General features: G+C 48.8%; 1 protein-coding gene, 1 long non-coding RNA gene and 1 pseudogene across 7 annotated transcripts; all 3 read right to left on the bottom strand.

The window, feature by feature from the left end:
• Positions 1–20,080: 20,080 nt before the first annotated feature.
• LOC117308412 (U6 spliceosomal RNA) lies at positions 20,081–20,173 on the bottom strand (annotated as a pseudogene).
• A 56,978-nt stretch (positions 20,174–77,151) lies between these two features.
• TFAP2C (transcription factor AP-2 gamma) lies at positions 77,152–90,841 on the bottom strand. Of its 6 annotated transcripts, none has more exons than XM_073793118.1 (7): positions 90,806–90,841; positions 84,406–84,891; positions 84,251–84,302; positions 82,809–83,025; positions 82,104–82,222; positions 80,022–80,166; positions 77,152–78,691 (listed from the first exon to the last, which is right to left on the bottom strand). In XM_073793118.1, the coding sequence occupies exons 1-7, from the start codon at positions 90,824–90,826 to the stop codon at positions 78,406–78,408; spliced, it is 1,326 nt and encodes a 441-aa protein (XP_073649219.1). In that variant the 5' UTR covers positions 90,827–90,841; the 3' UTR covers positions 77,152–78,405. The 6 variants fall into 6 exon arrangements, with proteins under 6 accessions (XP_073649219.1, XP_033696511.1, XP_033696515.1 ...); XM_033840620.2 differs by lacking the exon at positions 90,806–90,841 and adding an exon at positions 90,042–90,279; XM_033840624.1 differs by lacking the exon at positions 90,806–90,841 and adding an exon at positions 86,472–87,821.
• An 11,033-nt stretch (positions 90,842–101,874) lies between these two features.
• On the bottom strand, positions 101,875–143,206 carry LOC109551359 (uncharacterized). The gene is made up of 4 exons (XR_004522164.2): positions 142,746–143,206; positions 135,526–135,574; positions 107,717–107,856; positions 101,875–106,266 (listed from the first exon to the last, which is right to left on the bottom strand). It is a non-coding gene; the product is annotated as an uncharacterized lncRNA (long non-coding RNA).
• Positions 143,207–143,690: the final 484 nt, after the last annotated feature.

Here is a 143,690-nt window from a genome sequence, read left to right as displayed (position 1 = left end):
TAGGAGAGGAGGGACATTTCCTTCTCTACAGTGTGTTGTTTGACCTGTTAACACTAAGCATGTGTTCCTTTTGAATTTTTTCAAAAAACTTAGTAAAATAAAAATATTATTTAAAAGAAAAAACATATAAAACAGTATAAATATGATCATTGGTATTAAAAATTAAATTCATACGTGTTGTTTGTGCATGTGTGTGTACTACGTATTTGCATAGAAAAATTTCTGTAAATATATACATTTAAATGCAAACATGGCTACACTGGAATTTCTGGATAGTTATTTCTTCTTTACGTTCTTCTATATCGTGTGATACAGTGTTTGGTTTGAGTTTTGCTTACAGTAGGCATGCATTTCAGTTATAACTTGGTTATATGGGGGGTGGATTTTGCCCCACCAGGGAAGCCTGGCAATAACTGGAGACATTTTTGGTTGTCCCTACTGGGGGGTAGGGGGTGGCGCTACTGGCATCTAGTAGGTAGAAGCCAGGGGTGATGTTAAACACCCAGCAGTGCACAGGACACCCTACAGAAGAGAAGGATCCAGATGAAGCTGTCTATAGGGTCAAGGTTTAGATGCCCCGGTTATCATCAGAAGACAGCTACAACGCGTAACTCCATTCTGAAGTCCCAGAGCTGCTCTTAACTGGGCGCGGTTTACCCCACTAGCTTGTTTCACCTTGTTTCATATCAACATTATGAGCTGAAAGTCACCCTCCGATTACAGATGAGGAAACTGAGGCTCGGAGAGTTATATGCTTTGTCCCAAGTCCCGCCATCATGCCCCCGCCCCCATCCTGACCCTCAGGAAGTCTCCCCAGCAAAGGGACCCCCATGCATCTGTGGGCTTGAGCCCCCTCTCTGAGCCCATCAGCGACCAGTGCCCAGCCTAGGCCTGGGTGTAGAATCCTGCAGATCCACTTCCCCAGCTCCTCACAGGGGCTCCTGGTATCCTTTGCTCTCTTGTAAAGAACAAGCTTTGATGTCGGCTTTCAGGCATTAACCCCGCCTCGCCCCTGTTCATAAACGTCCCTCAGCTCCGTCTGACACCCTCCTGGGTTATCAGCTGAAAGGCCAGGGATGCAGCCACCTCTGACTTGTTTGGGGTTTAAGTCTCAAAGATCACAAGTATCTCTTGCCTCAATTCTCATTAAATTTACATCATTTTTTTTCTTCTTCACTCCATTGTTCTTCAAAACAAGGACCAAGCTGTTGGCATCAAAAATTAAACACTGGGGGGCTTCCCTGGTGGCGCAGTGGTTGAGAGTCCACCTGCCGATGTAGGGGACACGGGTTCGTGTCCCGGTCCAGGAAGATCCCACATGCCACGGAGTGGCTGGGCCCATGAGCCATGGCCACTGAGCCTGCACATCCGGAGCCTGTGCTCCACAACGGGAGAAGCCACAGCAGTGAGACGCCCGCGTATCGGAAAAAAAAAAAAAATTAAACACCTGGAAGATCCCCCCAAGAAATCTAGTCCCACACGGCCCCTCACACTCACCCCAGCCCTCTCTCAACCAGGCTTGTAAAACATCACTGCGGCTTTTAGCAAGGAATTCTACAGGTCTGATTTCTTCTAAACGATACCCCTTACCCAGCTGATCCAGGACACGCTGCAGAGTGTTCCCCTAAAGATATACCGCTTTCCCAAGGGACAGGGTGGACCCAAGTTTCTCTCTGCGTCATTTTTTCAGGGCAATTGTTGGTTCCAAGAGCATGGTTTGTGCAAAGCCCACCTGATTGGCAGCGGTAAACAGCCGCCGCCCAGGGAGTTTTAGGAACAATAAAAGGAGGGAAGACAGGATGAGACTGGAGTGTCTCTGGGCTCAATGTGGAAATAATCATTTCTAAGAAAAACAACAAATTAAACATTTAAAGGAGCTTCCTGCTGCATGTTTTAAGATCTGGTTTGACTGGAATTACTTCAAAAGGCACACAATATAAACATTTCACAGAGTGTCTTTCCTGGCCTCCGTCCCACCCACCCATACTCCCCAGAAACACACACAAACACACACACACACACACACACACACACACACACACACAGAGCCACCGACAAACCAATGTCAAGACTTAAAGAGAACTTTAAAGTCATGCGGGCCAGCCCCCTCCCTGGAGTGACAGGGAAAAAGGCCAGGGTGGGGTGGTCGATCACAGGTGGGCAAGGGACTTGCCCCCACAAAGAACACCTAGTTATGGGCAGGGATGAGGACAGATGCAGGCTGGCCGGACAGCAAATGTTTCCTCAGTGCCAGGCATGTGGCCGGCACTTTGCAATGATCAACTCCTTTACTCTGATCTGCCCCACGAGACAGATATCATTCTCACCCCTGTTATACCAACGAGGAAACTGAGGCACAGAGAGGCCCAATAACCAAGCTAAGATGCACTCTGGGACCGGGAACCATGCTCTTTCTTGCTATACACACTGTGGGAGGTGGAATCATGGCTCCCCAAGTTGTCCACGTCCCAAAGCCTGAAATCTGTGAATAAGTCACCTGACATGGCAAGAGGGACTTTGCAGGTGTGATTATGTTAAAGATCTTGGGGTGGGAGATGATCCTGGATTACCCCAGTGGACCCAAGGTGATCACAGGGGTCCTTATAACAGGGAGGCAGGAAGGTCAGAGTCAGGAGAGATTAGAAGATGCTACACTGCTGGCTTTGAAAGTGGAACAACGGCCCACGAGGAAAGGAATGCAGAAAAAAGCTGGAAAAGGCAAGAAACAAGATTCTCCCCTATAACTACCAGAGGAGCACACCTGCCGACACCTTGATTTTAGCCTAGTGAGACCTTTTTCGGTCTTCTGACCTCCAGAACTGTAAGATACTAAATGTGTGTTGTTTTAAGCCACTGAGTTTGGGTAATTTGTTACAGCAGCAAGGAGAAACTAATACACACACCTCGGGGCTCAGGCTCTGAAGGACACAGGGTTTCTATCTTGCTTCTGGTACTTTCTAGCTGCAGGACCTTGGACGAATTACCAGTTTCCTTGTCCATAAAATGAGTATAGGGAAAGGAGTTTGTCACTGGGTCGTTGTCTCCCCAGTACTGAGAGTGGTGTCTGCACACAGTAGGTTCCCAATTGATCGATCTGAATGAATAGAAAGTCAAGAATCCAAGAATCTTGATGTTGAGGGAAACCAATACGAATCTGTAGGTACCTGAAATGTACCGTAGCCGTGGAGTTGATCTCCACCGTAACTCCAGGTCAAGTGGGATGTCCTTTGCAAGGACAGGACAAGCAAGGAGGCATTTCCGACCACATCCTCCTGAGGAACAATCCCTGGATGGGAAGCACACGCCTTTGCTGCCCCAGCTTGCCCTGCTCTCTTGCCTTTGCACTTGCCACTTTTTCTGCCTGGGGTGCCTCTCCCCACTCCCAGCCTCTTTACCTGCAGCGCACACCTGCTTCCTGGAGAGGGACTGAAAGTTTTCCCACAGGTAAGGACACCTCTGCAAAATTCCTGATCAGCTCCTCCATGCCTCCATTCTGCCCCCTCCCTGGGGAACTGTCTTACAGGGATCTAGAAAATGCAAGTATTCATGGGTCCCCTGAGATCCAGGTGTGAGCCTCCAGGAACAAAGGTAGGAGAGGGAGGGGGAGAGGATGGCTTGCTCACTGAGCATCCCTCTGTCCTTGGGCACCGGGCCAAACAACTTGCACATGGGATCGCATTTCATCCTCCCAACCCACTGTGCAAGTCAATCTGATTACGATGGTTGACCAATGAGAAAATGGGGTCAACAGGTCATGTTCACCCAGCTAGTAAGTGGTGGCCTGCACTTGAACCCAGCCCCCAATCCCAGGCATGGGCTCTGTTCCTCAAGGCCACACTGCAGGGTGGGTTTAGTCCGTCCCTCATTCAGCATGAGAGAGTGATGAGGGTAGGGGGCGGAGGAGACCTGAGAGGAAGGATTGTCCTGGTGAGTGTGTGTGCGTGTGTGTGTGTGTGTGTGTGTGTGTGTGTGTGTGTGTGAACATCACTGACTCTACTCAGCACCATTACATACCACGGAAACAATATAAAATACACACAGTTCTGAGGTTGATTTCACTCATTCATCCATCCGTTTAACGGGAGCACATAGCTCCCATTATCTCATCATACCCTCACATCCTATGATGCTGGGACTTTGGAATCCTCGTTGTACCACTAAAGAAACTGAGGCTCAGAGTGACTGAAGACTCCCCCAAGGGCATACAGCTAGGAAGTGCCCAAACCACATACTGAAGTCACCCGTGCTGGTCATCATCAGGCCCTGCTGCCTTCCACGCAGGCTTACATCATCCCAGAGCCTGTGCTTGGAGCTGGGGTCCAGGGGCTGCCCCCAGGGACTTACAGCTTAGAGGGGACAACAGTCAAGGAGGGTCCAGGGATGCTGTTGGTGACGTGATTACCCAGAACGGTGAACAGTTCTTGATAAAGTTCCAAACAGAACAGAATATATTTCCATTCATTTTACACAGTAGATATATTCCTGGAAAAGCCAGTGGATATTAACACTATTTAAAAAAATACCTTGTGTTTCAGTGACTTATGGAATGGGGTTCTAGACCTGGGTAATGATAAATGGTTCTTTGCCTACAGGAGTGGCTGGGGAGTCGGGGTTCAAAAGCACGTGGGCAGCAGGACAGGTCTCCTTGGAGAGCTGCTCTGTGTCTTACAGGACATTTGGCACCCCTGGCCCTGGCCCACAAACGTCAGCTGCCCTTCAGCCATCGTGACAAGCAAAGATTTGTGCCCCCAAAAGTTGCCAATGTTCCCTGAGGGGAGGTATCGCGGCTTTAGAATACAGTTGTCAAGAGTCCCTGTGGAACTGAGAAAAGAAAGAAAACCAGGCCCTATGGAAGTAGACCACGCCGTATCGATGCCAAAGGGTCAGGCCAACACGGATGCTGAGGCCTTCCAGCTGTCCTTCCATGAGAACGAGCCTTCCAAATTCCAGGGTCAGTTTCGTTCCTGCTCTGACATGTATGCTTAACGGTCCCATCCTGGATGAAATGCCAGTGAGCGCAGGTGGTAACTGAAGAGCTGGCAACCCACTCCCACCCCCAAATTTTAACTGTTTAAACAAATTATTCTGGTCCACAAAATCCCAAATCAGGGACGCCTGGGGTATAATGGCAAGCACAGAGGATTTGTCGTCAGGAGAATTTGTTCAGCCCCGTTCTCCCATTAGCAAAGTAAGCAGCCCTGAACTGGCCTCTGAGCTTCTTGCTGCCTGTGTTTCTTCGCTAACAAAACAACAGCAGCTGCATTACTAAAGCTCATCGAGGGTGTCAGGTGCTGTTCGACTTGAGTTTCGGGTCTTAACTCCTTACCATCCTCACAGCAATCTAAGGTATGTTTGATTATCCCCATTACTCAGGTGAGAAAATCGAGGCACAAAGAAGTTAAAATGAGGGAGTCGGGGAGCCCAGCACAGGCACTGTCCCCTGAGGCTGGGCCCTAACCTCCGGAGAACACGTGGCCTTTGGAGAGAGCACAGTGTCTGAGAATTAGCCACAATAACAGATATTAAGATGTTTTTGCAAAGGCAGGAGGCTCATTGTTCCCTTTAAGAGTTTTATGCAGAGCTTACTTACAGAATAAAGAGACGAACTAAACCTTTTTCCAACCCAGCTGGGAGGCTCACTCATGCAGATGAGGGATGGAGCCGAAAGGACAAGAGACTCCTGGGGGGTGGGGGCGGGGCCCGGTGTGCCGGTGGCCCTGTGATGTCACCTCATCCCTCAGTCAGCTAAGGTTTGGGGGCACCCGTTTGGTGCCAGGCTAAGTAGTCAGGAGTCTAAGGAACCCGGAGGCCACGGCAAGCACTGTACCAGCTTTAGAAAGCTCACCCAAACGTGGGGACAGTAGAAGGGGGGAAGGGGGTAGAGGTACAGCGTGAAGATCAATAACGTGGCAGAGAAGTGATGGCAGTGGGGGGAGGGGGGGAAGCGGGGCCGGGGGGAGTGCAAACCCTAGTGCTCAACGTCAGGACCCAAATGAAAGGGCAGACCCAGAGGTCCCCAAACGAGACCACCACTCATCCTGCTTCCTGCCAGGGTCTGTGCCGACCACACCCTCGCCACGCTCACTCTCCCACGCCCCACCATGTAGGTTTTGTACCACAGAGAACACTCGTGCACCTTGCTTCTCAAAGCGTGGTCCACCTCCCCACATCACTGTAACCGGGGAGAGGATCCTGGGCACCGCCCCATACGTACTGAACCGAACCCTCGATTTTAACAAGGTTCCCCGCTCGGCGCGTGTTCTCTTCAAGCCGAGGAGCACCGCTGGAGGGCATGTCAGCCACTGCTGAGCGCCAACTAGCTGCAAGGCACTGGGTGAAGAAGAAAGGACAGATCTAGGAGCAGAAAGTGAACAGATTTCAGGGAGCGGTAGGTGTTGGGAAGAAAAATTAAACTAGGTAGTCGGAGAGTGAGGGAGGCTTTTCTGAGATATTAGACCTTGGAATTGAACGTCAAGAAAGAGTCAACCAGTGTGAGGGCGGGCGGTTCCAAGCAGAGGGAACAGCACGACCAAGGCTCCGAAGCTGTGTGGGGCATGTGGTGTTGGGAGAACGGGGAGAGGGCCGGCGCTTCTGGTACTGAGGAGTGATGGGAAGATGCTGTGTGCGGGGCTGGCTGCCTCGCAGGGAAGCCTTGGCCGAAGCCCCCAGCACCCCCAATCTAAGCGAGAGCCTTGTTTTAAAATCACTCATGCAAGGATTTGAGCACGACGCCTTTTACTGGCCTCATTTTATCTAATCTTGCAGAAGCCCCTGAGGTAAGTCCGCATTTTGCATGACAAAGCTGAGGACACGGAGAAGCCCTAGATGGCTCAGCCCCACACGCCTACATCTCATTCGCTTTCTACCTGTTTCACCCTCCAATCTCCAAATTCAGGCCCAGGGTCCCAGCCCTAGCATGGCGCAGACGCTCAAACCAGGTTAAGGAAGAGCCCAGTTTCGCAAAGCTGAGCTTCTGTTTCCAAACATGTGAAAAATCCACGATTTGTACTTCATTCCCCTGAGACAAAAACTTAAAATCCAGACCTTTCTGGAGGGCTGAAAATGTTCAAGAAAGGAAGATGAGAGAGAAAGATATGGGCTGCTGGTTCTCTGGCTCTTTGTAGCCTTCATAAAGTGTCAGATGATGGGTGGGTCAGGACATATTAAAATCACAAAAGAAGGGCATATTTAAAACTCTCAGCAAGGAGGGTTTTGTAAACTGCAGGTTATCTGAGCTTCCATCAGCATGCATAAGCAGCCTTTTTATCTGGTTTTACAGCTATACCTGGGCGAGCAGAATCCCCGCCCCACCTACACACCCCAGAGTTCCCAGCCAAAGCCTTCTTTTGTCGACTTGAAACAGTTCCTTTCCCAGAGTGGAGGGAGGGACACGGCAGGGTTGGGGCCAGAAGAAACTGCTCCCTTGGCCGGGGATTTACCCCCCACAACAGTCAAGGGTGCGCACAATGCTACAACTATAAAGATATGAAAGAGTCAAACAACCAAAACGGCCGTCAATAGGGGTTCAGTTTTAAAACGGTTCAAAACCCACACGCTGAAGTCCGATGCAGCTGTTGCGCTGTGACACTGAGCATTATATATATTAACGTCCCCACGTGCTGTGCGGTTAACAAGCAGCAGGGCAGTACGGCTTCATCTTTGTAAAACAAGCGGATAAGTATAAATAGAATTCAGAATGTTGGACTAATTATAGCTCAACTTTGATTACACCCTTATTCAAATAAGTAATTCACTTAAATATATTTTTAAATCTCACTACATTACTGCGAAGTTGGGGCCATTATTATCTCTATAGATGAGAAATCAGGCTTTGCCATCACGAATATTCCGCCCAAGATCACCAAAAAGGATTAGAGCTTCTATTTACGTGTGTTATCTAAAAGTAAAAAGGTACATTTGCACTTCTTAATACTTTAATTTTTTAAATTGCCGGTGGCTTAAACCACGAGGAACTGTAGATATTTGGCTGTTAAGACCTACAGAAATGGCAATTTCATATGTTTCAACCTCATACGTGTATATAATTTATGAATGATTTATAACTTGTAGTAAATAACACAATTATAAATGAAAATAGTATGTGTTGCTAAATTGTGTACATATATTGGGGTAAATGGTCAAAAATAACGTCCCGAAGGAGTGAACAGTATAGCAACTTTAGACACACTGCTCTCTGGAAGGTGGGATCTGGAGAGTGTCCACTGACGGGGTGGGGCAGAAGTTCTCTCACCGACTCTATTTCTGAGCCTTCACCAGAATGTTGGGTAGAGAGTCGGAAGGGCTTGAGGGGTTAACAGTGGTATTTGGGAGACTTGAGCTTTGTAAACCCCGTCTTCTGGGGGTGTCCTGAAGTGAAGATGACGACGATGATCAGTGTCACAGGGATACTACCTGCCGTCTTTTGAGGGCCAACCAGGAACCAGGAACAGTCCTGAATACGGGTATTCTTTGAATCTTCCCAATGACCCTATGGGTAGGGTACTCTCATTACACCCGCATTCTATGAATGAGGAACACAGGGCCAAGGTCACCAGGTGGGGAATGGTGGAACCAAGACTGAAACCAACTTTGAGCTTGACCACTGCACATATCTCCTGCCTACTGTCTCCCCTTGGACTCGCCCCTCCTTCCAGAATCAGCATTACCAAGGAGATTGGATTATAAGGAACAGCAGTGTCATCAATTCCGAGCTTTGCACACACTTCAGCCCTAGACTCTCTGAGGCCAGTGCCATGCAGTGTGCATTCTGCTCAGGTACCTACAGTTTTGAGGCAGCTGAGAAGCAATTTTGGCCCAGCCTAAAATGAACTACAATGTAGACAATCAATCGCCTACTCCATCAATGCGCTATGGCCCAAATAAAATCCACATCAAGCTTAGGTGAAGCCAAGTTCCCAAAAGTCATGTAAGAAAGCCTTGTTTTATTATATAGGTGGGAAATGATCCTACTGAGAGACATGGGAAGATCTCTCTGCAGGAAGGTTCATCCAAAATCCTCAGTAGTACCAAATAGATGAAAACAACCAGAACACTGTTGAATAAATTGTGAATCATCTATGCAACTTTTTTGAAGAACAAGGTAGAACTTTCTGTTCTCAATTGGTCCCTTCAGCAAGATATGCTATAGAGTGTGGGGAGGAGGGCCTGAGATGGGAGGTACAGAACTGCATAGTCTAGGATTGCGGACTGGGAGCCAGAATGCCTGGCTCTGAATTCTAGCCTGGCTGCTTACTGTGTGACGTTGCGCAAGTTATTTAACCTCTCTGTGCCTCACTTTCCTTATCTGTAAAATGTTGTGAGGATTATATGAGTTATTATATGTAAAGGGCTTAGAAGAGTGTCTAAGTAGGGCATTTCATAAGGGCTATAGAGGTATTAGACGGTATTATTATAAAGCAAGGGCACTCTGTGCTTGTACACTTTACCGTCCCATGAACTGCTTTCCCAATCATTTTTTAGGAATTTAATAGCAGCTTCAAGAGGAAAGCTACCATGTACATTTGCTGGTGTTTTATCCACAGGCACAGGATGGGTGTGTGCATGGCAAGGCCCTGGAACACAAGGTAGCTCAGATCTGGTCCCTACATTCCCTGGCTATGGGTCCTCATGCAGGTCGCTTGTGATCTTTGGAAGCCTTGCTTTACCACTTAAAAGCTGTGTGACCTTGGACAGGTTACTAAAATCCTCTGAGCATCAGTTTGTTTACCTTTTAAACTGGAGATAATGAAGGTACCTATCCTTGAAATGGCTGGAAGGATTAAGTGATATAATGGATGTAAATGTGGAGCACCGTACCTGGAATATAATACAATGGTGGGCATTACTACTACTTCTAATCTTCATGAGCTGGGTCCACCACATAGGGGACTCATTATAATGGGCCCCATTATTCAACCCGAGGAAGGTGAGATCAGAGAGGTTAAATACATGCTTAGATCACACAGGTAACAAGCAGGAAATGTCTTGTTAACCTCTCACTGGTTCTTGTGTTTTTGCCATGTTTTCCCACCTACTATGTGGTTCCAAGATACCTTATAAACTTTGGTGCTGGCGCCTGGTGGGTACGAATTAGCTCTGTTCATCGGATGTAGGGAGGGATGAAATGCCTTCAGAGCCTGGCAAGCTCAGGTTTGAATCCTGACTGTGCCAAACTGAAAACTCCCACTAGAATGTAAGTTCCACGTAGGTCTTGACCTTGGCCGTCTTCTTGCTGGTTCTCTCCCCAGGAATCACCTTGTCTCCCCAAGAATCACCCAGTCTGGGTTCTAAATCAATGCATAAAAAGAGAACTAGGTATGGTCAGAATTACTCTGGGAAATTCCATCAATCATGGGCACAATCTTGTAAACAGGGTTTGTGTACACAAGCCCTTCCAGGATAGGGTAGGGATAATGGGTGGGAATGAAATGGATCCCCCTCCATGTGAATGCAGGGTGGATAAGGCATCGGAATGGTGAGAGCAGACTCTGAAGAGTACACATACGTATGCAAAACATGCAGCCAAGGATTTCTTTCTTCTTCAGTGCATATGTAGTTAAATTGGCTGAAGTTAAATGCACATTTGATGGGATTCTGCTGTAGTGTTAAAACGTTGGGGCAAATAGGAAGATAAGGGGGCAGAGGCAGTGACACAAACACTAAGACAGAGATCATTTCATATGTGCATGTTTCTCAAATTACCTGAGGAGGATAATATGCCCTATGAAAGTCTGCACCCAGTATTTCCCTCCTGGGAATCTCACAAACATTTCCTCCAACCATCAAGTTCTACAAGGTTCAGCCCTGAGTCTGGGCTTCAGGCCCAGTTCTGGCAGGAAACCCCACAGGGCCCTGCACTGGATGGAGCAGAACAGTTCTGAGTCTGAGCAAGCCAAGGCCCAGCAGCCTCCTACATGACTCAAGTGGATGACAACGGGGTTTGGGGCTCTGTGGTGACGAGCACACCCCACTGTCCACAACAGGCCAGCAGGAAGGCTGGCCAGCTACTGCCCCATCTCCCGACATCTGGAGAGAAGTTGGAAATCCTGATAAAGCTCTTTACTTCAAATGTTGGTAACTAATTTGGACTTTTATTTTTTAGTTGTATGAGCCAAACAGAACACTTCTGGTCAAAATCTGACGTGCAGTCCTCCGGCCTGCAATGCCTAGGTTAAAATTTGGAAAGTGATTTGTCACACCAACTATTTAGGGCTCTCTGTTTCATGGGACCAAGCAGCCAAGTTTCCTGGTCACTTTCAATGGTTTCTTTCGAGAGCCTTAATTACCTTTCAAGATTCACTAAAATTGGGAACCAAAGGGGGAGAAACGTTTTAAGAACTTTTCACAGAGTTCCATGTCAATATAGCTGGTAATCAAGAAGATTCCAAGTCCAACACCAAGGGGGGAAAGTGGAGGGGGAGAGTGGTGGTGTTGGAATGAATTGGGAGATTGGGATTGACATATATACACTAATATGTATAACAATAAGAGCCTGCTGCATAAAAAATAAATAAAATAAAACTCAAAAATTCAAAAAAAAAGAATATTCCAAGTCCATTTGAAAGAAATCCACAGATATGGAGATTAGCTAAGAACCCAAAGGTCAGTCCAGTCTCTTGCAAAGAAAAACAAAGAAGCCAGGGGGATGGGGAAAGGAATACCAGAAGGAAAAATGCACACGTTAACAATATGTGAGGAGGTAAAGTTATGGGAAGGGCTGCCTGGTAACCTGTTATGAACAGAATAAGATATCTGACTTTTCTTCCCAAGAAATAAACTGAGAAAATGCGAGACACAGAAACAACTGGAATTTTCTAATTGCATGCTCACTATTACATTAATGTTAACCGTTTTGTCTACTCCACTACACCCCTTCTGGAATCTGAGCCCCACTTCTCTGTTTTTGTTTTTGGCCACGCTGCACGCCTGTGCGATCTTAGTTCCCCGACCGGGGATCAAACCCGCACCCACTGCATTGGAAGCATGGAATCTTAACCCCTGGACCACCAGGGAAGTCCCCAAACCCCACTTCTTCTCGTCAATTCTCCTCCCTGCTGGACCACATGGTTTCCATGAGGGTTTCCAGGTGAGTCAATCCCTTAGTCTAGGGGTGGTCACCTGACCAGAGCTGAGCCAATGGGAGCCTTCCCTGGGCTTCAGGCCCCACAGAGTCATTGACCGACGAGGCGGAGCTTCAAGGTCATCCTTTCTCCAGATGAGAAAGGTCCACTGTGCACAAGCTGCCCATTTTTCCCGACTAGAGAACATCACTGACCCATGCTGGATCGCAGGCCACCTGAGAGGCCCAGCAGCACCACAGTTCTTGGTTATTTGGCCCCTCCATGGATCTGGGCAGCCAATGAATGATCACTTTGCTTAAGTTATTCTGATCTGGGTTGCAGTCACTTGTCATCACTGTCTTTCACCAGAAGAGTGCTGACGTGTAGACACTGTGTAGACTACTGTCACGTAAAGCTATGACATGGGCACTTGCATTGTGTGCTAAGCTACCCAGGAGCTACCAAATTACCCAGGGAAACAAACTGTCTCCTCATCAGGAGACAGTTCCTACCAGCAAAATCTACCTTTCCAGGCTTAACCCAGCTACCCAGCAATGCACAATATTCTCCTTTCATAAACACACCCTTCAAAACAGTGCTATCCTTCATCTTATTCTCCCCTTCCTTATACCTCAGAGTGCCTTTTTAAAGCAAGTGATATATGGCTTTAGCAAAGAAAAAAGGTTGGCTGCCATAAGTGAAGAATGTAAATTTTTATTTAGCCCCAAAATTCCTTGAGGAAAAAAAAAAAGAGAGAGAGAAACAATTGGCAGGTTGTTAGGGGGACAAAAGCGGGGGGTGGTGGGGAATGGGGATATTCATTTGTTTTTAAGTGAAACTTGCAGTTATATTGTAGGAAGCCTCAAGGACTTGTCTGTTTAGGCAACACACTTCATGTGTCCACAGAGAACTCACGAGTCCCCAACCATCTGGGTCACTTTTTTCCCCCATAAATTCGCAGTACTTAGAAAACTGGAAACTTGAGAGAAATCAACTTCTTTTGATAAGCCATTGCAATATGAATATTGTCACCATGGAAAAGAAACTAAACTAAATCATTCTAGATTTTATTTTTGAGGTAACAGTGCTTTGGACAGAATGCAAATTTTTTCCCTTAAGCAAACCACATACTTTGAAAAGAGGTGTGTTTTTTTGTTTATTTATTTTCTAAACCAAAAAACTCTGCTCCAAAGGTATTTAAATTGATATGACATTCTATTTTGCCTTCTTGCATCAAATGCAAGATTATGTCATAGGTCCTCTACAGACCCATGACAATGACAGGTTAAGAAAAGAGTTGTCAAGAAGGAAGAAAGGTAACTTCACAGTGAAGAGGCCTGGCAAACATGACCTGGGTCAGGTGATTGAGTTTACCATCAGCAGTAAGTCATATTGATAGTATGTACCCTTGATGTGATGTGATGAGAAGGGCACTTTACCACAGGGGTCTTCCTCCCTAAAACCTATCCCCGCAGTCTATAACATAAATAAATCCCAAGTGAGGGGCATTCTACAAAATCCATGGCCAGCACTCTTCAAAACCATCAAGGTCATCAAAACCAAAGAAAGTCTGAGAACCTGAACCAGCCAAGAGGAGCCTAAGGAGACACAAGGACTGAATGTCATATAGTGTCCTGGGTGGGATCCTGGACCAGAAGGACACTAAGGAAAAACTAAACAAGTCTGTATAAAGTATGGACTTTACTTAATAATAATGTATCAATAGTAGCTCATTAATTACAACAAATATACAATGTATATACAATTAATATTCAAAATGTTAACTAACATGTTAACCAAAGGGGAAACTGGGTGTGGGATATATGGAAATTCTCTGCACCATCTTTGCAATTTTTCCGTAAATCTAAAACTATTCTAAAATAAATTTTTTTAAAAAAATAAGTAAATATTGTAATCTTGTCTGATATGCTTTTCACTTCTTAGAATAAAAAAATATTTTAAAAATTTATTTAAAATGCCAAATGTTCTATGTTGAACTTAAGACTTAATTTAGATCATATTTCTTTCTTTTCTTTTTTTTAAATTTGGCCACACTGTGCAGCATGCAGGATCTTAGCTCCCCGACCAGGGATCGAACCTGTGCCCCCCTGCAGTGGAAGCATGGAATCTTAACCACTGGATCGCCAGGGCAGTCCCTAGATTGTATTTCTAAATTTCCAGAGTCAATCAGACTGTAGTTTTTCATTAATAATTCTTATCATTCATCCAGGTTTTAATTTAAACCACTGGTAAGGCTAAATCTATGATCTTTACTTTTTCCTATTTAAAAAGTTATACCTGACATGGCAACTATTAAAACATGTGTCCTCTACATGCGCCACCCATTCAAACACACTGCCTCTTGAGTGGTTATTATGCAATATCAAAATCATACAAAGCCAAATGACTTTTCACTCAATTAAAGATTTCTGGGAACTTTATCTTCCCCTAATCTCCCTCCTCCTTCCCACCATTTACCAATATATTCAAAACCTTCTTCCGAAATTTAAAAAACCTTTAGCTATTCTTTTTAACTGAAGTTGGAAATAATTATTATTATCATTGAAGTCTATATACGAACTCATGCTTTAGAAAGAGGTCAACTCTAAAAAATTTAGTTTGGATTTTCATTGCTAAACCGAGGAAATTCTAATGTTCTACTGATAATCTGATGGAAGTCCAATAAAATGTTTGTTAAACATATAAGATAATAAATAAATACCGATCTGTTTAAAAAAGAAAAGTTATACCTGGGCTTCCCTGGTGGCACAGTGGTTAAGAATCCGCCTGCCAATGCAGGGGACACAGGTTCGAGCCCTGGTCAGGGAAGATCCCACATGCCATGGAGCAACTAAGCCCGTGCGCCACAACTACTGAGCCTGTGCTCTAGAGCCCGCAAGCCACAACTACTGAGCCTGCCCTCTAAAGCCCACGAGCCACAGCTACTGAGCCCGTGTGCCACAACTACCGAAGCCCGTGTGCCTAGAGCCCGTGCTCCACAACAAGAGAAGCCACCGCAATGAGAAGCCCGCTCAACGCCACGAAGAGTAGCCCCCGCCTGCCGCAACTAGAGAAAGCCCACGCGCACCAACAAAGACCCAATGCAGCCAAAAATAAATAAATAAAAAGATAAAACTAAAAAGTTACACCTGCTGTTTTGGTTACTAATCCATCGTCTTCTTAATCCAAGGATAGAAGTGGACTCAGCGAGGATCAGCCCCTCTTTAGAGACACTTTGCTGTGAAGGGAGCAGAAAATGCCCCAGTGACAGAGGCAAACCTGTGGTGAAGGGGGGTGGCTCCTTTAAAGAGGGTGAGACCAAGGCATGTTTGAAGGTCTATGCAGAGGTTCTCAACCTGGGTGCTTCTGCCCTCCACACCCAGAGAACACGTGGCACTGTCTGGAGAGGTTTTTGTTTGTCACGCTTGAGTGGGGAGCAGTACTGGCTTCTAGTGTGTAGAGGTCAGACCCCATCCGCACCCTACTATTCATATGTCAGTCCCCCCAAGAGAGAATTAATCCATGTGTCACTAGTACAGAGGCTGAGCAACCATGGTCTACAGGAGCGACACAGGATGGGTGTGGAGGTGCAGGGGAGCAAACATGATACCAGAGTCGAAGGCAGAGGCCACAGGAGTGAAGTCCTCCAAAAAGGCGATGCACACCAGGACACCAATATGGGAGTCTGCCTGAGATAGGAACAGGATACCGCTTCCATTGTGGCAGGAAGGAAGGTGACCATGACCACCTTCTCAGAGAATCGGCTTCCATTATGCCTATCGGGTGGACACAGGTCATGTGTCCTGTCTCCTGGCCACAGCTGATTGGATTTAGGGTGGACCCTCACCCAAGCCAGCCCAGTCGGATGCTCTCTTCCGGGAATTGGAGGGGAGCATTGGCTTCCAGTGACCTCTGAGTGGCTGCGAGAGCTGCCTGCAGTGGCCATGTCCTGCAGTGAGCATAGAAAAGTAAAGCATCAGATGCAGAGCAGGAGGAGACTGAAGTCAACACCCAAGGAGAACCAGAGATCACGGAGAGAGAGGGATGCCATGCTGACTCTTAGCGGATTTCTGATTTCTTCTTCCCATCCTCAGTCAACGCACAAGGAGAACCAGAGATCACGGAGAGAGAGGGATGCCACGCTGACTCTTAGCGGATTTCTGATTTCTTCTTCCCATCCTCACAAAGTCAGGCCTCACTGTGATCCTTAAATTCCTTAAAACGACAATTTTTTGCTTAAGCTACTTTGACTGGATGTCTGTTGTTTACAACCAAATTATCCGTATCTAGACCCATGTTCATTGTTTAAAGTTTGGGAAAGGGAATTCCCTGGTGTTCCAGTGGTTAGGACTCTGCACTTTCACTGCTGAGGGCACAGGTTCCATCCCTGGTCAGGGAACTAAGATCCCACAAGCCACGCAGTGTGGCCAAATTAAAAACAAAATTTTTTAAAAGTTTGGGGAAGACTGGAAAACATAAAGAGATTTTTTTTTTTCAAGTACAAGCAGTTGCATGGACAGCTGTCAGGTAGGTAGCAACCAATAGCAGTGCCATTTTTGCCTGCCCAACATCCATTTTGCTTGAAGTATCTACAGTAATAGGATGTAAATCTGAAGTTGATGGTGGGTGTTTTATCGCCTGGAAGGGCTAATCTGCCTTAGAATGAAGTCAAGAGAGGAAAGCCAAATTGAGAGATAGAGAATGATTGCTTATGGTATCTTTTAGATCCTGGATCCAGCTGTACCTGAAGCCACTGGCCTTTTCAGTGATATGAGCCAATAAATTCCCTCTTTTATCTGAGCCAGTTCGCATAGGGTTTCCATTCATCCGCAATTAAATAAGCTTCAAGAAGCTTCTTGGGTCAGGAACCTGTGCCGAAGAATCATAGAACAGCGCTCCTTTTCAACCCTAAGCCCGGAGGAAAGACTATGGAGTGCCGGCTGGAAACCTCTGGCACCCGCCTCCTTTCCTCAATGTATCTGAGGAAAAAACACATTCGGAGTTTTGCACTCCAAGGATTAAGGAGGGGGCCAAGAGGAGAGACGAGGGGGAAGGCAGAACCTTCTCTCTGAATAAGAACAGGGACATTGTTGACACCAGAAAGGCCAGGCCAAAAAGGAGGGCCACGTTGACAGGGGCTTAACCACCCGCCGGTGTCAAGAGCTGGAGAGAGCACCAGGCAGGTGGACGCGGAGCCCGCAGGTGGGCTTGGGGGTGGAGTCTGGACTTGAACCCAGCCAGCTTGGAACTCATTTTCTTTTGGCCCGCTGTAACTTCCTGTTTCCCCAGGGAAGGAGGCACTTTGTTAAAGACAAGCCTCTCCCGGCTTAGCAGACAGCAAGAATTTCTCACAAAACACTATTTTGCCGCATTCAGTGTAGATGAATCAGACGCCAACGGATCCAATTTATTTTATACAAAACAGAGTCTGTAATGATGGGAAGGTCCTCACAAGGCCGGTGGGTTTTATTAAGAGCAGAAGACTAAATTAATCATTCCAAGATGTTAGACAAAACCCAAACACACCCAGTTTCCCTTGTCGAGACTGGGCTGATGCTGGGTTGGCTGTGGGCCTCTCATCCAGGAACGTTTCCTTGCAACGAGGTCTTGGAAACGTTTTATCTCTTTATCCTCAAGGCCCACTTGGGTGCTGGAAATGTCAGTCCGCCATAAGCTCGGCTTCCTGTCTTTACGACCTAACTCAGCTCAAATCCAGGGCTCTTTCAAGGAAACATATTCTTATTTCCAAACATTCCAACCTGCTCTCTATACCAATTTTGGGCCAGGTCTGTGGATATCACCCAACCTTCAAGCTATGGCCCCATTTCAGTCTGAGTATGAGAACAACCAGGTTAAACAACCTGAATGCTTTCTCAAGGTCCCATCTAGGTCCAGGGGGATTCAGAATTCCCCCATGTGTTTCTGGGGAACTGGCGAGGCCCTGTAACGAGGGTGCTCGTTTGGCCAGAGAGTGTTGTGAGAGTGTTTCCTGCTGTGAATGGGAATTTAAGCATGACCATCCTGACATACATAAAGAAACAAATGTGAAAGGAGAGAGATACTTGGAACTTTTGTAGGCAGCATTCAAATCTGTCTCCAGTTTATCCCTCTAACTCTGTGGTTCTCAACAGGGGATATTTCTGTTCGCACCTCCACCCGCTAAGATGTCCTTCGGTTGTCATCAACTGGAGAGAGGCATCTAGTGTGTAGAGGCCAGGGATGCCGCCAACCACCCTACAATGCACGGGACAGCCCCACCACAAGGAATCATCTTGCCCCAAATGTCAATACGGCCATGACTGAGAAACCTGCTCTAGCCACATGCACGGATCTTAGAGAGAGGAAGGCTCTGGAATAAAACCCAAAAAGCTATTTCTGTAAACCCTGCAGAATAACAAGCCCTGAGCAGCACCAAGGAAGCATAACACAGGGAAAGGAATTCTCACTGGCTGGCTCATGGCCTCGCATAACCAAAGACTTTGGTAAGGTTGTTCAGGGGACACCGGTGTGTTAATTAGGAATGTTTCAGGATGCAATTAAGAGAATACATGCCATCATAGACCTAAGTGATGAGGCTTCTTCATCCATTATGGGAAGCCCAGAGACAGGTGGTAGTTTCACAGATCCACAATGTCAGGCTTTTTCCGTGATTCTCTGGGCTTTCCACTACTGAACACAGACAGCTGCCTCACCTCTCTGAGCCTCTCTCAACAACTTGTGCCAGAAGTAACGGTGTGCCAGTTCCAAGCTTAATCTCAAGAGACTTTGTGCTCTTCTACTCCATTTCTTGGACCACTGTGACTTCCCTGAGGGCACGCCCGGGCTAGCCTGCTGGAGGACGGGAGCCCATAACGAACAGGCCAGGACCTCTCTGCCTAGAGCCAGCCAACCCTGCGACCTGCAGGCAACCCTGGAATACATGAAGGAGCCCACATGAGACCAGAAGAATTACCCAGATGAGTCCAGCTTAAACTGCCAACTCACAGAATCATGAACTAAATACACGGTTATTGTCTTAAGCCATTAAGTTCTGGGTGGCTGGTGATGAAGTAAAAATTACCTGATACGTAGAATGACTCCTCCCATCTCTCAGCCCTTGTGGCACAGGTGGAGCTGACCCTCAGGCCCCAGCACAGAGGCATGTTGGCCAACTGGAGTGAAAGACAGGACTTGGGCTGCAATTATCACGAAAGAGGTGCTGGGGTGTAAAATGGTAGACCATGAGCCCAAGTTGCCTAGGAGTATACGGTACCATACAGAAGAGACTATATGAAATAAAGCCATCACAGAGGAAAGCAGAACTAAGAGACAAAGAGAGATTCCTGGCTTTATCCGAGTTCTTCAATCCAGCAGTGCCTAAAGCCAGAGGACCCTGGTCTTGTCAGTGACCGCCACTTGCAACCAAACAATTCCTGACTCACACACGTGGGCAAGTGATTTCTACCACCTGAGTCTCAGTAAATTAGGAATAAGAATAGAACCTATACCTCATAGGGTTGCCACGAGATGCAACATGGGAAATGCCTAGTGGATAGGAAGTACTCAAGAGACAGTCACTATCTTTACACACTGTCACTCCTATCAATTATAATCTGAATTGAAACAGAGACATCAGAATTGAAACGCATTACCCAGATTTCAATGGAAAGACTTCCCTCTGGGCTGTTGCCTGGACCAGTCCTTGACAAAACCAGCCCTATCCTCAGAGAGGAGGTGGGACAGGTTGACTGGAGCCTCTTAACATTGATCTTGACTCTCTGGTACCTTAACATTGTAAGTTGAAACGACTGGTGTAGATAAGGTACAAGACCCACGCGTGGTGAAGTGTATTTCCTCCAGGTGCACGATCTTCCAACAACACTCTGATTCAGTGGCTCTCAAATGTTTAAGTCCTCCACAGAATTGTGACCTAGTGCACATAAACTAAAAGAAAAGTTTAACAAACAGTATTTCCCTTACTGTGAGAGAGGTACCCTGATACTGATATTTTCTGTTCTATTCCTTTATTAAATTTAATATTTTAAAATATGGAATGCTTTACAAATTTGCATGTCCTCCTTACACAGGGGCCACACTACCGTTCTCTGTGTCGTGCCAATTTTATTTTATTATTATTTTTTTTTTTTCTATTTTTTGGCCACACTGCACAGCATGCGGGATCTTAGTTCCCCGACCAAGGATCAAACCCACGCGCCCTGCAGCGGAAGCACAGTGTCCTAACCACTGGACTGCCTGGGAAGTCCCGTGCCAATTTTAGTATGTGTGCTGCCAACGCGAGCTCTCTATTCCTGTTTTTAAAATTGCTTGTCACAAACGACTAAACAGAGTCCATGAGCCATGATGAGTGTGACTCATTTGAAAACACTGCTCTCATCCGCAGAGATTTCATCCGCAACAATGAGCTGGGTTCAGAAACCACAGAAAGAACTGTCTTGAACTCTGTGTGGGGAAGTGGCATCCTCTGATCCTGGAATGTTCTTCTGGCGGCAAGGGATTTTCAACGTATTGGGTAGAAAATGGCAAATAAAGATCAGCAGGAAAACTTTTTCCCATCAGCCCAAGGTACTGCCTCCAATATGGACAAAAGACCCCTACTTTTAGAGCATGGGTGATTAGCTGGAACAAAAAGACAAAATCCACTCTGCAAAAGAGCCTTTCTATTAGCCAATTAGTAAACCAAGGCTCCCAGCCTTTGCCCAGCAGATGGTGGAACCAGTAGAGAACAATGATGAGAACATTGGCTCTGGAAACAGATGGACCGTGGGTTTGAATGCCTTCCTACCTGGTGCTACCTGTGTGATCTGGGGCTAGTTTCCTAACCCCCAGCAGCCTAAAATGAGGATAATAATTGTTCCTACCTCTAGAGTTGGTGAGAGGATTAAGTAAGGTAATAAAGAGCTTAAGCTCAGTGCCTGGCATGTAATAGGCACTCAGTAATATAAAGTACACACACCACACACACGCACACACACACACACACACACAAGATGATTTCCGCTCTGTAATGTCTCTGTTTAGAGAGTCTATCATTTTGTAACAAGACAAGGTGTAAATAAATAAATGAGTGTATTTCTTTCTTGAGATTGTGTCTGTGAGTTAGAGATGATGAAGAAATGGAAGGAAATTATGACTGTGTTACCCTGACCCTCCTTCGGGATTCGCCCCTCATGTGTCTGATGCACTAACGCAGTGGAGCTCTGTTTTTCCTGCCAGAGTCCCACAGGCGTCAGGGTTCTGTTGTTGTTAATGTGGAAGAAACATGGTTTGCTGAAAAGAGGCAGTTACAGGTGGGGAAAGGCTGCCCATCTGGGGCATCTCTCCCTATACAGTGTCCCCACCGGCTGAGCTCAATGCCTCATCATTCCACCCCTGAGACCACCTGACTCTCCTCACCAACCTCTGGGCTCCCACTTTTGTCCATTTCAACACAGCAGCCAGAGGGGTCTTCTAAACCCTAAATCAGATCATGGCACGCCCAAAGCACTTTAGATAAAAATCCAATTTCATCCTGGGGCCTGCTGGGCCCCGCAAGTGGGGTCTGGTCCCTGCAGCCCTTTCCAGGCTCAAGTCCTTGCTCTCTCCCTGGAAGCAGCCTTCATTCTGTTCCCCTAACAAGCCAAGCTTGTTCCTTCCTTGGGGCCTCTGCCTCTGCTGTTCTGGCAGCCTGGAGGCTCAGCCTGAGGATCATTCCCCAGCTCTCTCTGGCCACATAGATCTGAGCTTAGGTGTCACCTCCTCAGAGAAGCCCTCCCTGACTACCCCATTTAAGAGTACCCTCCCCACCCTCATGCCCCCAACACAGTGTCCATTGTATTGTCCTGTGGCACTGATCAGGGTCTGAAACTGCCTTGTTCATTCATGTATTTAGTGTCTGTCTCTAAGAATGGAGATTCCACAGAGCGGGGACCCAGAATCCCAGAGCCCAGAAGAGTACTGGGCACGTAGCAACTTTGTTGAATGAATGAATAAATGAAAGATCTGAACTTGGCCCTGCCTTTTCCTAAATCCTAGACCAGAATGGGTTGCAGTTACAATGGGTATCCCGGGATTTCGCAAACCTGCATATGGCATTTGGAAAAATGCGAGAGAGATGAAATTTAATCTCTTCTAGATGTTTAAAGTCCTGCCCTAGAATTTTTTTTTTTTTTTTTTTACTAAATTTGGGTGTTTGGGCTAAAAAAGCATGATGGAATTAGCACCTGACATCTATTCCCAAAGGGATTAGTTTACTTGCCTCTCCTTAAAAGTTGACAAGCCAAAGAAGTAAGATATTAAGGATCAGAGAGGAACCGGGGAGCGAGAGAGAGAAAGAGAGGGAAGAGCTAGATTGCTTCATTCATCTCCTCAGCCCAGAAGCAGGCCTTCAAGCATTCATGGCCGCCTGTCCAGTGCCAACTGGGGTTGCCTGTCCAGTAAGTGCATCACAAGGCTCATGGACCCCTGATACGGAATCTCTGTTTTAAGCGATGGTGGCACCTAACCAGGGCCTTGTGGGTCACCATCGCACACAAAAGAGAGAAGATTAAATTCCGGCAGGCAAGTAGCCACAGCTGCCTGCCTAGTGCTTGTCCAAACCCAACAACTTAAGCCCCTAGTGGAAGTGAAATAAAAAAAAAAATTTAAAAAATGCAATGCCAAATCCAGGCCAAAATCTGTTCCAACATCACCAGGCTTTTACATTTAAAAATGAAAGAAAAAAAAACAACATTCTGTCTTTCAACTGAGCTACCTTCTACGGCTCTAACTGTGTATAATGTGTACAGACGCATAAGCACGGGGGCCTCCACCCAGCCCAGCCTTCACAGTAGAATAGGGAGTTTACAGGAGTGGGAGTGTGGGGTGTGCACCCTAACATCACCGGAGCCAGTATTTGCTTGAGACGAGGTCTTTCTAGATGTGAGTCTCTCTGTCCACGCCCAGGCTGTTCACCATTTCACTCGGCTGTCTGGAGCACAGTCTCCATCATTCCCCAGACGTTTCTAGAGGCCCTGCTCTGTGCAGGAGGCCATGGGACCACAGCAGGTTAAGAGCCGGCTTGGGCACCAGACGGAGGAAGGATTCTGGGTAAGAGACCTAGGTTTGCCAAGCCGTGGATGGAGAGTGTCCAGCTAGGCTCTCTTGAAGGGAGCAGGAGAGCAGTGGCCACCCAGACCTGACCCCACCCTTTACCAGCTGTATGACCTTGGGCACAAGACTGGACATCACCCAGCCCCCGTGTCCTCACCTGCATCTTAGTTTCCCTCTGTCCCCTGGAGTGATTTTAAGGATGAAATGAGATGAAGTATGGAAAACACAATACCTGGCACAGAAAAACTGCTTCTAATAACGGACCACTTACCGATACCCTTTAGACCCGCCCTTTGCAAACTATAATGTGCCTGCTGATTACCTGGGGATCTTGTGAAAAGGCAGATTCTCATTCGATTGGTCTCGGGTAGGGTCTGAGATTCTGCATTTCTATCCAGGACATAGGAGCTGTTGGTCTGAGGACTTACTGTGTGAGCCCTGGAGGAGTGGAGCTGGTTGACAGACATGGGCCCTGCCCTCTGTTCCTCCAAACAGTAGATGTTGTCCTAAAAGAATGCCCGAGCGGGCTCTCTATGTGGTTCCACGACCTCCTACCAGGCCCACTGCATTGGAACCTCAGCCAGGCTTCTGGCAGATGGTCCGTGGTCACGAGCCACACTGGGTGAAGGAATCTGCCCAGCTCGGTTCAGAGCCGTCCATGGCAAAACAAGTGAAGGCTTTACAGCTTCTAAGCCACATCATCAAACATGAAGGACAACGCCTGGGCCCCAAGAGCTCTCTACAGACCGTCCACAGTCTTCCCTCACATGCCCACCCGCATAACCCAACCCCACCCCTTCACTTTCAGAGGAGGCGCCGCAGGAAGTAACACTGGTGGATGAACAGGATGGTCGACGGGCCCTGCAACCATGGCGTCCCGCTGGGTGGGCTGGTGGCAGCCTGCGAGGCTGTGGTAACGTGGCAGAGCCGTGCACGCTGCGGGCGCTACGCCTCCTACACTGCCCCTTTGTCTCAGGCTGAATTTCCCCTGCTTTTTCCCCTCCTGCAGATGGTTAGCTGCTTCGATTGTTTCACTCGTAGGGCCAGTCCAAACCACAGAGCTTGGCACTGCCTTCAAACCTCCCATTTGCCAACGTCTGTTTATCAGATCCAAGGCGTGTTCTTTGGGGCTTATCGTCTGACAGGAGCACTATTTTCCAGCCGCGAGGGACATCCAACTGTTATATAAGGCCGCACCAGCCCCATTCACTCCTCCAGCGTGAACGTGCTTTTGGAAACGGCAAGGTAATTGGCAAGACGAGAACCACTGTGTGCTGGGCTGGTTCAAACGGAACGACAGTCATTTCTGTCGTGGCGAACCCCAGCCTTCCTGCTCCCTGGTTCCAGTCCAAGGGTCTTAGTGGGCGGGAGAGGCGGGGAGGGGACGGGAGGGAATCTTTAGATAAACTCCGAGTGGATCATACAGCAGCCAGAGTGATCTCTTCAGCACGCAAATCATGTTAGCTAAAGCCCGTCGCTGGCTTCACAGCCTCCAAGGCTCCAGGGTAAAATCCTGAATGGCCGTAGATGGCGTTTCCCAGTCTCATCCCCTGTGAGCTGGTCTCGCTGGCCCCGTGCATCTTCTCCAGCACACATCCCCCCGCCCTCGTGCTTTTGCAAACGCCAGGCCCTCTACCTGGAACACTGGTCCCTCCCTTTGCACCCGGTCAAAGCCTCCCCGTGCTCTGGAGCCCCACTCCTCGGAGCCGACTAGGTCAAAGCCTCCTTCAAAAGCAGCCAGAGCGCCCCTCACCTCTCCTTCCTACCACGTGTTACAGCACATTTATTCCTTGGATCATCTGATCAACCTCTCCCCAGTTATATCACGAACTGCATGAGAGAGACCAAGCTTCTTCGGCCTCAGCATTGTGTCTCAACATCTGGTACAGAGGAACCGCTGGGTAAATGTTTGAGTTCCTCTAAAAGTCTCCTGCATGTTAGAAAAGTTCCCGGCAAGAATCTGTTTTTGAGACTCCCAAACAGAGGTATTTGTTTCCTTCTAGGCTAAGTCCCCATAGCCTCTCCACTGCTCCTTGGGCCTCCATTTAAAGCACTGGTCACCAGCATGGGTTTTACCGTCTGTCTTCCTTGCCTACGTGCTGTGTGGGCAGACAGTGGTCTTCTAGAAGAAGACCTTGAGGCAAGGATTTGAATGCGAGGGATCTGGTTGGGAGGTGCGTCCACAGAAGACCTGGTGGAGGGTGAGAAGTGAGGGAAGCCAGCACAGGAAGTGTCACCAGCTACCACCCGAGTGTCTGAGTGGCTGGAACTCAATGGTGCTGGGGGGACTGGGTGCCAGCCCACTGGAAGGGACTCATGCACCATTCCTGTGAGTCACTGGCTGAGGACCGCTCCCAGGGGGCAGCAACTCCCAGTACTTCAGCTGGCCCCAAGAATGGCAAATCTCCCACCGTTACCACAGGAAGCCCTTGGGCAGAGAAATGCAGGTGCTGGTGGCTGGTGTGCACGGACGCGGGGAGGATGATGGTGGGGCACCTCCAGCAGAACTTCACCTCCCTTCACTGCCAAGGTAGGATGGGGTCAGTGTCCCTGATGGTTATTTCCTCACTGGACTGTTCCTGGGACATCCATTTGGTACCCATGCCCGAACTTCCCAAGAACACCCCAGCTTCCTGGCTTGGAGCAGTGGAAGCTGACAGGATGCTTTTATCCCTGGACCGCACGACGCCTCTGACCGGCCAGGAGGTGAAGGCTGGGGGTCCCTACCTTCGTGGTTGTGTGCTAATGGCTCCATCAAACACCGCCTGGTGATAACATGGCTTTGTTTTCCCATGTCCTTTCTAAACACCTAATGGCCCTGCTACACCACTTAGGGAAATGTATGCATATGTAGCTGATGTAAACTGAGTGGCAGAGACAAGGGAACCCTCCTACACTGTTGGTGGGAATGTAAATTGGTGCAGCCACTGTGGAGAACAGTATGGAGGTTCCTTAAACAACTGAAAATAGAGCTACTATATGATCCAGCAATCCCACTTTTGGGCATATATCTGGAAAAGACGAAAACTCTAATTCAAAAAGACACACGTGCCCCAATGTTCATAGCAGCATTATTTATAATAGCCAAGACATGGAAGCAACCTAAATGTCCACTGACAGAGGAATGGGTAAAGAAGATGTGGTACATGTATACAATGGAATATTACTCAGCCATTGAAAAGAATGAAGTAATGCCATTTGCAGCAACATGGATGGCCCTAGAGATTATCATACTAAGTGAAGTAAGTCAGACGAATATCGTGATAACACTTATATGTGGAATCTTAAAAAATGATACAAATGAGCTTATTTACAAAACAGAAACAGACTCACAGACATAGAAAACAAACTTATGGTTACCAAAGGGGAATGGGGGTAGAGGGATAAATTAGGAATCTGGGATTAACAGATATACATTACTGTATATAAAATGGATAAACAACAAAGGCCTAATGTGTAGCACAGGGAACTATATTCAATACCTTGTAATAATCTATAATGGAAAAGAATACGAAAAAGAATAACTGAGTCACTTTGCTGTACACCTGAAACATTGTAAATCAACTGTACGTCAATTTTTTTTAAATTAAAAATAAAATAAATAAAAAATAAAATAAATTGAGTGGTAGAACCACAAGGGATTTCTTTGTTTTCAGACACCTTATCTGATATTCCCACTTATTCTATAATAAATGTCATAAATGAACAAAGCGATGGATGAATGCACGATGTCCATCGTTATGGATTTGGCCAATGCTTGGAGAAATGCACACACCGAGATTGTTCTTTGGCAGGTAACTCCAGGCCTAGCCCCTTTAGCCACTCGACCACACCCAAATGAAGGCAAAAATTCTCTTCCTTGTTGGAAAAGACCAGAACCCACACCCAAGCCCACCCTAGGACAACCTGTGCACTTACCAGCATCAAATCTTCTTATCCCGGCTCTACACGTGACCCTGGCTTCCCACATGTTCTTCCAAAGGCAGGATTCTCCCCGCACCACCCCGCCCTGCTGCTCTGGCTTGAGAATTTTTGCAGAAGAGAACCATAATGGCCCACAAATGGCTTTGTCTTTTCTTCCCAAATCCCAGAATTGTTAGGGATTTGCCCTGGACTACACTTGTTAGTGAAAGATTAACGAATAAGAGAAATCTCCAAAATTGACACCAAGTCACCCCATTCCGCTTTTCTCATTACACAGCACACTTTTCTTAGAAAATAAAGTGAACACAAAGATGAGGGTGGGAAAATTCCTTCTCTCTTTTCCGTCCCAACCCAACTGGGTCTCATCTGAAAACTCATGCGTCTCCTGGAGATACCACTGGCCTCATTTGTGAGTGAACTGATGCCCATACACCTGCAGACACCTGTGTCTTTCCATTTGTTAAGGGTCTCCTGCAGGCCTTGCTCTGTTCTTGCAGCTTTACTGCCTTAATTTGTTTAACCCACAATCATCTTGCAAAAAAGGGACAGTCACAGTCTGTGTTTTACCAATAAGGACACTGAGCTCACAGTACTTTGGGACTAACTTGCTCACAGTGTTGGGAGGGGGCGAGGCCAGGGCTCATGGCAGGTAACCGGGCCGAATGCAGTAAACGAGGGAATGCACGAGTGTACGCGTGAAGGCCTGGATGGACACCCAGCAGCCACCGGCTGAGCGCCCACACACACCAGGAGCTGAGAATCCACAAAAGGCAGCAGGAGTGTTCAACGTCTTCCATGGGCCCTGTATCCCGCCTCAAGTCCTGGACATCACAGCTGGGGCTTCCCAGAGCTGCTGGGATGTTGTGAGGTCTGCTGGACTCTGCCACCACAAAAACCCAGCACTCACAGGGACATCCTGATGCCATCCAGGTGTCCAAACGCCCTGATCCCCTGATGTTGACGCAGAGGATACAGGAAAGAAGCAAAGCAAAGGTCCAGATTCATGACAATGGAACAGCAAAACAACAATAGCAGTGGTCCAACGAGGAGAAAACCAAGACTGGGGCCTGGGCAAATGCATGTCTGGGCTCAGTCCCTCCCTCTCTCCCTTTTTGCCTCTTGGCCTCATCAACTTCAGAGTCACTCACTCTCTCCCTCAGTCATTCATCCAGTCAGTGGACATTTTCTGAGTAACTTCCACGTGCCAAGAGCTAACCACTTGCCAAACGTGAATTAGAACAAAAACAATACAGGCAGGGGACTTCCCTGGTGGTCCAGTGAGACTCTGCGCTCCCAATGCAGGGGGCCTGGGTTTGATCTCTGGTCCGGGAACTAGATCCCACATGCATGCCACAACTAAGAGTTCGCAGGTCACAACTAAGAAGCCCTGGAGCCGCAACTAAGGAGCCCGCCTGCCACAACTAAAAACCGGCGCAACCAAAAAATAAAAAAACACAATACAGAGAGCCCAATAGCCCCTCACAGAAGTAGGCACCATCCATCCTGGTAAAGGTGCATCATTCATTCATTCATTCCACAAAAAGGTACCGAACATCAACTCCAAGCCAGATGCTGTGGGACCCCATGCTGAACAAGCAGGCATGGTCACCGCCTTCACTCGCCGACAAAGCAACTTGGGATAGAAATTACGAACATAGGACCTTGGTCCTAAGTTCAAATCCCAGATCCCTCCTCTTTCTAACTGTGTGTCTTTGGCCATCCTACCTAACCTCTCTGCGCCTGAATTTCCTATACTACAAACAGGAGACGACGATGGATCCTAGCTCATAAGGTGTTCTGAGTCTTGAATGAGTAAATACACATAATGCAACACATTGAAGCAGCCAATAACTGTTAGTTTGATCATTTCAAGCAAGCAGAGAAGACAGATATATTAACAAGAAAATGCATGATTCCAAATGGCCATAAACGCGTGGCAGGACGGAAACCTTCCACCTGTACAAGTACAACGGCTAACTGATTTGCAGTCGTTGCTGTTTCTTTGCTGTGTCAGTAAACTCCAACCTTCCTGATGAGGAGGGAAGAACCGCTCCCCTTCCCCTTCCCACCCCACAGCCCTGCCTGGAACGGCAAAGTCTTCCCCTCACCTGGAGCAGCCGGTGCCCATCAACAGCATCCACTCTCCAACGTTCCAGAAAGAGAAGTCAGGTTCGGTTGTGAATAACATGGGCTTTGTCGTGTGGACCTTCGTGGTCTGTGGCAAAAGAGAAAAGGAGATGATGGTGTTTGTGGAGAGATGGAGAGGGTGGGAGCGAGGCAGGCGGTGGCTGCATTGGGGTGAGCATCTCCACAGCCCCAGCCTTGCACTGCATGTCACTTGCTGACTTACTTTCCACTCAGTGAAAGAGCCGGGCCGCCAGTGCTTTGCCCCTTGCTCACGGCTGCCTCCGCAGCACCCAGAGCCGGGGTAGACGTTTAGCGCAAAGGAGCTGAAAATTGAATGAGACGTAAGTGAATGAACGGTGGGGTGGACTGCCAGCACGTGGGGGCTGTGTCCGACCCAAAGGGATGGGAGACCCTGGGACACTTGGCAGGGCGGGAGGGGCCTCCCGACTGGACTTAGGGCCAGGTTGCGCCCGTCCTGGGCCCGGCTAGCACTGCCCCATCGCATGCTCCAAGGGGAGGGCCGTGCTGACCTGACCCTTCCCACAGGCAGGACCACTCTTCAATCCCACCAAGGCCCCATCACACTGCCCTCGGTGACTGGCTTGTTTTATTTCCAGAAGCTTCTTTTCTCCCCACCCAACCCCCCTCGATTGCCTAGAAGCCTCTTTAGCAGCTTTCTGAGTTTCGAACATCTGTGCATCTGGTAACAGGCAGCACCATCACTGACACACTCCTGCGGCCTGACAGAATCACACCCAGGAGCAAGAAGGGACTCAGGCCGGGTCCAGAAAGCTGGGGCTGCCCCATGTGGCTCGGGGAGACCCACTGGGGGCAGAAGCCCCTCCCTGAGAAGAGGCTTCTCGCAGGGGTCTGCAGTTGTTACATGGAGGAGGGGGGATTCCTCCACGTTTCCCTTCTCCCCCACCTCTCCATTTCTGTTGCTCCAGCCGCTCTCTACGGAACCCAAGGACCCAGGCAGAGCTGGTGCTTTTCTTTTGGGGGTGACAACTAGCTACTGAAAGCCTTTATGCAGCTTGCAGACTGGTGGTCCTGGGAGAAGCCAGCTCAGAGACGTGTCCCTTTGGCCCAAGCAGTGGGTTTGTTGTGGTGAATAATGTGGTTGAAAACTTGTCGGCAGCAACTGAAATTGGGAGGAATTGTGTACTGTTTGTTTTTAAACTTTTTTTAAATTATATTTATTTATCTATTATTATTTTGGCTGTGTTGGGTCTTCATTGCTGCGCGCGGGTTTTCTCTAGTTGCAGCGAGCGGGGGCTACTCTTTGTTGCGGTGCGCGGGCTTCTCATTGTGGTGGCTTCTCTTGTAGAGCACAGGCTCCAGGCGCACGGGCTTCAGCAGTTGTGGCGTGCAGCCTTCAGTAGTTGTGGCTCACGGGCTGTAGAGCACAGGCTCAGTAGTTGTGGCCCATGGGCTTAGTTGCTCCATGGCATGTGGGATCTTCCCGGACCAGGGATCGAACCCATGTCCCCTGCATTGGCAGGCAGATTCTTAAGCACTGCGCCACCAGGGAAGTCCTGTGTATTGTTTGGATCACATGGAATTGCCATTTCTGTAGGCCCCAAATGCTCAAATATTGGCAATCTTATCTGGTATGGTAACTTAAATTGAGATTGTTCACTCAGTCCTGAAAAACTGAAGACCAGGCAGCAGTGGGCTGGAGTGGAACAGCGGGTGCTTCCTTTAGACGGCAACACATCGGCTTACCCCAGGCCTCACCCCTCCCTTTCGTTCAGGAGTCTAAAGTTCACAGCCTGCCAGGTGCCATGGACCAGCATGGTTTAACTTATGCTAGAGTGAGTTAGCTTCTTTCTTTCTTCCTTTCTTCCTTCCTTCCTTCCTTTCTCTTTCTTCCTTTCTTCCTTCCTTTTTTCTTTCTTCCCTTCCTTCCTTTCATTCTTTTCTTTCATTCATTCATTCATTCATTTGTTCATTCATTTATCTGTTAGTTCACTCATTCATTCATTCACTCATTCATTCAACAAAATGTTCCGAGTGCTTACCATGAGTCAGGCACTGTTCTCAGCACTGAGGATACGGCTGGGAACAAGACAACAAAAATATGGGGGGAAACAGGCAAAAAGAATCTAAATGCACGACATGTACAGACTGTGGATGGTGACGAATGCTACTGCGAAAATCAAGCAGAGAAAGTGGGCTAGGAGTGCTGGGGGGCGGGGGGAGCGAAGAAGACCTCCCTGAGATGGTGACATTGGGGGAATCCTGCAGGAGGTGAGGGGTGAGCTGGGATCTCTGGAGAAGAGCATGCCAGGTGCAGGGGCCAGCAAGAGCAAAGCCCCGAGGCTACAGTGTATTGCGCTGGTGTCAGTTAAGAGGAAAAGAGAATATTTCTTGTACTCTTACATCTGTCAAAGAGTGGAGAGGGAGGAAGATTGTTGGAGCATAGGGTCATGTGTTTCAGGAGAAAGGAGAGAGCATGTTTTTCTTACATCACCATTTCCACGATCCATCTGGCCCCTAAGAACCTGTGTTTGTGACCCCTACACGATGGTGGTCTCGTTAAAATGGGACAAGAGCACCAAGAGGCTGGGAGGGCATCAGGCATAGAAAGCGCCCCCCAACTTTCCTGTCTCCTATTGGTAGAGCAGCACCGCATTCTCATCAAACTGGGACACTTCTACCACTGAGCCCACACCAGGGCCAGAGCCCCACCACCTCGCCCTTTGACCTCGGGGCCCCCTTGCTGATATTCCGGCTGCTTCTCTGCTCTGGTCCCTTCCTGTCCATATTTAGCAACCCCAGACCTGAGATGAGCTTAAGAGAACAAGAGCTTCCTCCTTAAGAAAGAGGGTGAGGGTGTAGGGACCCAAAGAGTCTCCCACATCAGTGGGAGGGGTGAAAATTAGGACATCGCTCATACTGGCCAATTAGGAGAGATGTTTTTTCAAACATGCGTGACTCAGCAAGTCCAAAGCAGGGAATCTGTCTTCAGAAACAAATCTTTATATGAGCAAATACTTTATATAAGCAAATACATGGCTTCAAGGATATTTGCCACAGCATAACTCAAAATACTTTTAAATGGAAATAAACTAAGTAGGTAGGAGGGGGTTAGTTAAATACGTTATGATCTATTCATCTAATTGAATATAGTCATGCTGTGGGATGCAAAATTACATGGAGAATACTCAAGGGCATTCTGCTGAGTGAAAAAAAAAGTCTCAAAAGGTTATATACCATGTAATTTCATTTATATAACATTCTAGAAATGACGAAATTATAGAAATGGAGAACAGATTAGCAGTTGCCAGGGGTGGGAGGTGGCCGTGGCTATAAAACGGTAGCAGGAGGGGTCTTGAGTGGAACTTTTTATGGACTGCACGTCTGTGTCCCACCCCACCCCCCAAAATTCATGTTGAAATCCTAACCCCCAGTGAGATAGCATTAGGAGGTGGGGCCTTTGGCCTTTGGGAGGTGCTAAGGTCATGAGGGTGGAGCCCTCACTAATGGGATTAGTGCCCTTATAAGAGGCCAGAGAGCCTCCTTGCCCATCCACCATGTCAGGACACAGCGAGAAGCTGCCCTGTGTGGAAAGCAGGCAGCAGGGTGCCTGGCATTGGAAGGTCTCATGAGGGTGAGCACAGCCACTAATAAATTAACAGCAGTGGGGACTTCCCTGGCTGTCCAGCGGTTAAGACTCCATGCTTCCAACGCAGGGGGTTTGGGTTCGATCCCTGGTCGAACCATGGCCAAGCCGTGCTAAGACCCCACGTGCCAGCATGGCCAAAAAAAAAAAGGTGTAAAAATAAATAAATAAATATTTATTTATTTGGTTGCGCTGGGTCTTAGTTGCAGCAGGTAGGCTCCTTAGTTGCGGCATGCATGTGGGATCTAGTTCCTTGACTAGGGATTGAACCTGGGGCCCCTGCATTGGGAGCGTGGAGTCTTAACAAATGCACCACCAGGGAAGTCCCAAAATATAAAAATAAATTGATAGCAGTGAACGCTGAGGTGGAGAAGTCTGCTCTATGATTTCCTGTATTTTCCAAATTTTCTCCCAATAAATATGTGTTATGCTAATATAATGAAAACAAATTTCATGGTGGAAGAAGGAAGAAACTTATAGATCTCTCACTGAAAGCAGGAAGCACTACTTTGCCCAGATTCAAAACCCTTACCCATCCCCGGAACAAACTGTCCACTTCCTGATTCCCCAACACACCCTGATCCTGCTACCCCAGAGCTCATCTCACTGTCCCTGTACACACCCCACCCTCTCACCATGATTCAGTTCATATATTACCTTCTCCAGGAAACCACCTCAGGGGCTGACCCCAAGGGGCCTCCCCAAGCCAGCATGCCCCACTCCATGAGGAATTCCCCAAGGGCGGGGCTGATCTTTCTTCTCTTGGTCTCCCTTACTGGCCAGTCCCCTATCAGGGGTCCGTAACTACCATGGAAGGATGCAGTGCCATGGCTAAGAGCACAGGAGCAGGTGGACTCCTGATTCTGCCCCCTCCAGCTGTGAGACTGTGAGGCTCAGAGCCTCAACTTCTTCCTGTAACACTGGGCCAGCTAGGACTTTCATAAAGATAACACGATCCCTCACATGATGATCATTTTACAAAGTAATTGCTGTAAAGTTTGGAAAGCAGGTATGTCAAGTGCCCAGCACAGCAGCTTGCTTAGTCCCTGCTTGTTTGTGTTAATAATCAAGAATGACTAAAGAAACAAGCTGTGGGTGTGGCTTAGATAGGCATTCCAGGCAAAGATCCCCAACACTCAGCGGGTCAGAGGGCTGAGTGTAGTGGCCAAGGTCGCCTGCCAGTCCAGGAGCCTCAGAACTAAAGCAGCAGTGGTGACGATAAAGAAGAGAATGTGGGGTGGGGGGTGGGAAGGAAGCGGGAAAGGAGGGGGAAGAGGGAGAGGGGAGAAGTGGGGGACGGGAGGAGAAAGAGAGAAATATTCATGGTGGAAGAGGAGGAGGACGAACAAGGGGTAGAGGGGAAGTGGGAGGAGAAAGAAACACGCTCCTCTTATTCAACCCTCATAAGCACCTACGAGCACCGCCCAAATTCACCTCCTGGCCCCAGGTGGCTGCTGCAGTTCTTTAGCCACCACATCCAACTCCTGACCAGCAAGCATGAAGAAAGAGGAGGGGTAGGACACTGCCCAGAGATTACGCACATCCCACTGGCTAGAGCCTAGGCACATGGTCTCGTCAAGCTGCAAGGGACCCTGGGAAATGCGGTCGTTATCCAATGACTTTGTGGCCACCTAAAGGTTGGGGGTTCTTTCATTAAAAGCAGAGTCTCTGCTATTCACACATGAGGAAACGGAGGCACAGAGAGAAAAGTAACTTGCCATGCAGACTGTAAGTGAAGGAATTTGTAGCAGGCAGAATAAAGCTACCCTCCACCCCCAACCAAATATATCAGGTCCTAACCCCTGGATGTTATATGGGAAAAGATGTGATTAAATTAGCAATCTTGAGGGACTCCCTTGCGGTCCAGTGGTTAAGACTCCGCGCTTCCACTGCAGGGGGGCACACGTTCGATTCCTGGTCAGGGAACTAAGATCCCACAAGCCGCATGGTACGGTCAAAAAAAAAAAAAGTAAATTAGGAATCTTGAGTTGGGGACATTATCCTGGATTACTCAATAGGCTCTAAATGCAATCACATGTACGCCTACAAGAGGGAAGCAGCGGGCAACTTGAAGATGCTGTCCTTGAAGACTGGAGTGATGTGAGCGCAAGTCAGGGATCACCAGCAGCCACCAGGAGCTCAAAGAGGCAAAGAAGGATCCTCCCCTGGAGCCTCTAGAGGGAGCACGTCCCTGCCCACACCTTGATTTCAGCCCTGAGGCACTGACTTCAGACCTCTGGCCTGCTGACTGTGAGAGGAGAAATTTCTGTTGTTTTTTAAGCCACCAAGTTCACGATAGTTTGTTACTAACCTAGGCACAGGGAACTCAGCCAGACTCCAGACAAACCCAGGCTGCCTGGCTCCAGTGATCATGTTCCTTATGTCTATGATACCAGGAGCCCCCAAAAGGAACTGCAATGGAAAAAAAGGTTGGGGCCTTTCCCAGCACTCTGAGTCAGAGATCTGGACTCTGAACACCTGCGCCTGCCCCTGTGTCAGGCCATGTCCCCTAGCACCGGGCAGTTCCAGCCCCAGGGCCACAGGATGCTGCATTCCGTCACACTGCCAGCAATTTCCCCAGTCCAGGGGCTGGAGTGAGCAAGGAGGGGAGACCTAATTTAGGATGAGCTCACTGGGAGGGTTATTTATTCTATTGCTGGGCCATCAGCATTTCCATGTGGTGCCCACGCGCTGAGCCAGGAGGTTGTGAGGTGTCCCCAGAGAACTGCAGCTTGTGGGCAAATCTCATGGGGTGTAAACAAGCCCAAGCCATCTTCTCCTTCTTTTAATTTTTTTTTCTTTTTTCCCTTCTGCATGTCTATTTCGTATCCTACCCTATGTCTCACCAAATTGGGTTCACTGATAATGAAACAGGCCAGCCACGCGGAAACCTGGGGCATATTCTTACAATCTCCCCTTCCCTCTGCCCACATCTTGTCCATCACCAAGTCCTGTTGATTCTGCTTCCCAAGCATCTTTGGACTCCATCCACTTCCCCCCATCGCCACCATCCCCATCCTAGCCCAGGTTCCCTCCACCTCTCTCCTGCCCACCAAGCTGGCCTCCTGCTTCCACACTGGCCTCCTTTAATCCGTTCCTCGTGCTGCTGGAGTCCCTTGTGCCACATGAAAATCATATCAGACCACCACTGTGAATTGAAGTGTCCCCCCAAACTCATGTCCACCTGAAACCTCAAATATGACCTTTTTTGGAAATAGGGTCTTTGCAGGTGTAATTAGTTAAAATGAGATCATACTGGATTAGGGTGGACCCTAAGACCAGTGCTGATAAGAGGACAGTACACACAGGGACACACATAAAAGAGAGCCATGTGAAGACGGAGGCAGAGATCGGAGTGATACAGATGCAGACCAAAGAACAGCAAGAATCGGCGGGCACCCCCAGAAGCTGGAAGAGGCCGGGAAGGATCTTTCTCTAGACCCATTAGAGGGAGCACGACCCTGCTGACACCTTGATTTCAGACTTCTTACTTTCTGAATTCCAAGAGAGTACATTTCTCTTGTTTTAAGCCGCACAGTTGTTTATTATTACTATTATTAATTATTAGTACTATAGCAGCCCCAGAACAACTCATACAGCTCCTCCCCGCCCCTGCTCCGCCCTCACTTCACTCCCATCAAGGGCAGCCTGGCTCTCAGGATAATGATGAAGCTCTTCTCCATGGCTTCCAAACTCCTCCAAGATCTGGCCCAGCCCACACCCATGCGCATCTCCCACCGGGTCTCTCTCTCCGCTCCAGCCTTCTACTTTTTGTCCCTTGGTTTTTCCATGTTCTTTTCCTCCACGGTCTTGCCACTTGCTGCTCCCTCTGCCTAGAACTCTGCACCGGACGTGGTCTTGGTGGCTGGGAGAGGGGTGGGCCTGAGAACCAGTACCTGGGGCCTCAGTTTCCCCTGGTTCCCCGTGGGGTGCCTCCAGCCAGAGCGGGGGTAAAGCCTGGAAGGGAACTTGGCTCCCACCGAGCGCTGACTTTGCAGAAGCTTCCATGGGTTTTCGGTTTCTGAGTATTCAGCCCAGTGTCCTTCACTCCAAAAGGTGTACCTGCCATGCTGGCCATATATGGATTTCTTTTCTTTAAGAGCATGTCTGTTTTAGCTCCAAATTCTGAACATGACCTGCTGGGTGTTTTTCATCTGGCACCTCAACAACCAAATTCTGTGACTTCCAGGTCATCCTGCATCTACTTGCTTCATGTTCTCCCTGTGAAAGGCCCTTTGTTGCTCTCAGGAAGTGTCCCAATAACAAAGGACAGTTAATTTCACTCCTCTCTCTGGGCTGGTCACGGGCCAGAAGGGAGGGGAGGTGAAGGACCATTGGGATAAGGGTCAACGTCCCCTCTAGAACATAAGCTCCGTGCGGGCGCAGGGTCCAGCCTGCCCTCTGCTGCACCCAGAGCAGCCCGAGGGTGTTGTGTGAACTGATCGTGGCGGACAGCTCTTCTTCCACGCCCAGCACCTGCTCACCTCTGTCTACGTTCCTCGGTTCCCCTGATTTACTTTATTCCATAAGTTCTCTGGCTCAGCCTGTGGGGAACCTGTGAGAGCCCAAGCCAAACAGACCATCCTGTTCCACGGGTTCAGGGAGAAGCGCGTGACCCCATCAGAGCCAGTGACTCACAAAGACACTGTCACTGGGGCTTCTGGGAAACTCCTTGTTCCCCTCGTTCTGGAATAAGGAAGCTCATGTTGCCCTGGAGCTGCTGGCAGCCATCTTATTAGACTGAAAAGAGGGACCGATGAAAGGAAGGAGAACTCGGTCCTTTTTCTATTCTTAGAGCCCCGGATCCAGCTTTCCCTAAAGCCAGATTTGATTCACCTCCATGGATTACTGTTGTTATATAAATTGTTCATTTTTTTCCTTTAAACTAGTGTGCATTGGGTTTTTGGACATATATAGCCACAGTAGGCCTGCCCACTTATTCATATGAATGAATGAATACATGAATGAATAAAGAACTAAACTCCAGTTCAAGCCAATGGATATTGTCAGCACCCTGCCCACATATCCAGAACACAGGGCTTTGCGCTGTGCACTGAGGGGGAGGCTTGGACCCCACCCTCAGAGTTCAGAGTTTAGGGCCACCCAGATGTCCACCGAGGCCTCCTGGGCCTTGAGATGACCCTGGACCTCTCATTCCCTGTCCCATGAAAGTCCAAAGCCCTCCCAAGATTTCTGTGAATTCCAGGTCATCTGAGCTTCTCACGGGCCCCTCAGATTCTGAGTCCCCTTCACTGAGTTGACATGGCAGGCGGATCCTCATGCGCCTCTGTGCTTTCTCTCCTCCACACCATGAAGAGCCAGATGGGGAAAGCATCTCTTTCCACACACTACCCCCTTCTCCAGTCTCCTGAGTCATTCACAGGGAACGGCGTTGGCTGGGAAGGGGTGGGCTCAGGGCCTACGGCTCAGCCTGCAAAGAGTTTCTAATTGATCTTCAGACATCCTTGTTCTAGGAAGACGTTCAGCCACACCAGCCACTAAGGGTCGTCACCTACCAGCTCCAGCACGTGTAATTCTCAGCCCCTGCAAATTCTCTGCCTCTTCCCTGCTCTCCCGTACAGATTCCTGCCGCCTGCAATGCAGACACAACCCACCCTCAGGCCTAGCCTCACAGCAACTTAGTATTTTTCACAAATCAAGACAGTTTCCTCCCTAATAGGGATACTCGGGCCACCATGACAGTCCTTTTTTTTAATATACATAAATTTATTTATTTGGTTTTTTTTTTTGTCTGTGTTGGGTCTTCCTTGTTGTGCGCAGGCTTTCTCTAGTTGCGGCGAGCGGGGGCTACTCTTCGTTGCAGCGCGCGGCCTTCTCATTGTGGTGGCTTCTCTTGTCGCGGAGCACGACTCTAGGCATGCGGGCTCAGTAGTTGTGGCACACGGGCTTAGTTGCTCCGTGGCATGTGGGATCTTCCCGGACCAGGGCTCAAACCCGTGTCCCCTGCATTGGCAGGCAGATTCTAAACCACTGCACCACCAGGGAAGTCCCACCATGGTTTTTAATTGTTTTCACTCTACTGCAAAAGTTGAAATGATTTCAGTTGCCGTTTAGAGGGAGCATCAACAGTATGCCAAATGCTGTTCTGGGCCTGTCTTGCAGATGACAAAATTGAGGCTCAGAGAAATTAAATAACCTGCCCAAGATCACATAGCTTGTGAATGCAAGAGCTTGAATCCCAAAGTCCAGACTCCTTACTTTTCCAGTTGAAAGACAAGTCCTCCCGTGGTGACTCCTTGATAGAGGGTTGGGCCAGAGTCTTCATTTAGGCCAGTGTTGCCCAGGGGAACTCTCTTTGATGGTGGAAACGTTCTGTATCTGCACATGAGGCTCTCAAGCACTTGCAGTATGGCTTGTGTGACTGAGGATCTGAACATTTTACATCATATTTTGATTAATTTAAATTGAGATTTACATTGCCACACATGGCTAGTGGCTACCATCAGACACCATTTTAGAAGAAACTGTTAATATGATTTAGACTGAGCTTTGTACAAGGGAAAAGGGAAACTCTACTGTCTTAAAGAAGGAGGGACACTGTCCCAGTCTCTCACCGGACCAGTCATGGTGGACCGGTGGCCCAGGGGACAGCCACCCCATCCCATGAAGCCTGTCTCTCATGTCTCCTCCTAGGACCTCACTCCGTTCCTGGCCGGGGCCGTGCTCTGCCCTGCCTTGCCCAGGCTGGGCCCTCTGTCTAGAGGATTCTCTGTCCTCTCTCTCTCCTGAACTGCTGGTCTGGTTACTTCCCACACATCCTAGTCTCAGCTGACATATTATTCCCACCAGGGAGCTGTCCTTGACCCCGGGTTTGGGTCCACATATCACACCACCCTTTCCTTTCTAACGCGCAGCACAGTTGTAACTAAGTTTGTGTGAACTGCTTGCATGGTAACCATCTCTTCTGCTTCCCTTGAGGGCTAGCAGTGCGTCCACTTTATCCCTTGTGTATCCTTAGCAATCTGCTCAGAGCTTGGTGCATAGAAGAAGCTCAGGTAGTAGCTGTCAAATGAATGAACCAGTCAACTGAGCTAGAGACTGAAAATGCCAAACCTTCAATTCTCTAACACTCCCCTCTGATCTAGATGAGCGGGCAAAGTTTTTCTTTAAAGGACCAGGTAGTCAAAATGATAGGCCTTGTGGGCCATACAATCTCTGTTGCCATTACTCAGCTCTGCCATCGTAGGGCAAAAGCAGCCACAAACACTATGTAAATGAACGGGCATCGCTATTCCAATAAAACTGTATTTAGGAAAACAGGTAGTGGGCCAGATTTGGTCTCCAGATGGTAGTCTGGCGACCTCTGTTCCGGACTTGAACGGGGAACATCCAGCGAAAAGCAACAAGAGAGGGGCAAAGCGGAGACTCAACGGCTCAAGTGCCTGGAGGGAGCACGGCCAAGCATGCCCTCCAGCTCTCTGCCCCTCCACTGATGGGAGCAAAAGGAAACTTCCCCAGTGGGGCTCTTGGGCAAGACTTTGGGGATGCTTCCCGACGCAGAGGAAGGGAGTAGATGAGCCCAGGTCCCCTGGTTTGAGACTCTGGCCAGGGCACAGAACCAACTCCCAGAGCCAGGGAAGTTGTGCCTACAATGGAACCCATTGATGGAGAACAAGGGTGGTGTTGAAAGCTGGTGCGTCGCTTGTCACGGTTCGCCAAGGGGATGCGGTAAGCTGGGCTTTCTTCACATCCTGATGTTGCTGCCGATCTGGCGCAGGGGGCCTTCCTGTCCTCGGGAGAGCCCCCGAGCCCCGCTCAGGAGTGCATTCTGCCCTTTGTTCTGGCTGGTGGAGCCGGGAGCTGGGCTGCTCCAACTCTAAGACATACCGTGATTCCTCTGGCTGCTGGAGGCCTTTCCCTCTGCCCCAGCCTCCCTCCCAGGGACGTGGTTACCCAAGTGCGAGATGCAGGCCTTTTTTTCAACTGCTTCCTTGGATGGGTTTGCTTTGCAGCTGTTTGTTTAACTGGCGCATTCTGCTTGGTGTTGGGCAAAGGGACTTTCTCTTTCATGAAGGAAGCCCTTTGTTTCACAGGTATTCGTAAGAGTCGCTTCCATTGTGGTCCCCAAAGCATCTGCCCTGAGGGAGGAGGGCTGGGGAGGGAAAGAAGGAAAGCATCCGAGGCCTTGGCATGGAGTCCTCTGCTCACCCCGTCCTCACCCACTGGAATGACAGAGGTACACAAAGGGTTGGTTCTCCTGAGGCAAGACCAGCTCCAAGGCAGGGGACTCCCCTAAAGGGGGGCAGGTGTGCATCCCACAGGCCAGTGCAGAGACCGCGGGGGCTTTCTGGCAAACCCTACTTGGCTCCACCTTGTTGAGATCTTAGGCAAATGCCTGAACCTCCAAGAGCCTCATCATCCCATTTTCCTTCTCCCATCATAACGCTGGTGATGCTTTAGGGAAAACGCGTGCGGGGTGCCTGCCACACAGGGGATGTCCAACAAAGGGGTCATGGCTATTCTAAGGGCCTTCTATTCTGTGGTCTCTGCTTCTCTTGGTGAGCCAACTTTGTTCTCTCAGAGCAGCTGTTCTCTGGGGCTGGAACTGGCCCCAGCCTCACAGTCATCTGACATCACGAGCAGAAATGAGAGAAATCCCAGGGAAGGACTCCGATTGGCTTAGCTTGTATCACGTGCCTGGACCCACCACCCTGGTGCTCAGTCACCTGACCACACCTAGACTCCAGGAGAGAACACTGTGACTGGCCATTGCTATCAGAATCACATAGATCAGTTTCCCAGAAGGACGGCAGTGCAGCTCAGGGAAGACACGGCAAAGTGAGTCCATTACACACTCCCGTGTGGCACTTTATGGGAAAGCACTGCCCAGCAGCCTGGGATTGAGACAGCCTTCCTTGGAGAGACATACACGGGGCTCGTCTTCCAGGAAGCTGCAAGCGTGGTGACATCCAAGTGGTACCACACCCCAGCTGAGCTGAGGCAAGCAGGGGGAGAGGGTGTCTAGAGCTAGATGAGAGCTTCTGAGGCTGCTGGGAACTAGGAATCTGGCCCAACTGGGGGAGTTACCACTTGTGAAATATACCCCCTGCGTGTCCAACACTGAGGAGGGACGGTGGTAAGTGAGACAGACACGGCCCGACCATCAAGCCATGCCAGTCTAAGAGGGGAGGGAGATGGCCGTTAAACAAATGAAGGCCCAGTTAATATATAATTACAAAGTGGGGCTTCCCTGGTGGTGCAGTGGTTGAGAGTCCACCTGCCGATGCAGGGGACACGGGTTCGTACCCTGGTCCGGGAAGATCCCACGTGCCGCGGAGCGGCTGGGCCCGTGAGCCATGGCCGCTGAGCCTGTGCGTCTGGAGCCTGTGCTCTGCAACGGGAGAGGCCACAACAGTGAGAGGCCCGCATATCACAAAAAACAAACAAACAAAAAAAAAACAGTACAAAGTGAAATTGATGCTGTGAAAAAAAGACGGTCAGGGATTGAACCTCAGAGGGTCAGAGAAGTCTTTTCTGAAGCTCTGTCCTTTAATCTGAGAATCACAAGTGAACTGGCTCTAACCAGGTGACAGGCACTGAGAACATTCCAGCAGAGGGAACAGCATGTGCTGTGGCTCTTCCCATCATCGTGAGGCACAGGAACACCAGAGGCTTGAAGGACCGGCCCTCTGCTTGGGGAAGCAAGAGGTAAGCCTACCGTGAGGTTCTCGGACGTGTTACTCACTGCGCTGCAGAGTCAGAGCCAGAATGAGAAGGGCAGAGACAGCAAGAGTCTCGTCCTCGTCCAGGGCGCCCTTTGCTTGGCTGTGATTTCCCTGGAGCTGGGAAAGCCGAACAAAGGATTGGATTTGCCACAGAACTAGTTCATAATTGACACGGTGAGCACTTGCTGCTTAGGTCTGCCCCACACTCCTCCGAGGCGCTATCATCCATCCCGTCCAAAGCAGAGTGGCAGGTGTGACCCAGACTAAGCCAATTACAACACCCTCTCCCCTCCATCTGTCTGAGGCAAGAATGGGAATGGAGCTAACACTCAAAGAAAAGCAGAGCTGCTCAGAGCTGAGTGACAAGAGAGAAACAGAGACAGACATCACTTGAGCCCCTGGGTTCAGCTGCACCTGAAGCCAGAGCTATCCCTGGCTTTTTTAGGTTCATGCGACGATTACATACCTTTTGAAATTTTTTTCTAAGTAAATCTCAGTTTAGGTTCTAACATTTGGAACCCAAATGTACATCAGAATTCAGGATGATCCAGATTGTAGAAAGGTAATACATGCATATGCTAAACAATGGGGAAACAGCTCAGTATCAAATATGATATTTCTAGAGAAGAACGTACGAATATTCATGCCAATGGGGATCAATAAAGACTGTAAAATGGCCTCATGTCAGGTTTTGCTGCCACACGAATTTGCACCAAACATAAGAAAAGCACTTTCTATTTTCACAGTGGTTTAAGGTTTTGCACCTGTGGCTAAGGGATTGCAGATCCTGAAATATATCAGAAATTCATTCAAGTAACACTTATTGGACCCCCATTAGGGGATCCGGGCACTGTACCAGGTGTTTTCTGCAGATAACATTCTGAGCCTTTGAAACTGGACTGCAAAAGGATGAGCGACACTGCCAAGGTCATACAGCCCTAAGTACCAGGCTTAGCTTCCAAACCAAGGTTTAGCACCGAAGTCTGTACTTTTCTGTCACCCCAGTGGTTCGCAAAATCCATTCTGTGGTGAATTTTCCACTAGCACAGCACAATGAGAAAAATAAGGGCAAGATGTTGACTTTTTCAATAGATAAGATGTACTTAACCCTGGGGATTCACTTCTATTCTGATTGTCTACCTGCTTTTTAGTGCTCAAATGTTCTCTTGAAGAAGAGACAATGGTAGTGGACTCAAAAATGCCTTCACACAGCAAAAGTAACCTCCACCTATAACCTTTACCAACGACCAGTGAGAAAATGGTACTGGTCGATGAAATTCAGAAATCCAGGAGGCCCAGAGTCCACGGGACTGATGCAGCATCCATCCACCAGGACACAGGTCTTCGTGGAAACCACAGGCAGCCTCTGCTCCCCATACCTGCAACCTGTGGTCCTGACGCAGAGACCAACGGGAAATACAACATGTGTACTTGAGACCCAGCTGATTCCTGTCGTGGCTCCCATCAAAAGCAGTTTTCTCGGGCTTCCCTGGTGGCGCAGTGGTTGAGAGCCCGCCTGCCGATGCAGGGGACATGGGTTCATGCCCCGGTCCGGGAAGACCCCACATGCTGCGAAGTGTCTGGGCCCGTGAGCCATGGCCGCTGAGCCTGCGCGTCTGGAGCCTGTGCTCCGCAACGGGAGAGGCCACAACGGTGAGAGCCCCGCATACCGCAAAAAAAAAAAAAAAACATATACCCTGTAAACCAGCTATCCCACAATTCCAGAAATTAGCATTTATGTCCACCAAACAGTAAATACAAATATATTAACGGCAGTTTTATTCATAATAGCCCCAAACTGGAAGCAACCCAAATGTCCATCAACAATAAAAATTAACAGTAGTATATCAATACAGTGCAGTATTACACAGCAAAGAAGAATGAACTACTGCTACTGAACCACATGGATGAATCTCACAGACATGATAATGCTGGACAAAAGAAGCAAGACACAAAAGAGGACGTTTCTATGATGTCTGTGTTAGTTAATTTTATGTGTCAACTTAGGTGAGCCACGGTGCCCAGATATGTGACCAAACATTATTCTGGATGTTTCTGTGACAGTGATATTAACATTGATGGATTTTGAGTAAAGCAGATTGCCTTCTCTAAGGTGGTGGGGATAATCTAATCAGCTGAAGCCCCGAAGACCTCCCAGAGTGAGAAGGAACTCTGCCAACAGATGACCTTCAGACTTGAACTACAACATCAGCCCTTCGCTGGTCTCCAGCCTGCCGGTCCACCCTGCAGATTTGGGGCCAGCCACCCTCCATAATTGCACAAGCTATTGCCCTAAAATAAATCTTTCTCTATATATTTAAGTGTCCTATTGGTTCTGTCTCTCTGGAGAAGTCAGACTAATACAACATCCACAACCAACAAAGTTCATCTATGATGATACAGATGAGATCAGTGGTCACCTTTGGGTGGGGTGCTGAGTAGGAGGGAGAGGAAGGAGGCTTCCGGGGGTGCTGGCAATGTTCTATGTCTTGATCTGGGTGTTGGCTACACAAAGGATTATCTTTGTAAAAATTCAGCAAGCTGTGGGACTTCCCTGGAGGTCCAGTGGTTAAGACTCTGCACTTCCAATGCAGGGGGGTGTGGGTTTGATCCCTGGTCAGGGAACTAAGATCCTGCATGCCGCGCGGCTTGGCCAAAGAATGGAATTAAAAGGAAAAAAATTGTGAAGAAAAAAAATTAAAACAAAAAAGAATTTAAAAATTCATCAAGCTGTATACCTAAGATCAGTGCATTTTATTTTATGTGTGTTATATCCCAATAAAAAGCATAAAAACAAAACAAGATAAAAACATTGTTTGTCATTCCCCTAGGCTCCATCCAACGCAGGGGACTTATCTTTCTCTGCAAGGAGATCCAGGGCATTGGCTGGGAGATGGCCAGGCACCAGCTGGTGGGATGAACCTGCTCAGAATACATTCATTCACCCAACAAACGTTCAGCAACACTCTACCTGGTGCTAACCACTGGGACACACAAGACTCATTCCCCACTTGTAGGGAATTTATGCTCCTTCGTAAAGTTTCATTTTAAGGAAAGAATCACACACACAAACGTAAGATTACAACCGTGACAAGTGCTGCGAAAGGAGATGCTACAGTGAAAACCAAGATTTAAGGGGATTCGACCCATTTGGGCAAATCAGAATTTCTTAAGAAAGTTGCAACTGAGCTGAGGTCTGAAGGATGAGTTAGGGGCAAAGAGGAATGGGAGTCTGGAATAGGCCCTTCCCAGAGGAACAGCAGATCCAAAGTCTCTGTGGCAGAGAGACCAGAGTGGCTGAAGCAGGGAGAACAAGGGGAAGCCCAGTGCTGGGCGAAATCCAAGGGGTCTGTGAGAGCCAGGCCACTAGACCGCACTGGCCTGGGAGGCCGTGACAATGCTCAGGGTTTGATTTAAGGCAGTGGTTCTCAACTGGGAAGGGGGTAGCGTGGAGGAAGGGCGACCGTTCTAGGGACCATTTGGCTATGTCTGCAAACATTTTTGGTTGTCCCATCTTGACGGGGGTGGGCAGAGTGCTACTGGCATCTAGTGGGTAGAGGCCAGCTTGGTAAACATCCTACAGTGCCCAGGATGCCCTACGATAGAGAATTATCAGGCCCCAAATGTCAACAGTGCTGAGGTTGAGAAACCCAGCTCTAAGAGAAAAAGACCTTTGGGGGTTACAAGCAGAGAGTGGAGGGTCATGTGCATTTTGAAAACTCCCTCTGGCAGCAGTGTGGAAAAGGGAACAGTCTAATAATAACAACAGCAGCAGCAACCACAGCAGCTCCCTCTTTATCGAACACCTACTATTTGCCAGACACCATGCCAAGCCCTTTATGAGCATCACAGCGCTCAATCCCAAGAGAGCCCCATTTTACAGATGAATGAAGCGAGTGCCAGGGAGGGAAATTCATTCACCTAGGATCACGCAGCTGGACAGTGGTGGGCTTGGGCTCTGGAACCCTGTGAAGCCTCTTTAGCCCGACCTGGGCAGGAACAGGCTTCCATCTGCTCTAGCCGCAGCAGAGATACTTGCTCCATCCTTCCTGTGGACCTAAGGGGCTGGTTCCTGTGAAGCATCATGCCTCCCGCCCACAAACTGTTCAGACATCATACTTCTCCCCCGCAAATTACCTGAGAAGGACACAACTAATCATTCCTGCCGCATGGAATTATTCTGGAGAGTAAACAGGTGGGGACCCACCCCTTGGTCAATTAGGGCTGCCCTTTAATCCTGCCTGTGTTGTTAAACATGCTGTATTAAGACCACATTTTTTGTAGGCACAGAAGAGGGAAATCATGTAATGGCCCCCAGAAAGAACTCCTGGTTCCTTGTAGCAGGCCGGCTTCCAGCCCCCCAAGGGATGCCCCTCCCTGGCCTCCTTTGTTGCATTTCTGCAGAAGGAAAGGCGGGCCCAGCACCTACCAAATGCTGGGAGGCCCCTGGATGGAACCCTGCAGGAAGAGCTTCTCTGGGAGAGGTCAGATCCCGACAACCAGGTTGCCAGGATTTGGGGGCCTTCCCTGGGATAGTGTTAACCCAGAAGAAAGGGATAGAATTGTTGGGGACCCCATCCTCTTTCTTCTGGTAACAGCACCCATTTTCATCTGGGGAGCCACCTCTCCATCACTTTCAGTCCATATTATCTTCCACAGTTGACGCCCCGCCCACTCCAGGTCACATGATCTCACATGGCCAAACAGCATGTTCCAGTCCGGTCCAGGAAATCCCTAGGGACTGGTTCCCCAGGCACCTGCCCAGCCGCCCACTGACGCTCAATCCTAGGCACTCAGAATTTTGTAGAGGAAGAAAATCTCTTTCCACTGAGACTGCTAACTTGGAAGGTCTTCATCTGACCAGGGGTCCCCTCACAAGGATAGCCAGTCTGAGAGTGAAGACAACAGAAAGGTCAAGACCACACCTGAAAAAGTCATGTGAGCCCCAGGTCAGCTTGTGCACTCTCGGACTTTTCACATACCCAAGCCAATAAGCTGCACTTTTTGCCAAAGCTGCTTTGAACTAAGGTTTCTGATACTTGCAACCAAGGAGTTTCAACATGGATCCTACCTCAATTCCACAGGTATCTGCTGCGTGCTGGGTCAGGCTCAGTCCATACCAGCCACTGTGGGTCCTTACGGTGAAGTAGACTACAGGTCTCCAGCCACGAGGAGATGACAGAAAAGAAAAATCTTTTCCATTACCTGCATCTGGGCAATAAAAGGGATCAGAAGCAAAAGAATCAGTCCAGTCTCCTTCCATTGTGAATCACAGAAATCTGATTCATATGTGTCTAAGGAACAGCGGAAAGTTATTGGCTCATATAACAGCAACGTCGGGACTTCCCTGGTGGTCTGGTGGCTAAGACTCCGCACTCCCGATGCAGGGGGCCTGGGTTTGATCCCTGGTCAGGGAACTAGACCCCGCATGCAGCAGTGAAGATCCTGCGTGCGGCAAAGAAGATCCCACATGCCGCAACTAAGACCCAGCACGGTCAAAGTAAATAAATAAATAAATAAGTATTTTTAATAAATAAATAAAAGCAGTGTCAACTTTAGGAATGGCTAAACCAGGTGCTCAAAGATGCTTTCAGGAATCCCTACACACACACACACACACACACACACACACTTGCTCTCACATGGACTCTCTCTTACACCCTCTTGCTGTATCTCTCTCTTTATCCATTCATCCATCCACATTCATTGATTCTTCAGTATACATCTTTTCACACATTAATATCTCTGAAATCAGAATGTGACTTATAGCCAAAGGCATGTCATAGCTTAACTGGCAGTCTTTTTTTCTTAGTTGTACATAAAATAATGAATTGTATGTCTTACAATCAAAGGAATTCCTTTTCTATGGCTAGCTTCTCTAGGTCTGAGCCTCGCCCACTGCAGAGGGGTTTCTTCCACGTGGTGGAAGAAGAGGGAGCATGGCCAGAGACAGCTCTAACATCCCAGAGGCAAGGGAGAGCTGATCTCCCCGGTCTGTGTATAAAATGACAAGGAAGGCTTCTGATTGGCCCGGCATGGGTCATGTTACAATCCCTGGGGACTTGGAAATGGGGAGCTCTGATTCTCCAGGCCTGGCCCTCATGCCCACCCCATAGCCTTGGGTCCAAGCTTCCATGACTGTCAGCTCCACCCAAGCCACAAAGAACACAGGAGGGCAAGTGAGGGCCTGGGGGCAAGGGATGCTAGACAAACATCATCAACAAATGTCTTCAACCAACTGCATTTATGATCCTGATTATTATTCAAGCTAATGCATACTGACCATAGAAAAATGAGAGCAAACAAAGGATGAAGATAGAAATCACCCTCAATGCCACTGATCAGCGCTCAACACCATTAACTCGGGTGCAGTTTGGAGTTTTCTGGGACAAATCACTAAATGAAAAGCTGGGTTTGCTGGCAGTCGTTCTCTTAGCAGACCAGCCCTGGTCCCTGAGGAGCCCATTAACATTGGCTTGGACTCTTCAGCCCAGCATGTGGCCTGGCCCAGCCTGGCACGTACGGGGTCAGACAGACGGCCCTGCCCGCCTGACCTCACGCACATGGCCCCCATCTGAGCTGCTTCTTGGCAACCCTGCTCCTCTGCCCTCAGAATGGGGTCACCAGCTGAGAGCAGAGCGAGGCCCTCAGAAGACTCCAGTCCTAATCTTGCTCTGATGTGAGCATGTGAGTGGACGCAAACACTCAGGGATGCACGATGTGCGGGGTGCATGTGCAAGCATGTACGTGTGCATGCATTCACACACATCTGCCTCTGCCCATATGGGGAGTGTGTGTCCATGCAAACGCATGTTAAGGAAATACATACATGTACGTGTCCACATGTGTGCATATGTGGGTGCGGGGTTGCACCTAAAGCCAGACAAGGGCTCCAGCTCACCCAGGACCCTTCCCGCGCAGCCACCTGCTGCCACCCCCACCCCCAGTGGAGACTGATGCCTCTCTTTCCTTCCAGAGCTCTCACTTCCCCACCTCCTGGCCTCTACTCCCTCCCCAGCACTCCAAGGAAAGCACAGGCCTGTTAGTATCTCCATTTGCAAGATAAAAAATTAAGGTCCAGAGAGTTTAACTGAGCAGCAGCCTGTGGTCACACCACCAGTTAGTGGTGGGACAGACCACTGTCTCCTGGCTTATGTCCCCAGGGTCTTTCCCCCAGAAAGGGAGTTTTAGGGCTCATTCAGATAACAAAGCAACACATTCACCCATCCTTTCAACTATACAAACATTTCCCGGCACCTCTGAGAGCGCAGGACTGGGGCCAGGGGCTTTGGATACAATATCTCCAGTCCTCCCAACAGCCCATCGACTCCATTTCATACAGCGGAAGCTCAGGGAGGTTAAGCAGCGTGCTTGATGTCACATAGTAGCTGCAGTAGATGCTACGGTTTCAGACTCTAAGACCAAGACTGGGAGTGGGGGCACCGACAGCTCACAGAGAGCTCCTCCCTGGTAATCGCCCTAGGCCTCAGAGACCTTCTTCATCCAAGCCCAAGGCCCTTCCCTGGACAGCAGTTTGCATCTAGTGACCAACTGGTAGATACAGTCTTTGCCTTGCCTGGGGACCTCTGTGAGAGGCCCACCCCGCTCAAGAGCTCCCCCAGGGGATGGGCCGAGACGCCCACCCCCCTCTGCCCAGCTCAGCTGCCCACCCTCCCGCACAGGTGTGGCTCCTGAGAACACACCCCATTAAATGTCCCGCACACAAATCTCTGGTTTAAAATTTGTCTCCCAAGGACTCAACTGAAGGCAGGTAGTGAGTGCAGGGCTGGGACCTGAAGCTGAGGCTGACGGGCTCCCACATCCAAGACCTCCCCACCTGCCACTCTGTTGTCTGGGCCTGATGCCCACCGGGGCCTCACGCCTCACCTGCAGCATTCTAGCCAGCGGCCAGCTCCTGCGTCCCCCGTCAGGGCTGGGAACAGCCTGGCTACTAGAGGAAGCAACGGGGTGTCTCAGAGTGCGGGGCAGCCTGAAACTTTGGCAGAAGAGCCGTTTGTCTTCCTGGAATTTGGACTCAGCAGCTCAATGCCAAGCCTGGGGGCCACACAGAACTCCCCCCCTCCCTCCCCCCCCCACCCCGGCCAGCTTCCTCTGAACCTCCCTGAGCTCCCCACGCCCCAGCCGCCTGGGTGCCGTTACCCCCCACGCGGTCTCCCTAGCGGGGTCCTCAGCCGTACTCGTCCCTCTGCCTGGAATCCTCTTCCAGGCCCTCGACATAGGCTGCCCCTGCCTCATCGCTCGGGCCTCATCTTTTCCCCAGTGCTAACTGCACAGGAGCTTCCCCTAAGGCACTTTTAAGACTCCTAGTGTGCTCAGGCTACCCCACCCAACCCCAACCCAGGGCAATTAAGTCAGCCTCTGGGGAGAGGGACACCGGGGTTTACGTTCCTCAAGTCAGGGGTCAGCAAACTTTCTCTATACAGGGCCAAATACCGCCTCTACTGCAGCTACTCAGCTCTGCACAGGCAGTGCGCTGAAGGAGCGTAGACAATGTGCTGTGGCTGTGTTCCAATAAAACTTTATTTACAAAAGCAGGCTGCAGCTGGATTTTGTAGTTTGCCAACCCCTGCCCTAGGTGAGCCAAGGTTGAGAACTACTGTTGGAAAGCAAGCTAAAAATAAACAAACAAACAAAATGAAACAACCGCAAAAAGAAAAACCCCTGTCACTCATTGTGTGAATCAGATTTCCTCTCTTGTTCTTACCATGAAAACAAATGCAGAGGGACTTCCTTGGTGGCACAGTGGTTAAGAATCCGCCTGCCAATGCAGGGGACACGGGTTCCAGCCCTGGTCCGGGAAGATCCCACATGACGTGGAGCAACTAAACCCATGCACCACAACTACTGAGCCTGCGCTCTGGAGCCCACGAGCCACAACTACTGCAGCCCACTCGCCGAGAGCCCGTGTTCCGCAACGAGAAGCCACCGCAATGAGAAGCCTGCACACCGCAACGAAGAGTAGCCCCGGCTCGCTGCAACTAGAGAAAGCCCGTGCACAGCAGCAATGAAGACCCAACACAGCCAAAAATTAATTAATTAAATTTTAAAATGCCCTGGTGTTGATGACAAACATCAACTTTATGATGATTTGCTGATCACCTGATCTTCAAACCCATATTTCAAACGTTTGTGTTACCAAAATGACCTCATTCTTTTTTATCTATTAATGAAACCATTAATATTAGCCATTGGAACCTAGAAAATAAATCTATGCTAGTTACAAAAAAGAAAGGACTAAATTCCACAGGCAGAGAGGAAATGCTTCATAAACGTGGAGCAATTGAATTGAGCGAATGTTCACAACTGCTGTTCAGATGCTTAAAAATTGTTACATTCGGGGGCTTCCTCCAAAGATCCCACATGCCGTGGAGCAACTGAGCCCGCAAGCCACAACTACTGAAGCCCGTGCGCCTAGAGCCCGTGCTCTGCAACAAGAGAAGCCACCGCAATGAGAAGCCCATGCACTGCAACGAAGAGTAGCCCCCGCTCGCCGCAACTAGAGAAAGCCCGCACACAGCAATGAAGACCCAATGCAGCCAAAAATAAATAAATTTATTAAAAAAATAAAGTCTTTATTAAAAAAGAAAAAGCCCTCCCAGAGCTTTTGGACAGGGGAGGAGAGGAGAAGATGCAAAGGAGCATGAGCTCTGCCTGGTTCAGGGAAGGAGAGAGGGCACACACCAAGTGTCGGCTCCCGGCTCCCACTTGAGAAGCAGAGCCAACGGGCTCCATCCCCTGCAAGCGAAGAGGGCAGCCAGGACCTGGGCCAGCCTCAGATGGAGCCTTTAGGACTTGGCCCTGGTTCCCTGAGGGCACGGGGAGGCTGCAGCTGCCAGGGTCACTTGGCAGAGACACTGGGTCGACTGCTAACCCAGGGGAGACCTCTTCCTCCAAGCTGCCTGCGGTCAGCAAGATGAGGGGCCAGGGCAGGCACATCCTGGATGGGAGTGATTTTTCCTCAGGACAGAAGAACCCTTTGGTCAGAAAGGAAGGAGACAAATTCACAGCATGTTAAGCGCCCAGGTGGCTCTTTGGCAGACAGAGGACTACAGAAGCCAGGGATGGGAAGGGCAGGGGCTCCAGAGGAACCGAAAACTGGGAAGCCAGCAAGGGTCACCCTGGGGGCTCGTCTCTTATCTCTGCTTCTCTGAAGCTCTCTGCTCTCTGAAGTGTCCCTACATCCTCAGAATTCCTTTTCCTGTTGGTGTTCATCACTGTCTTTCATCTGGGAACCTTCCCTCTAATGTCAGGTGATCTTGGCTATTTCTTCACATTTACGAGTGAGATTCAAATGCTGCTGGACAGGGAAAGAGTATCTACCCACAGGTACCCCAGTAGGGGTCCAAGGTCCCAAGTCACTTCGCTGGGGAGGAAACCTCCAGGACTTGTCTCTTGGCCTCTTAGTTTCTCCCGAACAGCACTGCCAGATTTTACCAATAAAAATTTGCAACATTTGAGGCACATTTATACGAAACAAGCGTTTGTCGCTGATCTGAAATTCAATGTACGATAACTGGGCAACCGCATTTTATCTGTCAACCAACCCTACCTGAGAAAAACCCTCCAGATATTGGCCCCTGGCTGCTAGGATTCTGGAAGCAGAGTCGAGGAGACACTGAACATTTCACTGCTCCATAAATAAACATTCCTGCAAACTCCCTGTTTTCAGTGCATGACCTGCGGCCCTGGTTAGGTTGGGATCTGTGGGTCCAGGTCCTCTAGTGCCAACCTTCAAAGGAAACCTCTTGGAACTTCCCTGGTGGTCCAATGGTTAAGACTCCACCCTTCCAATGCAGGGGGCATGGGTTCGATCCCTGGTTGGGGAATCCCACATGCCGCTGCGAAGCGGCCAAAAATATAATAAATAAAGAAATTAAACAAAGGAAACCTCTCGTCTTTTCCTGGGATGGGAAGGGGCAGATGCCCAGCTGCACTAAGTGATGGCGAAGATCTTGGGTCTAAAGTCTGTCCTTGTAAAATCTGTCCACCAATCCTCCATTTTTCCTTCTCACCCCAGGGAGTCCCTGATATCTCCCATTTTTTACCATTCCTGGGGCTCTCTGGCAGGAATGTGCTCACTCTCTCCGCTGCCCCAGACTTAGAACTTCATGGAATTCTCTGCCAGTTGCCATCTGTCCATTGGCTCTCCTGCTTCCAATCACTCTGAGGTCTCTCGTGCCGGCTCCTCTCTGGTCTGTCCTGGGAATGCCTCTTCATTCCTGTGCTGCCCTGTTAGCGAGCTTTGTGGAGGGAGTGGTGACAACCGCGGGGGCTCAATCTGCTCCGTTGAGCCGGACATCCCTGCTCCTCTGTCCAGGAACGCTGCTTTACCCCGTCTCTGAGAGTCCACTTCCCCTGTGGCAGTCATGCAGGGTGCAGACACAGCCCCAGAGTGCACTGGACAAGTCAAGTGAGCCCTGGTCCCACAGCATCTTTCCCAGTTCAAATTCCAAATTCCAGGGAAAGAAGCTCCAACTGGTGTCCTCTCGGTCACGTAGCCAAGCACTGTTCCAGGTAGTCATGGAGAGGCAGGGTCACCTGGCAATAAGAGCCCACACCCGTGGAGAGAAGGGTCAGCTCAGAGAAGGGGGTGTGGGCTGGGCAGACACCCCAAAGGACGTCTAATCGAGGGTCAGCAATCTTTGGAACATCCACTGTGTGTAGAATCCAAGAACATCCTCTGCCCAACTCACCACACCCCATTCTCACCTCTTCTCATCCCCACCGACATCCATCTCTTCTAAACCCCCACTGCTTACAGAGGAACTGTCTATGAATCACAATGTTCCACAGCTACTCAGTCACCCATTCTGCCAATCCTACCTCCCAAACATGCATGGCTTTCAAGAGTGTCCATGTCACCCTCGTCTATGCTCACTGCCCTAGCCTGGCCCACTATCTCCTCTTCCAAATTGCTACAATAGCCTCCTAACTGGTTTTCCTTCTCTAATCTTGTTCTCCTACAATCCATGCTACAAAACACCAAGTAGAGTTCTTAAAACACAAATTTGCTCATCTGATCGTTTGCTTAGAACCCCTTCTATGTCTTCCTGTTGCCCACAGGAAAGTGAACCAACACTCCGTTACTCCAATGCCATCTCTCGCCAACACACAAAACCCCTCCAAGCACTCTACTTTCAGAAGACAGAGATATTTATAATTCCCCCAACCTCCCACCAACACACACACAATTTCCTGCCATGACATTCTGCATATGTAATCTACTCTTCTGATACATCTTCTTCCTTCAGCACATCCTTTAAGACTCATCTCCAGGATTTCCCTAGCAGTCCAGTAGTTAAGACTCCACGCTTCCACTGCAAGGGGCATAGGTTACATCCCTGATCAGAGAACTAAGATCCAACATGCTGCACAGCGCAGCAAAAAAAAAAAAAAAAAAGACTCATCTCCATATCATTTCCTCCCAAAAGTCTCTCCTGACTTATATAAACTCACTTAACATCATGGGACCCCTGTCTTTGTTCCCACATTATTCTGGACTTATGTCTATCACTACACTAAGACCCCGACCCAGACTTGTATAATCCAAAGTGGTATGACAGACAAACCATTAATATAAGCCTCTTACAAATCAATGTTAAGAAGACAAGGCAATAGAAAAAAAAAGAGCAAAGGATATGAAAAGGCAGTTCACATAAAAATAAAAACACATACGGGAAAAAGAATGCTCAACCACGTAATTAAAGGAATGTCAATATAAACTAGGAAATGTCATTTTTAGCTATCAGATTTACAGAGAGCAAAAAGTGTGAGGGACTTCCCTGGTGGCCCAGTGGCCAAGACTCTGTGCTCCCAATGCAGGAGGCCCGGGTTCAATCCCTGGTCAGGGAATTAGATCCCGCATGCCGCAACTAAAGACCCCACATGCGGCAACAAAGATCCCGCATGCTGCAACTAAGACCCGGCACCGCCAAATAAGTAAATAGATAAATAAATAAATGAAAAGTATGATAACACAGTGTTTATAAATATGGGAAAAGAATCATCAGATTTGTGATAATAAACATTGATACAATGTTTTAGAAGGGTAATTTGGTAATAACTACAGTAGATTTCAAAAATCATACCCTTTATTCTAGGAATTCTACTTCTATATATATATTTTTTTTTTATAAATTTATTTATTTATTTGTTTTTATTTTTTTTGGCTGTGTTGGGTCTTCGTTGCTGCGCGTGGGCTTTCTCTAGTTGTGGAGAGCAGGGGCTACTCTTTGTTGCAGTGCACGGGCTTCTCACTGCAGTGGCTTCTCTTGTTGCGGAGCATGGGCTCTAGGCACACGGGCTTCGGTAGTTGTGGCACGTGGGCTCAGTAGTTGCCGCTCGCAGGCTCTAGAGCGCAGGCTCAGTAGTTGCGGTGCACGGGCTTTGTTGCTCCGTGGCATGCAGGATCTTCCCTGACCAGGGCTCGAACCCGTGTCCCCTGCATTGGCAGGCGGATTCTTAACCACTGCACCACCACGGAAGACCCTCTACTTTTATATTATATACAGATATATGATAGACTGTACATATGTTCTTCCACATGTTCGGAAAGATGAGTATTCAGGTAGGTTCTTTGCAGCATAATTTGTGTTAGCAAAGGAAATAGAACAGCACCAAGGTTAAATGTTAAATATACCATGGTACACATGCACACTGGAGTAGTATACCACCATGAAAAATGATGCCAGAGGGCTATACGTGCTATTATTTTAAGGAAAGAAAAAAGATAAGGTGCACAAGAATGTGTAAAGTACAAAGCTATAAAGGGTCTATACCACACAATTGCACAGACTTTCTGGAAGGAAAGCATTACCAGGTAACAGCACCCCCAGGAGAGGGAAGGTGGTCCGGGAGAACAACAAAACCAACTTTTCAGCAAACATTTCCCTTCTGTTCTGTTGGAAACTTCTTACTAATTTCTTTTTATAATCTAGAAAATTTTTAAATTAAACATAGTCCAGTGTGGTGTCCACCCCCTCCAATGAATAAGCCCCTTAAAGGAAGAAACGTATTCTGACTCATCTGTGGGCCTGGGAGGCTCACCGTGCAAACAGCTCCACGAGGACTAGACTCTGCAAAAGAATGACCCCTCCCAAGCCAAAGGTCCTCTCCTGACACCCACGCTTCCTCCGGGCCCAGGTCTCTGCACGTCCTGGGAATTCTAAGCCAGTGGCTGAAAGGTAAACCCTCCTAACCCCACGTGTCCGCACCCACTGCACCACCGCCCCAGCCACGAGGGAGGGGCTGTATCCCCGCCCCTGCCTGGCTGCCCTCCCGCCTGCCCCACATGGGAAAGAGGGGAGCAGGCTCCCCAGTGAGCCTGAGCAGATCCACAGGCCTTGCTCACTTTCCTCCACTTCCTGGCCGTGTGTACTTGGGGGTGGAAACACGTCTTGATTCGACAAATACTTAATTCAGTATAATTCATTCCTCCAGACATGTGCTGGGCGCTCATGACATGCCGGGTTCTGTTCTAGGCACAGCAGTGAACTGTCCAGGAAATGCCTCTGTGCCCAGGAGCTTCCAGCCTAGTGCAGGAGTGAGAGTTGTGTCTCCTAAGTTTTAGGGCAGGGGGACATTAAATAAGAAAATGTGTGCAAAAGGCTTAGCTCCGTGCCTTTTGCACAGTGAGCCCAAAGCAAAGCCCATGTGATCACTACCATCCACCCCTTCCCATGGCAACGTCCCCTCCTCCACATGGCCCATGGCTCAGAGGCAGGAAGTCTATTATATATATATGAATATATAAATAGATATATGTATATATATACACACTATATATATATGTCTGCCATACATCTGCCTGTGTATATAAGCCTATATATGTCTGTTTATATGACTATATATATGTAACTGTATATATGTCTGTCATATATATGATTGTATATATATGACTATATTTATGACTGTATATATGACTATATGTACATATCTATAAAGTCTGTCTTATATATGTGTATGTGTATATATATTCCTAGCACACCTAAGCTGGCATCTCATGGACATTATTACTATGAACAGAGCAGCTACACATGACCTGGAGTGTTCTTCTCACCCGCAGGGGAAACATTACTTCTGGTGGGAGTTGGATGTAGCTTAAATGCTGAAAGTGATTGAAATATTAAAAACACAAAGATAATGTGTCAAAACTACGTGGCAGAGTTCCCGGCATCAAGTAAGCATCCTACGATTGGAAGGAAAGCCCTTTTCATTATTGCTTTAGTGCTTAAATTTACTCGTATTTTTCCTTACATCATCTAACCATCGGATTCTCCCCTGCAGCCCCATCTCCAGTTTCTGAAGAGAAATCGCTAGCGGATTCACTCCCAGCTGCACATAATACCTTCTTATCCTAACAGCCCTAATGCAGCTTCAAGAAGGAAAAGCTCTTTGAGAATTCCTCCTTTCAAAGGGCCCAGGGCAGGTTTTAGGCCAAGGAGCACAGGTTTTAGGGCAAAATCCCGACTTGGTGAGACACGCAGCTCTGCCTCCTACTGTCTGTGTGGGCCTGGAAACTGGCGGTCGTGCTCTGGGTCTGTTTTCGTCACTTGTGGCACACTGGCAAGGTAGTTAGGAAGCACTCGGTCGGAGCACACGCAAGGCAGCCCCTGCGCCACAAGCTTCAAGGCCGTTCCTCTCTGCACCTCTGTTACTGACAGTGAACTTTGGGCGTCTGGCCTGGGCCTGACCTCGGCCCCAGATGTCTGAGATTGGCCTGAGCCTCTGCGCAAGGCGAAGATGAAGATGAGGACAAGGGTTCCCACCGACTCCCCGGAGGAAGCAGTTCGGGGTGCAGTTTGGTTCCGGCCCCAGACGGGCGCCTATCCCGTCCTGTCCCATCCCACCGGGAGGCAGTACCATACATGAGTCTGTCACTGTCACCAGCAAAGCCCACTAACAAGTCCCAGGAAATAAAACTAGAATCTGGGTAATGAGAGTCAAGTCTAACCTTTTTTTCTCGTTTCTGCTTCGTCCGCTGTCACTGGCTCACACGGTGCGTCACGCAGAGGCCAGGCGCCCAGCCCTTCAGACCAGAGTTCCTTGCGCAAGAGGGCTGCGCAGGCGCCTGGCCGCTCAGCTCTGCGGGCCGCGCAGAAGCCCCGCCCCCGCCCCTCCGCGCGCAGAGATCCCTAGGAAGCAGCCCCGCCCACGGCCTGGGTCGGGTCGAGGGGAGCCTGTGCTCTAGAGCATGGGTTCAGTCCTCTCCATTCTTTGGTCAAAGAATAAAACTTGCCTTGGCTTCTGAACTGAACTCGGTCTCATTCTATTGGCTCCAGCAACACCGGGCAGGAGGACCCTCCTTGGGTAAGGTGGCATTACGGGCGAGGTTAACTTTGGTCCCTCGGTCAAAGTGGTATCGGCCGGGCATCTCCACCGTCAAGTTACGTTCCCCCTGTGAGAAGGTACTTTGAGGCAATGTAACTGCTATCCTGTCACTCCTACCATTTTCACACCATATTGGTTTCCTGGGGCGGCTCAGGAAATTAACATAAACTGGGCAGCTTAACACAACGGACGTTTTGGAGCCCAGAAGTCTGAGATCAAGGTGTCGGCAGGGCTGTGCTCCCTCTGACGGCTCTAGGGGAGGATCCCTCCGTGCCACTTGCAGCTTCTGGTGTATCCAGATGTTCTTGGCTTGTGGCTGCATCACCCCAATCTCCGTCTCCATGGCCACAGGACCTCCTCCTCTTCATGTGTCTGTGTTTTCTCCTCTTCTGTCCCTTATAAGGACACATGTCATTGGATTTACAGCCCATCTGGTTAAGCAGGATGATCTCATCTAGAGATCTCTAACTTAATTACATCTGCAAAGACTTTTTCCAAATAAGATCACAATCACAAGGTACAGGTATTAGGACATAGACGTTTCTTTGGGGGCCCACCATTAAACCCACTGTGTCCACCACCAGCACCCCCAGCCCCATCCTTGCTCCTCTCACGGAAGCACCGAAGGGCCTCCTCCCTGATCTCCCGACCCCCTTCCTGTCCATCCTCTGCCCGAGAGTAGTGATCTGAAAACATAACCCTCCAGAAGCTACCCAGTGCTCTCAGAATTAACTCCAGATCTCATACCTCGGGCTGCAAGGCGCTGCCTGATCAAGCCCTGCTCAAGCCTGGTCCGCACCACTGGCTCCCTTGTGCCACCAGCCCAGCCACCTTGGCTTTCCCTAAACTTCTCGCTCATGCCAGGGTTTGTTCCCATCTCAGCACTTTTGCAAATGCTGTTCCCTCTGCCAGATGCTCCTCCCGCATCCTCCCATGGCAGCTCTTTGTCATCCTTCAAGTGTCAACTCAAATGGCACCTCCACCTGGCCTACACTGCCCAACGTCCACCATCATTCTCTATTTCCTTCATAGAACTCTAGATGGGCTGTGCTTTCATTGTATTTGACCATTTACTTGTTTACTGTCTGTTGACCCCTGGATCATAGGGGTTTGCCTAAATAATGCTGGGTACATGACAGCAGACAAAAGTCTACTGAATGGATGAATGAATGAATGAAGTGGTAAGCATCTAATGGTAGTTAGCATACAGTAGCTGCTTTGCCCATATGCTAGGCTCAGTGGGACCAAGATGAACAGAACATTTTCTACTGATGTGATAGTTCATTCTGCAGTGTGTCTTCCCCATAAGCAGTGGAGGAGAGAACATTCATAAAATAAGCACATTTTTAAACTAAGTCCATAGAAGAATGACAAGAAATCATCAAATGACCCAGTCTCAGTGGCATCTATCATGAGGATTCTGCATAAGCTTTGACCTTGGCCAGACCCACCCTCTGGGGGTCCAACGCTCTCCCCAAGAGGCAAATCTAGCTGTAAGAGCAGAATTCTAGGGTCCGCCAGGGTGGGTGCTGAATCACCTATCACTTCCACCTTCCTGGAGCAGCCCAAAGTGGGTGGGAGCTTGAGCCTTCCTCTTACATGTCTGGAGGAAAAGCAACTTTATTAGGTCATTTGGAGAAAATATTCCCTTAATTTACCCCCCACTTCCCACTCCCCTACCTTAATGCCACTTCACTGAAACATAGAAATGAGCCCAGATTCACTGCTTCCCCGTCTTGTGTAGAATACCTGCTCTTTACAGATTAATCATCATCATAACATCACCCTCTCACTGAGGGTGGCCTCCTCTTTCTCATTTTCTTTTTCTCCATTGCATTCATCATTATCTAACATGCTATCTATTTCGCTTGTTTATTTATTTGTTCGCAGCCCAGCTAGAATAGAAGTTCTGGGAGGGGAAGGGATCTTTGTCTAGCTGTTCTCTGTTGACTCCCATCATTTAGAAGACCTGGTGTATACATGGCAGAGAATGAGCATGTGCTGAATGGGTCCATGAAGGAATGAATGCCTACTGCGTGCCACGCAGAGTGGAAGGTACATGCGAGACCTTCATTCCTCCTCAAAATCATCCCTTCATTCGAGGACTACTATTACTACTATTCCCAATGAGGAAACAGGGCGCAGAGAGGTTAAGTAACTTGCCCAGGAGCACACAGCTGGTAAGTAGAGGAGTTGAAACTCAAACCCAGGCAGTCTGACCCCAGCATTGCTATCCAATCACTGGGCACTGGGCTGGACGGGAGCGGCACAAAGATGGATAAAATGTGGCCTCTGACCCCCTGGACGTCACTATCCCATCTCCAGGATGAGAATGCAATCAACTCCGTTGCAAAGTGTCCTGCTGTTACCTCTGTTTCAGCCGGGGCAAAGTCATGACTGGTCAAGCGCACCTGGAAGGGTCCTAGAAGGCTTCTCCAAGGAGGACGGCAGAGCAGGCACCCCACCCCCCACCCCCTGACCCCACGAGGCTGTACTTTCACCACCAGCCTCAAACCCTGAGTCTGGACCCCCTCCAAGTGCGAGTATCCCTGCTGACACCAAGGTGCACACACAGGAAACGCCATCCACGGCTGCACACTGGGTCTCACATGGGGCTGCATACTGGGTCCCACGTGGCACTGCCCACCGGCACTGCCTCAGACAAAACCCCCAGACAGAGCCCCTCTACGGGACAGGCACCGCTCACAGCACTGGACCTGCATTGCCTCAGGAAACCTCACCAACTCTCCATGGGACCGACAGGGAAACTGAGGCTGGCAGCCCATTTACTTACCCAAGTGGCACAGCCATGATGTGACAGAGGCAGGCATTGGGTCCAGGCTCATCCCGATTCCAGATCCCTTCTCTTAACAGCTCTGCTTTTAGTCAATCCATTTTTGAATGATACATTACATTGCATTTGTCTGTCTAAAAAAAAAGTCTATTTGTTCAATGTGAACTTTTAGACGCTATCATAATATTCCTTAACTTTTTTTTTTTAATTACATTTCTCTGTTGTTTGAGGCCCTTCGCTGTCACAAGTCCATAGCAATAAACAGGAACTGAGGTGGGGCGTGGTGGGGGTAGAGGGTTGAGTGGATCAGAAGGGAGACAACAAGACTAGGTGGGACCGCCCTGTTTGGGGAATTGTAAATCACTAGGCAGGGCCAGCTCAGATCGGATTTTCACTTCTTATGGAAATGACCTTGAAATGCAGGAGGGTTCTCCAGCTTTTCTGAGTGGGGGTTGGAGGGTGGCGTCCACACAGATCACCCTCGGCCTCAGCTGCTGAGGTTCAGGGACTACAAGTCGGTGGTCAGCAACAGGATGGAAGCGACAGGAGGCTGGGCTGGTGGGACGCCGGCTCCCACCCACCGTTTGATGACGGTGTCTGTGAAATGGAAACAAGATGGTGCCCAGCCCTGAGATGAGTCACTGGGAGGATCCCATGGGGGCAAAGGGCACCGGTGACAATTGTCATCGCTAGACCATCACCTCTGTGGCAGAGACCAGGTTTACCTGATTCATCAGCGTATGCTATAAATGAGCTGGCACATAGTAGGTGCTCAATAAATATCTTATAAATGCAGAAACGATAGAGTGGGGTCCATAGAGACTTACTGAAACGTGATTTCAAAATTCCAGGGTCAGGCAGGACAGTCTGAGTGCTTTGCCATGAGTGGGGCAGGGTCCGCCCCTTGTCACAGGTCACACGGCAAAGGGCAGAGGGAGGGCAGGGGCTGGTGTGGGCTACACATCCTCACTGGGCTAGACTCTCCACGGAGGTGAGAAAGAGCCTGTCTGGTTTCCAGGGCGCATCCCTGTGCCCACACTGGGCCTGGCGCACAGTAGGTGTCTAGAAACGTAAGTGCGTTCATGAGAGGGAGAAAGGAAGGGAGAAATTTGAGTCCCTTTAAGAGAACATAAACTGGAAACTCTTCTCCTACATCACAGTTAGAAATTCTTTAAGGACAAGCAGCTAAATGATTTCAAAAGAAACTACAGACCAAGTTGGGAGCCGATACCGTAAATTCTAGAACCCATCTTCCCTTGTACATGTTCTGGAGCTAAAAGCCAAGGGGCAGCAGAAGTCTGGTGAGACTTTCTTGGATTCATAAACTCGGGATCTCACTCTAATTGGCAGCCAGGGCCATAATTAAGGTCTTCTTACCTCTCTTCAGGGACGATTTCCTGAAAGGCTCAATCAGTGTAATTGTCCTTCCTCAGAAACCACCACCCAGCAAAGTCAACCACAAATCACAGCGCAAGCAGCTGGCCAAAGTGCTTCTGGCTGCGAGGCGATCATGCCCTTTGGGGGTGGACATCTGATCTGGTCAGCTCTACATGGGCAGAAGCTCCCACCACCTAAGCCATGAATTCATCCATTTGCAGGAGAAACTCCGGAACGCCCTCTCCAGCCCACCTTTGGCACGGCACATGTTCTGCCCTGTGAAAACCCCATGTGTAACTTGCAGAGGAAACACGATCCCTTCCGCAGACTCAGGACTACAGATTGTTGGGTCTTTCTCTTTTTGCCTTCTTTTATAAAAACAACTTTATAAAGGTATAACTTCCATACCACCAAAGTCACCCACTGCATGTACTCAGTGCTGTGGCTTTCAGTAACTTTTGGAGTCCCATCATCATTGCCACTATCCAGTTTTAAAACATTTCCATCACCCAAGAAGTTGCGTTGAGGTTTTTAAAGCCATTCCCTTTTATACTGTAACTCCAGAAGCTAAACCTCGGGAGCCCCAGGGTAAAAATGTTCTCATGAAAGACCCAGGGTAGGTCCGGTTTTCCATGGGAGGGAGCTCTCTTGGTGGGGTGCTACTTAAGTCACATACCGGGTGCTATTTAATTTGCATACTGTACCCTGGTGCCTCATGGGGTGAGCCCAGGCCTGACAGCGGACGGCTGGGGCCTCCCCCAGAGATCGTGTGTAGTGATCAGACGGAGACTATTGCACTGTCTTCAAGGACAGAACGGAGGAAAACCTTCAGAGTCAAAAGAACAAGACAAGAGGTTACACCTAAGAGAGGCATCACTCATTGAAAAGTTGACACAAACCTGTTTTTTTGTGATGTTTGTCTGATCTCTGATGTGTCAACCAAAGCCAGCATTTCTCATAACAGTGGGTTAAACAAGTTTCTTTACTGCAGGATTTATCAGAGCCTTTGGTGCATTAAAGAGGACTGTGAATCTCCAAAACGGAGCTGTTGGACCACATAAGTGATTTTTCAAGGAAGATGGGACTCGTATTTACAAAACACCCTGCACCTCTCGAGCCTCTGGGACATGGTTATATAAGAAATGGTAGCAGGTGATATCACATGTTGGGTGCCTACGTCAAAATACTGTTTTGGGGGCTCCGTGTCGGTTTTCTCTAGATAACACAACAACCCATTTCACAGAGTGTGGATCTGAAGCTGCAGCCCCTCCCCCACTGCATCAACGTACCTCCCTGATGAAGTTATTGCTCTCAGATTCCTCACAGGCACAAGCACACAGTAAACACTCAAAAAAAGGTTTGTCATGGAAGAACAAACCACCATACGTAATTTGATTCATCCAATCACTTGAAAACATGCCCAGTTCTGGTCCTTCCATACAATAGGATAAACGGTTCATCCATACAACGGAATACTATACAGCTACGAACAAGAGCGAAGCACTTCTTTATGTACCACCTTGTAAAGATCTACAAGAAATATCCTCGGGCTTCCCTGGGGGCGCAGTGGTTGGGAGTCCGCCTGCCGATGCAGGGGACACGGGTTCGTGCCCCGGTCCGGGAGGATCCCACGTGCCGGGGAGCGGCTGGGCCCGTGAGCCATGGCCGCTGAGCCTGCGCGTCCGGAGCCTGTGCTCCGCAACGGGAGACGCCGCAACAGTGAGAGGCCCGCGTACCGCAAAAAAAATAAAAAATAATAAAAAGAAATAAAAAATAAATATCCTCAAGCAAAAAAATAATCAAAATAAAGGGCAGGTGGGAACTTATGCATGATGGCCTCTATTTGGATGTCTGATAGTCACTTTAGACTCAGTCTCTCCAAAGAGGAGCCCGTGATCTTCTCTCCTAAACCTGCTCCTGATTCCCAGTCATCCTTCCAGACACTGAGAACAAAAACCTTGGACCAGCCTGGACTCCTCCAGTTCTCTCCCACATCACATCCCACCCATCAGCAAATCCTCTTGGTTCTACGTTCAAAATACATCCCAACTCTGATCGACTTTTAAGCATAGATAGAAGCCACAACAGAATTTAACCTTTCTGGAGACTAGAAGTATGGAATCAAGATGCAGGCAGGGCTGTACTCCATCTGACGGATCTAAGGGAAATTTTCTGAAGTGTCCCCAGCACCTAGAACAGTGCCTGGCACACAGCACTATTGAGTTCAAAGATGAACAAATGAATAAATTTATACTAAAAATAAAATAGAGGGAAAGCAGAACCTGAAGCCCCACATTGTAGATCACTGGGGAGGAGGGTGAGTGTGGCCCACCAACATTTGGTAGGTTTCTTTAAAATGCATTCATTGTAATCACGGGGTATTTTTCTACCCATCAGACTAGAAAAATTAAGAATACAGCACTCCAATTTGGCAAACAGCTGGAGACCCAGCCCTTGTATCGTGCTGGTGCGTGTTTCTTGGACCATTCTCTCTGCGGGCCAATATGGCAGGTGGGATCATCAAAACCATAGAGATGTGTGCACTCTCTTGGGCCAGGAATTGTACTTCCAAGATCTTTAACTTTCTCTTAACTTTGTCTCTTGGTCACACAATGAATCCTCCTGGCTGGTTCTCACTTTTGTCAACCGTAAACAGGAGGTTGGAAGAACAAGACCTGGGAGTTTCCAATCCCATTTCCCAGAGGCAGAGGGAGGCAGCCGGGACCCCATCTCAGCCAGGGGACTCGAGGCCACCACCCTCAGCCTCACTTACTGCACAGATAATGATAGTATCTCCCTGGAGGGTTATTTGGAAGATTGAAAAGAAATAATGGATGTAAAACGTTTGGCCTAGACCCTGGTGCATAATAAGTGATAAACAATACCTGTTATTATTGTAATTCTGTCAAATAACCACTTCAAGGGCATCAAAGGAATTTACCATTTAAACAAATTTTGTTTTTCCAAATCAGTGGTTTAGCCAATGACCTCTAAGGTTCCTTCCACTGTTGACAGTCAATAAAGTTCTAATGAGCCCCACCCTTGGGCTCACCCATCTCCACCTTCTCTGAACTGTAAGCTTGAGGAATTTTTAATTCTGAGCAAACAAGGCCAGCCGCCCTCAGTGTGCCCATTCCTCTGATTCCTTGTCCTACTGTGACAGGGCATCTGGAGGTGTCCGGCTTCAGAACCAGTATGAAATTCATCCTGAGCTGGACATCCACTGGAGCTCCAAGACCGGCCACCTCCAGGGGAGGGTCGGCCGCAGGGGTCCCAGCTAAAGGAAGCCGAGGGCAGCTTCCACGGGTTTTCCTTCCCTGTGACTGACTTTCTGGGTCTTACTTGCACAAAAGTCGTAATACTGAGTCTTCTCGCATCTCAGTAAATGTTGCTGAGGCCCAGTCCTGGGAGTTTTACATGATCCCTCCCAGCCCTTTAGCCCCAGTGTCACCTCCTCAGTGAGACTCCTTGAACACTCCATGTAAAGCACCGTCCCCACCCCCAGCAGGCCTGTTCATGTAGACTGCAGGGACAAAACTCTGGTTCCGGGAATCTGCAAATAAATACCCATGTGAAATGGCCTGTGAACAGGTGTGCTCCCCGCTGCCTTGCTCACATCCACTGGAGACTGGAAACATCCTAAACCGCATCAGAACAGGATGAATTATCTGAGCATCACCCACAAAGGGACATCTTGCAAAACAAGGCAGCTCTGTATGAACTGGTAAGGAACCATCCACGTGATAAACCAAGTGAAAAGAGCGAGGTACCAGACTGTGTGTACAAAATGCCACCATTTGGGTTAAATAAGAAATACATGTAATTGCGTGTATGTGCCTAAAATATCTCCTTATGCACACCTAATTGGCAATGAGATTTGTTTCCAGACAGGGAGACAGGGGTGGGAGGGAAATGCACTCACCTCTGTACACCATTTGCATTTCCTCCTGTGGGCCCCAGTTTATACTAATAATAGTAATTATAGTAATAGGAATAAGGGCCCCCGTGGCTGGCCCGTCTTGGAGCTCTGGTGGATGTCCAATCGTAAGAGCAGAGAGCTTGTCTCTATTTGATCTGCTGTTGTAGCCCCAGCCCAACGCTTGCTTCCCCCTCCTCCCGCCATCGTAGGGACTCAATAAATATTTGCTGAAGGGGCTTCCCTGGTGGCACAGTGGTTAAGAATCCGCCTGCCAATGCAGGAGACAAGGTTCGAGCCCTGGTCCTGGAAGATCCCACATGCTGCGGAGCAACTAAGCCCTTGCGCCACAACTACTGAGCCTGCACTCTAGAGCCCGCGAGCCACAACTACTGACCCCACGTGCCACAACTACTGAAGCCCGTGCCTAGAGGCTGTGCTCCACAACAAGAGAAGCCACCACGATGAGAAGCCCGCTCACCACAATGAAGAGTAGCCCCCTGCTTGCCGCAACTAGAGAAAGCCCTCATGCAGCAACAAAGACCCAATGCAGCCAGAAATTAATTAATTAAATTAAAAAAATTTTTTCTGTTGTGAAAGCTACTGAGGCAGCGACATTTCCACTAGATCCCCATCCTTTCACCACGCAGAGGACTCCAAGTCAGAAGTTACATGTGCCTGTGATGGTTGGACTGATGTCTGGAACTGTGGGCTCCACACGGCAGGGCCCAGGGCAGCTTTAGTTCACTTTATATACCCAGGGACTAGCATGGTGGATGGATGGTTGGATGGATGGATGGATGGATGGATGGATGGTTGGATGGGAGAATACCTTAACTGTCTTGAAGTGAGATTCACTTCAGCAATTTCTGAAATTTTGGTATAAATGGATTTATTCATTTATTCTATAGATAGTTGTTGGATGCAATACTCACAGCCAGTTCCCACACAGTATAAGAAGTGTGATGGGAACTGAGAGGACACCTAAGCCAGCCCAGGACTGGGAAGACTTCAGGAGGAGGTGATGCCCAAGGTGGGAGCTGGGGCTGAGGAGTGAGTAGGCGAGAGCACAGGAGGTAGAGGAAAAGGTGCCAGGTAGAAAGGCGAGCCATGGGAAGGGCAGCGGTGATGGCAAACTGAGCCCTGAAGCCTGAGGCAACCCGGAGCTGGACACTGGGCAGGGACCCTGAGCTTGTTGGCAGGAGCTCCACCCTCCCCCGCTCTGCAAAGGGTGGAAGGGGCCAGCCTACCATGGAGGCAGAGTGGGGCTTCTTGCCTTCCCCTCTTTCCTCCTTCCTTCTCTCTGCCTTTCCTTCCTTCCTTCCTTCCTTCCCTTTCATTCCTGCTCGCCCCCCTCCTTTCTCTCTTCCTCTTATTCTTTTGCTCTCTTTTTTGACCAGAGATTGTTCCATTCCATCTGTTTCAAAAGAGCTGAAAACTGGGAATTCCCTGGCAGTCCAGTGGTTAAGACTCCGAATTTTCACTGCAGGGGGTGTGGGCTCAATCCCTGGTGGAGGAACTAAGGTCCCGCATGCCCTGCGGCCAAAAAAAAAAGATTAAAAGCTTAAAAACTAACTTTTTTTGAGCACTTACTACATACCAGGCACTGAGCCAAGCACTTTGCATGAGGTAGAACGTTTATTCTTTCAGATATTTTTATCTTCTATTTATGGGCCCTTCCTTAAAGACTCGGAAACTAAGGCATAGAGGGTCCTTCCCAGGAACCACCCCTTGGCCGGCCTGCCTCCAGGACAGGCTGCTGCTTCCCAAGACCAGACGCTGGAGTCAGAGCTCCAGTCTGGGCTGCCCATCCACTAAGTGAGGAAACTCCCGCAGGCAACTCACGGCTCGGAGCCTCAGTTTCCCCATCTGTAAAATGCGGGTTGTAATACATACATCCTACAGTTGTCGGGAAGAGTAAACTAGTTTAATATGAAAAGGGTCTAAAACAGTGGCTGCCACGTACTGAGTGCTCAATAATGTAATGTCTTACCATCTGGGGACAGGACAGCACTGGGTCAGAAGTGCCACCCCCGGACGCAGCCAGGCGTGCTCTGGAAGCCGGCTCTGCGGCTTACTGGCTATAAGAACTTCAGAAACTTCCTTACCTTTGTCTGAGCCTCTAGTGCCTCATCTGCAAAATGGGCTAAAATAGGGTTGTTAGGGAATTAAATAACATGGTGCAGGTGTGTTTTCTGTAGGTTCTTTGTGTTACAGCAAGCATCAGATTTTATTTATGTATTTATTTATTTATAAATGGTTATTCTGCATTTTCTTTTTTCCTTTTTTTTTTTCTTTTGGCTGCGCCACACAGCTTGCAGGATCGTAGTTCCCCGAACAGGGATTGAACCTGGGCCCTCAAGCACTGAAAGTGTGGAGTCCTAACCACTGGACCGCCAGGGAATTCCCCAGATGTTATTTTTTCAGTGCTTTTACTAAACCTAGGGTTTGTATTTTATTTTATTTTATTTGTTAGGTTTGTAAGCAGCTTTTGTTGGTTTTCACCACACTCAAGTTAAAACATTCAAGCTGGACAAAATGACATAGAGTGGAAGATCCACCTCCCGGCCACCCCAGACCCTCAGCCTTGGTCTCAACCTCCAAGCCCCCCGCCCAGGGCAGCCTCTTCATGGGCCTTCATCTGTCCTCCCAAGGATATTCTAAGAGTGTAGCGGCATGTGATGTGTATTACTTTTGTCAACAATAAAAATGGAATTGTTTGTGACACCTAAATTCATTCTGTCATGAGCTAGAACGAGTTAGCAACAATGGATAGGGAAAACAACAATTAAAACGGAACAGCTGAGAAAATTCTTTCTGAAGATTTTCTTAAATGGTTGGTGCCTGCCAGCACTGAATTTTTTCTGTCTTGTGGGAAAAAGAATATATATGGATGTTAGTGGGGGAACAAAGTCTCTGCTTGCAGAAAATCAGTATTCCTGGCCAAAGAGAAAAAGTAATGGGGAATGCGGGTGGAGGGGCAGCCTCTTACCGTCCCTCACCTGTGCTCCAGAAAATTGCTTCAGGTGAGAAACCGCGCTGATTCCAAAGTTAGGAAACAGGTTAAAAAAAAATTTTTTTTTAATAAATTTATTTATTTATTTTTGGCTGCGTTGGGTCTTCATTGCTGCGCGCGGGCTTTCTCTAGTTGCTGCGAGCGGGGGCTACTCTTCGTTGCGGTGCACGGGCTCTAGGCGCGTGGGCTTCATTAGTTGTGGCACGCAGGCTCAGTAGTTGTGGCTCGCAGGCTCTAGAGCGCAGGCTCAGTAGTTGTGGCGCACGGGCTTAGTTGCTCCACGGCATGTGGGATCTTCCCGGACCAGGGCTCGAACCCATGTCCCCTGCATTGGCAGGCGGATTCTCAACCACTGCGCCACCAGGGAAGCCTGGAATCGTCTATTTAAAAGATTCCGTCTCTTCCTTGCTTCAAATCAAATTGCAATTGGAATTAAATTCAAACCCCTTAATGCGGCCGCCAAGCCCCATGAGTTGACTCCTGCTTCCCTGTCACACCTCCCCCCTCCTCTTATTCCATGCTGCTGCCCTGGCCTTCTCCCCATCCCTGAGCTCCTTTCCACCTGGGGCCTCTGTGGCTGGCCCACTCCCATCATTCAAGGCTCAGTTAAAATGTCCCCTCTTTCAGGAAGCCTTCCCTGACCACCCCAGCTAAGGGACTGCCCACCACCTCTTTCAGCACCTCCTCTCTATCCCTAGTCCCCGTCTTATTTGCATCGTGGCACTTAGCGTCCTCAAAACTTCTCTCCTTAGTTATGTGTCGGATCCACGTCTGGCTCCCATACTGAGGAGTAAGCTCTGGGGTGCGGGGGTGGGGGTTTCATCTGTCTTGGATACTTGTCTGCTACTCCACTACCGAGAAGACTGGCTGACTTGAAACAGGTGCTTTCTGGCTGTTTATTGATGAAATGAATCAATGACTGCTTAGGAGATAAGTCCCAGAGTTGAAAACCTTAGCATCTGTAGGATCACTCACCAAAATGTTATCAATTTGGTCTCGTAAAAGGTTATGAAAGTTCTAAGAGTTTTCTGTAAGATGATGGGTTCCAACTTGGCATCAAGTTTGAGGCAGAGGACGGGGTCTCTGCAGGCTGGAGCCGACCCCAGTGCATCAGAAACAGCAGCTATTGTAGAAAAGATGTTGGTGATGCCACCAAACTCAGGGCAGAGGCTAGCAGGGGTGCACAGGGCATTAGCAGCTAAGTACGAGCTAGGCAAGCTCCCAGCTCAAATGTCAGCTGCATTTTCCTGGGTCATTTTTGAATGACAGTTTTGGCACGGGAAAAGTTCACAATACCAGCAGCTGCTGTTTACCGAGGAGGCACCAGGCAGGATGCTGTACCCTGTGGTACATCATCATCTTATTCATCTTCCCAACATCCTCATGGGAGGGCAACTAAGATGCCAGTTTTGAGGTGAGGCAAAGGAGGCTCAGAGAAGTGAAGGACCGTGCCTAAGGCCACACAGCAGGAAGTGGCCGAGTCTGACCCCAATCAGGCCGATCTGCCTTGGGAACAGGGCGCTCAACCTCAGCCATGTCCCAAACCTGGACCAGATTCTTTGATCCCAAAGTGAAAGTTGACTCACATCAACCCCACCTTGGCTGGGAGTGAGAACAGGAAGAGGCCAACTCCCAGTATCCAAGAATGATGTCAAAATCCCCAACATAACAAGACAGATTTCAGACCCTGAAAAAGGGCAGCGGGTAGAAAGAGGCACCGCCTACTCAATCCTAATACACATCTTCCCTAAGAAGAACACTCCCCCGCCATGTGTGCTGGCGTAGCTCAGGAGAAGAGAGGATGAAACACCTTCTGGTGGGTCATTCTGGCTGCCTATGTGGCCCTGAGGCATGAAGTGTCTCCAGGGAAGGGCTGTTTGCAGGGACCACCCCAGAAACGCCACTCTCACCCAGCTCGGCCCCAGGATTCAACATATTTTATGGAACAAATACCCTGTGCTGGGCATCGGGCTAGTCAGTGCGCGGTGAGACTCTGGAGGGCAAGATGGACCTGGTGCCTGCCATCGTGCACTTAGAGTCCACTGGAGAAGCCAGACAGTTGAACCATAATGTGTCCCAAGTGCTCCGTGATCACCGTGTGCATCTAAGATTCTAAGAGCCGGAGCACATCACCTGGAGAAGGTGCTGAGGACACAGAGCATCCAGAAGGGATGTGACTCAGCAAAACGTTAGAGCTAGAAGATGCTGGAAGGCAGTGGTTCCTCAACTCAGCTCACCATCAAGATCGCCAGGAGAAGTTTGTTTTTAGTAAAATAGATTCCTAGACCCTAGGCCCAGAGTTTCTGATTCAGTAGGTCAAAGGCAACAGAAGGACCTCAATATCTGATCCTTCCAAGGACCTCTGATGACCTGCCAAGTTTAGCAGCCATTGCTCTCAGGGGTCAATATTGGGATACCCAGAGGTACCCAGTGAAATGAAACAAGTAGAAGGAAGTGAAAGGGACCTCTCAGAGTTTTGAATTTGCTTTGGACAGGGATGTTGGGGTGACTTCTCCCCAAGATGATGAAAGACCAGGTCACTGGCTAATGCAGTTGCCACCAGGCGACAGCACCATGCATCAACGTAGCTGTTAAGAAGGTACAAGCAGGAAAATGATGCTTCATTTAACACTGAAGGGTCTCCATGATGTTAATTGGACCTGGCCCAGTGGTTAGACCATGGAGGTGGCTTTCTCATTCTTTGTGCAGATATGATATGCATGTTTAGAAAAGAACCCACAGAAAGATCAATGGGAAGAAAAGAGCAAAGGAAAAAGAATTTAACAATTGTATTCATTTCCTAGAGCTGCCATAACAGAGTGCCACAAACTGGGCAACTTAAAACAGCTGAAACTTATTGTTTCACACATCTGGAGGGTAGACATCCAAGTCAAGGTGTCAGCAGGGCCACGCTCCCTCTGAAATCTGTGGGGGAGAATCCTTCCTGCCTCTTCCATCTTCGGGAGGTGGCCAGCAACCCAGCAACCCTCGTGGCTGCATCCCTCCAATCTCGGCCTCTGACCTCACGTGGCCTTCTCCCCTCGTGTGTCTGTGCCTCTTCTCTTTTTGTAAGGACACAAGTCATATGGGATTAAGGCCCACTGGACTCCAGCATGACCTCATCTTAATTACAAGCCTATTTCCAAATAAGGTCACAACTGAGGTATAGGGGTTAGGACTAGGGCATACCTTTTGGGGAGATACAATTCAACCCCTAACACCCATGAAGTCCCTAAGGCCTTCTAATCTCAGTAAGGGCCAGATGCCAGGGTATCCTCTTCAGCCCATCCAACTCCCATACTCTCACCTGTGAGGATCATTCCTTAAGACTAAGATGTTTCCTTGGAAAATGTTGGGAAGCCTCAAGGGACACTCGATGTGTCATGAAAAAGAAAAAAAAAAAAAAAAAAAACCAAGGGAATTCCCTGGTGGTCTAGTGGTTGGGACTCTGCACTCTCACTGCAAAGGGCCCAAGGGCCTGGGTTCAATCCCTGGTTGGGAACTAAAACCAACAAGCTTCAGGGGGCGACCAGAAGGAAAAAAAAAAAAAAAAACCCACTGAGATTTGACCTTGTAAACATTCTTAACAAAGCTCTTCCCGAAGAGGTCCCTGGAGTAATGCCTTTCAACTCCTCTCAGTTTCCACGCTTTCCTTCTACCCGTCTCCCGCATCGAAATGTTATCCAAACGAGGCAGGGAAATTAGTGTTTATGATGGTGCGAAAAGTAACTCAGCATTCCATGAAACTATGGACTCCAATGTAATAGTAATTTTCAAAAATCATGAGGTCAGGTTTGTTTCTGCAGATTATGTTGTGTTGCTAGCGGACAAAGGCTAGGTACACCCTGCATGAGTGGACCTTGGGCATAACGCCAGCCTGGGTTGAGAAAACCAGGAAGGAGTCGGGTTTTGATGGCTCCAAGTGTCACCAAGCCTCCCAGCCCGGTGGCCTGCAGATTTCAGAGAAGCAAATGAAGACTGTCAACTGGAAGAGAAATTCAATGTATCTGAGATATGAGAAAGGTAAGTCAACACTGATCAGATCATCAAGTAGCAACAGCTGCCCCTGGGAAGAGCACGCTCGTGCGCTGCGGCATCGAAATTTCGAAAGCAAACCTTTCTTATCTCCAACTAAAGGGAAAAGTCTCACTGCCCACTGAGCTCAGACAGATAGAGAGGCATTGGCCGACGGTCACTGCCATGCCAGGGATCAGAGAAAGCTCCCTGACCTGGAAAACGTGCTTAAACGAACCTCAGACTGTTCTTCCCCTTGCAGCCAAGGGCAGCTACTTCCTGGGTTCTCCACCTGCTGTAAAGGAAGGCAAACTAAACCGCCACTTCATTACCCCAACACACCCCGGGAAAAGGAAAAGACTAGAGAAGTACAATCGGTCCCTGACTTATGATGGTTTGACTTACGTCTCAACTTAACAATGGTGCAAAAATGATATGCATTCAGTAGAAACCATACTTCGAAGTTTGAATTTTGCCCTTTTCCTGGGCTAGTGATACCCTCTCGTGATGCTGGGCGGTGGCCAATGAGGGTCAGTGACTCACACTCACTACCACTCTGGACCCAGACAACCATTCTGGTTTCCACCTGCCATAGAGCAGTCAACAAATTACATGAGGTATTCAACCCTTTACTATAAAATATGCTTTGTGAGATGATTTTGCCCAGCTGTAGGCTAATTTAAGTGTTCTGAGGAGGTTTAAGGTGGGCGAGGCTAAGCTCTAACATTTGATAGGTTAAGTGAATTAAATACTTTTTTTTTGAAAACTGAGGTATAGGGAATTCCCTGGCAGTCTAGTCGTTAGGACTTGGTGCTTTCACTGCCAGGGCCCGGGAACTAAGATTCCACAAGCTGCACAGTGTAGCCAAAAAAAAAAAGAGAAAAAAGAAAATTGAGGTATAGTTGATGTACAATAAATATGCTTTTGACCTAAAGCTATTTTTAACTTAGGATAAGTCTATTGGGATTTAACCCCATCGTCAGTCAAGGAGGACCTGTACCCGAAGTCCTCGGAAGTCACAGCAACCTGTACGGGAATCCACAACAGCTGGTAACCAACACTCACCCCGGGAAACAGGCAGTGGCTCCCGCATCCCCACCACTGCGGGGCCTTAGAAGGAGTTTCTCTGTCTCTCACCCACCCATGACCTTATCCTGTTCTGTGTTTTAACATCCAAATACAGGAACTTCAGGTCTCAGACCTCACCCTGACACTAGGCCCCCAAAGAGAAAAGAATGATGGTTGTTATGAAATCATTTCAAATGAGAAACAGACTAACCTTCCCTTTCCTAACGCACAACTTAAATTGTGTGCACTTGGGAGATAAGACAACCATCACGTGCTATTGAAAACACCCTCTGACCTTCCAGAGAACCTCTGAGTGTCTGTGAGGCAGGCGAGCACCTCCAAGGTGCCAGGTACCAGGATGGGCAGGTGTCCAGTTTACAGATGCTGAGTCCTGCCGAGTCCCTCTCATCCATAAACGTTAGACCGCACGTGCCTTCAGACAATGGTTTTCCTTCGGTGCAACCAGGGAAAAAAAGGGAGCATCTTCATTTCTTCTCCCAGAGGGCAAAGACTTCAGCAGCATCTCGTGTCTTCATAAAAAGCAAGCCCAACCTATCAAAGAGCCAGCCGGCAACAACGGCACAGGGTGAAAGGAAAAGGGAGAAAGGAATAGAATTCTTACCAACACAAGACTTGGAACAAAAACACTGGCCCCTGGGAAAAACAGGAGTCCATTGATCTGACGGTCCTGGGAGTTGGAAGCGCTCCGAGGGCAGGAAACCCTTCTCTCACCGAAGGGAAAGCCAAGACAGCCAGTGTTTCGGTGGGGACCTCACGAGGCTGCTTGGTTGTTCTCCACAGCATCAGCTCAGAGTGTTGGGAAGTAAGACCTGTTATCATGCACTGGACCCAGGAACCCGGTAGCTGTCCTCGGGTGTCCAGTGGGAGAGAGGAAAAAGGAGAGCTGAGCGCTGAGCCAGGCATAAGCCCTGCTTATGACTCACTTCAATCCTGGGTTGATTCCAGAACATTGTCTGCACTACAATTCAGCACAGCTCCTCAAAGCCAGACTCTGGTCCAAAGGCAAGTGAAGATGCCGATAAGAAAACAGTCCTTTTTCCTTCAGCCCTTTGCCCCCATGACTTCCTCTTAACACCCAACGTCTCACGTCTTGATTGAGAAGTAAGCGCCAGTGTGAGACCTTCTTGCTGCTCTAACGCAAAGCAGTTGTGATCCTGACACACCAGCCGGATAAATCCGACTTAATGGGAACGTTCAGTGGCCAAGAACAGGCCGCCAAGAGCACAGTATCAGGCTGGCAGAGTTTACATTACTTAACAACATCCAATGCCAACATTAAATCAGGAATTGCTGACCATTTGGTAGAGTTATGAATTAAGGATTATGAGACTGGAGTTGAAGCAATAGCCTTATCCAACGTTCAAGTGCAGCCACTCATGCCAAACTATAAACATCTCACTTCCTGGAGGATGTGCCAGGCCACTTCAACTTGAACTCAAGGACTGTCGGTGTGCACCCAAGATCCTTGCACACATCCAGCAAGTACACAAGCCCCGCTGGTCTCTTCTGCTCCGCAAGTACAGAGACCCAACCTCTGATCTGCCCAGCAGACAACATGATTAGGATCCCTTGGATCGATGGGCATCCTAACGTTCCCAAAGATGGAGCATTTCAATTGACTGAAAACACTCAGAGCACCTACCACACAACCACTGCTTGCATTTGACTGAATGCCAAGTCCTCCCAAGGAGGATCTGCCCAAGGATTTACCAACAATCATCTCATTTCCATTCTCAAAATTGTGAGGTGGCAACTTCACCATAAGTACAGTGTTTCTCAACTGAGCAGCCTTACGCAAGAGACATGATTCCCAAACTATGGATTCCTCTCTTGTTGTCCATCAACCGTCCCTCACACATCTCCCAACAGCCCTTGTGTTGGGGAAGATGGTACCATACACAGTCGTGAGAACCACTGATGAGTGCGAGACGTGGCGCAACAGAGCAGTCTTCCAAGAGAGACAAAATGAAACTCCAGATTCCCCTCGGCACAGAGATTTCCTGTTCCGTCTCATTAACTAAGCCACAGCCAAAACCCAGAAATCAGCTCTGCCATTCTTCCACTCCTCTTAGAAGATTAAAAAAAACACATCAAGTTACAACCAGACTTTCACAGCTTCTATTGAGAATACTTTCTTTTTATTATACAGGTTTCATATACATAACAATTATTTAGGGAACATTTACAGGCAAGGAGCTCAATTCCAAAACTCCGTTTTCACCCACACACACTGTACTTCACACTCATCTTGGGGGTCAGCCCAACAGGAATAAGACAAAGTTATTGCTTTGTGAACAGAAAGCTTCAATTAAATTAGAGTCTTCCAGAGTCGAGAACAGCACTCACGATACTCTTGACTCTTAATACCCTGTGTACATATGAATAAAGCCTAAAGATGTGTCTTAGATTACCCCGTCACCTTTAAAAGCTAATATTAAAGTTGAATCCCATTTCTCAAAAAGTCGTAAGAAGTGCACCCGTATTTACAGACCCCATTAAATTATGCATAAATAAAATCTGTACACTCAACGCAGCTTCTCAAAATACAGAATTCTCCTCTGGGACTTGGGATGAGAGACAGCAAAAAAAAATGCTTCATGCCCACCCCTTTTCAAGTTTTCTCGAAACACCAAGATGTGAAATAAATACGCGAAATAAAGCTTCCGTACCTTAAAGGAACATGTCTTTTCAAAGAGTCTCCTCCTATTTGAAGAGTTAACTTTCAAAGTTTTGTTTTGTTTTTTTCTTAAAAAGAAAAACATAAAATCATCAGCAGGCTTTGCTTCTACAAGTTTCGTAAAACCCGAAGGGTCCCTGTGAACAAGGGATTTAAAGTGTGTCAAATACCAACCTATTAACCAGTTCTTAAGCGGACAGAATCCTTGCCTCCCGCGGTTATGTAGGGTGAGACGGAAGAGGCTACATAAATACTTTTACCTTAACACTGAAAGTTATAGTGGATCTGAATCACATCAATTTGACATCTCAACAGCTATGTGTGTGGGGGTTTTTGTTAGCCCAGGGAATTTATTTAAAAGGTTCCAAAACTTGTAGCACCACTTTCAGAGAAAGGAAGAATGGGGTTCCAAAAACTAAAGTATCAGCTTAATGGGTAAAGAACCAGCACTTGTCACCTCCCGAGAGCGCGTCCAGAGCTTAGGAGACACTTCAGCACTCCTTAAGTACTAAGGAATCCAGGAGGGCACGTGAAGATCTGGAAATCCCACGGAGGCCCTTTTCGTGGGAAGGTGGATAACAAACTCTGTCCCCCAGACAAGCGGGGTTCCCAGTTTGTCCTGGTCAAGACCGGTTTTGGAGTCCTTTTCCTTCCAGACGCTTCGGCCCTTTGTTCACCTCTGTTTTACTTCCTGTGCTTCTCCATCTTTTCCAGGGTTTTGCTAGAATCGGCTGGACTCTGGTCTCCGGGGTTCATGTAGGATTTGTCTATGACCATCAGGGCTTCTTTTATGTAGTTCTGCATGGCAGACACAGCAGCACAGATGGCCTGGCTGCCAAACCCGTGGGTAATCAGGCTGAAATGAGACAAGCAGTTCTGAATGCTGGTCTCCAGGACCGGAGTGGGCCGGTTGTTCCCATTGGGAGTTCGGTCTTGATTGAGAAGGTCTGTGAATTCTTTACACACTTGCCTGTGAAAGACAGTCAACACACACCACTGAGTTCAATCTAGGCCGTGACAGGTAAAGAGCACAAACTAGTGTGGGGATGACACCTAGAGGCAACGAGAATTTGGGGCTGGCCAAGGAAGTACATTTTAAACTGATAGCAATAGGCAGCTGCCGCGCTTAGCACCTGTTCTGTGCTGGGCCCTGAACTAAACTCTTTTTATTTATGTTTGGGTATTCGTTGGGTCTTGGGTCTTCGTTGCTGCGCGCGGGCTTTCTTCTAGTTGCAGCGAGCGGGGGCTACTCTTCTTTGCGGTGCGTGGGCCTCTCATCACGGTGGCTTCTCTTGTTGTGGAGCACAGGCTCTCGGCACGCGGGCTTCAGTAGTTGCGGCACGTGGGCTTCAGTAATTGTGGCTCTTGGGCTCTAGAGCGCAGGCTCAGTAGTTGTGGTACACGGGCTTAGTTGCTCCGCGGCACGTGGGATCTTCCCGGGCCAGGGCTCGAACCCGTGTCCCCTGCATTGGCAGGCGGATTCTTGGCCACTGCGCCCCCAGGGAAGCCCTGAACTAAACTCTTTTAAGTACTATCTTATTTAATCCTCACTGCAATTAGAGAAGATAAAAGGATTAATGCCAGAATCAACTGGCCAAGGTCACCAGGACTGGTAAGAGGTGGAGTCAGAATTCCAGCCTAGGAGAGTAAGGGCTAGCTTTACTTGATGCAGATTGGTTCCTTAAACCAATTCTGTCAAGATCCCTGAATTCATTTCCCTGAAACTCACTCTTTCGATACAGGCTGGTTCACTGCTCGCTTTTGCCCTATTTCCCACTTGACTAGTTCTGCTTCATTTACCATGATTTTAAAATCCATTTACTCTTGGTTTCTGTGAGAAATCCCTCAGCTGCATTAAGTCGTTTTGAGACATTTCATTTGCCCTCGTCTCCTACACACACAACCCGATCATTACATTTTAAAAATCAAAAACATCTTGTTATCAGGAGGCAGAAGGCGCAGGATCTTGACTGGATGTGATAAAATAAATTGTCTTCAACACATTTTTGTAAGACATGCAAATAAGATAATGAAAGAGTAGCTTAACTAGTTTGAGCTGAATAACTAAATGGCTCAAAAACACTCATTCTGAGCAATACACTCACTGCTCTAATTCTTTTAAATGCTACAGAAAGTTACTCTAATTTGACTCTGTCAAAGATGCTCCTTGCCATTGCCTCTTGCTCAACACCCTGACTTACTTAAGGAGCCTTTCGTTCTTGAGCACCAGGGACTGTGCTGGCCCCTCAGCTGCAAGGTCAGGGCATCGGGGCATCAAATTCTCAAGCCTGGATACTTACTGTGCCGCCAGCAGCATATTCTTCCTAGTTGCCATCTCATTGCGTCCTCCGAGATGAGGTCTGGTTAAATACTCGGCCACGGATTTACTAGGAAATTCTGCTTCACAGACATAGGCAAAGTCCCGAGCCAAATGAACAGCCTCACCTAGAATAATCGGCAATGGCAACAGACTTTAGGGCCACTGTGGTCCCCAAGGCAAACTGTCCCTTCCCTCTTTTTCCAGCACTATCGGTATTGGTCTAAGCAGTCATTTTGCATTCTAAAATGCAATCACACAAGGGGACAACGATCCAGCCAGTAAGCAGAACCTCCCTAGGGTGAAATCATACAATGTAAGAAAAAAAAAAAAGTCTGAAAATTTTAACTGTACTTAAACGATGTTACCCCAGTCCTCTGCCCAAGCTGAGCAGATGCTCCTCTCGCTGCTAAAACAGCATCTAGCATCCGTTGGTAGTGCAGAAGTCGGAAAACTTAGGGGGAGTGAGCATGACTGACAAAGAAGCGAACTGTCACTTTTCTTTATGAAACTGGGACAAAAGTCTTTGACACGGAACTTTGTTTCTAAATGAGAGCGCCCCATTACTGGTGGAGGTAAGTCTCTAGAATGTTGCTTTAAGAAAGAGAAGCAGGAGTGTTTCCTACCGGAAATGTTAGGAGCCCTACCTACCCTCTCGTCTCAGGTATTGGGGGGCACAGAGCGAGGAAAACGAGGGGAGGGTGTCATTTCCCACCCGAGGCGCTGGGTTCTTTCTGGTTCCAAGATTTGGGGCTGCTAGAGCTTTACAAACCCAGATGGTGGACCTCACCCACCATCCCCACTTCCCTCCCCCGACTCACTAAATCAACATCTGAGAACCATTGTTCAGGCACACGCTTTCTCATTCAAGCACCCCTGCCTGGCCGGTAAGGAAACCTAGGGGAGCCGCATTTATGCTCCACGCGCGCGGAATCCACCATTCTCCATGCAGGACAGCTGGTCCCCAACAGCATCGGAACAGGCAGCTCCTTTCTCCTTGCCCTGACCTCCAAAGACACTCGTAAAAAGGTAGAGCAGGGCCCTGCCAAGTCTCTTTTAGCAGCGCGGTCGCGCCATTTAGACCAGGGAAAGAAAGTGTTCAAAAGATTGCCTGACTACCAGGAGACCACCCCTCATTGGCTCCCCCGGCCCCCGAGCCGGGGCCCAGCGCCCTGCTGATTGGGCGAGGTGCTGGCGGCCGCTCCAGGCTTACGGATAAGCCCCTCCGTGTTCATCAACTCATTTTCCTGTGCGCAGTAACAACGAGCTTGTTTTGTTTTGAAAAATAATTATTTCACTTTTCCCTTGCCCACTTTGTAAAAGGCCGTATTGCATTCTTGGCTACTTTCCAGGTTCGGGGCGCAGGTCCATTCAAGAAACTGAAATGTCACATCCTAACTATCTTAGGACTGGGGAGAGGGGCTCATCTGTGGGCCCCATTATTTTTTTTTTTTGATGGGGAAAATGAACAAAGGAACTGTGAATTGGGCTAGTCTCATTGTATACAAGGGCTTTTCTCTTCACTGACCACAGTCCCAATATGCCACAGCTACAAAAACTAGAAACGGTCCTGCTGCCCACCAGTAACCAGTTTTAAAAAAAGGTGTACCAAATGATCGATTGCATCCTTCAAAAACTGGTTCATCTGATAATGTGATGTCTTAGGAAAACCCGTTTCTTTTTAACAATGATTTTCTGGGAGACCCAGAACAGAATACTTCAGCAGACACATCGTTAAATGTTAACTTATTTGATTAAATGACTGTGATTCATTGTAATGAACGCATGGCAAAATCGCTTGCATCTCTCTTTTGTGACTAAGAGTTGTTTTTAACCTTTTCTTATACCTTTTTTTTGCGGGGGGGGGGGGGCGGGTGCCGCACCCTACCGCATGTGGGATCTTAGCTCCCCGATCAGGGGTCGAACCCACGCCCCCTGCATTGGAAGGCGAAGTCTCAACCACTGGATCGCCAGGAAATCCCTAACCTTTTCTTTAGAGAAATATTAAAGACTCAACAAAGCACTAACTAAAAACACCGCAAAACAAAAACACAACTCCACTGACCTTCTACTAAAGATGTCAGGAGGGTGACGTGGGCAGCTTTCCGTCTCCCCGCTGGAAGATTCAACCCAATCTTGTCCAACTTCTCCCGCAAGGATCGGCCACCATTTTTAGATTTGGCTCTGAGCAAAATAATAATAAAATAAAATAAAAAATTCTTTTCTCAAGAAACCCCTTTAAAATTCTAAATGCCTAACATGCTGCTTACAAAACAGAAATCTGTCAGAAACAACCTACATTACATGGCTCATAATCAAGTGATACAGGGAATCCTTAATTTATTAGTTAATCCCTGTAAAATTCAAAAATCTTTCTCAGCATCGCCAACATTATTTTTTTTTAATCACAGAACATTGCAAGTTGCACAGAGCAGACAAATTTTCACTTGTAGAAACTGCAGCAGCCCCCAAAAAAACAACTCCCTGGGGGAACCAGACCCATGGAGCTCCTCTACTCTGAATACAGATGCTACCACTCATACAAGGAATCAAATTCTAACCAAATGAGAATTTGTTAGCGCTGTTTTAACACTTCCTTCTACATCTGGCACGTTCTAAAAGAGAAGATGTGTACTAAAACTCCCTGAGCCAATGAGAATTCAGCGTTAGGTACCAAAGTTCCATAAATGTTAAAACTATCTCCCTGGTCCTTTTCTGTTATTCATCCCCAACCATTCAACCGCCATGCCCAGAACGTGTCCCCATGTACCTTCTGAGGACACCTCCCAGTAATGAAGCATTTAAGCACTCAGGCGGGGACAGTCGCCTCTGGACTTCGGCAACTGTCACTTTGTACTTAGATGTAGAGCTGAGGAGGGACAATCTTCCAGGGACCGAGCAGAAGACCTCGCTGGGATTCATCACAGCCTCCACCAGCTCCTTCTGACAAGGGAGACTCAAGGGGTTCTTCGTCATTGAAATAGGACCTGTGAGTGAAGATCAGAAGTGGCGTTCCCAAGCAAACCACTAACCAAAGCTGAAAGAGCTCTTTGAACAACTAACTGCATGTTGGACTATAAATTGCAAGCAGATTTTTTTAAAGCCATATTCTTCAAAGATAATCGAATCTGAATTTCACAATTTAACACCTTGGGAAGTTAATTAGTCAAGATCCCACGCGTGGAGGGTTTGCATTTTCTGACCACTGTTAAAATCTGTTTCGTTAGAACGTTTGTTTTCAAAAGACTACTTCATAACTAAATAAATGAAGATTTCTTTTTTCCCCCTCACTCAACGAATATCCAAAATCACAGGACATAATCATCTGGCAAAATCTTTCAGTGCAACTGATCACAGTAAATTTTAAAATACAAACACACCTGTTCTAAGTTTACTGGGAAATTCAGTTTATTTTCTGAGGTTTTCTTTCTTTTTTCTTTTTTCCCCCCAAACTCATTTTTCCTCAGTTGATTTCAAACAGTTTAACCTCAAGTAACAGACCATAGCTACATTTCATTTAGGATGACCCCATTTCCCAACAGAGCTAAACTGGGAATCCTGGCAGTACGTAACTTAATTTCATGAGCCACTCAGTCGCCCAAGTAATCCAATTTTCCAAACCCCCGCCCCCCTCATCCCTGCATGAACCCGACAGATCACCCAGCCTGATGCTTTCAGGGCTGTCTGTTTTGTACACCAAACTGTGTCCCACCTTCTTTTTGCAGGTCAGAATTAAGGCTCCTTACCCCTGTGCATATTTGAAATCAGAAATAAAATCACATCAACCCGTTCAACAATTAAAATTGTCACAGAACCAATCACTCCACTAAGGGTATATGTGGTGACTTGTTTTCCAAATTAAGTCACAGCCTTAACTCACTCTGGGATTCTTTCCTGGAGCATTGTAAAAACACTCTCAAATTCAAGAAGCAACACCCACCAAGGGAAAACTATGGAGTAACAAATCCGGAGATTGAGGGGCAGCTCCTGAGAGCATCCTTTTCCATTTAGATCTTAAAGAAATGCCCCGTCTTCTCACTCCTAAAACCTATCTGCCTCGAGTCCCTGTCACTCCCTTCCACCACAAATGTCCCAAATCGGATACCAAAAGCCCTACCTCACCAATAAGTTAATAACTTCCCAGTTGCCGCTAAGAACCACTACAGGGTGTGTGATGCCAGAGGAAGAAAAGAACTCGTGCTCACTCCGTACCTTTGCGAATAACCGTCTGATCATGCAGAAGTAGGTGCTGGTCGTCGACATTCTGGGGGAGAAATGACAAAGTTTCCTTTAAGTTCGGGGGAGCCTGGACGGGGTAGGAGAGAGGCAGTGGGGCGAACGGGTCCGGGCAGGGCCGAGGCGCTCACCTGCACCTCCTCCATCTGGTGCGCCATGTCGTGGAGCCCCAGGTTCTCGGCCAGGCCCGCGGCGTCCAGAGCGTGCGAGTGGGGCAGCAGCAGGTCCGAGCGGCGGTAGGCGTCCCTGCGGGCGCTCACGGCGCCGCCGTCCAGCCCGGAGAGGTGGGGCAACAAGCCGGCCGGGCGCGCGTGGTGCGAGGGCAGCCCAGCCCCCTCCTGGCTCTGGCGGCCCGGCCAGGCCTGCTGCTGGCTGCCGGTGGGCGCCGGCTGGTGCAGGGGGTTGATGGCGGCGGCGTACGCTTCTCCCAGATGCGAGTAGGGGTCGGCTGCCTGCGAGTAAGCCAGCTGCTGGTAGGGAGGCGGAAAGTAGGGTGGTGGCTGGTATTCGGCGACTCCAGCATGGGAGAGGGGCGGCGCGGGGCTGTAGAGATGCTGCCCGGCGGAGGAGAGGTGAGGCAGGCGGGGGTTCCCATTGCTGCTCGCGTCGTGGCGATCCTGGGGCACAGAAACGGAGACCCGGTTAGTACGAAACCCCGCTACTGCGCACGGCCCGCGGCCACCGCGCTGAGCCTTGTGACCCCCGGGGGCCCACCGCACCAGCCCGGACCGACCCCCGCGGGGCCTGCCCTCGGGCCAAAAGGCCCCGGGGAGCAACGTGCCCCGGGGGTTTCGTTGTCAACCGCTAGTCCGCAGAGGAAGGGGAAACTGGAGAAAGACCTGGAGGAACGTGCCCTCCGGGCCCCGCGGCGAAGGTCTGACGCCCGAGGTATTCTGCGGCTCCAAATCCGAATGCCAGGCCTTGGGCCGGAAGAAGCTGGGGCAGGGGTCCGGGGAGAAAGCCTGCAGGCAGCGCAGAGCGCGGTCGCTCACGAGCCCGCACATGCTGGCGTCGTCGGCCCAAATTGGGGTAGCGGTGGGCGCGAATAATGCGCGCCGCGCAGGAAGTGCGCCGTTTCCCCGCCCCAGGGACCCTCCCTTCCACGCCCTCAGGACAAAGACCTCCGGGCGAGAGACCCTCCCTAGCGGGGGCAGCCACCCAGCGCCGCCCAAGGGACTCAGGGAGGAGCCCGCCGCAGCCAGGGGTGCGCTCCCTGCTAGCTGTGTCCCGACCAAGTAACGCCGTCCTGCCCAGCCACCGTCAGTCTCCCCATAAGTCGGGCACGGAGAACGAAGGACCCCGAAAATTGGGCAACCTTGCCTGGGCACGTTCCCTCGCCCCACGGCTGTCCGACTTAATTCTCAAAGAACGTGTCGCCATGTGTTCCCGGGGTCACAGGGGTGGCGGGGAACCAGGAGAGCTATGACACCGTCGCCCCCTAGCTGAAGTGCCCGGGCCTGCAAACAGGGGCAGCCCCTCTAGGTCCCGCGGGCGCACGGCTCTCCCGCGTCCCCGCCGCCACCGCTCCCCTCTCCCGGGGCCCAGGCTCACGCCTCGCGCCGCCTGCGTCTTCTTCCTCTTTCCGCTCGCCGCCTCCCTCCCTCCCACTCTCCGAAACTCTAGCTCAACCTGTCCGACAGGCTGGAGCACTCCCGAGCGCTTACGGCCTCATCTGGCCTCAGCGCCCCCCCCGGCCCCCCCTTCTCTGGAAAGCCAAACTTCGGTTGTTTTCTTGTTTCCCCAAGGAGGTAGCGGGGCAGGTGACAAGCCCGCCTCGGAGGAGACTCCGCAAAGGTGTCGCCGGCAGGTCACCTCGTCTGACTCCTTGGGACGGAGGTTTCGTGCGTAAAAGCCACCTCTAAAAGTTGCAGGCCCAGCGCTCTTCCAAGAAATCGGGGAAAAGGGCTGTTTTGCTTCGCAAGAAACCGGCCGGTAAGCTTTGTGGGTGGGATCTGCTACGCTCTTTCCAGGCCCCATTCCCGAGACTGGATATTTAGGTAAAGGCCTGATTCAGGAAGGGGACCCCGGAGAAACGCACTAGGGAATGTCCGGAAAAGTGGACCCTGTCCCATCGAAGGGCGAGCGGTGGGTGCCTGTTCGCTGCTCCTGCGCCCTCGCCCCCGACCTCGATCCAGTGGCCCGCGCCTCCGGGACTGTACTCGGGCGGGGCCAGGCTGCGCCCTTGTGCCCAGCTCACCTCGCAGTCCTCTTCATACTTGACATTATCGGTTATTTTCCACAACATGGCGTCCGGCGTCCCCCAAAACAGTCGCCAGTTAAATCCAGGTTCCCCCCACCCCCCGAGCGGTAAATCCAAAATTGGGGTCACGGTGGCCAGACGTCTGCCGCTGCCCCCGCCGCGCGCGGGCCTAGCCGTCCCGGTCACTGGACGCGCATCGGCGGCTCCGCGATTGTAGATGGTGCCGCCGCGGGTGTAGAGGCCGCGGCCGGGGACCGGGGAAGCCGCGCCCGCAGTGTGTGTCCAGGCGATAGCCGGGGGATCCGGGCGCCTTAATGAGAAGAAATTATCATAACTCCTCCCCGGGGGCCGGCGCGAAGGCCCCGGCGCCGGGCGGGGCGGCCCCCAGCCAGTCCCAGCCTAGCTCCGCCCCTCATCCTGGCCCGGCGCCGCGCGGAGACCCACGCCTCGGGGGGCTTAGGAGAGGATTCGGATGGGCCGCACCTCGCTGACAGCCGCAAACCTAAGAGGCCAGCGTCCCCCATCACGCCATCCATCAGTCACCCTCACCAAGCACACACCTGAGGTCGGCAGAGCTGGGGACCGGGATCCGAACCCAAGAGCCCCCCCTCTTTCACCGACAGCGGCTTCCCCCACCCTCCAAAAGACGTCTCAACAGCTGAGATCTCCCTATCTCCTAAAACGTCCCAAACACCCGCTCCAAGGAGATTTAAACTGGAATCAGGCAGCTGGAGTCCCAGTCCCTCCGAGGGACGACGCCCTCCCCCGCACGGCGTGGGCACAGTGCGCTCGGGGTCCTCCGAGGGGGCGGGGGTGGGAAGGCCTTCTGGGGAGTCGGCCCCAAGCGCCACCGAGCGGGCGGGCCGCTCCACCGGCCCCGAAGTGTCGGACAACGGCGTTTCGCCGCCATCGCCCGAAGCTCCATCTCCAAGGCTGGGCTGCGGCCGGGAGGCGGGTGGGGGGCACCCGCCTACCCTCGCCCGGCCCTGCCCTGCCCGGCGCCGGCTCGGCAGCTTCCTCCGACGGGCCAGGCACTCAAAGCCTCAACTCAACCTTGAAAAGAGGTGCGGGGCTGAATGCAACCCTAGCGTCACAGGCGGGGACGAGGGAGGAGGTGGGGGGAGGAGGAGGGGCCGTGGAGGGACCCCCGCTGGAGAGGTGAGCACCCGGGGTCCGCAGATACAGGCAGAAAACGAAACTTCCTTCCACATAAACGTTGCCTCTCCCCCCAATATGCATTTGCCCCCCAACCTTGAAAGCAAAGCGCAATGCTGAAACATTTTAAAGAAACGAAATCCATTGGCCCAATTATTGTAATTAACCTTTTTTTTTTTTTGCTTCAGGGGGAAAGTCGCCAATTCTCGGGAGCTGAATTTAAACATTCTCAGGCAATCAGAGAAGGAATCTTTCGATTTGATTCCGAATCCGATTTTGCAATAATCAATACCTATCAGTTTACTGCCCCGGGCCTGTGGAGTGGACGCTGTTCCCAATTCACAGAACGAATGCACCCACTGCTTCCCTACTCCCGCTAGGGTTTGTTTGAACTTTAGCATTTCTTTAAACCGAGATGGGCCTAAAATAAATTAACCAAAATAAAAATAGGCGTCTTCCAAGCGAAAGGTTCTTCCTCGCCCCAGAGAGTAGACAGATTCCAGGTGATATTCCGACCAGTTTTGAGAACAAAACCTGGAGACGAAACCACTGGGGGCTTTTCAGGCTTGTCTGCGGGCTCTGCACTAGGATACGTACAAAGACAGTGCACACATGACCCCTGACACCTAGCTTTCAAGACACCGTGGGGGGGGGGACGGGGGGTAAAAGAGAAAACCGCAGAAGCAGCGCTCCTGGTACTCGGGAGTGGGGGCAGGGGGCACCTGCTCAGGGCAGGTATCGGACCCGGTGCGGTAGGCATGCTGGCGCCCTGGGCGTGGAAGATTGGGGTCCCAGGTACTTTCGAGGGAGGCTGCTGAGCCTCTGGGCGCCCCAGACATCCAGACCAGTGACGCAGGAGCTCTCCTCCACGCTGGGCCTTCTAGCCCCGGCTTTGACTCCAAGACCCGGCCGGGGATGCAGCTTGAACAACTTGTCTCGTCCACGCCTGCAACTTTACCGCCGGGCATGTTGGGTCCAAGGCTGGGCAACAAGGCACCAACCCCCCGCCCCAGGTCCTGGCTGCCCTTCCTTTCCTCAGCAGCGCTCGCCAAAGCCACCCGGAGGGACGGAAATCCCTCGCAGCCCCGGGGCCTCTATGGCGGAGGCAAAGGGAGCCGATGAGCCCCGAGGGTTTGCGCACCTCCGTTTAGGGAGCCCCAAGGGCACAGAGGTTTCGGAACCGCTCGGCAAAGGCCATTCATTCCCAAGCCAGCGCCCTGGACCTGGACGCTGCCCCCCTCCAAGGGACACGCGCTCAAGCTAGAGCGCAACTTCTGTGCCCTGGATGGGGAAGGCGGCACAAACGAATCCTCAACCTTCCCGGCCAGGCCGACTCCACCCAAACACGCACAGCTTCTGCTTCAGGGACGGAACCCAGGCACGCGCGCGCCCTGGTCCGGATGCCGGAAATCTCAGCCCTTCCTTGAGCTCAACTTTTCTGCTCTGAGCCGAGAGCGAGAGCAGAGAGCCGATGGCTCCCACACTCAAGACAGACCTCCCCCAAGGCCCCCACCCCTCGCCGCGCGAAGACGCATGACTGCGTGGCCGCGCCCTTAGGCAGCCACGGCCTGGGAAGGATGCCCCCTCCGACCCTCCGCGGCTTCGCAGACGCCAAGTGTAAACAGAACGTGGGGATCCCGGGGAGCAGCCTCGCCGCTCACCTCGCACAATCAAGGGTATGGGGCTGGACGGTTGTCAGCGGCTTCCCTCTGTCGCCCCCTAGGGAGCCTGCACTCAACCCACACGCTTGAAACCCTGGACCCCGGCCCCCAGCCCGCTCGGATGGCGCTAGAAACCAGAGACCGGAGGCGACAAGGCGTCTGCGAGGACAGCAGCGCTACAACAGTGCGCCACCTCCAAAGATGCGCGGGCAGCTGCCTCTGGAAACAAGGCTCCCAGACCCGGGCGGCAGGGCGGGTAGAGCTGGACTGGAGCAGGCCTGTGACTCAGCTTCCCGTCCCGGGGAGGGGGCGTCCGAGCGGCAGGTGGAGGCTCCGAAGCGCCCTCGCGGGCGCCGTGCACCAAACGAGGTGTCTGTGTCGCCCCGCGGAACAGCTTGGGCTCCGGCTGGGACCGCAGTTAAGAGGCGGGGCCCGGCGAAGCAGAGCCGAAAAGCCGGGGCCTGCAGCAGTCCGGGAGGGCGCCCATTCACGCGCTAGCCCACGCCCTCCCTCGCAGCACCGGCACCCACTGAACGGACACTTGGCGTCCAAGAGCATCCGAACTGTCTAAGCCCACTGAGGTGCACGTCCGGGGCGCCACATGTATTAAATAATTCAGTCACTCCAAAATAGCAGCAATAATATCAAAATAGCAGTTTGTTTTTCCTGATGCTCAAATTAGCGGCTACACACACGCACAGATGCTTCTCGTCTTAGCCCAGGGTCCAGCCCAACTCTTTCTACTGCTCACTTGTAAGCGCTCCGCGCCAGGCCGGGTCCTCAAAGGGGTTTCGCAGCCTTTAGCTCTTCCTTTGCAAGCATCCTCGCAAACCAGAAAACGCGAAGCGTGGAGCTGGGGGAGCCTGTAGGACCCAAGCTTCGGAGAGGCTCTCATTTGCGGAGCGCTCGCCGAGCGCAGCGGTCGTGGTAGAGTCTCTAACTTGACGACCATCGCCCCACTTGTCAGCAGGCGAATTTTCAGTCGTCCAACTACCTCAAAGCCACCAGCCTGCCTGTTCTTCAAGGCCACCTTCCTAGCGGCTCTCGGGCACCTATTAGAGACAAGCCGGCTCTCGCCTCCCTGCCCCGGGGGACCCCCGCCCTCAGAATGCCTGTCACCTCTCCACCCACTAACATCCCTGGGCCCATCCGGGTGCAGCCTAACCGCTCCGAGCGCAGGCAGGAGGGCCAAGGCGCGAGCCCAGTGTCCCCGGAGGCCTTCGCGGCTCGGCGTCCTAGAACACCAGGCACCTCCAGGCCAGCTAAGCCCGCAGGCCTTCACCTATTTATCTGGTCGCCGCCAGGCGAGGAGGCCCACTGTGGCCAGGCGCCCAGCGGCGCGGACTCGGCTTCCTGCGCCAGAAGTGCGCAGCGTCCAGGGGCCACCGTGCACCCCGCAGCGGCGCCCATCCCACGCAGCGGGCACACACGCCCTCCGGCAGCCAGGCCGCCAGCACCCCTCTCTTTCCCTGCCGGTCCTCGGATCTGTCCTCCACCCAACACCTCTCTTCTCACCTTTAGGAACTGGAAATTCATGTTGCCAGCTCTTCAACCCTCTGTGAGTTGAGGTTTTCAAGAATGGGAGCAACGCAGGAACAGGTCCCCAAGGGCCGCGTCGTGTGCTGTAAAGTGCTCCGAGCGTTTATTTAATTAACGGAAGGGGGATGGGGGGGTACAATTCACAGCCAAAACGGGCTATCGCGATTGGAAGACACACCTGAAGGTCCTGGTTACTCCTCCCCTGCCCTCCTCCCCTTGGAAACTGTAAACTCGCCAATTGAAAAGGGTCTTCCCGGTCTTTTGACTGATCTTTACATCTGTTTATAACCAGCAGTAGGTAGGGCTCCTTCCATCACAAAACTATTTTAAATGTATTCTACGTCTTGCAGGCAGAGGACATTTTAAATGTGTTCTGTCTCCACAGCCAGATCTATTAACATTTCCGTGAATTCCCCGCCCTCGTTTCTGGCTTTGATCTGCCTCCAGGCACCTCGCAGGTTTCCAGGTCCAGCTAAAATGGAACCAGGGGCACTGAATTCCTTGGAGGAGAAGGAGGTGGGTGGGTTTGGGGTCTTCCTTAAGTGCCAGAGAGACTTGTCTACACCTTGCTCATCACATGCTCTTTGCCTGAAGGAAAGAGGCAAAGGGCCTAGGTGACTTAAAAAAAGAAAGGAAACACACACACACACACACACACACACACACAGAGCTGAGAGCCCAGTAAAATGCAGTCTTAAGGAAGACTGTAAACACAAGAATAAATGCCATTTGTTGACCGTACCACAGGGGACCCACTGTGACCACCCAGGTCACCAGGAGGAGAAATTAGCTTTGTACAGAAGCTGCCCTTCAGTACCTGAGTCCTTGATAGTTTTCATACAGAACCTGCCCAGGCAACCAAACAGCTTCTTTTCCAGAGAGGTGAGTTGAAAACTTACTCAAGATTACTCTACATATGCTTTAGAAGAAAGAAAAAAAGAAATGGCAGGAAAACTGCAGGTTTCAGCCCCACCTACTGGGAAACTCTCCCAGAGGTTCTCTGTCCCCAGTAGTCTTCAAAGGTACAGTTTTTAAAAGGCACCAAGAAATTTCTATGACAGAACCATCCATGTAGTGAAATGTACATTTTTACGTGTCTCAAAAACAAAAAGTGGTGTAAGCACAGCCACCACTTAGTGTAAAGTGGTTTAAAATACACAACTACAGGGAAAATAGCTTAGCTGAAGGTGTAAGGTAGGATTTTGATCATCAATACGGTTCTATTCTAAGATCGAAACATGCTATGCCTTTTGGTCCCACTATAGGAATAGTGAAAAGGACACAGGCCACATTTTGAGGTGTAGCTACACTCAGGCAATAGGATGGGACTGGGGGGGGGGGAGGGTACGGAGAGAAAGGTGATTTTTTTTTTTTTTTTTTTTGCGGTACACGGGCCTCTCACTGTTGTGGCCTCTCCCATTGCGGGGCACAGGCTCCGGACGCGCAGGCTCAGCGGCCATGGCTCACGGGCCCAGCCGCTCCGCGGCATGTGGGATCCTCCCGGACCGGGGCACGAACCCGTGTCCCCTGCATCGGCAGGCGGACTCTCAACCGCTGCGCCACCAGGGAAGCCCGAGAAAGGTGATTTTTTTACTTCATTATGGATGGGGTTTTGTTTTCATTTGTGGTGGGGAGGGGTTACAACTGATGTGTCTTGTGTTAATTATTTTTTAAAATGAACACACTAATCACTGTTAACATCCTGGTTTTATTTCACAATTTAATCCAGAAACGAAGATTTTGTTATTGTTGTTGCTGTTATGTTTCTGGTCTTCTTTTGTTGTTGCTGCTCTGATTGCATCTTACTTTTATAATTTTTTTTAAAAGGCAATGACCACTGTTAATGCCTAAATGTATTTATTTGACCTCAGAAACTGAAACATCTTGTACTGCCACAACACATAATTATGAAATATTGGCACCTGGACAAGGTGTCAAGCTCCCCAGGGTCTCTTTAGACAGCTGCCACTAGTGGGGTCTGCAAGGAGGCTGGAGCAAGAGCCCGCAGGGGGAGAGCTCCCAGTCCCCAGGCAGCCACCTGTGTCCTTTCCCCTCTGCCCACTCTTTTATTTATTTATTTTTAATATTTATTTATTTGTTTGTTTGTTTATTTTGGCTGCGCCGGGTCTTAGTTGCCGCACGCGGGATCTTCCTTGCCGCATGCCGGATCTTTAGTTGCGGCATGCGGGATCTTTAGTTGCGGCATGTGAAATCTAGTTCCCTGACCAGGGATCGAACCTGGGCCCCCTGCATTGGGAGTGCGGAGTCTTAGCCACTGGGCCACCAGGGAAGTCCCGGCCCACTCTTTTAAATTCTACAAGCCAGGCTGCAGTAGCTCCAGTTTACTGCTAGCATCTTCCTCACATGGCACACAAACGTTTTCTTCCCTGAACGTGGTGCCAAGCTCCTGAGTTCTGCATGTAGGAACTCATTTCAGTGGGGCTGTCAGCCCAGAAACAACAACATTAAAAAAACCAAAATGGTACCATGGCAACCCAAGGATCCAGAGGGAAAACGTAGCCAGCAAAAATCAACACCAAATTAGAACCAGAACCTAAAAGAAAGAAATTATTCTTTATAGCCACTCTTAATGTAAAACAAATATCAGTTCCCAAACCCTTTTTAAATACCAGGAACACCAACCAAAAAATCTTAAAGACTAATACATAGTTTCAGGTGTTCATATATGAGACTCTGAAACTGTGTATAATGAATCAAATGCACATGTTCCAAAACCATAACTGCATAGCTTAAGGGATTCCTCTATCCCTCTTTGTGGTTCAGGTCACCCAAACTCTTTCTGTATTGAAAGGATACTCTTTAATCTTATCACAAATTGGCCTTTTAAACAAGCAATGTACCCTGCTCAAAACCAGCATTTAGACTTTTTTTAAAAAATTTTTATTGGACTATCGTTGATTTACAGGGTTGTGTTAGTTTCAGGTGTACAACAGAGTGAAACAGTTATACATATATCCACTCTTTTTTAGATTTCCTTCCCATTTAGGTCACCGCAGATGATTGAGTAGAGTTCCCTGTGCTATGAAGTAGGTCTTTTTTAGTTACCTGTTTTATATAGAGTAGTGTGTTTATGTCAATCCCAATCTCCCAGTTTATCCCCACACACCCCCTGGTAACCACAGTTTGTTTTCTATGCTTTTTTTAATATAAATTTATTTATTTTATCTATTTATTTTTGGGGTTTTTTAATAAATATATTTTTTGAATAAAATATATAAAAATAAATAAAAGCCTGTTCTTTTAGCAGCAATTGGTGTGCCTACATCCTTTACAGCCAGTGGGCCGGGCCCACTAATGACATTTATCCAGCCCCCAAACTTGCACCGTCCTTTCACAATTAATGGAGGAAACAGTGCCATAGTCTCTTTCTTTCCCTTTAAATAAACCTCTTGTTGGCTCCGGTGGAGAAGCTGGGGAGTCTGGGCCTATCTATTTATTTTTGGCTGCGTTGGGTCTTCGTTGCTGCACTTGGGCTTTCTCTAGCTGCTGCGAGCCGGGGCTACTCTTCGTTGCGGTGCGCGGGCTTCTCATTGTGGTGGCTTCTCTTGTTGCGGAGCACGGGCTCTAGGCACACGGGCTTCAGTAGTTGTGGTGCACGGGCTTAGCTGCTCTGCGGTATGTGGGATCTTCCCGGACCAGGGATCGAACTGGCGTGCCCTGCATTGGCAGGCGAACTCTAACCACTGCACCACCAGGGAAGTCCCTCTATGTTTTGTTTTAAAGAAACAGTTTTTCATTCTTGTATACAAGGTTATAAAAATTCTATCATTTACATGGATTTGGGGGTTAGAGGAAGAGGAGGCAAGGAAGTTTAAGTTGAACATGATTTTTTTTAAAAAAGAATTTGATTGTTTCTTCCTATGTCCCCTCCCCCACCCAAAGGATTAGATTATAAATCCATATTTCAATTATATTCAGGAAAATTCTGAGGCCCCCAAAGAGGTGATGACCTGAAACCAAGACTTCCTCAGCCTCATCCTATCCAAACAAGCAAGTCACCCGTGTCTCCTTTTGGACCCACACCCTTAGGACAGGTCTACAGGTTCCCCTCACCTGGACCACCAGCCTGCCCTGATGACTCCCAAAAGAAGGGCAAGTCAGTTACCCCCAAGGTCAGTAACAGGAGGGAAAGGACCAGGGCTGGAATTAGAGTGAGGAAGCAGAATTTCAGAGGACACCCCAAAACACAGTAATCAAGACAATATTTTAATGCACTAGTTTTTAAAAATCAAAATGAACACACACAAAAACTCCCTGATGAACAAAATATCAAAATTTTAAATAAAGGCAGGCTGCGGTTGTTTTATGACTCTGTGTTACTGTGCAATGGAGAGATATGTTCCATCAGCCTGCAGTCCCAAGCCCCTTGTGGCCCCTACCAGGTGGGCTGACGCAAGTTGACAGTGGTGAGTGAACAGACTGAGCAAGGAGGGGCTTGGGCTAGAGCCGTGGTTTTTGATTGTAGAGCTTTTATTAACTTTTTCCGATTGGGAGGCTATTTGATGTGTATCCAGGGGTTCACGATGTCCTTGGCCCCAGGCTCCAGCGCTGCCTTACCTTGTCTGGCAGGGCACTAGGGGAGGTCAGTGCCCCCACGGTACCGAACACTAGAAAACAGGGGGTCCGAATGCCTTACATTTCCTATCGCATTTAGGACAGGTGGAAGGCTGATGGTGTCTGCATTTCCCGGAATGTGCCACACCCTCACCTCTTACTCCCTGATGAAGACTACAGGCTTGGGCGCCGCTGTGTCTGCTCCAGGTCCTGACTCTGCTTCAACTCTTAGTGCCTCAGTGTTTCCATCTGCAAAATGGAGATAACAGTGCCTACCTCGTAGGGGTGAGGATGAAATGAGATCGTGTACGCAGAGGGTTTAAAAGGATGCCTGGGCAATGTAAGTGTTACACAGTGTCTGTTGCAATGTCATCACTGCTGCGTTCTCTTTACCCTCGGAGCACAGGCTGCTCTCTATCCGTAGCTGAACCTGCTTCTCAGGCTGACCGCCGACCCACACCCCCGCTCCCGCCCACACTCAGCCGCCTCCCTGAACCCCTCATTTGCCCAACTTCACCTCCTAAGTGCACCTGCCACGTCGGTAGCCTTCGGGCTAATCAGCAAGTGAGAGGCGCTTGGAGACATTCATTCCTTCGTTCCTCCAACTGTTAGTTATGAGCATCTCTGCCAGGCTGTCACCAGGTTAGGAACCCGCCCTCCGGTAACCCCTATTCTAGAAGGAGGGGCCACGCATCCCTCCAACAATGTTTTGAGGGCCTCCTACATGCCAAACTCTATTGTGGGTTCTGGGGATACAGAACGTTCACAAAACTGACAAAATCCCCAAACCAATGAAGCTTATACTGGCTGGGGCAATAGTATTAAGTAAACTATTATAAAGGGAGGGAGGGAGGAAGGAAGGAAGGGAAGAAGGGAGGAGGGGAGGAAATGCTAAGAGGAGAAATGCTAGAACAGAGGCCAGGCTGCCTAACAGGCCAGGGGGAGCTGACTAGCCTGTGGCTCGGGCAGGCGGTGCTGAAGAGCTGACTCTGGCCCAGAGAAGAATGGAAGGAGGCCCTCTGGACACACTGCGCCTATTAGCTCTGGGGGATTCTGCCCAGAGTAGATGTCTAGAGAAGAAGTGCTGTTCCCCTCTTGGATAATCTCACCAGGTGGCCGGCTTCTTCATTCACTGGGCAGGCAGCTTGCCAAGACCTCTCCTGTGTCAGGGGACAGTGGCAAAGGGCCAAGTCCCTGCCCTCGAGAAGCTCAGGGTCTCCGGAGACAGACAGGAAGTGCCACGGACACATATAGCATCAGAAGGCACTGGAGGCAAGAGCAGGGGCTGGGAACGTTGGGGAGACGGGGTGTTTCAAAGAGGTGATCAGGTAAAGGAAGTGATCTCTGAGCAGGGACTTGAATGATGGGGTTGTTTCCAATTCAAGTGCAAAAGGAAATAAATAAACTAGGAAGTCCCCAGTTTTCCCATTCCCAGAGAGAAACACCATTAAAACACAGAAGTATAATTCTACACATTTTCCATCCATAATCTATATTACATGTGATACAGAAGATATGTGTTACACTAGATCTACATTTTAAACATAAAATTGTAATAACACTAGTGAGAGTAGTTTCTCTTCTGCAATTTGCTTTTTGCACTTAGCTGTAGAGTGGGGACATCTCTGCATGCTGATATGTGTAGATTCGCTTCTTTTTTTTTTTTTTTGCTTTCTTCCTTGGTTTTTCTTCTTCCTTCCTTCCCTTTTTTTTTTCTCTTTTGCTGGTTTTAAGTTTACTGTTTATGATAGCTGTCACATTAGAATTTTTTGCTTTTACTTGCCTTTTTCCTATGCATCCTAGCTGACCTGCTTTGACACTTACCACGTGTGGCTTACTGTTCCTGGGCCTTTGCATGTATTATCTCATTTAATCCTGCAGGAACCCCATGAAGGGGAACTATTTCTCTTTCCATTCTGCATGTGCAGGAACCCAGGAACACAGTGCTTTAGTAACTTGCCCTTCAGAGCCAGGGAGGTGGCAGAAATGGGTAAATACGACACTACGTACTAACCTGTCTGCTGAAGACTAAACTCACATCCTAACAAGTTGAGTCAAGTTGTCTTTTAAAATAGCCTGTGGGACAAACAAAACACGGCCGCAGGCTCTTTAAGGCCTCGGGCTTGCCAGGGTGAGTCTAGAGAGACTTTGAGAGCCTGCAGAAACGCAGACGTACCTTTTCCAGGTGTGATGCCTAGAAGTGGGATTTGGGCACCAGAGCCTAGGAGAGCAGCACGATCTCCATTAGCAGCGTAGAGAACGTGTCCATTTCCTCCCAGTTACAAAGCGGAAAGAGGTGATTTTACCGATCCCTAACTTTTGGCGATCGGCTATTAGCTCAAAAGAAAAAGGGTACATTTGATTTGCATGTTTTCAAATATTTGCTGGTCATATGTGTGACTTCTGCAAACCATGTGTGCTACTTGCCCATTTTTCTATCAAGGTACGTTTTCTTCAATATTTTTTCAGTCCTCGCCTCGGCAGCACATGTACTAAAACTGGAACGATATTTTTCAATGATTTTCATACATTCTTGTTAATGTTTCGATCTTTAATGCAGCTGGTATGGGGGGGTAAGTGGGAAGGGAGATGTATTCATGGTCTAAGGTAGATAGACATAATTTTTATTCTTCCCAAATGGAGAGATGATAGCCGATGGCCCTAACAGTGCAGATGGGCAGACTGAAACGTCCCTTTAATCGTACAAGTTGACCTCTGTCCATGTGTATTTTTCTGCCCTCCCATCTGCCTTCTTTAATAGTTTATTCCTATGCCAGTGCTGAGCTGTGGGATTTTTTTGTTTGTTTGTTTTTTTATTTTTGGCTGCATTGGGTCTTCATTGCTGCATGCAGGCTTTCTCTAGTTGCGGCGAGCAGGGGCTACTCTTTGTTGCGGTGCGCAGGCTTCTCTTGTTGCGGAGCACGGGCTCTAGGCACGCGGGCTTCAGCAGTTGTGGCACACAGGCTCAGTAGTTGTGGCTCGCAGGCTAGTTGCTCCGTGGCATGTGGGATCTTCCCGGACCAGGGCTCGAACCCGTGTCCCCTGCATTGGCAGGTGGATTCTTAACCACTGCGCCACCAGGGAAGTCCCTGTGTTGTTTTTTTTTAAAATATTTTATTTATTTTTGGCCACCCCGTGTGGCATGCAGGATCTTAGTTCCCCAAGCAGGGATCGAACCCGTGCCCCCTGCAGTGGAAGCGCAGAGTCTTAACCACTGGGCCACCAGGGAAGTCCCCCAAGCTGTGTTTTGATGACTGTAGCTTTTGCCCTGTTTCCATATCTGCCTCATCTCCCTGATTCAAGACTTCCAGAAAAGTCTTGGAATCAATGTGCCAGGCTCTTCCCACCCCTGACACTCACTCACACACACACACACACACACACACACACACACATCTTGCTTCCATTTCGAGTGGAATTACTCAGAATGTATAGCTAGAAAGATCCAGTATCTTTGTACTAATAAGTCTGAGATTAGATGTCTTTTAGGTCTCGAAGAGACAGGAAAAAGCCAGGCCTGGGGCCGAGCTCTCGATTAAAGCTACTGCTCTCAACAGGGTGATTTCTCCCCCAGGGGACATTTGGCAAAGTCTGGAGATATTGCTGGTTGTCACAGCTCAGGGGTGGGCACTCCTGGCATCTCTCGGGTGGAGGCCAAGGATGCTGCTTAACATCCCACAGTGCACAGGGCGCCCCCACAATCCGGTCCAAAATGTCAACAGCATCGAGGTTGAGAAACCCTGCGTTATCTTGGTTTGTTCGTCAAAATCCAGTCGGTGGCTGGAGAATGGCCACCAAGGCAGAGCATGTTCAGTGACTCACTGCAGCTCTGGCCTAGGGCTGCTCCCGCTGCTGCAGAAGGCTGCTCAGCAGCTCAGGGCGGGGCCGAGGCAGCGCCACGGCTCCCGGCCCTGCCCCGGCTGAGGCTGCAGCTGTCTGCACGGGTCCCCGCCTCTTAGGTGCACTCCTAAGGGTGGGAATCACATGGCAATTTGCAAGGTCCGGAGCAAAATGACAATCCAGACCCTTGTCCAAAAGTTAAGAATTCCAGGACAGTCACAGCAGAGCATTAACCCAAGCACGAGGCCCTTCAAGATTGCGACACTTGTAAGTGCACAGGTCACACGCCCAGGAAGCCGGTCTGGCCAGACAGGAGCTCCAGGTGGAAGGCTGGGCGATCAGAGGGCACACGTCACCCTTCTTCCAGGGACCACAGTCCTGTGATGCTGGTGGTCTGGTGTCTGAAAACAATTGTTTCCTATTATCTTATTCACTTTTCCAGTTGTTTACAGCAGGAAGGCAAGGCCAGTATTCGAGGCTTCATCATGGCTGGAAGAGGAAATTACCTTTTCATGTCTTCTTCTGTATATATTTCATATACCTGTGCCAGGTACTATATCAAGCAATGTCATTTTTTTTTTTTTTTTTTTTTTTTTTTGTGGTACGCGGGCCTCTCACTGCTGTGGCCTCTCCCACTGTGGAGCACAGGCTCCGGACACGCAGGCTCAGCGGCCATGTCTCACGGGCCCAGCCGCTCCGCAGCATGTGGGATCTCCCCAGACCGGGGCACGAACCCCTGTCCCCTGCATCGGCAGGCGGACTCTCAACCACTGTGCCACCAGGGAAGCCCCTGTAATAATATATTTTAAATAACATATTTTGTAAATTCATTTTAAGTTATTTCAGGTCTTTATACTTGCAAATGATGTTTAGATGTATCAGGTAAAAATACATGATTTCTTTATATAAGGGAAATTAGATTTGTAATTAATAGCTAAACATTAGATTTTTTTTTAAACAAATTTATTTATTTTATTTATTTATTTTTGGCTGCGTTGGGTCTTCGTTGCTGCACGTGGGCTTTCTCTAGTTGCAGCGAGCAGGGGCTACTCTTCGTTGAGGTGCACGGGCTTCTCATTGCGGTGGCTTCTCTTGTTGTGGAGCACGGGCTCTAGGGCATGCGGGCTTTAGTAGTTGTGGCACGCTGGCTCAGTAGTTGTGGCTCGCGGACTCTAGAGCGCAGGCTCAGTAGTTATGGCGCACGGGCTTAGTTGCTCCAGGGCAACTTGGGATCTTCCCAGACCAGGGCTCGAACCCGTGTCCCCTGCATTGGCAGGCGGATTCTTAACCACTGCGCCGCCAGGGAAGCCCCAAAACATTAAATATTTAAGAGAAAAAAATAGATGTGTTTGCATGCTTATAAATAAATGGTACTACATATTCCTATATCATTCTGCAACTTGCATTTTCTACTTAATAATGTATCTTCAAGTTCTAACCATATTCTAATACCTCATTTTAAAAACTGCTGCATAGGATTTCATAATCTGAACTCTGGTGCTTTACGTATGTTATCCAGTGTCAGGCATATAGGAGGTACTCGATACTTATTTGTTTTATGAATGAAAATGCACCTCTTCTCTAAGACGTAGAACCCTTGAGGGCCTAAGCGTGTGTCTGTTCCATTCCCTGCCTACAGAACTTGCCAGCAGAGAGAGGCCGCATCATTAACATTGATTATAACTATAAAATCTCCTTGACTCTACAGAATGCTTCTGTGCGTCAGGTCTTAGTTTCCTCACCTTGAAGAGGGAGTGGATGAGGGTCAGAGAAGCTACATAACTTGCCCAAGGCCACACACCAAATAAAAAGCAGGGCTACAGGCTTCGGAGTCTGAAAAGCCTAAGGTGAGCGGAGACGCTGAGCTTCCAGAGGGAGTTACCTAGCCAAGCAAGGGAACAGGCAGGGGAAGTTTGGAGAGGAATACGGGAAGAGATGGAAGGAAACAAAGGGAGGAGGTCAAGGGAGAGGGAGAAGAGGGCTGCCATGCCTACAGGGCCGCTATAGGCTGCTTGGTGACCCCCAGCCCTGTCTGGTCCTACTGCCCTTGGCTGGTGTGTCCTCGTGGCACTGGAGTCCATAAGACTGTTTCAGAGGGTCATGAGAGCACAACTATTTCATAACAGCATGTCATTTGCCTCTTTCCCTCGGTTCGGTGGAATTTTCCAGAGGCTACGTGATGTGTACTATCACAACAGATTGGAGGCGGAAGCAGGCAGGAGAACCCAGTTGCCTTCTATTACGCCAGGCATTAAAGGGAGCTGTAACATGTAAAAACAAACCAACAGACAAATCCCAACCACTGTTCTCACTACATATTTTTTTAATTTTAGAAAATATGGTTACTTTTTTCATAAAATATGTTTTTAGGTTAATATGTCATGGGTGTGTATTATTGTTACTTTCAAATAAATGTTTTAAATGTCTCAGTAATTTCTGATACAGTAACTATTGCTAACCCACATAATCAAAAGCTTTCTGAGAATTTCAGTAATTTTTTCCAATGTAAAGAGGTCCTTAGACCGAAACTTTGAGAATCTCTGCCCTTTGGTGCCCTTGGTATCTCATCACCAAGCAGATGCTCATTTACTGCATGATTAAATAGATATATGAAGGGACAAATAAGTGGGTAAGTAAATGGAATACTATCCCACCATGAAAAAGAATGAAATCTTGCCACATGCAACAACACACAAGGCATTATGCTAGAAATGAGTCAGACAGAGAAAGAAAAATACCATACGATCTCACTTATATGTGGAATCTTTTTGGGGGGCTGAGTGGTGTGTGGGATCTTAGTTCCCCAGCCAGGGATCGAACCTGCACCCCCTGCATTGGAAGCGAGGAGTCTTAACCACCAGACCGCCAGGGACGTCCCTCTATGTGGAATCTTAAAAACAAAAACAAAGTCAAAACACCAAGTTCATACATGTGAAAACAGATTGATGGTTGACAGAGGTGGGGGGGGGGCAGGCAAAATGGGTGAAGGGAGTCAAAATTTCCAGTTATAAAAAAAAATAAGTCTCAGGGATGTAGTGTACAGCATGAGGACTATAGTTATTAATATCGTATTGGGACTTCCCTGGTGGTGCAGTGGTTAAGAATCTGACTGCCAGTGCAGGGGACACGGGTTCAAGCCCTGATCCAGGAAGATCCCACATACCGCAGAACAACTAAGCCTGTGCGCCACAACTACTGAGCCTGTGCTCTAGAGCCTGTGAGCCACAACTACGGAGCCCACATGCCACAACTACTGAGCCCGCGTGCCTAGAGCCCGTGCTCTGCAACCAGAGAAGCCACCGCAATGAGAAGCCCGCGCACCACAAAAAAAGAGTAGCCCCTGCTCACTGCAACTAGAGAAAGCCTGTGCACAGCAACGAAGACCCAATGCAGCCAATAAATTAATTAATTAATTAAAAAAAATAATAATATCGTATTGCACATTTGGAAGTTGCTAAGAGAGTAGATCTTAAAAGTTCTCATCATAAGAAAAAAAATAATTCTGTAACTATGGTGACAGATGTTAACTGGACTTATTGTGGTGATCAGTTTGCAATATATACAAATATGAAATCATTATGTTGTACTCTTGAAACTAATGTAATGTATGTCAATTAACACCTCAATTTTAAAATTGATAAATTAATTTTTAAAAAGAATTACATTTTGGGCTTCCCTGGTGACTCAGTGGTTGAGAGTCCGCCTGCCGATGCAGGGAACACGAGTTCGTGCCCCAGTCCAGGAAGATCCCACATGCTGCGGAGCGGCTGGGCCCATGAGCCATGGCCGCTGAGCCTGCGCGTCCGGAGCCTGTGCTCCTCAACAGGAGAGGCCACAACAGTGAGAGGCCCGCGTACCGCCAAAAAAAAAAAAAAAAAAAAAAAGAATTACATTTTGGAGTCCATTAGAGGATAAGAGATCTACTGCTCTAAGCATCCCCAGAAGAAAGGGGGGAGGCGGGCAAGGACAGCCCTGTCCCTCTGACAGGTAGAGCTTCTTCCTTTGTAAATGAGACAGTTGTAGGTCCCCGTAAGAATGTTCTGCTTAGCTTCCCTTCGTAAGAGCAGTGAGCAGAGTACCTGGCACTGGGGAAGGAAGCGTGGGCTATGAATACGATAGAAACCTTCTGGATTGGCTGTTATTTTGCATCTCCTGTGGGTAGGCGGCCAGAGGTTTTCTGAGAAGGTTACCCATCCCCTCCCACCTGCCCCCACGGTCCCACCTCTAGATTTGAGTTTCTCCTTCTATCCGACAGAAGGGGAATGGATGGTTCAGGGACAGTCTCTGGGGAGGCCAAGGGGTCTGCCTCTGCACCTCTCAGAAGGCTGGCAGTGGTGGGAGAAGGGAGTGGGCAGGGGGAATTGGGGTCAGCCTTCCAGTGCCGGGCTGATGGTGGCAGCCATCAGTGTTAAAACCCAATACTGCAGAGCATCCACCACACATCCGGGACCCTATAGCCATCCTGTATCCTTCAGGGAACTTTTAAAATCTTCTAGGGAGGAAGGGTGGTGGGATGAATTGGGAGATTGGGATTGACGTAGGTACACTATTGATACTATGTATAAAATAGATGACTAATGAGAACCTACTGTGCAGCACAGGGAACTCTACTCAATGCTCTGTGATGACCTAAATGGGAAGGAAATCCAAAAAAGAGGGGATATATGCTGATTCACTTTGCTGTACAGTAGAAACTTAACGCAAACATTGTAAAGCAACTATGCTGCAATAAATATTTAAAAAAATGAATCCACTCACTAAAAGTTAAATCCAGCACATTATTAAATGAATCCATAACAAAGAGCTAATTTACCTTATATAAAGATCTTTTATGTAGTATAAAAAGATCTACTACAAATAAATAAGAAGTCAACAACCCCAATAGAAAATTGGGCAAGAAAGATAAATAAAACACAGGTATTGAAGTATAGATGACTTTTAAACATATGAGAGGATTCTGTACTTCTCTCCTAATAAGAGAAATACAAATTAAAATTATACTGAGATATCATTTTTCACCTGTTCGTCCATCCTCCTCTCTGTAAATGCAAAGAAAAATGTATCTAATAATATTTTCCTAATATTAGCAGTAATAATTTTTAGATAGTAGGATTTGGGGAGCTTTTAAAACATTTATTGTTGTATTTGCTATAGTGTCTATATTCCTTATAATGAGCATGTATAAGTTTTTAAGTAATTTTCATTAAAAAATAAAACTGGGGCTCCCCTGGTGGCGCAGTGGTTGAGAGTCCGCCGGCCGATGTAGGGGACATGGGTTCATGCCCCAGTCCGGGAGGATCCCACATGCCACAGAGCGGCTGGGCCTGCGAGCCGCTGAGCCTGCGCGTCTGGAGCCTGTGCTCTGCAATGGGAGAGGCCACAGCAGTGAGAGGCCCACGTATCGCAAAAAAAAAATAATAATAAAAAAAAATAAAACTGGAAGTAAATATGCAAAATAAATAAATCAAATCAAATCTCCACTGGCCTGACACCCCAAAAGTTTTCCCCATGGATGGGGTTTGGGTGGGGGACGGGTGGGATACAGTGTTAATTTCTAAGCACTGGGAATTGACAGAGCCCTAACGGTGATGGAGCCCAGGGAGTTTGGGTGCTAAATTCCACCAAGGTCTTAAAACAGACACCAGCGGAGGGAGGGAGAGAGGGCAGAGCTGCACCCATGAGAGCAGAAACCTCCGGGTGCTATGGGCCACGCGTTCACAACCTCTTGGGGTTTGGAGACAGAGAAGCGAAAAGCAGTATCTGCAAAGCCCGTGGGGAGTGTCTGAAGTGGTAGCCTTGACCTTAAAAGGTCGCTCTGTGGTGTGTTCAGTGTCCTTGTGTTTCTGGGGCATCGGCACCTGCGAAGGCCTGACTAACTGTTCCCCTCCTGGACCGGGGCTGAGTCAGACGTGTCACCTTCACAAACTGGCCTCTCCCCTGTCACCCGGCTCCACGATGTCCCTCCACCCTGCGATTCCCTATCTCTGTCGGGAGTTGTCTCTTGTCCATCTTTCATTCCACAAATACTTATGGAGCGCCGACAGTGTTCCAGGCCCCGTGCTGGGCAGCTCACAGACAACAAAAGAGGCTCCAACCCCTTTCTTTGGGGCCTCGCATCGCTGGTGGGAGACAAAATCTCGGCAAACGACCACACAGCTAACCCAACCTTTACAGAGGCGGCGACACCACGGAGAGACAGGGGTGCTGTGGGTATAAGGCAGCCTGGCCTGTGCTGGAGGTGAAGCAGGTTCCCAGAGGAGGCGATGCTGAAATCGAGAGGCGCCAGAAGGTCAGACAGCAGACCTTTAGGGGAAGCAGAGGCAAGGGGAGTGAGGGCAAGGCCCTGGGGCAGCACAGGTTGGGAGCTAAGGTGGGGTTAGGAGTTCCATCGTTCAGTCTTCACAGACATTCCTCCTATTATCTCCAGAGCTCCACTGAGCGTTGTCCTACCAGCGGGTGTTTTGTAAATAAGGTGCTCTTCTGAGGTTGCCCGGGTGGTGGATGAGGGGGGTCCCACGTCCCTGCAGCAGATGTACTATGAGTACCTCCAGGTACCAGGTCAGGCTGGGGGGATGGTGGGGAAGGAAAGCAGCCAAGTCCTGCTCCCCAGATCTTACCATGGGGACCACCACGAACCTCATAACTAAGATGGGTCAGGTATTAGAAGGAAAGGCAGGGGTAGGAAGTGATGGGGTGTGGTGTCTTAGAAGGGTGGGACCTGCACCTGTGGAGGTGACTCCACCGCACACAGGAGGGACCCCAGGCCCACAGAGGTTCAAGACTTGCCCTTCCAGGCCGAGCAGGTCCTGTGTGCTCAAGTGTGAGACGTTTGACACCAGGTGCCAAACCACTTACCTGACTGAGTCATCTTTTCAAAGAGCCCATGGCCCAAACAAAAGCCACCCACAGGCTGTTTAAGGCCTGGCTGCCATGAGGAATTGGGAGACTCTTCTGTGCTGTAGAATGTAATGGAGCAACTGCCCATAGGATGTGTGGGATTTGCAGAATCATCCAGGTACATTCTGTAGGGGAAATGCAAGAAGAGTTTGTAACTAATGCTACATTTAGTTTCTAAAATGCGGCAACCGATTACACACCCCATCGTGTCGAGAAGGCCCACGTCCTCACAAGGTCACGTTTGTACATTAGAATGAGAATGAACGCCCTAGCTTCTCCCAAGTAACCATGATTAAGAACTTTGGGAAGTGTCCTTTGAATCCTTTTTCTGTTTGTTTAAGCCCTTATTCTGCACACAACTTACAAAGGAGATCTTAATCTCTGCTGTTTGACATGAATTTTCCATGTAGCAATATTCTTGGCTATTCTTCTGCATTATTACCTGGAGCTCTGTCTCATTTTTTTTTTTTTTTTTTTGCGGTACGTGGGCCTCTCACTGTTGTGGCCTCTCCCGTTGCGGAGCACAGGCTCCAGACACGCAGGCTCAGCGGCCATGGCTCACAGGCCCAGCCGCTCTGCGGCATGTGGGATCTTCCCGGACCGGGGCACGAACCCGTGTCCCCTGCATTGGCAGGGGGACTCTCAACCACTGCACCACCGGGGAAGCCCTCTGTCTCATTTTTTAGCTTCTGCACAATCTGAGGGTCAAACGGTGGTGACCAACTTTTCCCATAATGACTGACCACTTGTATTCCATGCTATTTGCTCCCATTTCCATCACACTATCTTTTTACCTGTCTTGTTTCAAGGATTCTCCCTGAATTTGTGTGTTAGGTTTGGGTTTTGAACCCATATGGAATTGGTAGTGTGTATATTTGTGTGTGTTTGAGGTTGAAGGGGGAAGACTCGTGCTACCGTTTGCAAATGGATAAACATGTCCATTAGCAGACGTCCCTGGCGGTCCAGTGGTTAAGATTCCCAGGTTCCAATGCAAGGGGCGCGGGTTCGAGCCCTGGTCAGGGAACTGAGATCCCACAAGTCTCACGGTGTGGCCAAAAAAATATAAAAGACAAACAAACAAACAAAAACATATCCATTAGCATTTATTTTTAAATTCCTTCCATTTGAAGTGCCGCCTTTGTCATTTCCTAGATTCCCTTCCAGGCGTGGGTGCGGCTGTTGCTGTTCTGCGTGTTAAACACTCTGTTCCTACCCCGGTTCCAAGATGGAGCACGGAAGCTCTCAGCCTTGTTTCTACACCTGCCTCACTGCCCTCATCCTCCATGAGCGCTTCAGAACCTATCAGTATTTGCTTTGCTCCAGCCTCAACCCTACGCTCTTCCCTCCTCCCCCCAAAACTCTCGCTTGAATTTTAGAATTACTCTGAATGTACAGACACATCTTGAGACACCTGAGATCTTTATACTGATGAGGCTGAGATTAGGTCCCTTTTATGTCTAGGAGGGACAATAAAACACCAGCCTCTTGATGCAGAGCCCTCGGGTGAAAAAAATACAAATCCAGACGGGGGACCTGGAGGACGGCCACAAGGGCATAGAGTCCTCAGTGACTCACCTGCGCTCTGGCCTCAGGCTTCCTGGATTTCTTCCGAAGGACACAGCATGCGGTGGAGGCATGCACCCACTGCAGGGTCCAGGGCAAGTCATTTTCTGTAGTTGCTGTTTGTATCAGCCTCCTTCCTCATAGGAACTCTTCTGTGGGTAGGAATGAAATAGATTTATTTTTAAAAGAATAGCTGACTCTTGGGCTTCCCTGGTGGTGCAGTGGTTGAGAGTCCGCCTGCCGATGCAGGGGACACGGGTTCGTGCCCCGGTCCGGGAAGACCCACATGCCGCTGAGCGGCTGGGCCCGTGAGCCATGGCCGCTGAGCCTGCGCGTCCGGAGCCTGTGCTCCGCAATGGAAGAGGCCACGGCAGTGAGAGGCCCGCGTACAGCAAAAAAATAAATAAAAAAGAATAGCTGACTCTTATTGATCACTCGTAAGTGCTTTCCTTCATTGTTCAAAAACTTTTAGTAGACTTTCATTCAGCAAATATTTATCCTACACCTCACACCCTAGCCAAAGAGAAAAGCAATGAACACATAAATAGGAAAGATCCAGGCCCAACATCTGGAGGTGAGGACAACTGGGCAAAGTGAAGCAGAAGGAGCGAGGAGGGCGGGGAGCTGGGCTGGCGGGACAAGGCCTTAGGAGCCAGTGCAATTTAAACAGGGTGTCATAATGGAAAAGAACATAAAAAAGAATGTACATATATGTGTAACTGAGTCACTTTGCTGTACAGCAGAAATTAACACAACATTGTAAATCAACTATACTTCAATAAAAATAAAACAAACAAACAGGATGTCAGAAGAGACCTCATCCAGGTGATATAGGAGCAATCACAACTTGCAATTATTTTATTTAATTATAAATTTGCTGTCCGTCTCTTCCACTAGCGTGAGAGCTTCGGAACAGTGGGGACCTCTCTGTCCCCAAGAACCTGGTTGATGCCTGCGGCATGCCGGGCTCTTACTTTGGGTATTAAGACTTGAAGGAGACATCTCTTCTAGCCAAGCAAGATCCAGATCTCAGGGAAAAAGTGGATTAATCCAGAGTGGGCTGGCCACTACCTGCTATGCAGTATAGATACTTTAATCACCCATGGTTTTCCTTAAACTGGCGGTTTGGTTTATCAATGCATGGGTCTGGGTTTGGGATTTTTCCATTTCTAACAAGATCCCGGGGATGTGGTGGCCCTCATTCAGGGATACCACTTACTATTTTTGTTTAAATGCCTTATGGTGTTGGGCAATTTCTCAAAACTGTTCAGGTCTTCCTCTGGCCAGACTAACAAACACAACATTGAAGAGCGACTGGTTAGTAGATGGCAAGAAATTACTATTAACTTCTATCGGGAGTAATAACCATGTTGGGGTTACGGGGTTAGAATAACAACAAACAGGCAGGAAGTCTTTATCTGTTAGAGACACACTGAAGTACTTCTGGGTGAAATGATACAAAGTCTGGGTTCGTTTTAAAATATTGATGGGGGGAGTGGAGGAGAGAGATGGACGAAAAGCAAGGGGCAGAAAGTGGTGGTGACTGAAACAGTGATGAGTCCGGGTGAAGGGTGGGTCGCTGTACAGTTCTCTCTACTTTTGGATGGGTTTGAAAACGTTCTATAATAATAACAAAGAAAATGGAAATAAGGGCTTCCCTGGTGTCGCAGTGGTTTGAGAGTCCGCCTGCCGATGCAGGGGACACGGGTTCGTGCCCCGGTCCGGGAAGATCCCACATGCCGCGGAGCGGCTGGGCCCGTGAGCCATGGCCGCGGAGCCTGCGCCTCCGGAGCCTGTGCTCCGCAACGGGAGAGGCCACGACAGTGAGAGGCCCGTGTACCGCAAAAAAAAAAAAAAAAAAATAGGAAATAAGATGTGAGCTCCATTTTCAAGAGAAGGCAGTTTAGCTGCAGTTGAAACAGGGTCCAGCACACAATGGCTGCCAGTATGATTCTAATTAACATCATTATTATTTAAAAGACGGAGGTTGACAGCTGTCTCTCCGTAACACGCACAGGAGATCACATTCAGAAAGAAGTGTTCCATTTATGGCTTCTTTCCTTCTTTTCTTTTTTTTTTTCCTTTTTGTGGGAGGTGTGGTTTAATTCCTTTCTCCTCCTGGGGCCGCACCCAAGGCATAACCATCCAACTTCACGGCTATTAACATTTTCTCTGAACACAAATATTTACTCACAAAAGGAACGATTACAGATCTAAAGAACTGCTGTTTGTGGTGGCCACCTGGGAGGGTGGAGGGTAGGTGACTGGGTGGGACAGGGATTTGCATTATTCCCACTTTATAACTTTCTGTTGGGTTTTTTTGTTTGTTTCAATGTATTTTTTTTTTAAATTACCCACTAATGCATGAATATATTTTGGTTATAAAACATTCATGAAATATGTATACCTGTACAGCTACAGAACATATAAATGTCCATCTCCCTGGCTTTCTCCTAGAAGTAAACCTTCTTCCTGAGTTTAACCCCCAGATGACTGATAAATTCTTGGAGTCCTTTTTCTATCTACTGAAGTATATATCTCTGCAAACAGCTTTTATAAAGATCTTATTCTTTGCTATTTATTTATTTATTGGCTGCGTTGGGTCTTCGTTGCTGCACGTGGGCTTTCTCTAGTTGGCGGCAAGCGGGGGCTACTCTTCGTTGCGGTGGGCTTCTCATTGCGGTGGTTTCTCTTGCTGCGGAGCACGGGCTCTAGGTGTGAGGGCTCAGTAGTTGTGGCTCGTGGGCTCTAGAGCACAGGCTCAGTAGTTGTGGTACACGGGCTTAGTTGCTCCGCAGCATGTGGGATCTTCCCAGACCAGGGCTCGAACCCGTGTCCCCTGCATTGGCAGGTGGATTCTTAACCACTGTGCCGCCAGGGAAGCCCTATTTGCTATTTTACACAAATGTACCACCCAGCAATATTCTTGGCCATGCTTCTGCATTATTATCTATCAATACGTTTCATTTTGTAAAATACCTGCAGAAGAGTCCACTCTGTGGAATTCAAATTATTCAATACATACAACCAATACTTTTTCTCCTGGGGTAGAGGATGTCTGGAGGATGACCAAGACCGGAAGGGTTTGTTATTCTAGTAACAGAAAATATTTTAGAAGAATCTAGAACTTTCATCTTATCAGAGGGCAGTGAATCTGGGAGGCACCCCCTCCCCATAAGTGCGGTGATTAAGGGAAGTCCCGTGAGCCTGGATGTCCAGCATGAGAACCAAACAGCCTTGGCACAAGAACTATGTCGGAGAAAGCCCGGTGGGTGACCATGATTTCTCTCCACTTCCTGGGTCCAGCTGACTGTGAAAGGTGGCTTGGGACCAAAGTTTAGATAAAAGCAACCAAAATGATGCAGGCTCTGTTACTCACAGGCTCAGTATCACTCAGAGAAACAGCACTGTTGCGCCTGCGCAGATGAGTGGTAGAAACAGGCTTGTCCGTTATGAAATGCGCCCCGTGCTGCTGGCATTCTGAGCAGCCTGAGAACATCTGTACCAGCCACTTGGAGACCGTGCCTGTCTGTAGACAAATGCCCTCTAGCCCATAATTATTAGCATGTCTTAAGCCTTTCCTAGGCTCCAGGCAGTAGGCTAAGCATTACCCTGTCAATCAGCAAATATCCACTGACCACCTACTACGGGTCTCCGGCATCTCCCAGGATTGCAGGCGTTGGGCAGACAGCAGTGAACCCAACAGACCTGTGTCTGCCCCCGTGGGCTTCTGGCCTCAATCCAATATACAGAATTACAAAGTGTGAAAGCGTGCTGGAGGAGAGATGGTCCAGGCAAAAGGAATAGTACGTGTCCTACTATGCAGCTCTAACCTGAAAATGTTCACCTACCAACTGGCAGCATGAATTTGGACAAGACAGTTAATGGCTTAGGACTTCATTTTCGTCATCGGTTAAAGAAATAACAGTCACAGCTGATCCTGTTGCTAGCCCCAAAGGTGCACCATTTCCAGCTAATGAATGAGGACCCCCGAGAATCTTAGCAAATGAGTGGAACTCCCACCCCTGCCTGCTGTTAAGGGGCTGGGAATGGCTGCCTTTGAATCGCTGGCACCCCGTCTGGGCTCTCGTCCCTAATCTTGCCATGAACCCTAACCCAGACCTTTATCGCTGGGAGGTGGGATTGGGGATGGTGGGAAACTACCCTCTTCGTGTGTTGTGCCGACATCGTTTACCATGAACATGTGCTCTATTAACAAAAATGCCAATTTAGTTTTTTCTTAAATGATCTGGTATTGGTACAAGGACAATCAGAGAAGTTAATGGAACTGAATAAGTCACTTAATACCCTACCCACATATATATGGGGCTTTGGTAAATGGTAAAAGGTATCATTTCACACCAGTGGAGAAAGAACCTATTATTCAATAAATGACATTAAGGAGAAGGATTTTGGGTAAAAACTTAACTCCTTATTCCAAAAAAGAGTACACTTATTAAAGCAAAGAGTTAAATGTATAAAGCGTTAAAGACGTAAGAAAAAGTTTACTCATGGATGTGACTTAAAACACCAAGACATAGGGCTTCCCTGGCGGCGCAGTGGCTGAGAGTCCGCCTGCCGATGCAGGGGACACAGGTTCGTGCCCCGGTCCGGGAAGATCCCACATGCCGCAGAGCGGCTGGGCCTGTGAGCCGTGGCCGCTGAGCCTGCGCGTCCGGAGCCTGTGCTCCGCGACGGGAGAGGCCACAACAGTGAGAGGCCCGTGTACCGCAACAAAACAAAACAAAACACCAAGACGTAAAGAAAAAACATTGATGAAATTTACTACCTAAAAATTTCAAATGAAGTATTTTAGATATTAAAAAATGGAAGCATAACGCCCTGTGTGCTCCCCTCCCAGTGTAGGAAGGAAAACAATAGAGCAAGTTATCACCCAGGCGAAAAGAAGTTGGTGTATTTCCTTCTTTGCTGGCTTTTATTCTTTTATTTGCCATATAGGGCTCCATGAATCATATACGGGAATAAAACTCTGTATCCTTCTGCAACCTGCATTTTTCCCCTCAAGGATATATCTTGGAGCTCCATCTGTGTTGGCACAGGTAGGTAGCTCTGTTACAGGAAAATGCAAAACTGCAGCGGTAGCTGACAATGGTTGAGTGTTCAGTGCCCAGCTCTGGGCTCCATTCCCTATGGCGTTACCCTTAATTCTTGCCTCAACCCGATCATGCTGGGAGTTCAGTTTATCCCCATTTAACAGATGCGGTAACTGAGGCCAAGGTCTAGGCAGAGGGACTCTGGAGAACCCACAGGAAGAGGGAAACAAACCCCTGAAATGGATGCTGGCCCAAACACTGTCCTCAGCAGTGCTGGCTCCCCAGGGAGCAATTGAAAATGCAGATCCCCTGTGGGCATGACAGTGGGCAGCTGCAGCCCAGGAAAGAGCCGAAATGCAGGCTGTGCCTCCGGAATGGTCCTTCCCCTCTCCTGCTGCTATTTAGTCCATTTACCCTAATTGATCAACTTCCTAAACTCTAGAACAGTGGTTCTCAAAGCCTGGTTCCCCCACAGGCAGCATCTGCATGACCTGAGAAAACATTAGAAATGCAAATTATTGGGTCCCACCCTAGAACTCCTGAATCAGAAACCGGCGTGGGTCTCAGGGCTCTCCCTGGAGATGCTGATGTAAGGTCAAGGTTGCAAACCTCTGTCTGGAATGTGAGATCCCCCGGCCTCTCGCTTTTAGCCTTGGCTCAGCTGTGTGTGTCTCACAGGCTCTTATTAAGTCAGTCCTCATGAGATGAGCCAGCAGTAGGTGCTCAATAAGTATTGCTAATGATCCCTTAAACAGACATTTCCTAAACGTCCACCCTGTGCTTGGGTCTTTGCATGGGGCCCCTGGAGGTCGGGTCCAGTGGGGAGGCCTGTAAGCAAAGAAGCCCACTCGGGAGCCCAGCTCTGACAGCGGGACCTTGACCTTCACTGAGTCCAACTGGGGTGTAGGGAACAGGAAGTGGGGTTGGATATGGAACTCCATATCCAGTGGGAGACCGTAGACTTACAATTCCCTCTGCTCTGAAATGCCAGTGCTAATATATTTACACTTACGCATACTAAAATAAGTAGTTTTTAATGATTAAAATGAGACATATAAAAAAATAAACGAGGTATATGCATGGCTTAGAAAACAAGAATAGGAGGAAGGGCACAAAATAAAGATTAATTTCTCTATTCCCCTAGCCATTCTCCTCCTAAGTTTCACATACTGTTTTTAAATTTTGAAATACTTTGTTAATTTGCAAAACAAATGGCCCACTCATCTGGGTTTTCTTTTCTATGAATTGCCTGTTCGCATCTTTTGCCTGTTTTTCTACTTTCTGCTGCTTTTTTTTTTAAATTTATTTATTTAATTTACTTTTGGTTGTGTTGGGTCTTTGTTGCTGTGCAAGGCTTTCTCTAGCTGCGGTGAGCGGGGGCTACTCTTCGTTGTGGTGCGTGGGCTTCTCCTTGCAGTGGTTTCTCTTATTGCGGAGCATGGGCTCTAGGTGCGCGGGCTTCAGTAGTTGTGGCATGTGGACTCAGTAGTTGTGGCTCGCGGGCTCTAGAGGACAGGCTCAGTAGCTGCGGCGCACCGGCTTAGTTGCTCCACGGCATGTGGGATCTTCCCAGACCAGGACTCGAACCAGTGTCCCCTGCATTAGGAGGTGGATTCTTAAACACTGTGCCACCAGGGAAGCCCTCTGCTGCTTTTGCTTGACTTTTTTCTCTTTGTTTTCTAGGATTTATATCCTGTATTCTGAAGCACTGCACATACTATGGACTTTTCATATCAAGTATCTTGGTTTTTTGCCATAACAAACCCTGCTTAGGGACTTCCCTGGTGGCGCAGTGGTTAAGAATCCGCCTGCCGATGCAGGGGACATGGGTTTGAGCCCTGGCCCAGGAAGATCCCACATGCCGTGGAGCAACTAAGCCCGTGCGCCACAACTACTGAGCCTGCACTCTAGAGCCCGCGTGCCACAACTACTAAAGCTTACGTGCCTAGAGCCCGTGCTCCGCAACAAGAGAAGCCACCGCAATGAGAAGCCCGCACGCAGCAATGAAGACCCAACGCAGCCAAAAATAGAATAAAGTAACTAATTAATTAAAAAAAAAGAAACCCTGTTTAATGCAATTGAGTGTGTCAACATTCTATTTATAGTTTTGTTGTTTTTATCTTGATTAAGAATCCTTCCTTACCCTAATATCATGATATTTTCTGTTTTCTTCTAAAAGTTTTCGGTGCCTCATTTTCATATTTAGTTCTTTAATCCATCTGAAATTTATTTAGTGAATGATCTAATAACAGGAATCTAATTTATCTTTTTATAATAGCCAGTTACACAGAACGGTTTGCCAACGAATCCATTTCCTCTCTACCAAGCTGTCCATTCACCCCTGTCACATACATGTTCCCACAGAAGTGTGGGTCTTCTCTGAGTTCTATTCTAGTACATTAGTCTGATACCACCTGTTGTACTTCCCACTTAGCTTTAGAGGAAGTTTAAAATCTTTTAAGATAAGTTCTTTCTTGTTTTATTTTGCAAAATTGCCTTGACTCTTCTTTGATCTTTTACAAAGTAACAAAATTCCAAAGGCTAAAATCCAGACTCTAGAGTCTAAAATCCATAAAGAACTTATGCATTTAAAATCACCCTTGCCAAGTTTTGGGGCCAATTCACTAACGTATTTTTATTGGCTTCCCTTGAATTTGGAAGTTATTTTGAGGAAAACTGATCTTTATGTAAAACTTCCTTTGAGTTTTTTAGCAAAGTATTATAAATTTCTCCAAAACTTTTTACATGCCTTTTTTTGTTTGTTTTTTGCGGTACGTGGGCCTCTCACTGTTGTGGCCTCTCCCATTGCGGAGCACAGGCTCCGGATGCGCAGGCTCAGCGGCCATGGCTCACGGGCCCAGCTGCTCCGCGGCATGTGGGATCTTCCAGGACCGGGGCACGAACCCGTGTCCCCTGCATTGGCAGGCGGACTCTCAACCACTGCACCACCAGGGAAGCCCTTTACATGCCTTTTATTAGATTTATTCCTAACTATTTTTGTTGCTCTATCATTTTTTGTTATATCATTATTTTTAACTATGTGTCTAGTTCTTATTTCCTTGTGTATAGATTTTTAAAATATTAATCATTTTTCCAGTAATGTTATGCATCTCTTTTACTTGTAATGGTTTGTTGAATCTCTTGGATTGTTTTTTTAATTAATTAATTTATTTATTTATTGGCTGCATTGGGTCTTCGTTGCTGCATGTGGGCTTTCTCTAGTTGTGGTGAGCGGGGGCTACTCTTCATTGCGGTGCGCGGGCTTCTCACTGCAGTGGCTTCTCTTGTTGTGGAGCACAGACTCTAGGCACACGGGCTTCAGTAGTTGTGGCACACATGCTCTAGAGCGCAGGCTCAGTAGTTGTGGTGCAGGGGCTTAGTTACTCTGCAGCATGTGGGATCCTCCCTGACCAGGGCTCGAACCCGTGTCCCCTGCATTGGCAGGCGGATTCTTAATCACTGAGCCACGAGGGAAGCCCTCTCTTGGATTTTTGATATAGTCATGTTATCGTTGAATAATGACATTTTTGTTTCTTTCCTTTGAATCCTTATAATCTCTTCCTTCTTTTTTCTTTTTTTCTCAGCAGGGGTGGGTTGGCTTGCAACTGGGGAGTAAGGAGAGCTAAGGTTTGTACTAAGGCCATTTCTCTTGGACTTTTAGGCCTTTGCTTGTGTGTTTGGCTGTATTTTTAATAAAATGATTGGTTTTTAATTATTTTTAAAAAGATATACCCGTGATCCGCATAAATCAGTGTACAAGAGCACAGAAAGGACGCTGCCAGGACCTCTGGTGCAGCGTTGAATACAAGCAGTAACAGAGAAGGTTGTGTCTGATTCCTAACTTTACTGAAACATTTTCACCATTAAGAATTCCCTGGAGGTCCAGTGGTCAGCACTCTGTGCTTCCGCTGCAGGGGGCACAGGTTCCATCCCTGGTCGGGGAACTGAGATCCCACAGGCTGCACTCTGCAGCCCCCCAGCTGCAGAGTGTTTTCTCTAGATCTGTGGTGGATACCCTTTATCAGGCTCAACTGCTCTTATAGAAAAAAGGTTGTTGGTTTGCTTAAACTTGAAATTGTATGGAATTTTATCGCATGTCTTTTCTGCATCCACGGATATAATCAAGGAGCCTAAAAATATTTATTGAATTAATTCTGTTTTCATCTTCAAAGCAACCCAATGGCTCAGACATTGGCTTCCTCATCTGTAAAGTGGACAGATGGGGCTCAGAGAGACCGTTTAGCTTTTCCAAGTCCACCCTGCCGGGAGACATCAGTGTCAGAATAGAAAGCAGACCTGTCAGTCTCCAGAGTCTGTGATCTTTCTGCTAACCCTCCACGTGTACCCCGGGAAAGTCAGCAAAAACCTGGACATTGGTGGAGCTCCACATATGTGCAGGGTGGAGAGAGGAGAATTGAAAGCAGTCAGAGACACCCCGGGAGGTCCGTTCCCAGGGCCAAAAGGATTCTCCAGATCGGCACCTCGGCCTCGGTCACTTCATCTGTCAAATGGGGAGTACCAAGGTGCCACACCTGACATGGTCAATTCCAAGTAGTCAAGAGGTCTGAAAGTCACCATTGTAACCTGGTGACCACATCGCCGTCAGTAACCGTGGTACCCAGAGAGGCCCTACAGAGCATACAGTGGCATCGTGATTTTAACAGGTTTGCCAGATAAAATACAGGACGCCCAGTTAATTTTGAATTGCGGATAAACAACAAATACCTTTTTCGAAGTATAAGTGATTCTACAAATATTGCATGGGGGGACTTCCTGGTGGTGCAGTGGTTCAGAATCTGCCTGCCAATGCAGGGGACACGGGTTCAAGCCCTGGTCCGGGAAGATCCCACATGCCGCTGAGCAACTGAGCCCATGCGCCACAACTACTAAGCTTGTGCTCTAGAGCCCGCGAGCCACAACTACTGAGGCCCGCACGCCTGGAGCCTGTGCTCTGCAACAAGAGAAGCCACCGCAACAAGAAGCCCGCGCACCGCAACGAAGAGTAGCCCCCGCTCACCGCAACTAGAGAAAGCCTGCGTGCAGCAACGAAGACCCAATGCAGCCAAAAAAAAAAAATATATATATATATATATAGAGAGAGAGAGAGAGAGAGAGAGAGAGAGAGAGCGCGAGCGAGCGAGCGAGCGAGCATGGTGCATAGCTTACACTAAAAAAAGTATTCCTTGTTTACCTGAAATTGAAATGTAGGGCAGCCTATATTTTTATTTGCTATCTCTGTCAACCCCACCTATGAAGAATGCTTGACAAAAAAGTTTAGCCTGAATCTAATTAAACCCAACTTCCAGTTTACAGAAAAGAGAGGGACTGAGTTAAAGACACCACCAGGGACCAACGAGACAAGCGCAGTGTAGCCCATTGTAAGGGTCCCTAGCCAGGCGTGGGAGGTGCTGGATGGGAGACTGTTCTATGTTACAGAGACTAAGGCCAACGCAATGCGTGAATTTTTATTTGATGCTGGATGGTGTGTGGGGCAGGGGGACAACTGCAAGGTATATTTCTGAGGCGCTTTCTAGAGCCGTGATGGAACATTAGACCACAGCTTTCCAAAGGGGGCTTGCCCCAGGCATGGGCATAAGCATGGCATGTGATCATCTGTTTTGCAAATTAACTGCGAATCAAATACTTGAAAATTTACAAAATCATAGGAAATAAAATCGGGAGGTGAGTGACACGGGCATGAAAGTGTCTACTTTTTGTTTTCTGTCTTTGTGTGGTCTTGTACATTGACTTATTTGGATCATGGGCGTGTCTTACTTATATAATTAAAACCCAATTCTTTTGGTTTTTATTTAAGAGATTAAAAACTTCCAGTTACAAAATAAATGAGTCCTGGGGATGCTACACAGCATGGGGGGAAGATAGTCATTAATAATGGAACCTCTTTGTATGGTGACAGATGGTAACTAGACTTCTCATGGTAAACCATTTCATGATGGATGTAAGTCAAATCATGATGCTGTAGGCCTGAAACTTACACAGGGCTGTATGTCAATTGCATCTCAATAAAACTGGAAGAAAAAGTTATTTTATTAAAAATAAGACCAGGGCTTCCCTGGTGGCGCAGTGGTTGAGAGTCCGCCTGTCGATGCAGGGGACGTGGGTTCGTGCCCCGGTCCGGGAAGATCCCACATGCCGCGGAGCGGCTGGGCCCGTAAGCCATGGCCGCTGAGCCTGCGCGTCCGGAGCCTGTGCTCTGCAACGGGAGAGGCCACAGCAGTGAGAGGCCCGCGTACTGCAAAAAAAAAAAAAAAAAAAAAAAAAAAGACCAAACAGGGACTTCCCTGATGGTGCAGTGGTTAAGACTCCTCACTCCCAATGCAGGGGGCCCAGGTTCAATCCCTGGTCAGGGAACTAGATCCCACATGCATGCCACAACTGAGTACGCATGCCGCAACTAAAAACAAAACAAAACAAAGAAAAATGATCTCGCATGCTGCAAGTAAAAAGACCCCACATGCCATGCCACAACTCAAGATCCCGCATGATGCAACTAAGACCTGGCACAGCCAAATAAATAAATATTAAAAAAAATAAGACCGAACACACAAGCAAGGACAAAAAGGCCCAACAGAAATGGCCTTAGCACAAGACTCAGCTCTGCCCCCTGCCCCCTCCCACCGCAGCCCACCCTTGCCCTCTGCACCCAGGATGTTCAGTCACAGGGGAGCTCCCACCCTCTCGGGGGGAGGGGCTCCTCTGTGATTCTTTCCTTGTGGATCTCCACACCAGACTCTGGCCTCCCTGAGTACAGAGACCGTCTCCTTCTCTTCCTTATTTCAGTAAGAACCTCCACGTTCCAGGCCTTGTGCTAAAAGGAATCTGAGCCGATCAATGTTCAGTTCAAGAGTATCGGGTAATGGGGATTTCCCAGTGGTCTAGTGGTTAGGACTCCGCACATCCACGGCAGGAGGCCCGGGTTCAATCTCTGGTTGGGGAACTAAGGTCCCTGCTCTGCGCGGCCAAAAAAAAAAAAAGTATTGGGTAAAAGGCAGCACAAACCTGGTCCCCAGTTCAGGTAAATGGGCTAATTCCCAGCAAGAGGGTTCTTCCCTGCCTTGAGGTTGCCCACGGTCAATCCAGGCACCCACCTGGGGAGTGCATGCAACGGAGGACAGGATGTAGGCCAACACCCACTCTCCCCGAATCTCTGCGGTAAAAAATTATGGAAGATCAACCCAAACACAAGTGTTTAAGGCAGATTATTAACGAGTGAGTAGCCAGGGCTGCCTCTTCATAAGGACCCTCCAGACTGGCACCTTGGCCTCGGTCATTTCATCTGTCACACGGGCAGCACCAAGGTGCCCAATGTCATCACGTTTGACCAGTAAATAAAGTGACCTACGTGGGGGAGCTTAACACAGGCTGGCGCTGAATGGACGTCACTGTCAGCCACTACTGAGGCCGGAGGGGAGGAAAAAACATCTCTTACAAATTCGGGACAGTTCACATGTGGGGTGGCTATGGAAGACGACCCGGGGTTTCAATGCGCTCTGCTGTCCTCTGTGAGGCAGGAGCCGAGCAGGAAGCCATGGTATTTATTATCCCCTCTTCTTGCTTCATGCTTGAAATAGTTCACATGTGAAATTCTTACATAGTAAAATGTGTCCACCTTTTTCTTCATAGCCTGGTGTTCCAGTCATCGTTTCTCTTTTCTTTCTACTACTTTTTACTATGACTTCACCTTATACATCTTCTTGGCTATATCTGTCCTTCTTTGGGACTAAAAAATGACGCATCATTTTTTTAAGTCTGATTAATATTTTTTGAATAATCAATTCTTTCTCTGCTAATGGGAACTGATACCTTTTGCCATTTCTCAAACTCCTACTGAGTTGTCTGCTTTTCTAGTACTAGATTATTTTACTTTTTGGTTAAAGACTGGAATCATCAGTATTATAAAAGAAAAGATACATGGGACTTCCCTAGTGGTCCAGTGGTTAAGAATCTGCCTTCCATTGCAGGGGACACAGGTTCAATCCCTGGTCGGGGAACTAAGATCCCACATGCAGCAGGGCAACTAAGCCTGAGCGCTACAACTAGTGAGCCCGCGTGTCACAGGGAAAGGTCCCACATGCCACAACAAGGATCCTATGTGCCGCAACTAAGACCCGAAGCAGCCAAATAAATTAATAAATATTTTTAAAAAAAAGAAAGGATATATGTTTATGGTAAATGAATTTGAAACAACAGATAAAGGGTACAATTTCCCACTCCCTGTCTAATTCCACCTCCCAGAGGTCTGGATTAGAGCTCCCAGCGGGATTAGGGAGTCAGAGGTGACTAGCTGTGCCCAGCCTGGGGTGCCAACAAGTCAGCGGAGCTTCTGGGTGGCCGTGACCCTTCCACTGGAGATGAGGACTCCCAGCCGGCTGTGTCTGCCTATCTGAGTGCCTCACCTCTGCCTTCCCAGGCTCTGCTCTGTCAGGCCAGGGGCGTGGTCAGCGTCAGAGCCAGCAGGAGGCTGAGAGCCTGGACCAGGCCATCGGGCCCACACGCTGCCCGGGTCCGTGCAGGGAGGGAGGCCTGGGGTCCCATCTTCATCCCCCACTAGCAAGTTCCCTCACCTCTCGTGCCTCAGTTTCCACACATCTAAAATGGAAACATGCTCAACCTCTTGGGGTAGGGACTCACGGGACTACCCTGGTGGCTCAGTGGTTAAGAATCCGCCTGCCAGTGCAGGGGACACGAGTTCGAATCCTGGTCCAGGAAGATCCCACATGCCACGGAGCAACAAAGCCAGTGCGCCACAACTACTGAGCCCATGTGCCACAAGTACTGAGCCCATGTGCTGCAACTACTGAGCCCGAACGCCTACAGCCCGTGGTCCACAACAAGAGAAGTCACCACAATGAAGAGTAGCCCCCACTCACCACAACCAGAGAAAGCCCATGTGCAGCAACGAAGACCCAATGCAGCCAAAAGAAGAAAAAAGGGGACTCACTTTGTGGTGTGTTCAGCATGTACGGTTCCGTAGCATCGGCCCGTGAGAAGCCCTGACTAACTGGTCCCCTCTCGGACCAGGGTTGAGTCAGACGCGTCATCTTCTCAAACTGGCCTCCCCCACCCCACCCCCGTCACCTGGGTCCACGACGTCCCTCCACCCTGTGATTCCCAGCTCTGCCCGGAGTTTTCTCTTCCCCATCTTTCATTTCATAACTATTTAAGGAGCATGTACTACATGCCCAGCATTATTCTGGGCATTAAGGATAGAGCAGGGAACAAAACAGACCAAAAACCCTGTCCTCCTGGGGCTTCCGTTCCACTGAAAGGACCTAATAAACTAATGAGTCAAATATAGAGAAGGTCAGGAGATGCCGAGCACCAGGGAAGAGAATAAGGCAGGTGGGAGGGCCAGGGGAACCTCCCGAGGGGTATTGAATTATCACAATTTGCAGTGTTTTGTTCATTTGTCAGTTTTCTTATTTATTGCCTGTTGGTCAATATCAACACCCCACGCCCTGACTCCAGCATAAGAGCCCCAGGACTTGGGGGGCCTGTCCTTGGTCCACTGCTGTACCCCTAGGGATTACTTCTGTGCCTGTCACAACCAATCACTCTGTATTCATAGAATTGCAAGAGGAACCCTCACCCTCTAGCAGTGCTGAGATCTCAAAAAAAAAAAAAAAAATTTAAAGTGTAAAAACCTAGAACTGGCTGAAATCCTCAAAGGAACTTCATTCAAATACCTTACAGTGCTTTGTCCATTCCTCACGGCTTCCCAATTTTACTTTGGCCTTAAGGCAAAGTTGAAAAATACAAGTGGACCCTGAAATAAGAGTGAGGTGGCAATCTAAAGATGCTTCTGACTGAGGCTCACAGTAAGTGTTAGTTACAGTATGGTATTAATTTCTTTATCCCCCAAGGGGACTGGGGCCCAAACGTCAGGAGGATGATGTCACAAACATAGGTGCATTTTTGTGGGGAGAAGGGTCAGAGCCAGGGTGACTACATACTTTATCAGACAGGGCGTTTTTGAGAATCAAAGGGGTCGATGTTAGTAATTCCCTCAGCTCAGGAGATGGCAATCAGAAAGATCTCAAGGAAACCTGAACACAGATCACCCTAGTCAGGCGGCTCTCAGCCAGGGGCGGGGGTGAGGGCGATTTCGCCCCCAGGGAACATTGGGCAATGTCTGGAGACATTTTTGGTTGTCACAGCTGGGGGGCGGTGGTGTTTACTGCAGGCTTCTAGTGCGTAGAGGCCAGGGATGCCGCTAAACATCCTACAATATAGAAGACACCACCCCCTCTCCCCACCACCAAGAGGTCTCTTGCCCCAAATGTCAGCAACGCCAAGAATGGGAACCCCTGACCTAGTTAAGACTTTTCATCTGATGCAGAGTGGGGTTGGGGTTGATTTTTCAGCTTTTTTTGGGAGGGATCTGGGTGAGATTTTAATTTTAATTTAGGACTCCCGCCGCCAGGCTCTGCCACAACCGGCTAACCTTACCAAGGAAGCCGCTGAGCTGTTAACACCAGCATTTACCTGCAGTGGAATTGTGCTGGGCTAAGGTCCACCGTTAAAAGTTGCTACTTTCTTGTTCGTTTTAATGCTGTGTGTGTTTTTTAAATGACCCGAGTAATACCTGAATACAATCTTTTCTTTTTTTTTTAAATTCCGGAGGGGGAACAGACTGAACTCATTTGCATTTCTAGGCTCTCCTCTGAGTATCCATTCACACACACATATAACTTAACGCTGGCTTTGTTCTCTCCACAGCCCTTGATGTCATCTTTGGCTTCTGCCTCATTATTTTAAGCACCTGGGAGACATTCCATTGTATGGAAGCACCCTGCTGAAGCTGAACCTCTTCCCCCTTAATGGGCCCTTAGGTTATTCCAGTTTTTCCTGTCGTCACAAAGAGAGATAAAAGGAGCATCCTGATGCTGGTTTCTGAAGATGAGGTCCCAGGAATTGAAACTGCTGAGTCACGGGGCCAGCTCAGATTTGTCTTGTTAAAACTCTTCTACAGCGGTGGAACTTTTAATACCATGATCAGATATTCCCTGAATCGAAACAAGTACCTATACCTATGTATGTTAATTTCCTCCCCTGCAGGGAAGACCAATGTCTCAAGCGTTCCTTGACATCTGTTACTATTAAGAGGATACATTGTTTTATCAGAGCCAAGAAATCCCAGCTAATTGCATGCGATGTCTTTGTGAGGGCCAAGCCCAAAGGACAGTAATTACAGGAAAACAATCCTTTTCACTGGGGACATATGGGGTCAGCCTAGTGTACAAACCATACTCAAGAGAGCCCAGTGCATGGGCACAGTTTCTCCTACTTCCTGTGTCTACCCTGCTGTGGAAGGTGGATGGTAATCAGAGCCGTTTTAGGTGGAAGTATGGTGAAAGCTCTGTTATTCACCAGTTCTCCGGTATCTACAGGGAGGCCCCCGATTAACAGTGGGAACAGGTCTTGTCCTCTACTGAGTGCATTCTTCCGGCTGGGGTAATGGGCCTTCCCAGCACTCTGGGGCGGCTGCTGAGCCTGGGTCTCAGGAAGAGAAAAGCTGCCTTGCTTACAGAATCCTCACAAGGCAGCAGGCTGGTCACCTGCATGCAAATGACAAACCTCTGTGGAGGACCCACTGCGCTCCCTCTGTTCTAGGCACTGCCGTACGGTCACTAATGACACTCACCTCAATCTGGCTTCCATGGGGCTCCTGATCTACTGGGGGGGGGGGGGGGATGGATTTAATTAAGACATCACACAAATACACAGTCACAAAGCGTGGCATTGGGTTGGGCTTAGGATGGGGGCAGTACTCCAGGCAGAAGGAGCAGCATTTGGCCAGCCGTGCGCCTCTGACGCGGCGAATTCTGCCCACTCAGCAGTGTGGCCTTGAGCTGATCACCTAACCTCTCTGAGCCTCTCCCTTTCACCTACAGAGTAGAAATAATAACCATAGCTTCACTGTATTGAACAGTGCCTGTATAATTTTTCATCTACAGGACACTTTTAGGGAATTCCCTGGCGGTCCAGTGGTTAGGACTCAGCTTCCACTGCAGGGGGCCTGGGTTTGATTCCTGGTCGGGGAATTAAGATCCTGCAAGCTGCACAGTGCAGAAAAAAAAAAAAAAAAAAGGACACTTTTAATAATGATGCTGGGAGACCAGGCATGACCCAGGTCTGTGGGCGAACAAGGATGCTTGACCCCTGCTCCTGTGTATACCGGAGTATACGGTGTATACCGGCCGGAGCACTGCATACTCGCCTTCACCCTCAGAGCAGGAAGCGTTATCCTGATTTTACAGATGAAGAAACTATTCTCCTGCAGAGGCAGGATTTTTATGCAGGACTTTTTGACTCCCGAATCCATGAGGGGGATTATTATGCTATCCTGAGATTAGGCTGAAATACTTGCCTTTAGGGTTGTTGTCCTTTCCAAAATGTACGCAAGTTGTCTGGCTGTAGGAGGAGCTTCAAAAAATGGGAACTACTACTATTGTAATTAGTGAGAACTAAAACTCACATAATCCCCGTGTTAAGCAATACTGAGATCAGGTAAAAATCACTTGCTGCCGGTTCCACGAAATATCTGCTTCTGGAAGATAAGATTATGCATCAGCTCTGCTTTCAAAACTTCACCTCCCTGGGCCCACCATTCCAAAGCTGCTGTGTCAGAAACGGCCTGATTCCAACCAGTTCGCTGACTTGCAAAACTGCTTTAAAATCGCCCAACCAGGGCCCTAAAACCCTATAAATACCATTCCCTAATTTCCCTAATCTGAGACTTTGTTGAAGTGGTGTTTTCCTTTACTGCAGGAGGTATAATAACCCAGCTTTGCTCGACCGGCAGGTTTTTCTGGCGGAATTAAACCAGTGGGATTAAGGTCTAGGAAGGCGTTAAAAATGCTTTTTGCTGTTATTCTACAAAATGGAAGTAACCAAATGTGCTAGGCACAGTAATGGCCTCCAAAAGATACCCACATCCAAATCCCCGGAACCTGTGAATATGTCGCCTTACACGGCAGAAGGGGCTTTGCAGATGTGATCAAGGGTCTTGAGGTGGGAAATCATCGTGGATTGTCGGGATGGACCTAACGTCATCACAAGGATTCTTATAAGAGGGAGACAGGAGATGAGAGTCAGAAGTTAAGAGATGTGATGGTGGAGGCAGAGGTTGGGGTGATGGCTTTAAAGATGGAGGAAGGGGCCCTGAGCCAAGGGATGCAGGCTGCCTCTAGAAGCTGGAAATGGCAAAGAATGGATTTTCCCCTAAAGCCTCCAGAGGGGGTGCAGCTCTGCGTCCGTTTTAGACTCCTGCCTTCCAGAACTGTAAGAGAATACATAGGCGCTGTTTTAGGTCCCTGAGTTTATGGTAATTTGTTACAGCAGCCATAAGAAACAAATACGCCAAACATTCAAGAGACAAACTATGTGAGACTGGCCAGCAGAGAACAGCAGAGGAGCTAGAACACAGTCTGGAACTAGACTACCTGGGTTCGAATCCCTCCCCTGCCACTTCCAGGCTGGGTGATGTTGGCTGAGTTACTAAGTAACCCTCTGAGCTTTAGTCTTTCCATTTATAAAACAAGGATGATAGGGCTTCCCTGGTGGCGCAGTGGTTGAGAGTCCGCCTGCTGATGCAGGGGACACGGGTTCGAGCCCCGGTCCGGGAAGATCCCACATGCCGCAGAGCGGCTGGGCCCGTGAGCCATGGCCGCTGAGCCTGCACGTCCGGAGCCTGTGCTCCGCAACGGGAGGAGCCACAACAGTGAGAGGCCCACGTACCGCAAAAAGAAAACAACAAAAAAACACAAAAAAACAAGGATGATACAGATAACTGCCTTGTAAAGTTACTGTGCTGATAAAAGGAGAGCTACTGTGCAATGAGCCCAGTGCAGTGCCTGGCACAGAGCAGGTGCTTAATAAATACATCTCAGCAGTGAGGTTAGAAATGGAGGAGCTGGGGAACTGCTCCCTGTTCGTTTTCTCAGGCTAGACTAGAAAGCGTGAGTTACTGGGATAACCAGGTGAATCTCAGTTACACCACTGCTGTCTGCCATTGGTACATAACACATCCTTCCGACACTTCATTTCTTAATTCACACAACCAGTTGTACATCCTGAAAAAACGCTTTCCAAGGATACATGCCATGTTTGTCTCTGATCTGGAGGAAGGGGGTCCTGAGGGAGCTGAGGCCCCTTGGGCCCGACCTTCCTTCTCCACGGTCGCTGTTTCTTCTCAGGCTCCGGACGTGCCTCTCGCTCAGTCTAGGTATCAACACTGTTTTCTTTTTCAATTTTATTTATTTATTTATGGCTGCGTTGGGTCTTCATTGTTGCGCGCGGACTTTCTCTAGTTGCGGCGAGCGGGGGCACCTCTTCCTTGCAGTGCATGGGTTTTCTCATGGCGGTGGCTTCTCTTGTTATGGAGCACAGGCTCTAGGCGCACGGGCTTCAGTAGTTGTGGCACATGGGCTCCGTAGTTGTGGCGCACGGGCTTAGTTGCTCCGCGGCATGTGGGATCTTCCTGGACCAAGGCTCGAACCCCTGTCTCCCGCATTGGCAGGTGGATTCTTAACCACTGAGCCACCAGGGAAGTCCCTTAACACTGTTTTCTAAAATGGGGATTGGTGACCTTCCTAGGCACCACCGAGGCAGATACTGTGATGTGCGATGTGTGTGCAACGCAGCCAGCGTCTGTTCTGGAGCCACACCAGCCACGGTGGGACCGGTGGAGGATGGAGGTGCCCTTTCAAATGCCAGAAGTTCCACCCTCCCAAGAAGAGGGTCAGGACCACCGGAAGTTTGGGGGAAAGATGCAAACATCCCCATTTCTGGTCCCCAGGCTGGGCACGCTGCTGTCTTTGAAATGCTGGCTTCTCCACTGGGTTCTTGTTTGCTAATCCTGCTGTGAACCCTAACCCAGACCTTAGCCTCTGGGCCTGAGATTGAGAGGGTGGAAGGGTGGGAAATTACTGGCTGTTATTTCAACGTTGTCAAACAATTTTTTTTCTGCCAGTTTTATTGAGATATAATTGACATGTTCAAATACTTTTGAAATGATACTCATTTTTAGCATTATTCCAAAAAAAGATTTTTTCTGAAAACAAAATAAAACGATTTGTTTTCTGAAACAAACAATATGATTCTAGTTCAAAGATAAAAAATTCAATAGACTGAAACATTTAAAAATTCAGGGGTGGGCTAGGGAGGGTGGGAGGGAGGGAGACGCAAGAGGGAAGAGATATGGGAACATATGTATAACTGATTCACTTTGTTAGAAAGCAGAAACTAACACACCATTGTAAAGCAATTATACTCTAATAAAGAAGCAAAAAAATTAAAAAAAATAAAATAAAATGAAAATTCAAATAGGGAACACCTAAATATACGTGTAGATTTGGTATATGATAAAGGGTATCATTTTCCTATCAGTGAAAGAAGAAATGGTTATCCAATAAATCATATGAAGTCCTACTTGGAAAAATAAAAATAAATCAAGAAAGCAGAGATTTAAAATGGGAAAATCTGAGGTGAGCCTTAAATGCACCATCTGTGGGGCCTAGCTCCCCAGGTGGGCAACTGGAAATGCACGATCCCTTTGGGAATGATAGTGGGCCTCAGAAAACTCTCTTCCTTCTTCCTGCCGGGGAATTAACCCAACTACCCTTATTGGCAGTCTTCCAAAACTCTAGAACTCAAGTGTTCTCAATGCTATTCTCAATTGTCAATGTGCATGAGAATCGCCTGGAGGGATTGTTAAATGGTGGATTGCTGGGCATAACCCCCCCCCCCCAGCTTCTGATTTTGATTCAGTGGCTCTTGAGGGGGAGGGGTGGGCAGGAATTTGGTGGTGCTGATACTGCAGGTCTAAGGACCACACTTTGAGAACCACTAGCCTAGGATTGGAGATCCGTGGGCTCGGGGCTCTGCGAGCCAGAACTCAGAGCTGTGCCTGACACAATCATCAAGGATGGAGCCAACTCTGGGTGCTCAGTTAATATGCAACTGACAATCCTAAAAGCCCACTCACTGTGTGCGAGGGTCTTTGCCCAAGACCAGAGGCCCTGCTGCTGAACACCTGGAGGAAAATCAAAGAGGTCCCTGGCCTCTGGGAAGTCAGAGTCCAAGGGGCACCTGTAAGCACAGAAGCCCAAACATGAGCCCAACATAGGCAGAGGGAGCTGGCCCCACGCTGAGTAGGGCAGGGGTATGTCAGCAGGTGAGTGACAAGGTACATGAGCTGCAGAAGAGCCTGGTGACTGTGGTCCAATTGTATGAGTGTAAAAAACATAAGGCTGCTGCTTTCTGCCGAGCCTAGAACCAGAATCTCTAGGGCCGTCCTAACCATAAACATACGGGGAAGGGAACTGTGGGAAATGAAGTCCAGTCGAGGCACATTAACTCATTACCAAGCCAACACAATCATGATATTTTCCCACTGATTGAAGCCTAAGTTTATGCCCTTTGGTCAAGTTTTATGCTTCCTTTATAAAGATTTTACACTTTTTTTGCTAGATTTAGCCTGCATATACTTTTCGTTCAGAGTTTTGCCAATCATCCTAATAATACTGTCCTTTATATCAAAAGGATCCAAACTCGATCACACTTCACACCCAGTTCTCTTATCTCTTCCGTCTTTTCCATTTGGAGAATTTCTTCAGTCTTTCCTCAACTCTCATGACCTTAACATCTTTTTTTTTTTTTTTTTTTTTTGCGGTACGGGGGCCTCCCACTGTTGTGGCCGCTCCCATTGCGGAGCACAGGCTCCGGACGCGCAGGCCAAGCGGCCATGGCTCACGGGCCCAGCTGCTCCGCGGCATGTGGGATCTTCCCGGACCGGGGCACGAACCCCGTGTCCCCTGCATCGGCGGGCGGACTCTCAACCACTGCGCCACCAGGGAAGCCCGACCTTAACATCTTTGAAGATGATGGGACAAGTATTTTGTGGAATGACCCTCAATTTGAGTTCATCCACTGTTTCCTATGATGAGACTCTGGTTACATGTCTGCCCGGAATTTCACAGTAGGGATGCTGTGTTCCTCTCCTTGTCTCCTATCAGGTAGCATGTGATATCAACTTGTCCCGTGACGGAGGATGTGAGCACTGGTCTCTTGATTAAGATGCTTTGGCCAAGCTCCTCCACAGTAAAGTTATTTTTCTTCTTCTGTATTTAATAAGTATTTCAGGGGGAGATACTTAATTTCCCATTCCTATTCTACTTCCACCCACTAATTTTAGCATCCATAGATGTATCTTGTCTGAATTATTTCTATGATGACTGCCAAAGAGTAATATTCTAATTCCATCATTCTCTCTACATTTAATTAGTTTGCATTGTAGTGTTAGGAAGAGCTTCCCGTTTTCGTCATTTATTTATTCATTTAAAAATTTATGTCAGGGCTTCCCTGGTGCAGCAGTGGTTGGGAATCCACCTGCCAATGCAGAGGACACGGGTTTGAGCCCTGGTCCGGGAAGATCCCACGTGCTGCAGAGCAACTAAGCCCGTGTGCTCCAACTACTGAGCCTGTGCTCTAGAGCCCGCAAGCCACAGCTACTGAGGCCTGCACGCCTAGAGCCCGTCCTTCGCAACAAGAAAAGCCACTGCAATGAGAAGCCTGCGTACCACAACGAGCAGTAGCCCCTGCTCTCTGAAACTAGAGAGAAGCCTGCAATGAAGACCCAATGCAGCCGAAAATAAGTAAATAATAAAATAAATAAATTAAAATTTATGTCAGTGTGAACTCAAGGATTCCTATTTTATTCAGTGGGTTTTAATCCATTTCTGTCATTACTTATTTTGAAGTTCTTGTTGTCCCAGGTTTGGAAGTGGGAGTCGGTTCAAGACAGGTTTAGTGGCTTTTGATATGATTGCATCAGTCTTTGAGCGATTCCTTAGCATAAGAAGAAAGTTCAGGATCATCTTGTTCTTTTCCTGCCTCGGCCCTAGAACCAGCCAGTTCTCCATGGAGTCCTGGCTTCTTTTAGTGCAGAGCAGTATTTAGAAACCAATATCTGGGTGCTAGGTGTGCTCATTGCTATTGGGGTGTTGCTGTTCCCAGGTCCTCTTAGTGGACAAAGACAGGGAGTGTGTGTGTGTGTGTGTGTGTGCTTGTACACAGATATACATCTATATTTATTTATATTGGAACACCATGCATTCATATTAATCCTTCCAATTCTAATTCAGTTCCATAGGATTCATCCCAGTATTCCTTCCTTCCATATTTGGACCTCCTTTCCCTTAAAGTAAGACACATGGATCCCATTATTCTCAGTATATTTACTTATTTTCTCAGTCCCCTGTGCTCTGCAAATCTCCTGAACCGCTGGGCCACTGGCTCTCAGGACACCCTCATTAGGTAGACACAAACCCCTGCTGGGCTGCTACCCCACCCTGTTCCATGGGCCTCCATCCTCATGTACATTCTACATATTGAATTCCATTTGACTTGATGATACTTTATGTATATGGAGTTTTGAATTTATGTTCACAAGAAATATCGGCAATGGTTTTTCTTTTTCACACATTTGTCTCTGGTAAACCTAGCCTCATAAAATGCATTGAATGGTTTTCTTTCATTTTTTATCCTCTGGAACAATATAGGAATTATCTGGGTTTTTTTAAGACCTTTCCTGTGAAATCATCAGAGTCCTGCAGAGTCTCTGTTCACTGTACTTTAAACTACTGATACAATGTAACAAATACAGGTCTACTGCAGTCCTCTTAAGTGATTTTGTAAGGTTATATTTTCCCAGAAAATAGACAGTTTCTTCTAAATTTTCTAATTTATTGGTATAAATCTGCTTCTAAGTGTTGGCTTACTTTTTAACCTCTACAGTATCTGTAGTGTACTTCTTTTCATTCCTAAAACTTATATCTTCTTCTTTCCCTATAAGTAATATCATCAGGGTTTTACCTATTTTTTATTTTTATTTTTGGGGTTTTTTTTGCGTTATGCCGGCCTCTCCCTGCTGTGGCCTCTCCCGTTGCAGAGCACAGGCTCCGGATGCGCTGGCTCAGCGGCCATGGCTCACGGGCCCAGCCGCTCCGCGGCTTGTGGGATCTTCCCAGACCGGGGCACGAATCCACGTCCCCTGCATCGGCAGGCGGACTCTCAACCACTGCGCCACCAGGGAAACCCTGTTTTTATTTTTGAATAGCCAATTTTTGGTTTGTGATACTCTGAGTTGATTTTTATTATTTTTATCCTTTTCTTCCTCCCATTTTCCTTGGGTATTCTGATATCCTTTCTCTAATTTGTTGCATTGGATATTTAGCTTATTAATTTCAGCCTTTTTTCTTTATTATATATGTGCACTTAAGGCCACATGTTTCCCTATAGTTACTACCATAGCTGAATCCACAAGTTTAACTAGATAGGATTTTCATTGCTGTTTAGTTATAATACTCTCTCACTTATATTATGACTTCCTCTGCTTTTTTTGCCAGTCAGTTTCTTTTTTTAAAATGGAAGTATAGTTGATTTATAATATTATTTTAGTTTCAGGTGTACAACAAAGTGATTCAATATTTTTATAGATTATACTCTAAAGTTATTAAAAATATTGGCTATATTCCCTGTGTTGTACAATATATCCTTGTAGCTTATTTTTTTTATACATAGTAGTTTGTACTATTTAATCCCTTCCCCTATCTTGCCCCTTCTTCTTTCACTCACGAATTATTTACAGGTTTGTCTTTAAATTTACAAACATATAAGATATTTGGGGTTTTCTTTATATAGCATTGGACTTAAACATAATGAAATCTGCATCACAAGGACAAAGTGAACAATTTGTTCCTGGCAAGACTCAGTTATAAAATATCTTTTCATTTACACCACAGAACATCTTTTTAATGTGTGCAGAGGGTGCATTTTAAAGTGATTTCTAGTTTGTGGGGTGGCCCTGAGTACAGTTTGGCTACCTGGGCCCTACAAAGGCCTTCAACTGGACCCCTGAGATAGATAGCCAGTCTAAGACAGGCACGAGGTACTGTGGGGGATAAAAGATGACCCCGGGTTCCAAAGAACCGAGAGACAGCGGGGTCAGAAAGAAAGCACCCAGATTCATCGTTCTTCATCCCCTCATTTGTTCATTCTTTGAGAATCTTCCTCCCAGGTCCAGTCTGCAATCTATGAAAGGATTCCTACTGTTTCTGATCCCCAGGCTTAGGTAGAAATACTTGGAAGGAAATGCAGAAACAATGGCAGAGTCACACTGGGGCTTTCGTGTCCATAGGGTCGAAGACACTCTGGTGAGGATGACCCAAGGCCCAGGCTGGGGGTGGACACCAGGTAGCCTAGCATCTGGACGCTCTGGGAAGGTCGGCCCACCAAGCAGCTCAGGTGTGGGACCTGCCTCTGTTGGGGGTTCAGGCCCAGGGAGCCTCAGACGGCATCTGCCCCTCTGCACCACTCAGAACTCCTGGGGCAGGTTTTTGTTCTCCATTAAATGATGGGGTTGCCATTGCCCCTCAGGGAGCTGGGGTATTTCCAGCAAGGGATGTCCCTTCTCTTCTTCCCATAGGTATCCTCTTAAGCGGGTAGGAAGAATCCCTAGAGGCATTCACACTTCAGTCCTTCCCATCTTTGGAGGTTTCATTCATCTGGGCTCTTTTTTTTTTTTTTTTTGGTTGCGTTGGGTCTTCGTTGCCGCACATGGACTTTCTCTAGTTGCTGTGAGCAGGGGCTATGCTTCTTTGGTGCCCGGGCTTCTCATTGCGGTGGCTTCTCTTGTTGCGGAGCACGGGCTCTAGAGCGCAGGCTCAGTAGCTGTGACTCGCGGGCTCTAGAGCGCAGGCTCAGTAGTTGTGGCGCATGGGCTTAGTTGTTCTGCGGCATGTGGGATCTTCCCGGACCAGGGCTCGAACCCGTGTCCCCTGAATTGGCAGGCGGATTCTTAACCTCTGCGCCACCAAGGAAGCCCCATCTAGGTTCTAAAGCAGCTGGGGGTGGGGGGCAGCTGAGGGGTGGGTGGGATCCATGGAGGAAAATGCCTTTATTTGGGTCCTGACTGTGTGTCAGGAACTGAGGCAGGAGCCTGATGCCCACCATTTGGTGTCCTTGATTTCACTTTTTACAAAGCAGTGAGTGGGGGCAGATGGCTTGCTCTGGGTCACAGAGATCTAAGTAATCTCTGAAGACGGCCCTCCTAGGAGAAGACATCCCCCTCACCACCTCTTTATAACATGCCCCCTCCCCCGAGAGCTCACAGCTCCCGGTGACACCGTACACATTAGTAGCTGTGAACCCAGTTTCCTGAGCTGAGCAGAGACGGGTTCAACTCTGGACCTCCCGCATCACACCATCTCCCTGAGCCCTGGTCTCCCCATCAGCAAAATGGGAAGAAACCCATCTGCAGGGCTGCTGGGAGGATTCAACAGAATAATAAGGCAGTAAAGTGCATAGTTCCATGATCCCTCTAAGAGAACAGGTATTTGGTCAGAATCAGACAAAGGGCCAGGCCCGCAGCCCTACAGTTTGCTGGGACGGAGCAGCTACTGAAAATGCTGCCCGGCCGAGGGCAGGGCCACTCCCCTCCCCCTGTGTCGTAGTTTCCCCTTCTGTAAAGTAACAGGGTTTGGGGCAAGGTCTTCACTAAATGCCGGAAATTCTGCACACCCGGGTGCTGCCCGGAGCCCCCAGCCCCACTCCCAGGTTCCCTGGGCGCCTCTTTATCAGCACGTCGAAGATGCCGCTTCTAAAGGGCCGCAACTTCCGTCCTCACTGGCCACATTCCTGAACCCCGTTCTGCGGTGCCCACCTGGGACCTTCTGTCCTCCAGGGTCCTCGTCTGAAGCCAGAGCTTTCGACTCACTGCTAAACCAAGAAGCAGCAAGGCCGAGTCCTACAATATGAACCCTGGAAAGTCTCGGCTTCTGCTTTTTTTTCTCCTGAGCCTCAGTTTCTTCCTCTTTGAAACAAGGAGGTCACACCTAATGATTCCCAAACCCCTTCCAGGGCTAAACATCCAAACCACCCAGACATCTTATGTTCTCGTTTTCAGGTAACCCTGAAGAAAGACGTTCTTACTGCACCCTCCGAAAGCAATACCCATCAACCACACATAGGAGAGTTTACAAAAGCCTGTGACAGCGACAATGTCATTTCTTGTTGGGCCTTTACCCACAGAGATGAGAGCATTGCTGTCTCCACGATTCATATAAGAAACCTGAATCCGGGCTTCCCTGGTGGCGCAGTGGTTAAGAATCCGCCTGCCAATGCAGGGGACACGGGTTCGAGCCCTGGTCCGGGAAGATCCCACATGCCGCGGAGCAACTAGGCCCGTGCGCCACAACTACTGAGCCTGCGCTCTAGAGCCCGAGAGTCACAACTACTGAGGCCCGCGCGCCTAGAGCCCATGCTCCGCAACAAGAGAAGCCACCACAACCAGAAGCCCGCGCACCACAACGAAGAGTAGCCCCCGCTTGCCACTACTAGAGGGAGCCCGCGTGCAGCAACAAAGACCCAACACAGCCAAAAAACAAACAAATAAATAAATAAGATAAATCTATATTAAAAAAATAAAGAAACCTGAATCCTCTTTGGTTATACAGCTGGGGGTGGTCAAACCAGGAATTGAACATAGGCTTTTAGACCTCAGAGTCTGGTAGGACAAGTCACTGGGCGTCCAAATCCGGGCCCCTTCACTGCGAGGAGCACCGGAAACTAAGACGGGAGGGTGCAGTTTCTAGGCTTGACCACAAGATGGCGATCTGACTCTAGGCATTGCCATTAAGGGTGGGGAGGACCTCCTTTGGTGTTTGTGTGTTTACACTCTCCTACCTTTACTTTCTCCAGTCCTGGATCTGGTTTTCCAGAGATTTGCAGTGATCTTTAAAAAAGCAAAGCAAACAAAAAGGAAATCAGATCAGGTGATGTGTTTGATTCCCCAAGGGCTTCTCACCGTATGGAGAATAAAATCCGCAGGCCCAGGTACGACCTGGCCGCTGCGCCCTCCCCCTACGCTTTCTTCCACCCAGCCTGCAGCCTGCCTGCTCCGTGCGATGGCTCAGCCAGCTCAACTGATGCATTCGGAGAAGGGCCATGGGTGCTCCGGGGACCCTGCCGTCCTGTCATCCGATGGTTCCATGATTTGGAGAGCAAGAGACATGTTTGGTCTTGTGTGTGTGCTGAAATTAACAGCTGGAGGCCAACAACATGAAACCTGGAACTCTGGTTTGAGTGCGATTTCATTCATTCACTCACTCATTCATTCATCGGTATTGAACCAGCCCCTAGTAGGGGCCAAACACTTGGAAAACAGCTCATAGTGAGGCCAAGGGGGGTCAAAATATGCTATAGCCAGCCTCCTCCTCCATTTCCAAGCCGTCCTAAGTGACGATGATGATAATTATGATATGAATGAAACAAAACTAGCCAAGGATGTGTTTACAATTCTGGAAGATGGTGTTGTGATTTAATACGTGAAAGGCAGAAGCCAATTCTGTAATCTATCACTGGAATAACTGACTACCCATGCGGAAGAAAAGAACTCAGTTTCTATAAAACCCAGTTAAGTATCTTTTTACGTGAGCAAGGTATACTTTTTATTAATCAAGTCTCTGCTTTTATTTCATTTTCTGATGATCTGTCCCAATCAGCTAATCACATCAGTCGCATATCAGGTAAAGATTTGTGTTTTTCTTTAAATATTTATTTATTTATTTATTGGCTGCGTCGGCGCTTAGTTGCGGCGAGCAGGCTTCTCTCTAGTTGTGGTGCACAGGCTCAGTAGCTGTGGCGCGTGGGCTCCAGAGCGCGTCGGCTCTGTAGTTGTGGCACACAGGTTCTCCAGTTGCAGCTCACGTGCTCAGTCATTGCGGCGCGCAGGCTTAGTTGCCCCACGGCACGTGGGACCCTAGTTCCCCGACCAGGGATCAAGCCCGTGTCCCCTGCATTGGAAGGTGGATTCTTAACCACTGGACCATCAGGGAAGTCCCAAGATTTGTGTTTTTCTAGTGCTATGCAACTGTTTATATTTAGACCCCATTTCTATGAACCTGTAACAAGGAAGGCAAGTAAAAGCGGTGTGCTTGTTGTGCAAACACAGCTTTTGTGATCCCTCCTCAGGGAAGAAAGGAGCTTATGACTCAGTTTTTAGGTCTGATTTGATTTTGTTTTGTTTGGGGAGGATGAGATAGGGAGGGCTTCCTGGAGGAAGGGACATTTAAGTCAAGCCAGAAGGATGAGTCAGAGCTAACCAGAGGTGGGGAGCAGGGTAGGTAAGGGTAGCCCAAGAAGGCAGCAGCAAGTGCAAAGGCCTGGAGTGGAAAGAACATTCTAGAACCCGAGAGCCTGTCAGGTTATCAGGGACACAGAGTGCACCCTGCGGGGGTGGCCCTGGAGTCGGGAGAGGAAGCGAGACGCCAGGCTCTGAAGGGTTGTGTAAACTGAGTTGAGGCAGTTAGACCTCCCCTCAGAGCCCTAGGGAGCATGAAATGGTTTTAAGCAGGGACTGACCTGATTCGACTTTCGTTCTAGAAAGATGCCAAGGGCAGCAGTGTGAGAAATGAGGGCTGGGGATCACGCAGGAGACTGTCACATCACCCAGGAGGGTATTGACTATGGCCTGGCCTCAGGTGGAAAAGTGAGGACGACGAAAGTGGCGTTGGAATTGCCAGCTGGTGGCTGATTGGATGGGAGCTTAAGGGAGGAAGAAGCAGCAGCAGCAAGGGTGTCGTGGGCTCCGGCGTCTGGCTTGAAGGGCGGTACCATTCCTGGAGCTGAGGGGGCCTGGGGCGGAGACAGGTGGGGAAGAAGACAACGCGAGGTTTCATTTGGACACGTTCAGTGTGGAAAGCCCACGAGACATCCAAGTAGGGGTGTCAGGTAGGCGATCAATCTGTGAGGTGACAGCGGGACCCGAGAGTAAGCGTGGGAGCCCTCAGCCGCTAGGGCACATTTAAAGCCTTGGTGGTGGGTGAGGTCGTCCCGTGAGAGCCCAGTGATGAAGCGGACTAGGGCGAGCCGTGCGGAGGCCAGCACTTGGAGGGCGGCGAGGAGCGGGCCGAAGACGGAGGCTGAGAAACCACGAGCGTGTCACGGAAGGAAAGAAAGGAGGGAGCTTCTGGAAGAAAAAAGTGGTCAGCTGTGTGGAGTGCAGCTAAGAAGCCTCATCACGTGAGGACATGAGCGGGTCCTTTGTATATTGTAACATGGTTGGAGGTGCCCTTGGTGAGAGAGAAGCCGGGGGTGGGGCAGGGGGCTGGAGAACGGCTGGGAACTGAGGAAACGGAGAAAAGTTTGTGAAGGAAAACAGATAAATGAGGGTGGACGCTGGTGGGGCTCACAGAGGTCAGAGGGTTCTGTTCTCGTTCTAATAAGGAAGCAGTGCTGCAGGCTGGTGAGATGCAGAGGAGAGAGAAATGGAAAATTTGGGACAATGGAGGGAATAATTAAGGACTTGAAATCCTGGAGAAAGTCACAAAGGGTGGGACCTGCAGCAAGATGGGGGACCGGCCTTAAGTCAGAAGAGCAGGTTGTATGTTTCCTCCATAAACCAGGAGAAACGGAGGAAGAAGGGGACCCAGGGAGGAGCAGGCGGGGCTGCCCGCAGGACCGCACCCTTGGGCCCTGCATTTGGGAAGCAGACGTCTCTTGGCAGGACGTGGCTTGTCTCTGAGGTCTGAAGCAACTGGCCCCAGAGATGAGTCGACTTGGCCCCGGAATGGAGACCCAACCCAATGCGAACGCCCTGGCTCACCCGCTCCGAGGTTGGCAGCTCGCTCCGCGTGAAGGCTGCACACGTGGGAGCTCCACCCAGCCAGAGGCAATCCAAAGGAGGCCCCAGAGAAAGTGGTTTCCAGGGGATTCTTTTTTGGATTCTTTTTTTTTTTTTTTTTTTTCCCGCGTACTCCGGACGCGCAGGCTCAGCGGCCATGGCTCACGGGCCCAGCCGCTCCGCGGCACGTGGTATCCTCCCGGACCGGGGCCACCAGGGAAGCCCACCAGGGGGATCCTTTAGCAACACTTCAGGTCTTGTCTCTGCGGAGACGAGGAGAAATTGACAAAGGATCTTAATCTTCCCTTAATCCTGCCTAGTGCCTGTGCTCGCACTGCCTGTCCTGCTTAGTTAGGTTCTTTTGAAAAGGCATCAACTGACATTGGGAATTTAAAGGAAAAAAAGCCGGCGGGGGGGGGGGGGGGAGGAAGGGAGGAGGGGAGGAGAGAAAGAGAGCAAAGGAGGAAGATTCCTTAATGTCAGGCGTTTCAAGGGGAGAAGCTTCCAGAGGGACTTATTCCATCCTTCCATATGCGGCCACGCTGTGTCTGGGCAGGGCCCTGGCAGCTGCTCCCTGCACAGACCTCAGCTCAGTCTGGAGACGCAACCAACCAAACCCGGATCCTGGCACCAGACCCGCTGCAGCTCTAGGTCAGCATAAGTATCACCCCTTTCCTCTGGGGTGCACCGAAGCCAGGTGCTTTCATCGTTGCCCAACTCCAGAATTACCCTTGTTCTGCAGCTGGAGGACCAAGGCTAAAGAATGGCTTCCCTGGTGGCGCAGGGGCTTCCCTGGAGGCGCAGTGGTTGAGAGTCCGCCTGCCGATGCAGGGGACACAGGTTCGTGCCCCGGTCCAGGAAGATCCCACGTGCCGCGGAGCGGCTGGGCCCGTGAGCCATGGCCGCTGAGCCTGTGCTCCACAACGGGAGAGGCCACAACCGTGAGAGGCCCGCGTACCGAAAAAACGAATAAGAATGGTAAGCACCCCAGCTTGCCTGGTCGGGGAGCTGCAAAGCCAGAATCCAAGCCTCTCTGAAGGCAAGGAGGGCACGACGCTCAAGGTTCTGTGACTCTTGCTACCTGTGCGGCCTTACAAAGGTTGCAAAGGCCCTACCTCATAGGGTCATTTTGAGGTTTAAATGAATTGATACTTATGAAGTACATAGGAAGCGTCCTATGGCTATTATTATTGGGGGTTATCGCCCCCACCCCATGTCCATCAGCACCCCCACGGCAAGGCAATCCAAATAAGGATACACTCAAAACAGAGGGCGCTTTCTCAGAAGACACTGCTTCAAGACAGATCCCCCATATTTAAAGTACATCCCCATGCCTAACCCCTCCTTCTCAGGAACTAGCATTTCAGGAACTGTCAGTCTATAGTTAAAAAATATATTATTATTATTTTTTTTTATGGCCGTCTCCAGGCATCCTACACTTCCAGCACCCCCAGGTGTTCACAAACCCAGAAGCTCGCTGAATCCCATCCGTCAGCCGGTTTTATGGAGGTTCCATTATGTAGGTACGATTGAGTAAATCATTGGCAGCCAGCTAGTAACTTCCAGCCCCCCTCCCTTCCCCAAAGGTCAGTGGGTGGAGCTGGAAGTTCCATCCCTCTAAGCAGGTGGTTGGTTCCCCTTGGCAACCAACCCCACCCCAGCCTCCCATCCTGAGGCTACCCAGGAGCCCCAGTCACCAGCCATCTCATTAGCATACAAAAAGACATTTTTCACTCCAGAGATTCCAAGGGTTTTAGGAGCTTTGTGCCTGGAAATGGGGGGCAGAGACAAAATATGTATTTCTTATTATGTCACAGCATCTTAAAATGAGTAAGGAGGTATTTGGAATAATCGTTTATTTACCCAGAATTCTCTGGCAGGGGGGCATATTGGGGTTCTCTCTCCTTGTCTCTTCCATGTGACCCAAGCTGAGCCAATCAGAGCGCTTCCCTGGGATTTTTCAACTTGAACTCTTGTAGTTCCTCCCTCCTACCCTTCAGGGAGGAAGACTTACAAATCTAATTGGGTCAAATTCTAATTTACTAATGGGCCAGGTCACTGTCACTTAAAACAGCAGCTCCTGACCCCAGCAGTTCTAGCTTTCAAGTTCTACATCCTTGTTTCTCATCCCTTGGCGTGATTCACCCCCGGTGGCCAGGTGAAGTTGACTGGTAGTTGGCAGGAGATGAAAGGCTATCCTTTTTCTCCATCTTCACATCTAAGCCAAGAGGTACCCCCCTATTTATCAACAATTAGAGTTCAGTTTATCACCAGAGTTCTGCCAGAAGTCCAGTTAATAATAATGAAGCTGGTCTTCCCTGGCGGTCCAGTGGTTAAGACTTCATGTTTCCACTGTAGGGGGCATGGGTTCTATCCCTGGTCAGGAAACTAAGATCCCACATGCCATGCAGCACCGGCCAAAATAATAATAATAAAGCTTACTTTTAATTTGCTTTTGCCTCTTGTAGTGGGTGGACCTTAAGGGGAAGGAGTGGATTGGGCTAAAACAAGATTTAGGCATTCCTGGAATGACATGCCCAGTAGGGGCCCTTGCCACTTCCTTTGGGGAAACACTTCTCCTTGAATCTGTCATGTGATTCAGCATTGCTGTCCATCACAATATCCCATCCTCTTGGCCATGGAGAAGGGCATAAGTCCCAGACCTGGCCAATCACAGTGTCTCATTTCACTAGCCACAGTGGTTGGTCCAGGAGTGGGACACGTGACCCAAGCAGAGTCAATCAGATTCTTTGAAATTGGGGAAGGAGATTTGACTTTGAGGTGGACACTAAAAGGATGGTGAGAAAGGATGTTGACACTCCTTATTGATTATCCTCAGTCCTGGCTGTATATAAGAATTACCTCATGGGCCTGTTTAGAAACACAGGTTCCCAGGTGAGATCAACTGAGTCCGAATCTCAGGTAAGGAAGGAGGTGGGAATCTATTTTTTCATCAGCAACCTAGGTGGCTTTTATGTAGCCCTCCTGGGCGAACCTCAGAATTAGGAATCATTGATTTATGATGCAAAGAAGCCTGGCTATAAAATGAAGACCTCCATCACCTGCCAGACTATCTTTCTTATAAGGCACCAGTCATCCACACAGTCCAGCATTGGCCGAATTTCCCTCTGGATCTCTTTTTGTTGGACAATTACTTTTAAAATGGTTGCATGGGGGTTGCGTTACGTGTGTATTTCTCCACGTACCTGTTGTAACGACAAGCAACAATATTCCTGTTTTTCATTTCTCTTGAAAGACTCTGTCTTTGAGCACCACACTGCATGGAGGATGCATGATACGGGGCCCAAGTTCGTCCTACAGGGTTATTCATGTTTACCTCCATTCATGTTTACCTCCTTGACCGTGGGCTGGTGGCTATGTTTGTTTTTTTGCCCAGTCTAAGATTTCCTGATTCTATAATGACCGTGCATCATTTTACAACCACAGGGGAAAAAAAAATGTTTAAAATAAATTTTAAACACACTCCAAAGCCCCCCAAACATTTTTTTAAAAGGCAAAAATGCTATAAATCTGAAAAATGATTATAATGATTGCCTCTTGCTTCTTTCTGGCTTTTCCAATCCATCTAAAAGTTGGTTGGGAGATGACACCTGCAATTGGGATGTCTGACATGATAAATGCAGGGGTATAGCCAGGCTTGAGAGTTTGGGCTTTTCAAACACCACTGTTGGTACAAGAAACACTCTCCTGGCTCAGGAGGGGAAAGGCTTATCTTTTTCAGGTGAAAATGCTATGAGGAAACTTGGCAGAAATCCAAGGTTATAGGACCCAAAGACTCTAATTCCTCTTTTATGAAAAAAAGAAATGCCTAAGAGGCAACACTTTCCAAACAATTAACTTGCCCGTGGGCCCCTGAGGGATCCTGGATGACAAAGAGCCCCATGTTCTCTGCAAATCCAGGTAAGGTTTCTACCTAAGAAAAGTAAACCCGGAGGAGAATCTGGAGGGTGCCTGGGAACTAGAAAAACTGGTTCAAGCTTCTGTCTCGAATCCACCTCCTTGATTCAACAAGAAGACCCCTGCCCAGCTCGATGTATCATGACCCCAGGCAAGCAAGTGATTCTTCAGCACAGCTTAAACTGTAATTAAGGGGGAAATTTTTCAAGGAGCTCCTTGTAAACAGCTTGATGTGGTTGGGTCCAGGTTGCAGGGACCAGCGGGGACTGTCCTGTACTATCAGGACAGGGCCAGTGCGATTCCCGAGTAGGTGGCCTACTTTATGGGTTTGCAAAGTTGCAAGTTCTTGAGTCAGGAGACGTACCTGAGAAAATGTCCGTTTTTCAGCCCTTCAGAGCTTAGAGACCAGGGCTGGGCCGGGAGAGAAGTCAGGCGGGGCTTTGGGGACACTTGTCTCACTGCTTCTCAAATTCAGGTGTCTTCCTTAACAAACTCATTTCTGAGAACATTTGCCAGGGAAATAAAGGTCCTCAGTAGAGCAGCTTTGGAAAAGTCTATGGAAGGGAAAAGCAAAATGCAGTCACTAAACATGGTGGTGAGGAAGGGTGTTTACTCCCTTGGAAGACGTTCCTAGTATATGACAGGGTTGGCAAACACTTTCTGTAAAGGGCTAGATAGGAATTTTAGGCTCTGCGGTACATATTGTCTCAAAAGCAGCCACAGGCAGTATGCGAATAATATGGCGGCTGTCACTACAACAGCGAAGTTGAGCAGATGTGACAGAGACCAGATGGCCCTCAGAGCCCCAAATATTTACTATTTCTGGCCAATTACAGAAAAAGTGTGTGGACCTCTGAGTATACTGGGTGGATTACAAGTCAATGAAGGAAGGAACTCAGGAGAAGCAGCATTTCATCGTTGTCAAGATGAAAGAATTGACTCAAAGATGGAAACCATTGGCCACCATCACCACCTGAGCCAGGCAGCCCACGGATGAGACTTGCTGTCTCCGGGATGCTGGCTCACATCCTCCACACCTCCCCACCCCCGCCCCCTGCATCTAAGCTGCAAGCACCTCCCTTTGGGCCCTCCCTGATCTGGCCCCAGCTATCCCTGAGCACGAACCCCACCACTCCAGGCTTTCACTTTACATTCTCATAAAGATGGTATTCGGTGTCCCTTCCGCATTTTCCATCCATCCTTCCTCTGGAAACAAGTGCCCCCGCTTTCCTCCATGCCCCTGCCCCCCAGTCCACATGTCTCCCCAAGTTGAGCATCCAGGCCGAGGATGGGGCTTGTGACCTAGGCC

Source organism: Tursiops truncatus, chromosome 15 (assembly GCF_011762595.2).
Source record: "Tursiops truncatus isolate mTurTru1 chromosome 15, mTurTru1.mat.Y, whole genome shotgun sequence".
NCBI classification, from domain to species: Eukaryota; Metazoa; Chordata; class Mammalia; order Artiodactyla; family Delphinidae; genus Tursiops; species Tursiops truncatus.
This window is presented reverse-complemented; position numbering and strand designations above follow the sequence as displayed.

Excerpts from the sequence above, each read along its gene's own strand:
- TFAP2C (XM_033840620.2), bottom strand. The coding sequence starts at position 90,242 with ATGGTCGTCAAGTTAGAGACTCTACCACGACCGCTGCGCTCGGCGAGC. Across the intron at positions 84,303-84,405 it reads ACCAGATGGAGGAGGTGCAG|AATGTCGACGACCAGCACCT; the intron begins GTGAGCGCCTCG and ends TTTCTCCCCCAG. Across the intron at positions 83,026-84,250 it reads TCAGACGGTTATTCGCAAAG|GTCCTATTTCAATGACGAAG; the intron begins GTACGGAGTGAG and ends CTTCACTCACAG.